Below are 144,179 nucleotides of genomic sequence, written 5' to 3'. Positions count from 1 at the left end.
ACATTTTTTTGTTTTGGGGCCACTCTACGCACTCTGTAAAGTGGACTATGGGTGTAATGGACTGTAGGATTTTAAATTGAATTAGTCAGAGACCCTGGTGTGTCCACTTCTGCCACAAACATGAGTGATTTACACTAATTGTTGTCATTCATTTCTCCACAATCTTGCACCCATCTGCCCTGCACTTCCACCAAGGGTGTTGGTTGTTTCTCATTATTGTCCAATGTGAAGGAAATCAGTTTTTCCTTTACTGACCCATCCATCAATCCCATCTCCCGCAAAGAATTAGTCCTGCATCTCTACATTTGTGAGGGTGCTGTGATGAAGATCCGCCCTTAGTGGGGCATTTTCATCCATTGCATGGCAGACAATCCGATATTCCTTTTGCCGATGTGCAAAGGCGACTACTCCATTGTCATTCCACACATCCGCCAGAGTTGAGGTCCCTATAGTCCCAACCACAAAACCCCTTCAGAGTCACCAATTTTGGGAGCTTAGAGCTCTCCCATAACATTGTTCCCGGGATCCATCGAGTACACATACCCAATTATTTGTATTTATCTTCTTCCAAGTCCTATCCACCAATTCCTTGCCTAGACAGAGTGTCAATTCCAGTTTACACCTGTTCAGCCAAAGTAGGATAGCTTTTTTTACTCATATATTGCTGGTCAGACCAAAATGGTGGCCTTTCCACTGGGGCATATGCACATTGAATAACTACACAAACCTGTCCAGCTTCATAATACTTGTGAATGCTTTGCAGCTCTATCCACCTTTAAATTTAGGCTCCTGGAGAATACAGGACAACCCTTGGCTTCCCACCCTTCCATAACAGGGTGCACACCAGCGCTTCAACCCGTATAAAGAATGTGTCTGTTATATATAGGGTGGTTTGGAAGAATGTAGAGAAAGCACAGGGCTCCAATAATCTTCTCAACCACTCGCTATGGCGAGTTTTATCTTATGTGTTTCAGCTATTTTTTTATTCCATTTGACCCTTCTAGCGAGTGGACAAATAAGAGGTGTTCTGTCCAATCAGAAACTGAATTAGCAATTAAGATGCCTTTAAATCTAATTCTTCTCACATTTGCTCTGTGTTCAGAGACAGAGGTCAAAAGTCAGTTTGTCTTCTTGGAATGCAAATAATTGTCCTTGTGACTGCAGAGTTCCTGGATTTTGTAAGGTGAACTGTCTGCCCAAATTGAAATGAGAGGCTTTTGGTACCTGATTTTTCCTAACACACAACATCTATTTAACTAAGTCAACTTTACAAACATTTAAAAATATATTTCAGTAGCTGTGAAAGACCCTTTTTTTGTACTTCTGTGTGATGAAAAATATTACTTTAATAGAATTAAAAACAAGTCGTAACACTGTACGTGGTGATGTGCAAATGATAAATGTTTTCTGAAATCCAGTTTTCACAGAATTTTGTTAATACACTACATAGTTTTATCAGTAAAGCTACAGGTTACTGGGAAGCATTTCAGACATTTCTTGGAAATGTACTGTCAGTAAATGACAGTGTGCAACCACATCACACTTTAGTAATATATTTATTTAAAGTGAGCGTTAAACATAAACACTCCTGCCCTGATGGCAAAGCTATTAGTAAACAAAGAGGCAAGTCATGCATGGATCATGTGTACCGTATATGTGGGTTATATTTATTATACATGGAGCAAACATTTAGTGTATTTAATCCAACAAAAGAGGGTTTTTTACAGCAGAAATGCTGAACTCACATAGTTGAAGGTGCACCCATATGTGAGAATGAACAAAAAGGCGATTGTAAAATTCAATATTTGCATAGGATCCCACAATTTGAGACCCGTTTCCTGGTCAAGTACATTACAGTTTGGTGGAGCAGATTATTCAACCTACTTGACTTATATGTCTAGTAACATTTTTATGATTTTTGGAGGCCTGAAGCAGTTCAGTGCCCACATTTTTAAATATGCCACACTTACCAGCAGAGAAATTTACAATGACTGCCAGTGCCTTACATCCTGGTCGAAGTGGGCCAGCAGGGAGACCAAATTATCTCCCCAAATATTTAAATTTAGCCGTCTCCACTGTAAGGGGTAAAGCCAATTGTTTATCACATACTTTGTCCATTGGAAACAATAAAGATTTGTCCCAATTAACATTAAATCCAGAGACCTTTACAAAGACCTGAAAGATATCTTGCAACCTCTTTAGTGTTCGCGGCACTTGAATCAAGTAATAAAAAAAAATATAATAAGCAGCATTCTGAGTGATTACCCCCACCCCCTTGCACATTCAAATTTGGGCATCCACCCGTATCCATTTGATAAGACCCTCTATCACCAGCCAAAATATCATCGGCATCATAGGGCAGCCCTGTACTGCTGGAACTCACAGGAGGCGTTGTAGTGAATCCTAGTTTATTTTAACGGGTTAACAGGAGTTAGCTTAGCCGTAGGCTTGTAAACTCGTGCCCCCATCACCCAGTGACTTTTAACCTACTTAGCTTGCTCTGGCTTAGTCCATTTAATTATTTATTTCCTTTAAAATGGCGGCCTTGTTTATAGTTAGGCCACTTGTTATGGGTTCTATTATCAGTGTCACTGCGCCAAGGCGTCAAGATCAAGCACCAAAGACAAACATACAGTAGGCATTCACACTTAGGGATTTTCCCTCTCTATACTTTCGAGGGATTGTTGATATTAATTGCCGTCCCAAGCATGCCTGTTATCTATTGTTATGAATAACACTTATGTCAGGGGACCTTGTAGATCTGTATAAATACAACACACTTTTAGACAGATAATCAGAGGGATTCCGACCAGAGGGCATCGCCACCATCGCTGATACCGATGCTGCAGTCATCTTGACACTAATCCAGTTTTCGTGTCCCTGCGGAGTCTGAGATAGAGACCTCATTCCAAGGTAACGAGGGTTGGGGGCTCCTCTCATGGACATGGTTTTGGCAGATTAGGTTTAACGAACCCAGCTCTTCCTTTTTAAGTAGAAGGTTAGACCTACTCTCCTTAGGGTGTTAGGGTTTATTCCATCTTTTACATATACATATATTTTTATCTTATATTGCATAATGGTGGGGGTCTTTATAACAATGACTCTCCTCTTTACTATACTGTTGCTTGGTATATTCATTATCCTAATCATTGCAGTTCATGCAACTTATCACAAATTGCAGTTATGTTGAATAAAAACTATTATAACTTTACTGCATCTGTGTTATTGCCTTTGTTTGTATGAGACATTATAAATCTGTGAGAAAAGGGTAATTTCCGTTTAACCACGACAACCCTGAGATATTGTATTTTGAGTCCATGCGTAAACGACTGCTACAAATCACCTTTTACTATTGTGTTTTCGGTGAGGTACTGCTAGTAAGCCGGTAAGGTTTGGACAACAGTTACAAATAGTTGTAGGAAGAGACCTAGTCACCTACGAACGAAAGTACTGTCATCCTGAGACCAGCAGTCTTGCTCAAAGCAAGAGTCCAAACTACGACATGGCGCCACCAACGATGGTGTTTAGGCACTAATTTACGGGTACCCTGACTATCACTGTCTCACAGACAACAGGTACCCTCAGTACCATTATACGGAGACGTCCGTGGTCTTTGGGAGAATCCTCCTCAGCCAAACAGGTAACACCTGCTTAGGCTGTAGGTTGTTCGAGCTCGAACTCACAAAAGGAAAAACTTCCCCTATTTTGGTGTTCCGTTTCTCTAAAAACAACTATGGCTAATACCATAGAAATTCCTGCAAATGCTAGACATGCACTTACACAACATTTATTAGCGCATGGCCTTACAGAAGAGGGCGGGGAAGTTACTTTGATTATAGAAGCAACTGAAGCATACCAAACGGAAACATTTTTTTGTTGGGTTGCCTTTCCTGAGGCTGACCAACGAACGCACACATTTCACACTTATGACATTGCGGACGTACCCGTAAGGTACGAAGCATACCAGTATCATGAAATATCGCTCACATATCAGGAGCATCAAAACTGGTTTGAAGGCGCCCTACCACATATACTGCGGCGGGTGAGGCTAGGTCCTTTAAGTAATGAAGGGCCGACGTGGCCCATGTTTGCCACATATACACCTCATCCAGGCATTCAGACTATGCCGCTTGTAGATTTAAGGATATTATATAATGAATTAGTGGCATTATATAGACGATTAGTACAGTTCGTAATGCGAACATTGAACACTGCACCAGCGCGTCCAGCACCGCCAGTAGCTGGTGGTTATCAATTGGCTACTGGGATTAATCCACAAACGGTACATACCATTATGGGTAAAATGCCCTCGGATCGAGAAAGAATACCGTTCTGGATTGCTCAGAAAACAAATCAGCTGGAAGCTGTGTTCCCCCATACGGGGCCACAGGAGAAACATAGATTGCTCACTATGTGCTTGCCATTCGGGATGGTTCCCTCGGTTGATGAATGTGCCACTTGGGGTACAGTCTTCGCTGCCGTTTATACTACCACGCATGGTACCCCTACACTGGCCAATTTGCCGGAAGTATTGAAACAAATACAAAATGAGCATGGGGCTGCACCAGCCCTAGATCTGGGGATGAAATTGATGCGTAATTTTGACGCCGTCTCCTCGATAATATTGAGTAATATTAAAGGGGAAGCAGTAGCACTGGCGATACGCCAGCGTCTCCGGGAAATTCCACACCAGGAACAAGAGAGACAGCTACCAAAAATAATCTCTGATACCTATACTAGTATAGGACGGGATGGGCTGGGAGCCAAACCTAAAAAATTGGACATACCAAGTACCACCCATAAGGAAGGTACGAAGCAAGCACAAGAGGGCTCTAAGAAGCGCTGGGAAAAACAAAAAGATTTCAAGGATAGGAGAACTAAAAGAGCTGATTCTCCTCATCCGGAGTACTCCGAGAGGAGATATAATCTCAGAAATAGGGATATCATTAGAACTCCAGACAGATATACTGATTCACGTCCTTCTCGTTCCTTTCAGGACGCACCGGATAGACGTAGCGAGAGAGGGGGCCGTCAAGATCGACGTCCGGAATACGTGAAAGAAAAGACAGACTCGCAGCAGTCTACTGTTAAAAAAGAAGAAAAGACTCCTCAACAAAAGCCACAATTTAAAAAGAAAAAAGTGGCTGCACTGACCATTAAAAATGCCAGTAGTATTGAGAACACTGTTGAGGAACAAGAAGTGGGCAGTGACTCTGTTGGACAGCGCGGCAGAGGTCACGATATGTCGCCAGAATCTGAAAGATCATCTGGATGCGACAGCAACTAGCGATTACATCGCAGTTGAAACGGCGGATGGCCGCGTACTTCCACCCGATCGGGTTTTTGATTTAACAATTCAGATAGAGGGAGACGTGGAACGCATTATTAGTGTGATATTCTGGGATGAACTTACTAGTGATATCCTGTTGGCCGAGAGAGACTGGCCACCTGAACATGTCCGCATGCTCCCACATGGGGAAGATGTCATTTTGCCTTCTTTCTCCAATCTTGTTCCGGAGACAGAAAAACGAGCATTAGCTGCTGAATGGGCTTTAGCGCAGGCACCTGCATTATACCGTAATAATGTAGGGTGGGACAAGGACTCTCCTTGCCATGTTATTCCCGTTCGGTCGACACCACACCCGCAGCCACAATACCCTGTTAAACATGACGCAAAAGCTCCAGTGACGGAGATACTGTCACAACTTGAATACCAGGGAGTAATTGAGCCCTGTACATCGGCAATGAATAATCCGCTATTTCCCGCTGCAAAACCTGATCATTCATATAGAATAGTGGTTGATTATAGGCACTTGAATAGTCATGCACGCACTTATGCTATACAAAATTCACACAGCACAGCGCTAATAAATAATATAGTGCGTAAAAAATACAAAACTACATTGGATATATCTAATGGTTTTTTCTGCCAGAATTTAGCACCTGAAAGTAGAGACCTAAGTGCATTTTCCTATGGTTCTCAGAAACGCTTTTGTCGTTTACCCCAAGGCTATAAAAACAGCCCAGGACTGTTTTCGGCCCGTGTCACATCAATCTTACAGGAGCTTGATTCCGAAGCATTATCATATGTGGATGATATCTATCTCACTGATGACACCCTTGACATTCATCTTGCCAGGGTCGATCGGATAATTTTGGGATTTGCCACCATTGGATATAAATTTAATTTCAAGAAAAGCAAGGTAGCATTTCTTAGTGTATTGTTCCTCGGATATGAACTATCAAACGAGGGGAAGAGCCTGGCCCCGCACTTCCTGGAGAAGTGTGCTCAGCTACAGCCTCCGAACACGCTTAAGAAATTGCAGACATTACTGGGTTTCTTTAATTTTGGCAGAACATATATTCCAGATTATGCTGAACGCGTAAAGCCATTATATAACTTAATTCAGCCCAATTATTCTGGCAGGCACTGGACAATTGATCACACACACATCCTAAGGGACTTACAACGAGACATGCTAGAAGCTAGACACTTGTACACACGGGACAATAAAACAAATTTGGTCATCAGAATAATAGCTGGTGCCCTAGGATTTACCTATGTCACCTTTAATGAGGGTGACACGGTGCCAATAGCATACAAATCACATTTGTACTCCAATGCAGAAAAACGTTTTGCTCCTACTGAAAAAATTCTGACGGCAGTTCAGATTGCCGTCATAAAGGAGAGACCGCTTGCCCAGGGGAAACGCATTGTTGTTGTCTCCCCGGTTCCGGCCTTAGAGGCTGTCACTAAAGCGAGCGTTCCTAACGTTAAGGCATTGCATCCATGCTGGATTCAATGGGCAACATCTCTGACCGCCACTGATGTTGATTATGTGTTTGACCCCAGGCTTCAGACACAAGAATTTCTCCAGTATGAACAGGAGTACCCCGCTCCCTTACACATATTGCCAATAGACAGTTATGATACCATCATTTACACTGACGGATCGGCACAACCGGCTGTGGGTACTAAACATCAATACTCGGCAGCTTGCGCAGCCGTGTGCGGGGTAATGGAAGACGGAGTTTTTCATCCTCATAACACGTACACTCAGACCTTAGGGGACTGCACAGCACAGTTGGCCGAGCTTAAGGCTCTTCTTCTAGCGCTCGAACATTCAGAGCCAGGAACGCAGACTTTGATCGTCTGTGATTCGTATTACTGCGTCCAGTCATACAATGAATACCTCAATCATTGGATACTGAACGGGTTTAGAGATTCTAAAGGGAACACCATTAAACACAAAATATTGTGGGGAAGGGTGGCTGATCTTAAGGATAAGCTGCCACGTGTCCATGTAGTTCATACATTGGGGCACCAACGTGTAGGAATACATGTTGCCGGTAATACATTGGCTGACGAAGCAGCCAAAGCTTCAGTAGCTACGGCTTCTGTGGCTGCAGTGACTCGTTCTTGGACGAGATTGGATAATGAAATACTGTTTGCCGTTAAAGCCTCGGCTGAAGACAAGCACCTTCCGAAAGGATACCCTACGAACTATACATATCATATCAGTGCACAGAATGTTGCTTTTGCAACAATTCCAGATGTTGGTGATCGAGTGATCCCAAATGAAGATCAGAGATTGGAATTAATTACAGCTGCACATGAGGGTGTCGCTTCTGCACATGCTGGTATACAGGCCACTATCACCATTCTACAACAACGGTACTGGTGGCCTGGTCTATGCAGACGGACTAAACAGTATGTCCTTTGCTGTGACATTTGTCAGCAGATTAAGGGCTCGGCTATCAGACGCCCTCCGCAGACATCTCTCTTAGTGTCAGACAAATCACTCCATTGTGTGTACCTGGACCATTGTGGTCCTTTGCAACCTGATGGTGCATACAAATACATTTTAGTGGCTGTAGATTGCTGTTCTAGATTCCTGTGGGTATGGCCACAGCGGTCGGCTGACGCCCGGACTGTTATAAAAGATTTGCTGATCTTTATCGGTACATATGCGGTTGCAGCATTCCATTCGGACCAGGGCCCTGCATTTGCCTCTAAGGCTTTCAGGGACACCATGAGGACGATGGGTGTTGAACTCCATTACTCCTCACCATACCATCCCGAGGGAAATTCGGTCGTGGAGAGGCGGAATCGTGATCTAAAGCAGTCCTTAACAGCTCGAGTATTAGGTTCAGGCCGTAGTTGGTTACACCACCTATATGGGGTCCAGAGAGCACTGAATAATCTGCCAAGACGGTCTTTGAGGGGCAAGTCTCCATATGAGGTTCTCTTTGGGACAACTATGTATGTTCCCGATCTTGATGCCCCTGGTATGGTGGCAGCAGAAACACCATTTGACATAAAAGAACGTCTCGCTGTTTTACAGGAGCTTCAACAATTTCGTGATGATAAATCATCTGCAAGCGCTGCCACCTTGGGAATAAGGGATTTGGCGAAAACTTCGACTGGCTGGATTCCTAACGTTGGGGATCTGGTTCGAGAGAAGATCGCTGTGAGAAAAGAGTTTGGTCCCGCATACAGAGCACCTGTACCGGTCTTGGGAATAAAAGGCACCAGGACTGTCATCCTACCGCCATTGTCTGGTTCCAAATCATACAGATTCATCTCCATTGATGACATCAAATTACACCATGTGGCCGATTCTTCACAGTAGACCAGGAGGTCCCTTGGGTAGTTCCCGATCCCCTCTCACTACCCAACAGGACATCCCTCTACATAGTAGGATGACCATGGCTACTACTGACTATACAACTATGTCAGCTGCTGTTCCAGACACTTCCTCGACCATGGGGAGGGCAGAAAATGAACTTTTGTTGGTTCCTGTAACAACTTCGGAGAACAGACCGCTACAGGATTTGGCTGTATTTTACACGAACACTTCCACGACTGGTAACGTCATCTATCATGAACCTCCAAGACCAGTGGATGGAAATTCGATGAGTCCTATGTTTGCGGAGACTTCCTCTGGCTATTTTGTGGACATTGATGATTTTTCTTCAGATTCATCCTCAACTGAGGCTGACAAACTTTCCAGAGGTAGCAAGTTCTATCGATGGCTTAAAAAGAACTATTTGATATATCGATGGAACTATCTCTGGTTCTGTTTGACATTTATTGCATTGTTTTTATGGATTGGTTTTGTGACTGTTTTCTTTTTACTGATTAATGGTCACTATATTGCTGATCGCTCCTCAGTGGAGCCTGTTGATGTAATTTTAACACCGCATCATTCATCACATAAGGTCCGACGTGATTTGTCCCCTGTCAATATTACAGCTATTCCAATTTCTGATGGGATTGTTTGGGACAAAGTTCCGTTCGATATATACGGGCCTACAGAGATAATTCAAATACCATACGTGTTCAAAATTTCTATGTCTGATGTTATTACACCTAATGTTGTTTCTGATGATTGGGATGTCCAAACAGTGGATTCCATGCTAAATGAAATGAAGGACTACTCCGCTTTTGGAAGTGATGATGTATATGATTTTACAATGAATTATGGTGAAATGTTCTGCTATAATAATTGGGGACATCACTACCTGCACCGTGCAACTAGATATAGGCCTCCTTTTAACTACACACAATGGGAACATTGTTCAACACCACGGGTGGGGAGTCCACAGTATTACAGTGACAAATTCACATACTTTTCTGGGCATGATACAACAAAAGCTGAATCATATTATTTTAAATTACCTGAGACACACATTAGAAAACTGTTGCTAACAGACACCAAACTGATTTATTCAGATCCCTTTGTTTCCCGACTTTCAATTGAGGGTTATGAATATTGGAAGAACACTATCGATTTGAAGAGTGTATGGGGGACACATGATTGGCAGATACAGGGTAGGGAGGCTTTGTTTCGAGCTTGCTTAATTCCTGTGCAAATGATTTTTTTAAATGACACTGTTGAGCAGACATCATGTCTAGGATTAGCTAAAATAAAGGATCTAAACACGCCCAGTATCCCTACACCGACAAAATTTAAAGATTGGCAACACTTTCTAAATGTTTCTGAGGATAGGCTAGATGCATTGGTTAAGGGTGGTGACTATAATTCTTCACTTTCCAGTACAGGGGGATGGTTGGTATGGCCCACCGATACTGATGAGTGTCAAAGGCGTTTTTTGAACTCTTCAGGGGGTTTTTCCATTCATAGACCAGACCCTCGCTTTTTGTCAGGTCAGCATGCTGGTATTGTTACAACTTACAGTGTGGGCAAGCTGTGCCAACAATGGGTACAAACGAACACCTTAACAGCAGTGAAACAACACCTGAATACTCTTTCTGACAGTATAGACCTACAAGATTTCCTATTAGGTCCTAGAAAGCAACGCTCGAAACGGTTTTTATATGCCATGTATAATGAAATTTGGAAACTTTCGCAAATTGAGGCTGCTGCACGTTTACGACAACTTGATAAAGAGAATTTGGAAAATACATTAGCTGTTGTCGACAATGGCATGAACACACTTTCCAACAGGATTTATTCCCTGTCGAATATAGTGTCCTCTGCTATTGATATCACTCAGACTGATTTGTCTCGGTTATATCATGGCCAAACACAGCTGCGTTCCATCATGCAGCTGAGTTGGGCATTGCAGACGCTGAAAAGTGGCCACATTCCTTGGAAATACCTTAATGGGAGTGAATTGTTCGCTGCTTTTAATTTTTCCGGGGAACAAGTGACAATGGCTAAAAGAGAGGCTCGTTTCACCTTGCTTCAAGTAGAAAAATTAGATAAGTTGCCCTTCACGGTAGCAGAGAGTCCTTCAACTATCTGGCTCTTACACGGCATTATTAATTTACCGTTTTCAACGTTTCGTTTCTCGAACTGCCTGAAACATCTTGCAGTGGGACGATATGAACGGCTAGGAGATAGCTTTATTAAGGAAGAGTGGGAGTTGCCCTTTGAGTATCGATGTCTGAACGGCGAACAAGAGGTCTTTCTTAACGGAAGTGAATGTGAGACTAATGTTCGTCATTCCATGATATGCAAACAGGTGTCTCTTCACGGTCTTTGCAATGCGGGAGTCGCAAATTTGGCCTGTTTTCTGAAGGGTACTCCCGTCCCCTTGATTCGTTCAGTGTTTCATGTTCTTTCTAATGGGAGTTATGTTCTTCTGAGCGATGACAGCTGTTGCGGCTTGCGACCTGGAATTGCCTACGCAATCTCAGTCACGAAGGTCGTTACGTGTTGTGGCCATGTTTTGTTTCCCCCCACACGAGAGATACAAGTATCTGAAATGTGGCCCCACATTGATACTATTAATGTGAACTATGATAAGTTGAGTAGACTGAAGGCGCTATTGTTTCAAAAACAGGTCGCCTTGACATCCGCAAAAGAGACGTATGCTCTCCAGGTTGTGAGATCATCAGCCGAGATACAATCCCTTTTAAATACCGATTTCCCCTTACACTTTGGAGAGTTGGTATCGAGAATATTCAACGCTTCAAGCACCACTGGGATTGTTCATTTCTTTAAGGCTGTCGGGTCTGGTTTCGTGTCCATCTTCCAGACTGTCTTCGGAGTCATCCCATCAGCAATCCATTCACTCTTTTCCAGTGTGATTGGTGGCTTTCCAATTATTTTGGCTTTAATTGGCGGACTACTACTGCTATATTTTCTGATTTGCGGTGGTTGTTTCTTTCCAGCAACACAGAACAATGGAGCCGCTCCCGTCAACACCGCTGTGCCGTGAACGCATGGTTCGGGTCTTCGGTACACCTTTGCTGGTGGAACTAGAGTTTGACTGGTCATTGTCATTCTGGCCTCTACTATGGTGCGTACAACCGGTGTTCCGCTGCATATGGTGTCTCTTTGAACATCTGTCTATGGTCTGTCTTGCTGTTGCACCGACATCTCCTGTGGACCACGAACTGCTGATGTCCCCGATGAGGGTTCATACACGGTCATGCCCTTTGAGACTGAGGTTGCTCCGCGAGCCCACCTATGAGCCTTCTGTTATACAAACTAACATGGATGAGGACGCTGCAGCGAGTGTCGATGCACCGATGAATATGGCTCACTTCTGCTCTGTGGATCCGTTTGTCCGCCCAGCTCTCAATTTCACTTCAGACGATGTTGACTCATTTTTTAGATCCTTGAATGGTGACTTCGATGACATTCTTCAAGATCCTGCATATAGCACATAATTTGATGAATTAGCTTGCCAGTTCCCGATTATAATAAAAGAAGCAATTATACTAAAAGTTTGCTAGACTTGTCATGGTTGATATTAAAATCTCTGAAATGTTTAAAAAAAAAAGAACGAATTTTATAACACAGCATTTATTTTTTCGTTACGTTTTTTGGCTTTTTTAGTTCAGTAGCAGCTTTTTAGCGATTGGGTTTTCTTTACCTTCATCATACCTGTTACGGCAATGGGGAGGGTGTAGTGAATCCTAGTTTATTTTAACGGGTTAACAGGAGTTAGCTTAGCCGTAGGCTTGTAAACTCGTGCCCCCGTCACCCAGTGACTTTTAACCTACTTAGCTTGCTCTGGCTTAGTCCATTTAATTATTTATTTCCTTTAAAATGGCGGCCTTGTTTATAGTTAGGCCACTTGTTATGGGTTCTATTATCAGTGTCACTGCGCCAAGGCGTCAAGATCAAGCCCCAAAGACAAACATACAGTAGGCATTCACACTTAGGGATTTTCCCTCTCTATACTTTCGAGGGATTGTTGATATTAATTGCCGTCCCAAGCATGCCTGTTATCTATTGTTATGAATAACACTTATGTCAGGGGACCTTGTAGATCTGTATAAATACAACACACTTTTAGACAGATAATCAGAGGGATTCCGACCAGAGGGCATCGCCACCATCGCTGATACCGATGCTGCAGTCATCTTGACACTAATCCAGTCTTCGTGTCCCTGCGGAGTCTGAGATAGAGACCTCATTCCAAGGTAACGAGGGTTGGGGGCTCCTCTCATGGACATGGTTTTGGCAGATTAGGTTTAACGAACCCAGCTCTTCCTTTTTAAGTAGAAGGTTAGACCTACTCTCCTTAGGGTGTTAGGGTTTATTCCATCTTTTACATATACATATATTTTTTATCTTATATTGCATAATGGTGGGGGTCTTTATAACAATGACTCTCCTCTTTACTATACTGTTGCTTGGTATATTCATTATCCTAATCATTGCAGTTCATGCAACTTATCACAAATTGCAGTTATGTTGAATAAAAACTATTATAACTTTACTGCATCTGTGTTATTGCCTTTGTTTGTATGAGACATTATAAATCTGTGAGAAAAGGGTAATTTCCGTTTAACCACGACAACCCTGAGATATTGTATTTTGAGTCCATGCGTAAACGACTGCTACAAATCACCTTTTACTATTGTGTTTTCGGTGAGGTACTGCTAGTAAGCCGGTAAGGTTTGGACAACAGTTACAAATAGTTGTAGGAAGTGACCTAGTCACCTACGAACGAAAGTACTGTCATCCTGAGACCAGCAGTCTTGCTCAAAGCAAGAGTCCAAACTACGACAGCGTGCCTATTAATTCTTATTCTTGCACAGGGTATATTGTACAACAACCTACCATCTCCGTTACTTGCGGCCAAAACTAATTATCTCCAGTATTCCAAAATTAAATGGCCACTCTTCAGAGGATGTACACGATCTTGTACTGTCTGACATCTACCCCATTAATGTTTGTTTCATGAAGAGAAGAGTGACCTTAATGTGTATTATGGAAATTTGTGGTATGTAGGTGAACCACACAACATAGGTGTGGGGAACTGGTTAATTGAGGTACATCATCATACTTAGTATGACTCACATATAGTATGGCTGCACTATTAATATGGTTGATGTACAGTTAGCAGCTAAACTTTATTATGGATATATGTATTGATTCTGTGTGTGTGGGCAGTCAGTTTCTTCTTTAAGTTAATTGGTTAGCCCAGTATACTGGCATTTTTGTACGAGCATCTATCCTATCTGCTCAGTTTATATGTTTTTATCTGCAAGACATATTGTTACAGTAGTTCAAAAATGAGAATCAAATACAATATCTATATGTATTTTGCGCTTTCTTATTGTCAAATGTCCTTCTCTAAATGTTCACCCCAAACATTTTACCTTCCATCTCTTTCTCAGACTTTCTTCTTGTTGTCGGGACGCTGAGCACTTTACCACTGCTAACCAGTGCTGAAGTGCATGTGCTCTTGCCTTAAAATATGGGAAGGTTTGCTTATCCACAGTTAGCATATTTCATTTACTTAGAAGTCCCTAATAAATTGCACTTATCTATGTCCTGGATTTGTAAATTAAAGGCTACTAGTGTGCCCACAGAAAGTATTGTGCATTCCAATTAAGTAGCACATCCAACATGACTGGCTTGTCATACCAGAGCCTGTGTGTGTAGTTGTAAACTACCATTTTGATCTGTCAAGTTAAGACTTTCCAGGTTCAAACCTTTATTTGTAAAACATATGTAACCCCTTTAGCGGGCCCTGGACATATCAAAGGGCAGGGGCAAGTTGGATATGTACTTGTAAGTTTAACCTGTTGTGGTAAGATAGAAAAACTATTAGAGTTGTCTTTCACCACCGTAAGGCCTAACTTTCACTTAAGCTAACATCAGGGTTACCTTGAAGCAGCCTGTCTAATTTCCAATTGTTGAAAAAACAAAAATTGGTGTTAGGTGTCTCCAGACTCGCAATTCAAAATCAGAACTTATGGTCAAGTCGAACTTTAATTTGTATGGCTAAAAATGCCACTTTAAGAAATTCGCCATTTTATTTTCTTAAATATTTACTGCCTTCTGGCAGCCCCTGACTACATGTTTGGGTGGGTGACACATCAGCTCTTGTGCATTCCCTACAGACAGGCAAACTGATGGACCATAAACATCCTAATGCCCACCCTTGGCAGCATGAAATGGAGCAGCTGACACATCCAAATGGGCTGTGTATTCTTCCCACGCACAGGGCTGCATAATCCCCTGTAGCGAGTCTGGAGCTAGGACAGGAAGTGCAGTGACTATGTGCACTTTCTTCAAAGGCCTCTTTTTCAAGTCTTCCCCATTTCAGAGGCACCACTAGGTATAATAATTGGACCTCAGACATCACCAACTCAGTACACTACCGGACATGTGGACACTTTGCTAGGAAGAACTGCTGTGCTGCTTTAAGGACTGTCACTCTGCTGGACTCCTGTTCTGCTGTGCTGACCTGCTGTCTGCTACCCTCCTCTCCTGGTTTATAAGGGCTGGTCCTGAATCTCTCCAACAAAGAATCAAAGTGATTTTAAGGGCTTGCTGGCTTTCCTCCTGTTCTTCAGAAGTCCCAAGGACACAAAAGACTTCTAACACATCACCTACTGCAACTGGAATTTGCTTGCTGCAGCTCTTGCCCTGCCAAATGGTGCCAATTACAGTCCTGGACCCTTCGAACCTACTGCTAGAACCTGCGCATTGACGTTGTTGTGCTGATCAGAACTGTTCCATCTCCATTGATACCACAGCTATTATTAAGCATATTGCATTGCTTCTATTACGAGACTGCCACCAGTGCATCACTGCTAGTGCAGGGACTGGACTGGAGCATCATGCTCAGAACTGATGTATTGCCACCATTGTTTGGAGAAATCTGTTGCGACACCCCAGTTGCGTGGGGATTTTCAACTCATCTTGTGCTGCGACAAGTATTACGGTACTTTTGATCACCAGTCCCTGTCTGGGTCCTGTAGTTAGCTTGCATTCCATTACGAGCGACCTGAAAACTTGACTTTCCCCCGGTCCAGTTCTGACAGATAACTCAATAGTCACTTTGTGCTTCTAAGCGCTATTGCATTTAATCTTTAAAAATAAATGCCTGACTTATAATCATTATATTTTTTTATTTTTTTTATTTCATTTATAAAATTATAATCTACTTTTATTAACATGATGTTGAGTCCTTTTGTGTTCTTTTTACTTTGTTGCTGTTTACGGTGTTGCCCAAATATATTAGCTATTGCCTCCTAATATATGTATGTAGGCCCACCTCCACCCGCTGACTCCTTCCTGTGCCTCATCCCTGGTGCCCTAGTGGCCATCTGAAACTAAACATATCACACTCTATTAACTTTTTTTTTCCTCCCTTTACTTCTGCCTTTTTACTTCTGCCTTTACTTCTATTTTTTCACTTGTTTCTTTTATGTCAGTTTTTCTTTTTCCCCCTCTTGCGTTTTCTACGTGCCACTGCTGCCCCGGTTGCTCTGCCCCCTCTCCCGCGAAGCGCTTTTCCTGCCCTTTTCCCTCCCAGCAGAGCGGCTCCCCTAACTCCCCTCCTTAATGGCGGCCGCAGCACTGTGTGAAAGGGCGACTCCTTTGACCTCCTGGTCAGTGTCTGTTGCCCTCCTTAGTGCAGCTTCTCTGGCTGCTGCTGTTGCCTTTGCTTGGGATGAACTCAGAGCCTGCCTGACTCTCGGGTCGAGGCCCACCGCCACCCGCAGGCTCCTGCCTGCGCCTCATCTATGGTGGCCTAGTGGCCATCTCAAAGTAAGTATCTTCCTCTCTTTACTCTTTGCCTCTCTATACTCTTGCTTTTTTACTTCTTCCTTCACTTCTATTTCTTTCATTTGTTACTTTTCTGTCATTTTCTCTTTTTTCCCTCTTGTGTTTACCCCGCACCGCTGGTGCTCCAGCGTCCCCCCCCCATGCAAATCACTTCTCCCACCTTCTTATGACTGGACCCCTGCCTCCCTCTCTTTCTTAATGACGGCCGCGCAACAGGGAAGCCTGTTTGTGCATGGGCAGCACCCAGCGCCACAGACCCTGGTTCTCACCCCTTCTGCCGGTTCAACGCCAGCACTCTACGTGCCCTCAACCTGGTAAGGTCATCAGCACGCCACCAAGCCGCACACAGGAACACCCATGGACCATTTTCTTGCTGTGCCTGCTCCAGCACACTCCAAGTACCACCCCACGATCCCACACCAGGCTCAGAGCATCACCTCAAGTGCATACTCCTCAACACATGCTCCCTCGTCAAGCACGCACTTCAAGTCTGAGACTTCCTCAACTCAACAGCCCCGGACGTCACATTCTCACGATGACCTGGATCACCCCCGTCGCTACCACAGACATTGCCACGGCCATTACGCACAACTACAAAATCATACACAAGGACAGAGCCAACCAGCCTGGAGGTGGCATTGCCATAATCTACAAGAACAACCTCCGCCTATCATCATCTAGTCGCATTCTGTCAACCCACAAGCACCTACATTTCCAGATCCTGACCAACCGAAACATCTACCTACATGGCACCCTCATCTACAGGCCACTTGGACCTCAACCCCAGTTTTGACAAGACATCGTCAACCTCGTTGCCCTTCTAAGCACTCACTTCCTCCTATTACATCCTACTCGGTGATCTTGATTTACATCTTGATACTCTCCATGACCCCCAATACCTCAAACATCCTGTACAACCCCACAACTCTCGGCCTCATACAACTCGTCAACATCCCCACCCACAATGCCGGACACTTCCTCAACGCCGTTGTCTCAGCAGGGGACAACCTCACCATCATCCACACCTCCGAACACCATTGGACCGACCCCAAGTGCATCTACTTTACCTAAACAAAAAGCATCGCAGGCCACCACACCCCATTTACCCCCGGCAGACGCTGGGGAAAAGTCACGGAATTGCAGATCTCCAACGCTCCCAACCACTTCCTCCCACCCGACGCAGCGTACGGTAATGAATCCACAAGCAACCTACACCACTGGCTCTCAGACTGCACCGACAACGTAACCCCCCTAAGGAATTTAGCAGGGAATCAACAGAGCAAAACACCAAAGTGGTTTACGCAAGCCCTACAGCAATCCAAGGGGACCATGCAGACAATTTGAAAATAAAAGGAGGCTCAGCAAAACCACTGAAGACTGCACAGCCATCAAACATGCTGTTATCACGCACCACCATAACTTCAGAGACACCCAAAAAGCTGCCTTTCAAGCATGCCTCAACATGAGCACTCAAAATACCAAAGAGCTCTTCGCCATTGTCAAGAGTTCACAAACCCTGGTGCTGACACCTCATCCATCCCTCCCTCCCAAGACCTCTGCAACGATCTCACCACCTTATTTTAGTCTAAGATCAAGGACATCTACGAAGGCTTCATGAACCAAAACCCGCCAGCACCACTCACAACCACGGACCTAGGACCTCACAAGATACTGAACTTCTAGACCCTTATCACCATAGAGGACATCCAAAGACTAATGAACTCCATCCACACGGGAGCACCCTTCGGATCCATGCCCTCATCACATCCTCTACCTTGCCTGCAACAATTATTGTACCGGAGCTCTGCCGAACCATCAACCTATCCTTCAAGACCTCCACATTCCCCTCAGACTGGAAACATGCCGAAATCAGCCCGCTACTCAAGAAATCCAAAGACAAACCTAGGGAGCTGAAGAATTACAGACCTATGTCTCTGCTCCCTTTCCCAGCCAAGCTAACGTAAAAAGCCGTCAACCATCAACTCACCGAGTTCCTCGAGACACACTGTATCTTAGACACTTATCAGTCCAGATATGGAAGCAATCACAGAACCAAAACCACACACTTAGCTGCCAATGACAACATACACATCATACTGGACTGCAGAGACAGTGCTGCACTCATCCGTCTCGACCTCTCCACTGCATTTGACACTCTCTCTGACAGACTGCATGACACCGGCATCCAAGACAAAGCCCTGAACTGGATCAGATCCTTTCTCAATGGAATAACAGAGGGTCAGACTACCACCGTTCACATCAGAACCTAAAGACACTTGCTGCGGAGTGGCCCAACGATCCTCACACTGCTCAACGCTTTTTAACCTCTACATGGCCCGCTCGCTAAGATCATCAAACAACACGAGGTAAACTCGGACAAGACAGAAATCCTTGTGATTGGCTACACCACATTCTGCCTGGAATGACTCAAGGTGGCCCCCACGCAGGTCAATGCCCCCGCCCACCCTGACCAATTGCGCAACCTGGCCATTATCCTGTACTTCTCTCTATCAGTGACCCAACAAGTTAACGCTGTCTCATCATCAAGCTTACACATCCTCTGTCTCCTGCAGAAGATTTTAAAATGGATTCCCCCACATGAGGAAGACAGTCACCCACTCACTCTTCACCAGCAAACAGGACTATGCCAACTGAGTCCAGAATGCCGCATCCACATTCATCCTCGACCACCAAACCAGCTGAATCTCCTCCCACGCTGGCTCCCAGTCAACAAGCGTATCACATTCAAGGCACTGCACAACATAGTACTGGCGTACATCAACCACCGCCTCACCTTCTACGTACCCAACAGACGTCTCCGTTCCTCCCAGCTCACACATGCATCCATCTCCAAGAAACTGAACAGTACAGCATTAGGAAGATATTTCTCATACCTAGCAGCCTGGACATAGATAGAACACACTTCCCCTCAAGCTCAGGCAAACAGCATCACTGAAGCTGTTCAGGAAAGAACTCAAGAACTGGCTCTTCGCTGAGCAGCATGCCCACTTTTTGCGCTTTGAGACTCTATGGGTGATTGGCCGCGTTTTACTAAACTTTGATTGATTGATTGATGGTGCATATCTGACTTACTCTAACCAAGATTGTTTCTTGTTTGATAAGGTGCATACCCCTGCCAACCTGAAAACTAATATCTCAGCCTTATTATGTTATATTTTGCATGCCTTAGATGTTCTGGGCAGCCAAGGTTTACAACTAATTAGTTGTAGTTTTACCTGGAACCCCCACAGGAATGTTTTTGGAGAGATGGGTTTTTCTGGTCATGTAGCTCCTGGTAAGTCCTTCTTGTCTCCTGTATGATGGGTTTGGCTACATAATTGTCAGCATGGTGTCCATGTTTCATCATTCAGAGTGCCCTATTTTCTTGTGTGCGCATGCATATCATTGTACATATGCATACTAAAAATTGTGTCTTCAAACATTTTATTTGAAGCTCCATGCATGGCTACATTGTATTGGGAGTGTTTACAGGACCATCAAGCTGGAATGGCATGAAGTGCTTCAGCTGATGCCAAAGGGTGTTGCATTGCCACAAAGCACTACCATTGACCGCCCTGGAAAAAAATGTACTGCTCTACTCCTGCCATACCCTCCCCCCCAGCCTCTGTAAACCTTTGCAGCTAGCAGATGTGCCCCTTTGGACCTTGTGCCCATTGTTTTACAAACAAATAGCATCAGAAACATTAGTAATTTTCTATCTTGTTCCATTATTTAGACAGTGATTTTCTATCCAAGGTACTTATATCCACATTTATTTAACATTTTTCCTGCTGTACCCCTCACAACCCCCACTGCTAGGGCTTTTTGTCGGTAATTTCGAGTAGTTCACACTTAAGCATCCATCACTTTTTCTCCACATACGCTATCCACAATAAATTTCTGTTATTTTTTTCCAGCAACCTGTGGATTCTAAAGGTGCCCAGGGTTTATGGATTACCCTGTAGGGGACTTTGGAAATAGTTAAAATATAGCAAAGATTACAATTTTTATTTTTTATTGGCCTTTTTTGGGGGGGGAGGGGAGTACAAAATGTATGAGAAACTGCTGCTACAAAAATGTTTTTTTTTTCCTCCCTCCAGAAATGGCACTTGGGAACGGTTTGTTGAACTAACTTCGTCTTCCAAGCTTTCCAGAAACATGGCAGAGTGGAATCAAAACACTTAATTTTGTACCACAGTGTGACTTTTTGTGGAGGTACCCTATTTTTCCTATTTGTTGTACTCTCAAGTTTGTGGCAGAAACCAGTGTGAAACACATTGGTGATCCAGAACACCTATATATTTATAAAAAGTAGAAAAAATTACTCATTCAGAAAGGGTTTATTGTTTAGATCCTTCAAGGTTTTCACACAAAAACAAAATTTTGAAATAAATAAATACTGCACAATCATTTCAGTTTCCACAAATAGGTTTCATACTCCTTTTGGAGTACTTACCTCCTGAAGCATGACCCAAGCTTATTTGTGGATTCTTCCCAGTTGTTCGTAAGCTTCAGCACAATTTGGTGTCATGTGTGCAATGGCATAATATGTAAAATAAAAAACATCAGGAGCACAGTCAATAGGCAAATGTAAGTATTACAAAGAAGATAGAAAATCAAATAAACTTACAGGACTGCACATCAATGGAAATGCCTGTGACGTAACAAAAGGCAACTACACTGCCAAAGTGTGTTCTAAAATTAAAGAACCATCAGAGTACTGAGCCAGAAAGCACATTAATGGTGGGATGAGAGAAAGTTACAATGGTTGACTATGTTAAACCACTGGCCACCATCAGCTGCAAAGATCCTGTGGATAATGAAGGCCATCCCTTGAGAAACCTACATCTTTGTAAGTGTAATTATACATCTCAAAAACCAAATATCTTGGGAGCAGTGATGTCCTCTCCTGAACAGAATATGACATTACCAATATGAGGACAGCAGCACTAACAAAGTGTTCAACAATACATAATGGAACTGCTATTACTTAGGAGAAATCAACAACAATTGTATTAAATCTACTTTATGAAAGTTGAGCCAGAAATGGCACTGTAGCTGCATTTCTACCAAATATGCAGTTACAGAGCATGTATATGTTGAGTCTGGAGTAGTGTGGGCTGTGGGCAGTGGTCGAGTTGTGAGATCCAACTATTTGATTAGGTATTAACTTTGGATTTCCACAAACAACTGGAAATGTGTATGTTAACTGCTTTTAATGAATTGTTCTAGTCCCAATGATTACTGTCTCTATATCTCACTTGTTATGTGTCTTTTGCTAGCAACCTCTGTTATGTACACCTGCCCATCATATGTATTGAACAGAATTTCTTAGACTTCTGTATTCAGCGAAAGGTAGTCAATTACCCAGTTTTCTGTTCTAAAATTAAATGTATTAGCAAGGAAAAACAGGGCAAGACAGGGTTCTGTAATTATTGTCTTTAATCCAAAAAGTGCAATTTTATTGCAGCAATAGCAAAGTCAATAGGGATGAACAATATTTGCTGTTCCTTTTTGCATAACAGCAACAACAAAGCCCCTGAGGGGTATTGGTGCCACGCAGAATACAGCCTGTGTATATGGGTACGAAGCAGAGTGCAATCTGTATATGGGTGCTCTCCAGAAAGTCATGGGACAGGGCAATGAGAAATTGGACCTGACTTCTCATGCATGCCACAAAAGTTTGATATGTTCTCTGACATGCGAGAGCAGTCAATGTGCAGCAGGGTGCAAATCGAACAAGTATCACATTAAAAAAAACATTCTATCCTGTGCCAATAAATCCGGGATGTGGAATTCCTATCGCCGACGCCCAGGACATCTTGTTTGGGGTCTAGGGCAACAAGTTTTCATGTTTACTTTGTCCTTGGGACAAGTAGGCCCAACCCTCTGCAGCACAAACCCTTTGGCTGCCAGTTTACAGAGAGTGGAACTCTCTGCAGTTGAGGTAATGTGTTTCCAAAAGATAATGCTGTTCGAACTTGTATTTATGGTTCATTATTTGAAAGCCTTCATTATTAGGGTGAGTGCTGTAAATAAATGTTTTAAGGTCACACACTTCACTACTGACGTTGGTTCCAGTACAAAAAAAAAACGTGTGCACATATGTTTGAAAAGTTTAGGCTATGAGGCTAAGTATAATGCTCCCAGAATGCTCTCTCATTAGATGCAAATGTTTGCAGAAGCTTGTAAGCAAGAGAGAAGAGTCTTTGCTTTTAAAATAAAATGTTCAGAAAAAATGCAAGTAGGGAAAACGTTTCGCTACCATGAAATTTTAGGTGCTATTTCTTTGAAGTGTCATTTAGTAAAATGTGTTGATGCGTGCTAGTATTTCCAAAAAATATTTCGAATGGAAAATCTGTGTAACCATTTTCAACACGATTATGGGAAGCATGAAAATAATCAAACACTGAAAAAAGTCAACTAATCCGACATATTTTTATAAGTCTTTTAGTTTCATCAATGCGTACCTTGTTTTGACATGGCTTTTGTAACACTTTATTGTTGTGGGAGCTACCAGGCCCTCAACATTGTAACAAACACTGGCAAAACCCCCCCAAAAGTTTTTGAACTCTAAAAGCACACGTTGCCACCAGTGGCATAACAAAGGCCCTGCAGCCGCCCTCCAGGGGACCCTGCAACACAGCACCTGCCCTGAGTGAATCTGAAGAGGGGGCTCCTCCATGTTCTTTGCAAAGGGGCACCCTCCAGTTTAGTTACGTCACTGATTGCCTCTGTAGTTCCTGACACTGAACAAAACTACTTTGTGTGCCAATACGCACCTTGTGGAAGAGCAGAATGCGATCACTCACAGTAAAGCCAGCCGATAGAGAGAGAAATAGAAGTTTAATAAAAACAAAATGTCTTTGTTAACACCAGACCTAATTAGGGACCAAGACCCACATGTAGGTAGCTTTTTGCATGTCGCTAACAGCGAATTTCGCTGTTTGTGACGTGCAAAAAGCACATCGCGATGCACAAACCCAGTTTTGCGATTCGGTAACCTGGTTACCCTTCCTAATTGCGGCTCGCAGTGCAATGTAGGATTGTTTTGTGACCGCGGGCGCAAACCAATCGCAGTTTGCACCCATTTCAAATGAGTGCTAACCCATTCGCAAAAGGGAAGTGTCTGAAAAAATGAAACAAAAACATTTCATTTTTTGTAATGCATCTCGTTTTCCTTTAAGGAAAACGGGCTGCATTACAAAAAAAAACCTGCTTTATTGAAAAGCAGTCAGACATGGTGGTCTGCTGTCTCCAGCAGGCCACCATCCCTGTGAGGGTCGCCATTTGCAAGGGGGTTGCAAATTGCAACCCACCTCATGATTATTCATGAGGTGGGCATTTGCGACCCCCTTGCGAATCGCAGATGGTGTCAGGGACACCATCCTACATTCGGATTTGCGACTCGCAAATTGCGAGTCACAAATCTTAACCTACCTACATGTGGCCCCAAATTCTTAAAGAAAGTCACAAAAGTGCACCCATGGTATATGTCTTTGAATTAGTGGCTTTCAAGAGAAGTATACCAGGAAATCGTACCCCAATAAAATATTTGTGAACTGTATTTTAGCATGGGTAAATATGCTTGTGTAGATTTGCTCATGTGAAAATCTATTGAGCATTTGCAAGTTCATTTTCCCTCCAGCCACTTTCTTCCCAACCCTGGAAGAAGTTCTAATTCTGCCATTGTCAGGAGTAAATTTCCAACCTTTCTTATTATGAGAAAATTTTAGAGAGAAGCTGGTGAAAATCTTTATAACATGCAGGTTAGTAGGTTTGCAGACTCAAAGGCATTCCAGCCCTGGAACTATTGCTTACTGCTTCCTCCAGCCCCAGTGTGCAGATCTGCAGATCTGCAGAAAGGTGGCAAAATAAGGAAATTGCTACAGTAGGGATTGAAACTACAAGTATTCAAGCCCTACTATGGTAGTAGCCCTGGCATAATCAGAGAGGCTATTATCAGAGTTCTTACATAATGAGATTGCTGCCATAATTTGCCGCCTCATTACATGGCACCAGAGGGACAAGTAGATATTTCTACAGGACAAGTAGATTTGAGAAGCAACCTGTCCCCTGGACAAGTAGATATTTTAATAAATTCCACACCCCTGCAATAAATACTAGAAATGATACAGCTACAAAGGTCACAGTTGGCAGGATCTACTGGGAACAACATTCCTCTGCTTTTTTAATTTTACCAAAACAGTTGCTATACTTTTTGTTAAAAAGCAACTGTTCCTGGTGGTTAATGCCTACCTTGAGTTGCCTCAGACTGGAAGGGGAGGAGGGGCCTCCTGTACTGTAATTGAATTGATACAATCATCTGAAACTTCATTTTGATTAAGAGGTATTGTTTTTGGGATATATTGTTAGATTTTAACCAGTTGCGGAATATGCCCTTCTAATGGAAACTTACCAAGAAATGGTCTGCATTTGGTAGTCTGATGTGTACTACTGAAAACATAAGCAATTAACTAATGAACCACTTTGCACATTACACTGCAGCCTATTTTGTACTGTGTACCGCTTATCTTATAGTGTGTTATTATCTCAAATAGTATGGTTAATATATTAGTTTAAACTGTATCAGCATATATTTGCTGCAATACACTTCTAAACCAATGATTGTGCTTTCTGCCACAGGCTGTGACTTGATAGCACTACATTTTCGCCACTATTCTCAATGCACTTAAGGAATCAAATCACTGACTTTGTAAAGTGATCGCATAAACAACTGAGTGCTCCTACCAGAACAGTGCACTTCCCACAGATTAGTTTACCTTACATTTATTTTTTTGTGTACTGTGTAAGCATTTTACATCTAGTTACCTGTAGGTGATAGTTACAAAATGTTGTGTTGTTTTAAGCTGCTCCTCTGACCCAGACCTCCCACCCCATCCCCATCTTCCAGCTCCCTAACCGTTACGCACTTCAACTGCTCTGCATGGTCCTGCCTCTTACTTCAAATACCAATAATCCTTTATTTGTGCAATACATTTTATGTACAACCTTTCTTTTGAATGCATATCCTCAGAACTTCCCTGTGTGAACTTCATTGCCAAGATCTACAATGTTTTCATTTAACATTCTAATTTGACCATTTATGTGTACTCTTATTTGTCATGGTTAATTTATCTTTGTTACTTTTGTACAAAAGCCAATAAAAACTAGAGGTGGTGTTAATGCTGAGTTATTAATGAGTCTTATTAATGAATATTCATATATTTTGAGTGTTGATAATGCGTAGTAAATGTATTAACCTAGAGAAAAATAATGTACGCATTTGAAGGTGTGCCTACCAGAATGGCCGTCAGTGTTCACGAAGTGTACTTATTAATGGCTTATTAATATGAAATGCTGAGCTTATGTTTGATTAATGTAGTAATATGTCATATTAAGGGTTATGCATTAGGTATTAGCTTTATTAATCGTAGGCCTTAACTAAGCGACATCTTGGTCTAGTTACACGGCCTCATGTCAAGCTGCATTACTTAGGCAACTAATATCATGGATGGTTAGAGAATTAAATTGTGATTTTCCACTGTACTGTCCATGTGCTCGTAGCTGAAGTTCTCTCTCATGAGAAACTGCTTGCTAGAAGATGATGTAGTTGCTAGTGAAACAATGTGTAGTGTAATGTGTGTAAGACTGACCTTCCCAGAAGACAATAGATACGCTGACTGGGGTATAAGCTGCAGCAATATTGATACCTGACGCGCCAAATGACGGGAGCGGGAGAAGAGGAGCCAATTGTTGACATGTGAACCATGTACTAGTAAAATTGTAGATTTGGAGTTTTTGTCTCATTGGACAACGTGTGAACATGCGATCCCCTGACCAATTAGGATGTGGAAAGAAGTATTTTAGGAAATCTAACTTAGCCAGACTGCACAGAGAAGAGAGAAGCCATTCACCCTAGTCTTCTAGAGAGTTTAGGCCATTATTTTCCAGACCGTCCTGAGAAGAGATGTGTTTAACTTTACTGCTTAGAGAGACTTTGCTTTTTCTGAACTTCGATGCTGAATCCTGATATTTTGCTGACCAAACTGATGTCCTGTTGAAGAAGAATGTCACAGCTTGCTGAATCCCACCGAGGACAGGTATTCTGCCATTATTACTGATTGTACTGAAAACTTGCTTTTGTTTCTAGGTACCAAGCGCTATTTTGATAGAACCATAGTTAGATGTTTTTCCAAATTTATGTGACTAAATTGTTTTGCATGAAGCCCAAACATGGTATTCTAATCTGGTGTTAGTTAGGGTTGTCACGGATAAAGTTCACTACATGTAATAACAGTTGATGTCTTTTCTTTGCTGAATCTAAATGTACGTAATATCTGTTGCGCAGTTATTTTTGCTATTAATTTGTACAGTAACTTTGGAATGTGTAATAGCTCAAACTTTGATTACATTGCGATTCTTTCGCTGCTTTGGACAACCAGTCTTGTTCCTGTATGTTTATCATTTGATTTTGAGATTGAGTTACTTGACATTAGCATTGTTAATATAGGGAAATAAACATTCTAACTTTTACATAAAGGTGTGGTTATTCATGGCTGCGAGGTCCTGGTGAGTGGAAATTACTGACTCTTATTGATTAATGTTATTGATTATTGATCTGTATTGGTCTTGGATATATGGTGGCAAAAACTCGAAGCGAGTCAAAAGGTCCATCGGCCTATTCGCGTCTCCCTTGTAAGTTTCCTTAATAAGGTCTAACGCGCTAATGGTAGCTGAGATTGATGGTTTGTCTCCTTAAGAGCCCATTATACAGTCCAGAGATAGACACTATAGTGTTTGGTCCCAGGGATTGTAAACGAGGAATAATAGATGTCCCCAGAGATGGTGGTAGGGTAAGGGTCAATATCCTGCAAAGAGTAATTCGCGAAGTTTGGGAGAAATTGGTGACATTTTAGATTTTTCTAGATTTGATGATACAAAGTGGAAAGAAAATGTGCCCCAGAATACTTAAAATGACTTTCCCAGAATCTTAGAGCTTGCCAATGATTATCTGACGATGTTCTCGGCGTTCTAGTGACAGTGTGAATGAAGTAGGTTTTGAGCTTGCACAGCTTATGCAAATTACAGGTGAACTGTGATGTTTGTGAGGGTTTAGAGAGTTTATGTACTCCAAATGAAGATGTAAAAGGAGTGTGTGTACTCCGAAGTGTGAGAGTAGGGAAGTCATCAAACTTCATGTGTGTGGTGCTTTGTGCTCAAAACCTTCCCGTGTGGTTGTTGGTATGTGGACCCTGCGTGGTCTAAGACTCCGGAGTATATTGAAAAGTGTATGATACACTTGTTTTTTGTTGTAATTTGTCTGGTTTAATAGGTCGATCGGGCATGGTCAACAAGTCAGAGTGTGAGTCAAAGTGAGTGAAATAATTTTTCGACTGAGATCTGGCGAGTTCTATGTGCACCAGGACAGACCCATTGATCAGTTGGGAGTGAAATTTGCGGGTCAAACTTTGCTTGCGAATCAGGGAAACTGAGAAAGAAGGAGTAGCTGCTAGAGTGAAATGCTGTCAGTGAAAAATCCAAAAAGTTTCTGAAACGATTGTGTTACCCTACCTGTAATAAACTGACAAATTGGGTTTTGATTTAGTTTGGTGCTCACAATAATTTTGCATTCGTTTCGTGTGAATCTGAGTTTAGGAGGACAAGCCGCAAGACTTTGTCAGCCGCAGTACATGTGACGTCATTGGAGCAGCGCTGGGATAGGTTGGTTAGATGAGAAGGGTCACGCACGAATTGGCAGCATTCTGTGAAGCGCAATTGGTTGAGAAGGTGGGTGAATAGAATTCTGAGATTAAAAGTCACTTCCTGATTTGATTTTGAATAACATAAAGGTCGCAAAATGAAATTATTCAAAGCTTTAAAGAGTGCGTTAAAGGGAGATGCGTACATTACAACGAGTATAAGGGATATTGCACCGCCCGAAGGTACACCAGCTTATATTGTAATCAAAGAAAAGCCATGTCTTTGATTGAAACAAAGGTGCAAAGTGACAGAGAAGGATGGGAGTTTAGCATTTCTTGCAAACGGAACATTTAATTTGAGGAGCTTGGAGCATCTGAGGAGGGTGCTGTATGATCTGAAGCCCCTTCTGGGACCAGCACAGTTCGAGGCATTAGCGATCTGGGAGTTAGTAACCAGACACCAACAGCAACAGAAATTTGAGAGGAGGATGAGGAAGGCAGAAAAGACACTAGCGGAGCCTAGATGTGACCATGCACAGAAATTTTGGAGAACTGAGACTTTGCAGGGGATTAAGTTATTCCCAGCGATTACACAAGACAGCGAGGGAGAAGGAAAGAAAGCTACCCGAAAAACAAACAGGAGCCCTTCGGAGAGCAGAGACAAAAGGAGACTAGAGGATCATTGACATTTGAGGAAGAGTCAGACGAATATGAGTTTATTTTGCAGTTATTGAGAAATCGTCCCCCACCATATGTAGCACAAGAGAACGGTCCGAGTACCAGTGTAAATCTATCAGCTCCCACCCAGGTTAACATGACTATGAGTCCAGTGCAAGGTACTCCGACTATGACAGAGCACAATACAGATCAGTCTTAATGCACTTATTGCTCTGGTAGCACAGAATCAGGTGCCACAGCCGAGTGTCCAGAGAATTTACATTGATGTACCTATAGTAGGAACTGCCACAAACCTGATAGTGCCTAGAGGACAGGTTTTTCTGACGCCGGTGTTGGTTCAGACAGAGCCAACTCCACTTTTACTGCCTCAAGTGCAGCCACAAGTAATGCCAAAGTACACTCCGATAACAGGGACACAGTCAGATATGTCTGTACTTATGAGCCAGAAGATGGGAACTATGCACCCATAGAACTTGAGTATCAGACCAAACCCAGATGCTGTACCTGTAACCAATGGTCCAAGTGTACCTTTGTTTGCACAAGAGAAAACCAGTGCAGAGGGACAGGGAGTCCTGAGTCAGAACTCAATGAGGGGAGGACTTTATGAGAATATCCGTTTAGTCTTTCCTGTGGGACCAACCTTTGACAGATAGAGATCATTGCTAGCCCTTAGTCCATTCGGAGTTCCTCCGGATACTCTCATAGGGTCAAATGTTAGTTAGAGTCTGAAACAACTGACGCCGCAGTCTCGGAGTACAGTGGTGCAGCAAAGGTCACAGGCTCATGCTAATAATATTTCACTTCAAGGTTTGACAGCCCAACAATTGACTGAATGGTAAGAAAAGCTGAATACAACGCAGAGTGCTCCAAGGGGAGAGGGGTGCTTGAACTATACGAGACTAGGAATGGAATTGGGTGCGCTCATTGAAGGGACTATGGGTGTGAACCGATTAGAGTACTACACAGAAGCAGAATTGAGATATCTCTGCCTAAGAATTACGAGGGAAGTGAGCATTTTGCATCAAAAGTTAGCAGACCTGGCAGAGAAGTACGGCATGAAAATATAGAAGACAAAACATTTGAAAAGGAGTTGCAGATTTTGAACACATGAGATCTGCAGGAATGAAGGCACACCTTAGGGAGTTACTCCAAAGTGTCCAAACATGGGGAGCATTAGACAAATAGGAAGGCAGATGGACGAAGAAAAGAGATAAAAAGAAAAGAGATTCTGCTAAACTGACTACAAATATGCAGCAGGGCAAGGACCAAGTGAAAACTTTACCAATGAGAGAGATTCCAGGAGGGAATTTTGTCCATGTCCCTTAGAGGAGAAGTGACATTCTGTCCTTTACAAATGACTATCGCAGGCTGAGAGAGAAGCCAGTAGAATGGTAACCACAGACAGACAGGTTTGTGAAACTTGCAAAGTGTCTGTTGGAAGACTTGAACACTCTATAAGAGATAGCAGTTCCAGCTGATTTATGGATAGAGTGCAAGAGGAGTATAGATTGGCTGACAAATGAACCAGAGAGAGATCAGGTTACGGATGCGCCATCTCCTGAAGTAATGAAATATTACTATAAGGTGATTGAATTTTTGAAAATGAGAATTTCTCCCCAAAACATTGACTGGCAGAGAATACACAGGACAGCTCAGGAAGCAAAAGAGTTGATACATACATATTATGAGAGATTCAAGCATTACAGTGGTACAGAGAAAACTGAGCCAGGAGACATGATTCATTCTGTGTTCAGATTTGTGGAAGGATTGAGACCTAAAATTAGTCAGATGATTAAGAGTCATTTGATTTGCTGGCAAGCAAAGCCGATTGATGAGATGTTGCAGTATGCAAAGTACTGTAGTGATGAAATTGAGTTGAAGAGTTGAAGCAGGGAAAGTTGAAGGAAAAGGCGATGGTGATGCAGATTAAAGCAGCACAAACAGGGATACAGGGAACTTTTCCACAGCAGCAGCAGGGAAATGTGTTGTTTCAAAATCAGATGAGAGGTAGAGGTCGCAAAAGAATTGGTAATGGAAATTGAAGCACTGATTTGAATACTGTAGTGGTTCAGAATGATGTGCAGGGAATGAAGAGAGTGTTGCCTTGTCACGTTTGTGGAGCGGTCGGACATTGGAAGCGGGAGTGCCCAATGATGGGGCAGGAAGGTGTTATTCAGCAAGCAAGTGACATCAATTCGTTTCAAAACATGAGAGGACCGAGAATGAGCGTTCATAATCCGAATTTTCATAATAATGTGAATCAAATGCAAAATTTTCAAACCATGCAGCAGGTTCAAATGGTGCCTAGACAGCAAATTCAAATACATCAAGCCCCAATGGAACAGCAGCAGGTGATGCTTCCTCAACAGATCACAGGTCAGACGTTTAACCAGAGTAAAAACACAGTTCACCAATTCCCGTTACACAGTGAGAATGGAATAAACGATGATTGGGTAAGCGAGAGTTCGGACGAAGAGGAATGTGTCCTTGCAGCTTCTTTAGAAGCATTTCAGAAAGGCCCATATGTGAAGGGTAAGGTAATGGGTCACAAGGTTTCCTTCTTGGTTGACACAGGCGCTACTTGCTAAACAGTGAGAACTGCAGAAGTTCCTCACTTTCCCCTTCCAGGAAAGACAGTCCAGATTGTAGGAGTAGCAGGTCAGTATTCGACCTACCCAATTACAAAACCAGTTCAGGTTAAAATTGGCAATTTTAAAAGATTGCATAAATTCATAGTCTGTGATTCAAGTCTAGTATCCCTACTGAGAAAAGACTTGCTGTGTAAAACCAGGTGCTCGATTACTTGTTCAAATGATGGAATCAAGATACAGATTAATATTGATGACGAAGATGACCCATCTCCAGAGACAGAGTGTAAAATGATAAATGAGGAGTACCTCCTGATTAATTTATTTCCAGTATTCACAGTGAAGGAGCTTCCTCCTGATTTACAGGGAACCGTTAAAGAGAAAGTGTGGGATCTGACAGGGAAAGAAATAGGTCTGATAAACGGAGTTGAGCCAGTTAAAGTTCCTGTAAAGCCGAATGCAATTTTTCCTCAGATTCCCCAGTACCATATGCCACAGGATATCCTCATGAAGGTTGCTCAAATAATTGCAGAATTTGGGAAACAAGGAGTCTTGAAAGAAGTGTTGAGCAGCAGATGTAATTCACCAATAATGGGATTGCCCTGTGGGAAGAATCGAATTGTCCAGGATTTGAGAAAAATAAAGATTGTGATCAAATGTTGTCCCATACTGCCAAATCCAGCCGTTATTATGTTTCAAATTCCATGTGATGTTGAGTGGTTTACTGTCATACACTTGTCACAAGCCTTCTTTTCTGTGCCTCTTCATGAGGATAGCCAATTTCACTTTTGTTTCAGATTTTTGGACCATGTTTACTGTTGGTATAGAATTCCTCAAGGGTTTTCAGAGTCACTCCAAATTCAATCAGATCTTAAAAAAGAATCTGGAGTCGTTGGAATTGCCTTTCCAATCAACCTTGGTACAGTAAATTGATGACTTTTAGTTTAATCGAGGGACGAGTGCAAGTATGACACGATTGCCCTGTTGAACCATTTGGAATAAATGGTCATAAAGTGTCTCCACTTAAATTGCAATACTGTCAGAAAGAAGTGAAATACTTGGGTTACCAGATTGAGAAAGGAATAAGAAAAATATCCAGAGAAAGAGTCACAGCCATATTGCAGATGAGTCCCCTGACCACACAGAGAGGTGTCAGGATGTTTCTGTGGATGGTAGGATACTGCTGCCAATGGATTCCTAATTTTTCAGTCATTTCCAAGCCATTGCAGAAGTTGACGCACAAGGAGGTCACCAGTCCTCTAGTGTTAGACCAGGCTTGCATGAAAGTGTTTTCTGATTTGAGAGAGTCTGTGCAAAGCTCCAGCTTTGGGTATGCCTGACTACACAAAGTCCTTCATGTTGTTTTGTGATGAGCGGGATGCATATCCTTTGTCTGTCTTGATGCAGGTCCATGGAGGTGTAAACCGCCCAGTAGCATATTTTTCAGCTACTTTGGACCCAGTTGCAGCAAACTTTACTAGGCTGTTTGCGGGCAGTTGTAGCAGTTGGACAGAGCCTCGCATAGTGTGAAGGTGTTGTGATGGGACATCCCTTAACATTAATGGTCCCTCACTCAGTTGAAGTTTTTTTTTGCTTATACGCACCAAGACCCAATATCTAACAGGTGCAAGATTGACTAGATATGAGACAAGTATTTTGGGGTCACCAAATGTGTCATTGAAAAAGTGTACAATGCGGAGCCCGGCAACATTGCTTCCAAAGGAAAATGTTGAAATTGAGAATTTGGAAGACAGTGAGCATGATTGTCTTGAAGTAACTGATCTGTGCACAGAACCGTGACCTGATATTAGAGATATTCGATTGGAAGAAAATGACCAAATTATCTTTGTTGATAGTGACTGTCTAAGACACAATACAGAAGTACTGAGAGCAGGATATGCTGTGTGCACAATTACTGGTATACTGAAAGCATCTAGGCTTTGAGGAGTGTATTCTGCACAGGTAGCGGAACTGGTAGCCCTCACTAGAGCGTGCCATGTTTCTGCTCAGCCTAAAGTTACCATCTATATGGATAGTATGGATTTGGAATAGTCCATGACTTTGGCAGGATTTGGTTGCAGAGAGGTTTCATGACCTCTTCTGGTTCACCAGTTAGAAATAGTGAAAGAATTAAAGAATTGTTGCAAGCTATCCAAATGCCTGAAAAGATTGCTGTGGTGAAATGCAGTGCACATCGGAAATCGCAAGATTTTGTGTCAATGGATATGCGGACAAAGTCCCAAGGTTTTGCGCATTGAACTGTATATTGTTAAAGGATAAGTGGGAATTGTTACCTGAAGAAGATTAAACATGTCCAAGTTTTGCATTGCATGAAATAGATACATTGGAAAAATTAAAAACATTGCAGAATAATGTTGACAGGGAGCAGAAACTGATGAACTGAACTGTTGAGACAAATTGAGAAAAGTGCAAAGAGAAAACGACTGTTTAAAGTAACCGGAAGAGACTTTGATAACCTGATTTTGACCAGCTAACCTGATTTGACAAGCTGCTAAACCAATTTTGACAAGCTTACCGATTTTGAGAAAAAGGATCCTGGAAGTGTGACTGAAAGCTGTAAACAACAGCTGAAAGAAGATTTTTGTTTTTGATTTTTGGTGCATAGTTCTAAATTTTTCTCTTCTACTTTATGATTCTTTACAGACCATGGGTAACATTGGTCAGCAGGATAGGAAGAACAGGTGCTGTAAATACATGCGGGTTAGTTTGACAATTGTGTGTGTGATATTGATTGTGGGTATGACTGTTCTTGACAAGAGTAAAGCCAACCATACTTCAACTTTAGAGACAACTACTGCATTAACAGCAATAGAGAAGTTTAGGTTAGATGAGAAGTATCTGCACATAGATAACGCTCAAGGGGAACCTTCTTCTAATGTCTTCTATCGCATATTGAGTGAGTGCGCTGAGACGATGGATGCGAAGAATTGTTTTGTCTGTACGCAAATTCCTTCATCGGTCGAAGGAGTTACCTATCATAGCCTTCCTCTTAAGTATGGGATAAGCTGTAGTCTGTTACTAACAAGATTCTATAACCAGGAGTACATTCAGTATTTCTATTCCAACCACGATGTGTTTTTTTCATTTGTCCCCATAATTAGGCACCTGAGTAGAGTAGCTAACAATAATAACACAGTATTAGTAAGGGGTTTCTTCAAGCTTACATCAACTTTTGGCACAGCTTACACTCATGGAAATAACCTGACATGCTTGCTTACACCTTTAGAAAAGAGCTTCTTAGATCACACAGCTAACAGGAGAAAGGCGTTGAAGGAGAAGTTAAAAAAGGGCCTAGAAAAAAGGTATTTTAGAAAGGATTATGCTTAAAGTGCAATATAAACACAAGGGAAGTTAGCTTTAGATGTGCAACACGTAGGGATGCTTTGTGTATATAGGCCTAAATCTAGTACTGACACTTTGTTTGTGGGAACGGAATGAGTGAATGTAGACATGTGTTTTTGTTTCAGAGCAAATAGACATTTATGTTGAATGGACAGGATCCAGCAATTCCTGGCATATATTACATCTGTGGACTTAATGCTTTTTACCGTCTTCCAAAAGGCTGGTATGGCACATGTTATTCGGGGATAGTTTTCCCAAGGATTTTCCAACTGGTTGACTTGAAGAGATTACCGAAATTGACTGAATTACATTGCAGTAGAGAAAGAAGAGAGTCCGCTTCTGGTATAGTAGGAGATATATTTGGAGTAATGATTTCTTTAGAAGAAGTTGTTCTGAATTTGATAAAGATTTGAAAGTTGTCTACTATTGTGGGTAACATGCTGACAAGTTTTTCAGGAGCCATGATCCGGATAGATACAGAATTGGCCGTGGCAAGAGTTATGACTCTTCAGAACCTCCTTGCGTTAGACATTCTTTTAGCAAAAGATGGTGAAGTTTGCAAAATGCTTCATTTGAAGCATTGCTGTTCGTTCATTCCTGACAACAGTAAAGAAATTAGAAGCTTAGTTACTAATCTGACTAATGAGGGTGCTGATTTGAAAGAGCTGAAATAACTAGGTGTTTGGGAGAAAGTTGGTAAAGGATTTGCTTCAGTGAGAAATTGGCTCAGCAACATTGGAAAAGAGATGTTATTGAAAATAATACAAAGGATATTGATTATTGTGATTTGCATAATTAGAGCATGGGGAATATGTAAATTGTGTAGAATGATTAAATTGAGGAAAATTAAAAATGATCTGAGGAGGGAAGAAATGAAAAGAGAAAAACTGATTAGGGGAAATTCAAGAAGAGAACGAAGATTTGAAGGGATAGAAATTACAGAATTTTAGCTGATGCAAAAATTTGTGTGGGAAGATTTGGTGTGATGACATTTAGGGCCAGATGTAGTAAAAAGGGAAATTGCGACTTGCAATTTGCGAGTCCGTGTGACTCGCAAATTGCAACTCGCAATTTGCCATGCAGAAAGGTGTCTCAGACACCTTCTGCGACTCGCAATCGGGTCGCAAAGACCCACCTCATTAATATTAATGAGGTGGGTCGCAGTTTGCGACCCCATTGCGAGTATGGGCACTCACGGGGATGGTGGCCTGCTGGAGACAGCAGACCACCATTTCCGTGACTGCTTTTTAATAAAGCAGTTTTTTTTCTATCTGTAGCCCGTTTTCCTTAAAGGAAAACGAGCTGCACTTAGAAAAAAAAAACGAAACCTTTTGTTTCGGTATTTTTCATAGCAGGCAGTGGTCCATTGGACCACTACATGCTCTGAAAAATTGTTTTTGTGATCATTCACAGAGGGAAAGGGGTCCCATGGGGACCCCTTTCGCGGTCGCAAGTGAACTTGCATAGCGTTGCGAGTCGCAAATAGGAAGGGGACACCCCTTCCTATTTGCGAGTTGGATCCGACTCGCAAAATGCATTTCTGCATCGCGGAGAGGCTTTTGCGCCTCGCAAATGGCGTTTTTAGCCGTTTGCGAGTCGCAAAACCTTTCCTACATCTGGCCCCAAGTCATCAGAGGAGGGATTGTTAACACTGAGTTATTAATGAGTCTTATTAATGAATAGTCATGTATTTTGAGTGTTGAAAATACGTAGGAAATGTATTAACCTAGAGAAAAATAATGCACGCATTTGAAGGTGCGCCTACCAGAGTGGATGTCAGTGTTCTCGAAGTGTACTTATTAATGACTTATTAATATGAAATGTTGAGCTTATATTTGATTAATGTAGCAATATGTCATGTTAAGGGTTATGCATTATGTATTAGCTTTTTTAATCATAGGCCTTCACTTAGCGAGGTCTTGGCCTAGTTGCACGGCCTCATGTCAAGCTGCATTACTTAGGCAACTAATATAATGGGTGCTTAGAGAATTAAATAATGATTTTCCACTGTACTGTCAATGTGCTCGTAGCTGAAGTTCTTTCTCATGAGAAACTGCTTGCTAGAAGACGATGTAGTTGCTAGTGGAACAATGTTTAGTATAATGTGCATAAGACTGACCTTCCCAGGAGAAGACAATGGATACACTGACTGGAGTATAAGCTGCAACAATATTGATACTCAACAAGCCTTAAGACGGGAGGTGGAGAAGAGGAGCTAATCGTTGACATGTCAACCATGTACTAGTAAAATTGTAGATTTTGAGTTTTAGTTTCATTGGACAAAGTGTGAACATACAATCCCCTGACCAATTAGGATGTGGGAAGTAGTTTTAGGAAATCTAACTTATCCAGACTGCACGGAGAAGAGAGAAGCCATTCACCCTATTCTTCTAGAGAGTTTAGGCCATTATTTTCCAGACTGTCCTAAGAAGAGACGTGTTTAACTTTACTGCTTAGAGAGACTGCTTTTTCTGAATTTTGATGCTCAATCCTGATGTATTGCTGACCAAACTGATGTCCTGTTGAAGAAGACTGTCACAGGTTGCTGAATCCCATTGAGGACAGGTATACTGCCGTTATTACTGATTGTTATGTCTACTTGCTTTTGTTTCTAGGTACCAACCGCTCTTTTGATAGAACCATAGATGTTTTTTCTAAATTTGTGTGCCTAAATTGTTTGAATTAAACTCAAACATGCTATTCTAATCTGGTGTTAGTTAGGGTTCTCACGGATGGCGTTTACTACATGTAATAACAGTTGATGTATTTTCTTTGCTGAATCTAAATGTATGTAATATCATTTGTACAGTTGTTTTTGGTATTAATTTGTACTGTAACCTTGGAATGTGGAGTAGCTCAAGCTTTGATTAGACTGCAATTCTTTCGCTGCTTTGGACAGCCAGTCTTGTTCCTGTATGTTTATCATTTGATTTTGAGATTGGGTTATGTGACATTAGGATTGTTAATATAGGGAAATAAACATTCTAACTTTTACATAAAGGTGAGGTTATTCATGAACGTGAGGGCATGGTGAGTGGCAATTACTGACTCTTATTGATTAATGTTATTGATTATTGATCTGCATTGGTACAGGATATATGGTGGCAAAACTCAAAGCGAGTCAAAAGGTCCATCGGCCTATTCGCGTCTTCCTTGTAAGTTTACTTAATAAGTCTGACGTTCTAACAAGGTCTAGATAGGCTAGGACATGAAGCCTGACCCTGGCTCAGCTTGAGATCTGTTAGAACCTTCAGCCCATAACCAGCCAAGCTTTCATGTGGTTTCTGCTTGCCTGCCTCTACCTTGGTTGTGGCATTACTGTCAGAGCTGGCAGATGGGGAGCCAGGTTTGAGTCTGAGGGTTGGCTCAACATCCTGGGATTCTGTGCACATCATTTAATTTCTACATGCTTATAAACAATGCATGTGACCCTGTGTAATGCAACTGCTGCACATGTACAGTGCTCAGCCTTTGGGTCCAGTTTGCGATGTATTTAAAAAGTGCAGATAATTAACTATGCTGTAAAAACAATGCTTAATAGAAGGAAATACAAATAGACCCACTTTCATATGTACAAACTGACACAAGAAAACCTGGACAAATCGCGGCTTCCCCCCTTAAGTTGTGAGATATTAAGCACTTTATTTCACCAGAACATGTCTTTATTATCGAGTATGAAAGAACTTTCCGATACAGGAGTTCAGACTACCAGTTGTTCAAAACTAGCACTTTTAATAATAACTTCTCAGTATAGTGCTATAAAGTGACTAATTCATGTTAACGAGTCCATATGTTAAAGAAATTTATGAATTTTGAAGTGACTATCATATTTCGCACAATGTTTGTTGTGTGATTTAAGTAAATATTTTCAAGGCTTGGTTCGGACTCTAAGATGGAATTCACCCGTGATTTTTTTCATGAACACACTGACAAAGACACACACAAACTCATCTCTGTTTTGAAAGCCCTCCCCCCCTCGGTTTTACTAACCAAGCTACACCAATGACTGAAATTAAGAGAAATACCACTACATGTCCTACCGGCCCGGCCTAATCTCCGAGAGTGGACAGCAGCCAAAGGACTTGCCCAGTTGTCAGTCGTAAACCGCCCGCGAGAGGATCCCACAACTGCACACTCTGCTCACCCGTTGTACCCACCCTCCTCTCCTCCCTCCACTACAACGGCGCAGGGCAACACCCGAGTCGGACGAGCACGGCCTAGGCTGTCGTCACCTCAGAGCCGCGCGGCCCTCACGACAAACGCAACCCACTCGCCAAGCAGAGCAGACCCCCGACTACGCGATGACAGCTCCGAGAAAAGCACGTGCGGACGCCACAGCCAATGGGTACTTCGAAATTCTGTGTGCTGTCCTAGGATTGGTTGAGGGGAGCGGTACACCCAATGCTCTTATCGCAGATCACCTTACACATTAGCCGAACCCTTTAACTCCAACAGGGCACTCAGAATATGTTGAACCGTGGGATTGGTTGTTGTGCAACCCGGAAGTACCTAGATTACGGCCAAATGACATCCGTTAAAAGATCAACAACGGACGATGGAGGTTTTGCGGAGTCCCTGGATGGTCTCCGTAAGTAGCGGACCTCATATCATGTATTCATAACTTACTAAAGTATGGATTGTGCCAAATATGTATCGTTGCATCATGCACAGTTGCAGAGACACGCTATTTCCTACTGCATGCACCAAATTTATTATGCTGCAATGAATTGACGCACAGGCGCAACTAAACAGTATTTTTTGCAGTTTGCACTAGAACGCATATAATGTATGTGACCTGTGCGCACTGCGGTTACCGGTAGCACCGGATTACATCTACACAATTTTTTCTAGTATGCAGCACGAATATTTATTGCGTTGTGTACTATAGCACGCCCCCCAGTATTTTGTGCGTCATACTACGACCCTTGGTAGTGTCCTGCCAGGGTTCAGTCATGGCAGTAATTTAACAAGCATTGGCAAAGCCAATAAGTCTCTCCTTTGTGACCTATTGACTTTGCCAATTGCTTTTAACTCCTAATGCTGTGCAGCGGGTCAAAGTAAAGTTGTTCTTTTTAGTGGCCGATCCGAATAGTTTCGGTGAATGAAAAGGACATGTTTAGAAGTGTATGTTTTAACAGCAAAGGGAGGGAAGAGGAAGCTACACTTTTGTTCGAAGTCCAAGCAACATGCGGAGGGGGCGGGGTGCAGAAGCAATAGAGGCTTAGGGGCTCGAAAGCAGCAGTGCGTGCAGGAGCAAAAGCAACACAGAAGGCAGGGGTTGGTGGGAGGAATTGGGAAAAGCAACCATGCAAGAGTGGGGCGGGTAGAAGCAGTAGGTCAACAGAGAACAGTAATGTGTGTAGCCGGAGAAATCTCCACAACTGAGACTTTTATTGCATAATGAAAACATTCTTCGCTATTGTGATTTAAAGTTTCAATTCTATTAAGGACAGGGAGGCGAGGATTATGCAGTCCTTTCTTCACTTTTATTAATACAGCAAGTTCAAAGGTCAAAATAAAAAACATTGTACAATACTACAACTCCAATGAGGTCAGCAACGCAGTCATGGCAGGTCTAGAAAAATCCATAAAAATGTTACTAGACCTGTTGGTCGAGTAACTTGACCTACTTGACCTAATTAGGACATTACAATGTTGTTGACCTCATGGGAGTTGTAGTATTGAACAATGTTTTTCATTTTGTCCTTTCAACTTGCTGTATTAATAACAGTGAAGAAAGGACTGCATAATCGTCACCTCTGGTCCTGTCATAGAATTGCATGTTTCCAGTCAAAGTAGATGTTATTTAAAATAAGATATTTATTTGCAGCAGAGCATCAGAGTCGCATTGTGTCTGCACAGCAGCTAATTCAGAATGAAACATTCTGAATTCTAAACAGTTAATGCAGAGTGGAGCAACACAATTAATTATGAACACATTCTCCAGTTACACAATTATAAATAATAGGCATATATAATTTAAGAATGTTATCACTATGATGATCATAAACGTAAATATCTCTGTATGTAACCATCTTCGTCCCTAAACAAAACTGTTCACTAAACAAAATTCTTGTATTTTACTGGTGCATGTCTCACTCGATTAGTTTCCTTAACTCTTGAAGCCTGAAAATCACAACCAGGAAAATTGTTCTTATTCATCAGCAAATCCGCATTTTCTAAACTTTGTCTTTCTACTGTACATCTATCATTCCATTCAGATTTGTCAATCCTGAGAAAGTAATTATTTTCTGAATCTTTTCTCCTATCTAACATAATCTCTTGGGTTTTTGCCACACGTCTAACATTCCATACTTTGCCATCTTATGTGACTACACTATTGGTGTTCACCTTTATTACTTTCAGTGCCTTGCCATATTTCGATGTACCTTTTCTCAAAATTCCTGGCACCCGGATTCTTACCCAATCACCCACCTCAAACTTGAGTTCTTTCACCTTCCAATTAGTCATACCATGTCTTCCTCTTACTTTGTATGGCCCCCACCTTCCAGGCCACATTCTCAATATTGACTACCTCGGTTTTTTTTTCTGTTTTTTTTCTTTTTGCCCACGTGTTTTTGAAACACCATGGACACAATTGAGAAACCGTCTCCCTCCCTTCTAACAATTTGAAAGGGCTGACCTCTGTGATAGTATGAGGTGTTATTCTATACAGCCATAACTTCTCTCTCAATACATTTTTCCACTCACAACCACATTTTCTAGCATACATTATCCTATCTTTTAGTACACTATTGAATCTCTCCACCTGTCCATTTCATTGAGGTACATAGAAAGCTGTGGTGATATGCTGTATTTTACATTTCCTGAGAAAATCTTCCATTACTTTAGATTTCAAGTGGACACCATTATCCGTTAACACTTCAGGATAACCTTCTTTTGGAAAAAAGTATTTGAGAAATTCAATGACTACACTGGTTGTTGTTTTCCATTACAAACTTAATCTTGGGCCACTTGGAATGATAATCCTTGAGTACTAAAGCAAACCTAGCATCTTGTGGCAAGGATTAAAATGGACCGGAAATATCCAAAGCCAGTTTCTGCCATGGAAACTCTGGCCATTTCACAGGTTTCAAAGGCACAGGGGATACTTTCAAGTGACTTTGTTCCCTTTGCACAGTCATTAAATTCTCTCACCATTTTGTCAACTTTACTAACCTGGCCACCAAAATGTTTCGTTGATAAGTCTCTTCATGGAAGACATTCCTAAATGCTCTTTGTGAGCCAACCTCAGAATCACATATTGCATCACTGCAGGTGGAATACACTTGCTGTCTTTGAAAAGCATTCCTCCCTATATCACCAAATCTTCTGCAATTTTCCAGAAGGGTAGTATTTCTGGAGACAATTTGTCTTTTCATAGGCCAACCTTCTATAATGTACTTTTTAACTTCTTGCCATAACACATCTTTCATTTCATATGCTATCCATAATTTCTTATCAGTTCTTTCAAATTCATTCTCCACAACATCCTTAATAGTGGGAATAATAACTAGTTCGCCATTGAGTTCCACCTGCTCATCACTGCTACACAGCAATCTGCCATAACATTATTTTTCCTGGCACATATTCTGCCTTCAAACTATTCTCTTGTAGCCTCGAGGTGAGTCTTGCAATCCGAGCAGTAGCATTCCATTCTCCCCCTGGTGATACAATGTTAACTAATGGCTTGTGATTAGCTCTTAGAATAAAATGAGACCTCCATACATAATTACGGAAGTGCTCGATAGCCCAGACGCATGCTAATGATTCTTTTCCAATCACTGCATACCTCCTTTCAGTGTTGACTAAAGTCCTTGATGCAAAAGCTACATTCCATTCATGTTTTCATATCTTTGGGACAAAACTCCTCTCAAACCTTGCAAAATTGCATCAACTGTAATTATGCATTTCTTTCCTATACAGAATAGTTTTAATGTGAGAGCATCTAAAATATCTCTCTTGATCCTTTAAAGTGCATGTTATTGCAGTTCTGGCCAATTAAATACCACATTCTTCCTTGTCAACACATGTAATGGTTCCATTTTTGCTGCAAAGTCTATAATGAATTACTGTAATACTCGCACATGCCTGCGAATGAACGCAACCTTTCCTTGCTGTATAGTGCTTGTGCGTTCACTGTTGCATCAACAAGTGATTTTTTGGGGCATCACATAATCACCAGACAGTGTGTCCCAAATATTCTACGGAATCACAAAATAGTTTACATTTATTTTTCTTCAAAGTCAGACCATGTTTTTCTAACCTTTGGCACACATCTTAAAGATGGGTCATATATTCACGATGATCATTTGAAAATATGAGGACATCATCCTGAAAGCATTTCACAAACTTGTCCATCTCCTTAAATATGTGGTAAATTGCCCTTTGAAGCACTGACACCGCTGAGGCCAACCCAGAAGGCATTCTATTGAATTGGAACAACTTATGCAGCGTAAGAAATGCTGAATTGTGTTTAGAATCCTCTGTTAATTCTATTTGGTGGTATGCAAATCTTAAATCCAGATTGGAAAATACAGTTGTTCCCTCCAACATGCATACTACCTCATTAATATTAGGAAGATGATGACAATTCACAATGAGATTAGCATTTATATCTCTCAAGTCAACACATAATCTCAAAGAGTTGTCTCTCTTCCTTGTTAAAACTATTGGAGACACCTAGTCCGAAGGATCAATTTTTTTCACTAATATCTTCTCTATACATCTCATTTAGCATTCCTTTTAATTCGACTTTTACATTGATGGGAAGATTCCTCAATTTCTGTTTCACAGAAATCACTCCTTCTTTCATTTTAATTTTGTGAAAATAACCCACCAATTTTCCCAGTTTGTCTGTAAACACAGGAAATTTTGAAATCATACTTTCTCCTTCTCTACTGTCAGCTACTATTGACACTGGTTCTTTCTCCTGGGATTAAGGATAATGCCCAGTTTCGCTTGATCCTTCCAACCAAGTACATTAACACCTTTCTCTGCAACATATAATTTGACTTGAGTCACTCTGTCTTTAAAATACATATCAACCAATAATATCAATGGTGGAGCCATCAAAACCTTTGGCTATAATATCTGATTTCTTTAACTGATATATATCTAACGCCTCAGCAAGTTTCTCATTGAAGTAATTTCTAGTAATAATGGTCCATGGAGAACCTGAATCAGTCATGAGTTCCAAGGCAACATCCAAGATCTTTAATGTACACTTAGGTTGACCTTTTACTTCATGTTTCTCCTCACTTGTTTTAATATTTTTAATGGACAATACCACTCCTGACGTACGCATCTCCAATTCGCCGCCATCACATTTCTTACTTTGCGCTCTACTCTCTTCCATATATAATATTTTTCCTTTAGGGCGTGTGTTGTTCTTTTTTGTATCTTTGCAGACTCGGGCAAAATGTCCTACTCGGTCACATTCACTAGATTCTTTTCCAATTGCAGGACACTGGGGACATGAGGCAATATGACTGATATTGTCACACCTCTAACATACAGTTTCTTTCTTAGTAATATTTGGAAAGCTTGCACTATTCACTGCAGACACATTCTCTTCCTTTTGATTTATAGCACACACTTCCTCACTATTGCAACCTTTTTTGACACTGTAGACATCAATTTTTCAGATTGTTCCAATGCTTTTGCAGTAGCAGTGGCATCCTGCCATTTCGGAACCCCCAAGGTCCATAATTGTTCCTGTATCTTTTTACATGTACCACAATCTGATCCCTGATCATTTAATCAGTCATTGCCCCAAAATTGCCTGTGGTAGAAAGAGCTCTTAAAGCAGTGAGAAACTCATCAAATGACTCTTCTTCCCTTTGTGACCTAGTATAACATTTGAACCTGTTTAAAGCAATACTAGTGGTAGGTTTAAATCTTGATTCCATTCTTAATAATGCTTCTTGATATACATCAATATCCCCTTGACGTTCCATCTGAGGTAATGTCCCAAAAACCACTTACCCTTCAGATCCTAAACAATGTAGTAGTATATTTTTCTTCCTCTCGGCATTCCTACGTTCACCATCTGTGGCTTTCATATAGGTTACAAATTCTTATCCATGGTATCACTGGTTCCCTTTGTTTTGCAAGAATTTAACTTGAGGATCAAACTACGTGTTTGACTTTGACAGAGTCCTTACAAAGTTTACAATAAAGAAAAACAAAAAAAAAAGTAGTCATCGTAGTCAAAATGTTGAATGGCCCTGCAATAAAATGTACATACATTAAACAAAACAAAGTAACATAAATAAAGTAGTCTTCATTGTCTAGTAGATGTGTGTGGATAACGTTTTCTTACACAGATGGAAGGTTGTCCTATTTTGTCTTCCATGAATTACTCAGTCCTATGTTTATATTCGTTACCATCTTAGTCCTTTGTCAGTGAAAGTGACAGTATCAGTGTAATACAGTCGGTCGTCTGCAAAACAGCCTGGAAAAAAATTGGTGTTGAAGTAAGAAATATTGTGTCTGTAATGCATTAAATTATATTGAAAGTCTGTGCAGGCAAATAGTGATCACTACTTTCCAAAGGAGCGCCCATCTTCTGACGAGTGAGAGATTGTGCGCGTAGATTTCCACGAGGAACGTGATTAGGGCTTATGTAGACAAGGCTGGATCGCTTTCTATGAAACCTAGTTAACACGCATGTATACAAGGCTTAAATGATGCATTAAACATTCTACAAGAGTGAAAGAAATTGCGTGAGTAATGTTGAGTGTTTCCTTGCCCTGCTAGTAGATTCATCGCAGTCAGGATTCCTCAATAGCGCACCTAAAAAGGGTAAGTACCACAATCCTCAACATTGAATAATCCACTATGGAAAAGTAATTCCGTCAGATGTGCCGAAAATGTTTTCTCCCGAAGAGCGCAAGTGAACCCGTGTCGAATAATAGGCTTCAATACAGGTCCCACCGACAACGATAAAGAGTCACAGAAGTTAACAAAGCTGAAGGAAATAATATCCTTAGGCTGCGTCGTGAAGAGAAAATATGCCAAGAAAAGTCTTTTAGCAGTTAGAAAGTGACGACAGCAAAAAAAAAAAAAACCTCTCCAAAAAGTACCTTTCCTGTGCTGCGTAAAAATGCTGTAGATGACAGTCCTCTTTGGGCCCTCCGTGCCAAATTTTGTTGAATAACTGCAGATTTCCAGTTGAAGTAGATGGTTTTTAAAATAATATATTTATTTGCAGCACAGCATCAGAGTCGCCTTGCGTCTGCACAGCAGCAAATTCAGAATGAAACATTCTGAAGTCTAAACAGCTGGTGCAGAGTGGAGCAACACATTTAAAAATAAACACATTCTCCAGATACAAATTTATAAATGCTAGGAATACACAGTAAATATAATTGTAGGAATGTTACATAACTATGATGATCATATACATAAATATCTCTGTGTATAACAAAGAAGGCTTGAAAACAGGCATACTAATGCCATGCTTTACACAAAAGAAAAAATAGTGTTTGAAAAGTAAGCAGTGATGGTGCTTGAAAAGCAAGCAGTGATGCCAGCCAACCAACTAATTTGTAGAGAGGCACTGTTCCAAAGAAGTGACCAACACAAAATGTACTATCTGGAACATGAATAAGAAGCAGGCAAATGCAAGTGACAAGGAAAGCCATTTACTGGTAATTAGTGGGCGGGCTACAAGCCCCTCTGTGTTATAGGTAAGCCACAGTATGGCTTGCAACAGACAGCGCATGTGCAGTCTAGTAGGCTCAACCTAAAAATTACTTTGAAGTTTGCCCTTGCTGGCCTTTATAATCATGCCATTAACTTTACAGACAAAAAGACTAATCAGTTTCTCAACGATCACTGTTGAAAAAAAACCTTCAAGGAATTCCTGTCAGCGCTGCATTTATTGTCTACATTTCACATGTTTTGCCTCCTCTTTCATGTGACATAGGGCACTTGCCTAGTGCGTTACTGTGAACAGACTCATTTCTAGGTGTGTGGGTGGGTTGGCGATGGGTGTTCGTAGTGGCGCATGGTTGATAAGTCTAGAGTTGAGGCTCAAGGTAGTACAGATTTCTCACAGAGTCTGTCAGGGGGTCATAGTGGTGTTCCACTATATGCTTATCCTACTACAGTATATGCTTATCCAGTCTGCTTCTTTGTAGAGCGTGCAGTGTTATCCTCACCTGTGTGCCAATTGTAATTACAATTTTACGTGAAAGTTTGTGAGGGAGGTGTGCACAGCTGTTGAAGTATTAACAGCATGGAATGAAACGAAAATGCTTCAATTACAGGTGGTGAGAGAATGTGTGTGGGAGAGAGGACATGATGAAAGGGAAGTGACAGAATGGAGGACAGTGATGGAGAGAATGTATGCAATATTGAGATGGAAGGTTTCAGGAAGGTGCTAGTGGACAGTGTATGCTGGTATCTAACAGAGTGAGAGTTATAGAGTTTTAAGTGGAGAAGAGGGGTGTCTGTGGTATTCCATAGACCACTACCCCTTCTACAGAAATAAGTAATTTTTAATTATCTCATATTTTCAAAATTGAAACATTTAGTTCTAATTAGTCAACACAAAATGATTGTTCTTACTTATCTGCTAAGCTAATGAGCACTGGCAAAGCCAATAGGTTTCGCTTGTTTTAGGGTTATGTTTGTTGTTGTGTGATGTGTCTGGATGCAGTAACAGTAAACTGAGAGAGAAACATTCAAATACTGGTTAGGTGTTTCAGATGATGCTTAGTTACTCTTGTTTGTCCACACCCCTTTTAGAGATTTTCCACATTTTTACAGTACTGCTTAAAATGCTGCATTGTGATGTGCAGTTACTGTTTTTGTTACAGTATGCACAGGAACATACCTATTGTATTTGGAACGCTATGCACAGAAGTTACTATTGCTATAATGTGCAGTGCAACTCGTATAGAGTATAAACTGTAGTTACTGTTTTCTACAGTATGTGCAAGGGCAGTTATAGAGCTCTTGAAACAGTATGCACAGAAGTTACATTTTACTACAGTATTTAGTGAGACATATCTACAGTATTCTGTACAACACGCAGTGCAGTTAATAAGCATTAAAGTATAATACAGTATGAACATTTTATTGTTTAGTACAATATGTAGCATATAGTGGGGTATATTTGCAATATTTACCACAGTATCCACTGCAGTAAATATTTACTGCAACATTCACTGAAGGCATATTTCCTACATTAAGAAATGCAGTGAATATTGACCTCAGCATGTGTTAGAAATGGGGTTTCTAGTTGTCCGTCAGTTTACACCACGTCCAAGTAGGGAAACTCACTCTAGTGAGGGTAAGGTGGTAACACTCTTGAGATAGCCCCTGCACACCCCTTTGGTAGCTTGGCACGAGCAGTCAGGCTTATCTCAGAGCCAATGTGTAAAGTATTTGTACACACACACAGTAATGCAGTGAAAATACCACAAAAGTACTCCACACTAGTTTAGAAAAATAACCAATATTTATCTGAATAAAACAAGACCAAAACAACAAAACTCCAACATACACAAGCAAAGATACAAATTTTGAAATATTAAATCTCAGTATAGCACTTAGAAACACAATCACGATGTCCGTGATAGAGTTGTTTCCAACAGTCTGACGCCACTCGCAAGGGAGTACTGGCCGGTAGCGGAGTCACATGGACCCCCTGACACAGTACCCGTCTTTGGTTCCTTACTGCTACCAGGGAGGGGAGGCAAGGCGTGTGGGTTCCATACTGCGAGGCAGGGGAGGTGAGGTGTTGGTTCCTTATGGTTGCAGGGGAGGTGCTGTCACATCAGTTCCTTACGATCTGGCGGGGTTGATGAATCCAGCAGGTTAAATCATGCGGAGTCGACCTTGCAAGGTCTCGATCACACAACAGGGCCACATGTGCTGTGTCGACATTGGGGACATGGCACTTAGGACTCGTGCTGTGGTGGTAAGAGGCGCCGCACGGCTTCAGTCACGGTTGTTGCATTCAGCGGCTCCTGGTGCAGGCAGTGGCTCGGAGTCGCACATCGGCTCCAGTTCCGAAGTCGCTCCGGAGTGAATGCACTTGCTTTCTTCTTGATTTCACCAGAACTCACTTCCAAGGGCCCATAAACTGGATTTGGCACCACTTTGCAAGTCAGGACTCTCAGCAAGAAAGCCCAGGTGCTGGCAGATGAAATCTTTAATGTCCCAGAGACCTCTAACAGGAGGCAAGCTCAGTTCATGCCCTTGAAGAACCTTGGAATGCAGGATGTAGAAAGCAAAGTCCAGTCCTTTCACTCCCAGGGATGAAGTAACAGCAGCAGGCCAGCACAGCAAAGCAACAGGCAGAGTGTCAGGTCCTTCTCAAGCATCTAGCTCTTCTCCCTGGCAGAATGTCCTCAGTCCAGAAGTGTTCTGAAGTTGTGGGGCCAGCAGTCCAATACTTATATTAATTTCTGTCTTTGAAGTAGACAAACTTCAAAGTAAAGTCTTTGTAGTGCACAAGGCCCTGCCTTTCCTGCCTTGGTCCCAGACACACTCTAGGTGGTTGGACACTGCATTGTGTAAGGACAGGCACAGCCCTATTCAGGAGCAAGTGTCAGCTCCTCCCACCACTCTAGTCTAGGAAGACCCATCAAGATATGCAGGGCACACCTTAGTTCCCTTTGTGTGACTGTCTAGAGTGAATTCACAACCAGCCCAAATGTCATTCTGACCCAGGCGTGTATTCCACAGTCAGGCAGAGGTACAGAATGTTTAAGCAAGAAAATGGCAACTTTCTAAAAGTGGCACTTTCAAATTTATAATCTAAAAACCTACTTCAACAAAAGATATATATTTTTAAATTGTGAGTTCAGAGACCCCAAACTCCACATCTCGATCTGCTCCTAAATTAAAATATATTTTAAGGCAACCCCCATGTTAACCTATGGGAGAGATAGGCCTTGGAATAGTGAAAGCAGAATTGGGCACTATTTCGCTATCAGGACATGTAAAACACACCAGCACATGTCCTACCTTTTAAATACACTGCACGCTGCCCGTGGGCCTATCTTAGGGGTGCCTTACATGTAATAAAATGGAAGGTTTGGGCCTGGCAAGTGGTTGTACTTCCCAGTTCAACATAGCAGTTTAAAACTGCACCTAAAGACACTGCAATGGCAAGGTCTGAGGCATATTTACAGGGCTACTCGTGGGTGGCACAATCAGTGCTGCAGGCCCAGTGGTAGCATTTGATTTACAGGCCCTGTGCTCACAGGGTGCACTACACTATGGACTTAGAATCAGATATGCCAATCATGGATAACCAGTCATAATCACAATTTACACAGGGAGCACTTGCACTTTAGCACTGACCAGCAGTGGTAAAGTGCCCAGAGTAACAAAACCGGCAAAAAAACGAAATCCAGCACACAGTCAGAAATACAGGAGGCAGATGCAATAAAACAGGGGAAACCACATCAAGGATGCCAGGTCTAACACAGACAATTTTTCAGTTGTGTTCTTCAACAGAAGAATACCCATGTTTCACAGCAGCACTTGGTGTACTGTTAATGAGACATTGGCAACAGATACATACCTCTTGGGGATACTGTTTTAATGTTGCAAGGGATTTATGGGCAACGGAACTAAAGCATGAGCCGCAGGCCCTGAGCTGTCAGGGTTTATTGGACGATGCCCTTGGTGTTTACTGTGATTTGCTAGGGCCACCCATGCTCTTGCACACCTCTTAGATGTAATTTGCCTTTCTATGGTTAAGGTATGGTATGTGGTAGCAGGTTGGATCCAGCATTGCACATTAAAAAACACACACAAATCTCAGTGCCTCGTCAGGAATTTTAATTTTGTGAACCATTTATTATCTACATAGATGTAAAATAGTGCAGCTGCAATGTAAAAATACAAGTTGCTAGCAATGTTTGGTGCCAATTTATGACCCAAAGCACTTTTATACCATTTATACATTGACCCTATGGTCCACGTTATCCTATTAGGGTAAACTCCTTGTGTTTTCAACTACCTTTGCGAGTCCTCAAGATTCAATACTGGGGAGTCGTGTGGATAGTGGTTCTGGCACCTTTCACTGAAAGTGAGAACAATATGGGATCAAACTGCTCCAAGGCTTTTTCGGGGGGACTGGGTGGTTGCTGTAAATGATCTCAACAACAAAGTCCCCCATGGGTACCAAATTCTAGGGGCCCGTATCTTGTACCTTGCTGGACACAGTCAAGATGTTTGGTTGGTGTGGGGACCCACTAGACACAAGGGCCCAATCACTGTTCTGGCTAAGTATTCACTAGGGTGGTGGCTGCAGCTACTGAGACTCTGCCTCAATTTGTGTGAGACAAATGCAAGTCCCTCTGGTGACAGATGTGGGATATGTGGGTTACCAAGGGGCTTTGGAAAAATAAGGATGGTGCAGTTCACCACCTTGCTGTCATGTAATGTGCCTGTCCAGAGGATCATCCTCCAGTGTTGCAGTTTTCTTCATTGACTGAGTGTGGGCAGTTGTCTGCAAGGTGTCTGAGCTCCTGGGTAGCTCAGCTCCTCATGGCACCCCCTTTATAAACTTGGCTGAGCTGGATCTCTGTCTTTGTCTTCTTGGTCAGAGAGCTGATCATTTTCTTTCTCTAAGAAAACCAGTTTCCTTTTCTTCCACATAAGGGCATCGCTGCAGATCTTCTAGGGCTTGCTCCCAAACCTGCAATAAGAGTGGAAAACAGGGCTCTGTTTCTGGTAAAGAATCTTGAAGCTGGAAGTGGTGGCCACTTTCTGACAGCCCAGGTACATCAATAGGGCTGTGTTATCACAATACAAATACTGCTTCAGTCAGGATGGAATGTCTTTCTTGACCTCTTCTATCACCTTCTTGCGCTTCCTTATACAAGGCAAGTTTCAAGGGTGGGTTGCCCTGACAGCCTGAGCCATGTTTCTGTGTTTGATGTGCACTGCATAGAAGACCAAAAGTAAGGAGGCAGAGTAGGATTTAGATGAACTGGAAGAGAATGAGTTTGACAGTGGAACAGATGTATATTGTCCCCCATCCCACCAGGCAGCTGCAGTTTCATGGAAATGACCCACTGTTATATCTCACAGCAGAAATCAGAGTATTCTTCAGCATTGGTATGTTTCTCTGGTCTCAGTGTTATATGAGGCGATGACGGCATCTCTTCCACTCATTGAATCCAATCCTTGACAAAGTACAACACTAAACCTCTCTTGGTCAGTATGTGTGATAGATTTTGTTCAGCATTTGACACAAGAGTTACAACAGCTCCATTTGGCGAATAAGGGCTCGATTTAGAACTTGGTGGACATGTTACTCCGTCACAATGGTGACGGATATCTGGTCCGCCAAAATCTAAATCCTATTGGATATAATGGGATTTAGATTTCGGTGGATGGGACATACATCACTGTGTGATGGAGTAACCCATCCACCAAGTTCCAAATCAGGCCCTAAGTCTTAAAACAGACCTTTGGCACCCTGATTTTCAGGGGGCCCTGTTAGGTTAAGGGGATTTTTTGATTTCCCAGCAGTGCATTTTGTTTTTTGCCCAGTTTGATTGACACAAAATCAAGTAAAGTTTTAGCTTTTCCAGAAGGAATACATATTGGGTCCACACAGTAGGTGAAATTCTTAAGGCTTGCAGAACAGAGTCAAGAAGAGTAGGAGGAGACAGTAAAACTCCAGAAGAGGCACTGTGGCTACTTCAAAGACTACAGAAGTAGCCTCTTCCACCCAGTGGAATGACTGTCTTGTAGCAAGGCAGGAATGAAAAAAGCGCAAGCTAAAAGGTCAAATATGGACTCATGGTAGCCATTACATAATTGCAAGCTTCAAGTTCTTGTAGTAGAGGTGGAGCACCAACACTGGGTCTAACTGCAAAGCCTCACTGGTGAGAACTAATTTGACCAAAACCTGTCTGGGGTTGCCTGTATTCCTATACAGAGGGACCTGGCTTCCAGGGGCGGCTCCTTCGCAATGGTGAAGGGGCATCGCCACTGAACCCCCCCCCCCCCCCCTACCCCCCCAAATCTTAGGCCGGCCAAACACAAATGCACACTTAGGTTTCTCCAACCCAGCTGTGTTGAACAGCAGTGCCGGAGAAACTGCACAGAGGCGGCTCAGACACTGCTTTCATGCTCATGCTGGGGAGCATGTGCAGAAGCGAAGAAGATTGCGTAGCAGCCGGCGGCGGCCGTCAAGATAATTGTTTTTTTTGTTTTTTTCCCTCACTCCCTGTTTCCAGAATGCTGGCTCTCCCCTTGAGATTTGCGCTGGCTTGGCGTTTTGGACTGGAGTGTTTCAATTGGAGCAGGCCCAACTCCAATTTACATATAGCATGTTCTCTTGTCTGGAGTGACATGGGGTGAAAAACGATGGGCTGAAATAATTAGTTGCAACTGGCTGAGACTTCTTTCAAGCATTTGCCCACCGCCTTAGTGTTTTCATTTGTGCAACAGGTATGCACCTTGTTGTGCTACAGATCTCAGGCTGTTCCTCACAGGTAAAGCCTAAGAAGGACGAAACTGGACTAGGGTTGCTTTAATTTGTGAACATGGAAAATTGCAGCACAGCTTGTAGTGTGCCCTTTCCACAGTTTTTATCGTGCCATCTGTAATTTGGCCTTTGCAGGGTTAGCTAGGGCAAGAGAGCAGGCAAAGATGGAGGATTTGGTTATAAGCAAAGAACAGGACTGTAGTTTTGTGTGCTTGCAAGGATAGTGTTGAGCAAGGTTGGGCAGAAGTTGACATTGGTACTAGGACAGCCATGGAATATAGGGAAGACAGGGGACGTGTGGCTTAACAAAAAGGCCCTTTACCAAAAGCAACCCCGTGATCAAAGACATGGGGTGAGGTAGGGCTTACTGGAATTTGCCTAGTAGGTTGACGTGCCCATAACGTACAAATGATACACAAATATGAAAAGAAAGCCTTGTTGCTATGCTGGTGCTTCATGCTGATACCACAAGTCCCCTGAATTTACTCAGAAATAGAAGACTGTTTTCTGCCAACAAATTCCAGTTCAGAGACAACTGTTCAAAACCCCCCCATCTTTATTCAATCTTGTGTTAAAAGCTAGAGGCGATTGGAAGAAATCGTCTTTGTGGACTAAGCCCGTAAAATATAGTTTTGTAAGCAAAACATGAATAAAATATTGTTTTGTAAACAGAAGGGTTATAAGGTTAACTGTCTACTTCCATACAAACTCATAATTATATGTAAGTTATAACTGACACTGAAGGCAGCTACTATGAACAAATCATCATTATCATGAAGGTATTTGAAGAATTATACGAATCCCGATGTACAGCAAAGTAATAGAAGGCACATAACTTATCCCGTATTTAAACAACTTTAATTTTCTCCCAATTGACCAGAAATTACTGCAGCCATTACAGGGACACGTAACTGAAGAAGAGATAATGGCAGCCAAATATATTCAGACTAGTAATAAGGCTTTGTATCATGATGGCTTCGTAGCCTCATTTTATAAAGCATTCTAAGATCACCTGGCAGGATCCTTAGCATAAGTACTTAACTATTTTCTACAGTCTGGTACGGTTACTTATACAATGACTGAATTCACACTTATATTATTCAAACCGGGCAAACTACCGACGTCTGGTGGTTTGTACCACCTGACAGTTTTCTTAAATATCAATGTAAAACCAGCATGGCTAAAAGTTAGTAGTGTGGAGTGCCAGATTGGAGTGGGGGCATACAGTGTTGTAGAGTGGAGTTTGAGGAGTAGAGTTGAGTAGTGGGGAGTAGAGTCCTGTGGCAGAGAGTGTTGGGTGGAATAGGGTGGAGTGGATTGAGGTAGTGGGGTGGATTGGTTTGGAGTAGGGTGAGGTAGATTGGATTGGGGTAGAGTGGGTGAATTGAGCGGAATGGGTTGAATTGGAGAGGGGTGGATTGAAATGGGGCAAGGTGGAGTGGGGTGAATTTGCGTGTGATGAAATGGGGTGGGTGGTTGGGATTGGAGTCATAGGGGTGGGGTGGATTGGAGTGGGATGGTTTTGAGTGGGGGGTAGATTTAACTGGAGTGGGGTGAACTGGATTGCAATGGGGTGGATCGGATTCACTGTATTGGGGTGGGGTTGATTGTATTGGAGTGGGGTGGATTGTATTGGAGTGGGGTGGACTGAACTGGGATGGGGTGGATTGGGATAGAGTGGGGTAGTTTCCGGTAGAGTGGAGTAAGTGGGGTGGAATGGGCTGGGGTGGATTGAAATGGGGTGGATTGGATTGCAGTGGAGATGATTGGATTGGATTGGATTGGATTGGATTGGGGTGTGTTGGACTGGATTTGAGCAGGGTGAATTGGAGTGGGGTTAACTGCACTGAGGTGGATGGATTGGGGTGGGGTAAACTGGGCTGGGGTGGATTGTAGTGGGGTGGATTGAAATGGGGTGACTGGATTATAGTAGGGTGGATTAGAGTGGCGTAGGTTGGATTGACTAGATTGAGTGCAGTGGGCTGAGCTGGGATGGGGTGGATTGGGTTGGGGTAGAGTGGGGTTGATTGGAGTAGAATGGGATGGACTGGATTGTACTGAAACAGGGTTGGGTAGAGTGGAAGGGTGTGGGTTGAAATGGGATGGATGTGATTAGGGTGCAGTGGATTGAGGTGGAATGAAGTGGATTGGATTGAGTGGGGTGGAATAGGGTGGGGTGGGATGATTGAGTGTGGTGGATTGGGGTGGGTTGGAGTAGATTGTGGTGGATTAGATTGGATTGGTGTGGGGAGGATTGGATTGTTATGGAGTGAATTAATTGGAGACGGGTGGATTGGAATGGACTTGGGTAGATTAAAGTGGTTTGGAGTGGGGTGGATTGGCCTGGAATAATTTGGATTAATTTGGACTGGAGTGGGGTGGAGTAAAGTGGATTGTATTGGAATGATGTGGGTCGATTGGATTGGAGTGAGGTGGACTGGATAGTAGTGGACTTGATTGGAGTAGGGTGAATTGGAGAGGGCGGATTGGAGTGAGGTGGGTTGCATTAGAGTAGGATGTGTTGGATTGGAGTGGGTTGGTTTGGAGTGGGGTGGATTGCACTGAAGTAGGGTGGATAGGAGTGGTTTGAGGTGGGGTGGCTTGGATTGGACCGGAGTGAGGTGTACTGGATAGGAGTAGGGTAGATTGGACTGGGTTGGATCGGGGTGGATTCGATTGGTGTAGGGTAGACTGGATTGTTGTGGGGTGGATTGGAGTGCGGTGGATTTGAGTGGGGCAGATTGGTTTGGAGTGGTGTAGATTGTTGTGGACTTGAGCTGGGCGAACTGGAGTGGGGCAGATAAGATTGGGGTGGGTGAGGATGATTGGAGTGAGTTGGAGTGGGGTGAGGTTGGGTGGATTGGGATGGGGTGGATTGAAGTGGGGTGGATTGGGGTGTACTGCACGATTATCTGTTAAAGCATAATTTCAGAAATAAATAATGTCGCTTTGCAATATTTAGAACAATATAATCAGCATCTTTTGAGAAAGGCACCCACGAGCAAAAACAAAAAACATGAGTGCGAAGTGCGGAAATATAACTTGGCAAAGTACTACAAAAAAAAAAGGTTAGCTATAAAAAATAGCAAAGCTTTTGTTTGTCCTGCTGGGTACGTTTTTGCCAGTCATAAGCCTTCTGTTTTCAGGGGAGTAGGAGTTAAAAAGAACAAAATAGTACCTCATTCACGTCTGGAGCAGCGGACGGGCACTGATAAAGTGGAATCAATCATTGCCTGGTCCCTGCTCCACAGAGAGGAACAGAAATGATTCCTGGCCTGCAGTGACGAATTACGAGGCTGTAAACAAGAGTGCCATGCAAGCCAACAAATGTTAGGCAACAGGTGGGCATCAATCCCTTTTCTGTACACAACAGAGTCGTACATGCGAGACGCATGCGCTAGAGCATGCACTCACAGGCTCTGCCTCAAAAATGTACCAGTATACTGGCAATCTAGTTAAATCCTATATGACTCACTTTAATATCTGGCTATAAGTCTGTGTTAATTGCAAACAGGTAGCTATGGAGCACCATGCAGCTATCAGCGGATAGATGTGCTCGAACAAACAAACACATGGTTGATCTTGTTGAGTTTTGATGCTGAGAAAGCATTTAACAGTTATATGGAATCTAATATCAAAATTATTGGACAAAATGGGCCTTGGACCCACACTGAAAAAAATGTATACTTCCAAATTATCAAAAACCATAAAGCAGGTTTAGGATTAAAAGGGCATCGTAAGAGAGTATAATGTTATCTAGGAGTTCAAGACAGAGCTGCTCCTTGACACCCATAATCGTGGCTCTTACTATGGAACCTAACAACTCTGACACAGGCCTTCAACTCAATGATGGGCCTTAGAAATGAGCATTATTTGCTAATAATATGCTTTGCTTTCTGTCTCTACTGGAACACAAACTGCCAAGACAGATTACAGAAATTCAAACACATTCTCAAGTGTCAGGATTTAAAAACTCTTCCAGAATACATACGTTGTTAATTTCACTTGTACAATAGGCATAATTAAATACCTTTGTGTACATTCACCCCCATCCACTAGTAAGTTTTCTAGTGGAAGCAGGTGAATGTACACGTTGGTTGGTTGGGTTGATTGCGTTGGATACTCTTTAGAAAGATATAGATAGGTGGGGGCAACTAGAAAGCTCCTGCTGCGGATCCGTCACTTGATTAAAAATTAATTTTGTACCTAAACTTTTATATATAGCTCAGGTGCCACCACTAAGGGTTTCAAAACTAGTCTTCACATCAATAGAACAAATCACCAAGAGTATCAAGGGAGATTTTAGCCAAGCCAGAGCTTGAGGGTAAGACAAGATTTCCAAATTTTGAAAATTATTTTGTAGCAGCCAATTTGCATCCAGCAATGAAACGGTCATTACGACAATTCTTCAAAGCATTAACAAAGGCAAGTGGTGGGCGGCCAACGCCAGACCGTTTGGCTTTTTTTTTTTTTTTTCATCTGGTGTTAGCCAAGACCTTTTGATTTTACTAAAATTATGTTTATAATTTGGAGGTTTACAGACAGACATTATGCATTAATCTGCTGTAGTGCCATTCACATGTTTCTTCTACCCACTTCAGCATTCCTCATGGGGTGCGTCAGCCTACTTCAGCGATTGGCTGACTTCGCTGAATTATCATGTGCTGCTCTTTCGCAAGAAGCACGCAAACACACAGAGTAGTTTCCTTTGGTGCCAGAGACTACTAAGGTAATGTGTGCTTGTTTTAGATCAAAAATGTTATCACCTTTTAGTAAAAGTTTCTTTTTTAGATTGAGGAGGGCCAGCAGCTTTCCTAATGGTAAAACTTTGCATAAAACCATGGCAGACAAAAAAAAGAATTGACCAATCCAAAAGAGTGGCAGCCAGTGACGGACCTACTAACTTTGCCAAAGCATGTTTGCCGTGGCAGTTCTGCATGAAGCATCGCTATCCTGGCAGATTTTTCTGGTGGCGTGCTACAGACAATCCACTATACAACTTAAGTAAGAGGGAAGGCTTTTCCGAGATAATGGGATTTGGCAAGAGTCAATTCTGGCGTTGAATATTTTGTGGAGTGAATGGTCCTTGGTTTAGGGGCTCCAGGCCTACGCTGCCCTGTTTTTTTGATGGGCTAGTGCTGGTCCCTGTGGTGCTGTTGACGAGAAACCCTACTCGCAGTCAAGGGTAAAGAACACCTGTAGCATATTTCAGCCCTGAAAACAAACCTGCCTGTGCACATGCTTGTTTTCACTAATAGCAGTGCCCTTTCAAAATGGCTGCTAGAAATCCTAGTCCTTCTTTCCTATTAGCTGGTCCACAGTGCAGTCCTACTTAAGGACATGCAGCTTCCAGTCACCGGCAGTGTCAGTGGTGTGATCCTGCATGGCAAGCTCTGCCTGGTAACTACCACAGCAAGCCTCGAACACAATAGACTGTGAGCAGCATCTTTGGTGAATTCATTGCCGAAAGCTATTCTGCCAGTACAGCATCACACACTTCTTTTCGCTAGTAGAAAACAGTGCTTTGGAGAGACTGCTCACGGCTCTATGTTAGAATAAAGTCTACAGAAATATTTAACAAAAGTAACTCCTCCTAATTATCGTTTACATAAGACATTGTCGTATTATGTTTAGAGTTTCCATCGTTAACATCAGTGGAGTCATATTTTTGTAGACGATATTTAGGACACTATTTTTATATCAAATGATATTCTGACACATATTTTTGTACCATACTTAAATCACAATCCTAGTACTTACTTTAGGTTAGCTAATCTGTAGTGCTGTTGCTGCTCGTGACTTTCAACTCTCGGTGCCCAGTGGTGTAGTCAGTGGATTACTGGATCTCTGCACCATCTCTAATAGAGCAGTGCTCGGTGATGTTCTAGCAGAGGCTGAGTAGGTTGAAAGAACAGGCACGGTCAGTTTCACTTCTCCTCCAGGGCTACCTAGTCTGTGGTGTGTGGTGCGTTTTTGATCTGTACTTCGCCAGACTGTGGATACCAGTACGCGCTAGGCCTGAGGAAGGGAGCACTAACCTCGCCAGTTTCCTGCTGAGTGTTAAGGAGTCCCTCATTTTCTTGATTCCATTCCCAGCTCACACCTTAACCTATTCACCCAACCCCGCTCAGTCTTCCCACCTCTTTAGCTTACCCGCTCCTTTGCTTTACCCATCCTATCATCCTACACATTCACAATTACCATGGCCCCATCAGAACTATATTTCCATTCCTCGTTCCTCATTCCAGACAGACCTCTGCGGTAACCACCTCTTTGCCCCATCTACCCTTTCCTCCTATCCAATCCTTCACTATTTCTATTAATTCACTGGTTCCATCCCTTCGCTGTACGAACCACTCTAGTCTTCTAGTCCCTCTAAAACCTGGTCTGTGTACATATCCTCTTCAAGCACATGTGATGTGTATCTCTGTGTTTCTACACTATGCACACGTCAGAAGTATTGCTTTGCCAATACTGTTTTTTGTGTCCTGCACATTGCTTGTTCCAATACAATCTTAAGAAATCTCATTGGCAAGCCAGTGGCCATAGAGAAACAAGCTGGCATCGTATTGGTGTTGGTCAATGAATGGAATATGCAGATGTGAATCATGTGCAGAAAAAGAAACTTAAAGATTCATAAAACAACAAATTCATGGAAAGCAAATTCATTGTAAGAATGGTTTATTACAAAGCGTACTGAATGCTCCTAACAAATTCACATTAGCATTACACTTCAAGAAAGGAAAACCCTCTACCCTATGCTGCCCTTTATCTAGATGCCCTGACTGAACACTCGGGCATGGGTTTTAAAGGGACAATGAAGGTGGTACAACTAATAATCATTTAGACGGGAGAGGGATAGAACTGTTGTAGAACCACATTAGTGATGTCTCTGGGCATGTTATTTTAGCAACTAGGCCTTCTGCTTGTGCCCTCTAGTCTAGTAATGTTTTATTTAATTTAATTTTATTCTTTTGGAATCAGCCACATTTGTGGTGGAGTTTTATTTTCTTTATCGTGTCCTTTCGTCTAGGAAAGCATTCATTACATTCCTTCACTCTGTGCTTTCTTCAAGGATGCAGAGAGCTAGAATTGTCGGCACAAGTGGTACACTACATCTCTAGCATTCACAGAAACACGCATACTTTCATATGGGGACACTTTCTCAGAACATCAGTTGTTTTATTATAAAAACATTTCCCTGTTCCATACATGTTAGAGGAGGGTCCAGGACCGCATGCTGTTTGACTTAATTACAGCTGTTTGCTGAGACCCACGTTCCCTAGTCACATGGGGATGCTGTCGCTATAGATAACAGGCTTCTTCACTACTGTCATACTCAGGTGTGGGGGATGATGTCTTCTGCGGGGGAATCTTGAAGGGCGGATTAGGACTTAACTTGATGTGCTCTAACATAGCTTGAGTAGGCATTACATATATTGTGCATAGTGACAGTATGGTGGGACTTTTCCTGTGTTTCACTTCTCTAGTCACCCTTTTGTTTCTAGTATATTTCATCATTCTAATTATTGCATTTCATGTTATTTTATCTAAGATGCAGCTGATTCAATAAATCGTATTGAATAATTTCCTGCCTCTGTTTGTCTTTGTGTGAGACAAATGTAACAGAGAGAAAAGGATGAGATCTGATCCTCCTCGGTTTCCATGGGAAGTCACAATGTCATGCGCTCGGTTGCCACAAATCATCTCTGCTCTTGGACAGAGATGAGGCGCTGCTAGCTGTCTGGAACCAGATTAGGCTGACAGTTGTCACACTGTGCAGGATTGGACTCAGTTCCCCACACTTTAGGTGACGCTGCCGCCCAAATCCAGGAACCTCATTGGTACAATGAGAGCCAGTGCGACAGAACCAGGTCAGAAGGGGCAAGATACAGAGATGAAGCTTATGTGGGCAAAGGTAGGTTCAGTTACATTCTGGACAGTAAATACTGGGCCAAACAAAAACTAATTTCCAATGTTAAATGATTTTGTGTGCATTTATGGATGCATGAAGATATTCGCTAATTTTCTCTATACCTGCCTGCAAGCATGGACATATGATGTGCTCTCACATTCCTGCCTCTGTACTCTGTGTCTCTTTGCATATACAAGACTCAGAACTCAGGACCTCTCCAATAGTTATTTTATCCTGCTTTTAAATATGTTTGACGTTCATACCCTAATCTCTTCCTCACCCATATCAACCTCTGTCCGTTTTCAAACTATTTGCTTTACTTCTTAAACCCACCTGATCCAGCCTCCCAAACCGTTACTCCATCTTGGATGAAACATGTATGGCCTTTTGACTGTAAAGTGGGTGAAATTTCAGTTGATTATGTAGGCCACACCCTGAATTGAGATGGGATACAATTGTGAGTGAATTATGTAGCAGCTTTGTCTTAAACTAAAGCAAAGGCACAATCAGTTTTGACCCTTGCAGACTATTACTCCTGGTTGGTCAGGGAATTGGAGAGTAGTGGTAGGCCTCTGCAAAGGTTAATGAAGAAAGGGGGTTAAGTTTTGGAGAAAGAGGAATATTGGGAAGCTTTGTTGTTATTAAGAATTAGACTGCTAGTGCCACAACTCCAACAAGGTGTGATATGAAGTTTGATGTGACGAAAATGATGGAACTATTTACAGATGCTAGTTTGAAAGGATCACGGTGGTTGTATTGCAGAATGACAAAAAAGTTTCAGTATTGTGTTTAGTTCAAAAGCCATGTGAAGATCTCAGGTGAAATATTCAGTGATAGAGAGGCGGCTGCATGCAGCTGGGTGATTAAGATGTTTATTAGGTTTACCTATTGTGGTGTGACTTGCCTTACTGTAACGGCTAAAAACATGTTTTCTTACTCATCCTAACTAGGCCTAAAGGAAGTGTCCCTCTATGTTTACTATCACTGTTTCACTGCTTTCACTGCGAGGAGAAATTACATTCAGCTTCCTCATTTAAAAAAAAATTCATTCTTGTTACTCTTGGAAAGCAATTTTCTTCCCTTCTACTGATCTCAAATTTAGGCAAGTGTATACTCTTTGTTTTACAAAGTTTTATATGAAGTTTGTTTGAAGTCTGTGTTCAAAACTTTATAAATGTGTGGTTGCTTTTGTTTATGGAGCCTATGCCAGTGACCCCAGGTCTTTTCTTAATAGACTCTTTCAAACTTCAAATGATGTGTGCACAGACGTTCTTTAAGAGACCTGGTGTTTTGGTGCCAGGAAGTGCCTGACCTTGACCAGATGCAGGGACTTCTCATGACAACCTTCGGTGCCCCAAGGGTAAAGAAGCTTATTCTCTATGGGGAACCTGAGGAAGGCCCATCACACGACTCACTTACCAGGCCAGATAGGCCGGCATGCTTTACGGTTATGTTATGTGAACTCTGATTGTGTTCTATTGATGTTATAGATATTTGTAATGATTTGTGACAAATTACTCCTTCATACTCAGACAGCCATCACATAGTAGTATATGTACACACATACAATTTTTTTGCAGAACTAGCTTAGTGTGGGATATTTCTGGAAGCCCTCCAATTTGTAGCACAACTGCCCACTCCTGCACTTACTAGGTAGATTGACACCAATACGAGAAGCCCAGGATACAGTGGGGACTACAAAGCTCTTTCCATCTGGTCGTTTCTGTGAGCTCTCATGTGTTTTTTACTCCTCACAGTACATGATTGGGATCCATTGTCATCACAAGCTGTACAATACTACTTATTACAATATTCAAAACGTTTTAAAAGCACAGAAAACGGAAGTACTATTAATTCACTCCAGTTTAGCCATACGTTGTTTGATGTTTTTTTTTATTATTATACTAATAAATTACTCAATATTTGCAGCTTTGATTGAGATTTCTTGATAACTATTCAGTTTGGGTGGAGAATTCCCAATCAGAGTTTTTCTTTTTCTCTGCTGTTTACTAAAAACAGCTTGAAAAAGCATTCTGATAAGACTGTCGCAGATTGTCTGCTGCCTAGCGAGTTCAGTAACAACCCCGATGGCACTGCCAATGTCCACCCAGATTCTGTTTTACCCCTGATGAGTATCCAGGCCCTGGGGTACAGGGCAGACTGGTCTCCAGCCAACCTAGTGAACATCAAACAACAATTCGCTAGGAACTGGAAGAATGCTCAAAATCTGTGTGAAGAATTAGAAACAGTGTTTGAAAGTTATGACTCTAACTGGGCAGATGTCAATTTTCATGCATTATGATGCTAACTGAAGTAAAGGATTGATTATTAGAGAGGGCAAATTCTAATCAAGCTACTCTTACTGCTGCTAGAGAATAGATGCACTATTGAATGGCATTAGTGGTGTTCTGTATTTATGTGCATGCCTTAGGACCATAAACCTTGCACTTCTGGAGATAATGGAACTAGACAGGGATTGATTACAAAGCCCAGCTGTTGAAGATTTGTTGTCCAAGACCAATGTCTGAGAAGTAGATCCTTCTTTTGAGCTATCAGGGTCATATCGTCTAAATAGAAGATCACCTATACACCCATTTCCCTGAGATATTAGTCCACTGATTTGAGAAGTTCTATGAACTCCCAGGGAACTGAAGGGAAGGCACAGATACTTGAACCATTTGTTCCGCCATTGGAACTGAAGACACCTCTGATTTGCGGTGGGGGATTAATAGGAGCTCTCTGGCATTTCTGAGATCCAGTCGTACCATCCAGTCATTCTCTTGGAGCAGATCTCAATGTAGTTGAATAACTTCCATCTTAAAATGGTGGTTTTTAACCCACTGATTGAAATCCCTGGGGTTGAGAACAAGTCTCTGACCTCCAACGTTTTTCTGAACTAAAAAAAACATTGCTGCATAAACCTTGTGGGTGTGGACTACAGGGGAAATGGCCTGTTTTGTCATGAGTTCCTGAATTTCTGTGTCTATAAAACTTATAGGGAAAAATGGAGAAGAGGGGAACAAATGGGTTGGTCCGGGACTTCCAAAACCCACATCTGAAGATATTGTGACCCAATTTTGAACAAAATGATGCAGCCTGCTCCCCAAAGGAATACCAGAAAAAGGAAGATTTACCTGAGGACTGGACGTTCAAGGCCTTGCCACCCCTGTTGATACCTTTGTTATAGCGCCCTCTGAAACCTTTTGATCTTGAGGGGGAAGAATCCTGTTTGTGAGGTATCGTACCATCCTCCTCTCTCTGCGGTGGAGAATGCAGCCTCTTTGAGGACTTTGGAGGTCCTCGGCCGGCCCGCCCCAAAAGGGGATTAAAAACCTTCTTCAAAGAAGTTTGGGCATTGTCTATAGAGGCAAAAGTGTTCAAAACTTGCCAATATCCTTGACAAATCGGACACCCAATAACTTTCCATCAGCTAGCGGACCTGCTTCTGACTTGGCTAGCTCTATAAGGTTAGCGTCAATCCTTATGAGTACTGAGTACTGAGTGGAGTTCAGAAGCCAAGGCACAGTTTGTGTTGCCCAGAAGACAAACTGCCCATTGAGCTCACCCTGCCAAGATCTCCATATTGATAGGGGCACCAGTATTCTGAGCATTAAGGGCCAATTCTAGGATTTTCGCTAGAGGCCCAGATACATCTTGCAGTGTATTCTGACATGCCTGAAGCATCCTGTAAATGCCTTTCTTTGGATCCCTAGTATATTTCTTCAAGAACGTCAGCATGTTGGGATCAATGTTTGGGGTTTGCGCCATTTTATTTGGGAGGTCTTGACTAGGGCATTCCGCTTTCAATCTGGAGCAAACTTCTTCTCAAAGCTCTTGTGGAGAAGGCCTGCATATACTCCACCACATCAGGAGGGGGGAGTCAATCAGAGCATCTGGGGTGAACAATATCATCAGGATCAAAATTGAAAGGAGTCTGAGGGGTCGAATGGGAGGAGCCTGGGCGTAACGAAGAAGATCACTTCTTCTTAGGTGGGGATGGACTTCTAAAATCTGACAAAGGAGAAGCAGAAGAGTCAGTATCACAGTCTGGGTAAGAAACTTGCATTTGTAAATGGGGACGTGTGGGTGCTGTAAGTATGTTCCCCAAGAATACCCTGGGACAATTTGGAGATAGCATCCGAATGGGGCCATAGAGAAGGATTGGGAATCAGGAGGAACTAGGGAAGAGCCAAAAGGTGGGGACAGGGTAGGTACAGGGGCAGAAAGGCCAGAGTTCTTCAAGGGCAGAGGAAATTGCCTTATCTAAAGAGTGCTGCACCGAAGAGTAGATCACTTTCACTATGCCATAAAAATTGTGGTCCTCATCTTCAGCAGGCTCATAAGCCTCATAACCTTGGTCCATTGGTTCGTAGTCTGACATCTTGAGTTGAGGAGCTCGTCCTCTCAGTCAATCCCTAGAGGAAAGCAAGGGTACACAGAAACTAAAAGAAGTGACATTAGTCAATTATTGCAGCCCAGTAAAACCCTGCTAAGCTGGGCATCAAGGGGGCTCAAGGATGGTAAATAGGTTACAGTTCTAAAAATTATTTGGGACTCTGCCACCAGTATACAGGGGTGTGGAATTTATTAAAATATCTACTTGTCCAGGGGACAGGTTGCTTCTCAAATCTACTTGTCCTGTAAAAAGATCTACTTGTCCCTTTGGTGCCATGTAGTGTGGTGACAAATTATGGCAGCATTCTCATTATATAAGAGCTCTGATAATAGCCTCTTTGATTATGCCAGGGCTACTACCATAGTAGGGCTTGAATACTTGCAGTTTCAATCCCTACTGTAGCAATTTCCTTATTTTGCCACCTTTCTGCAGATCTGCATACTGGGCCTGAAGGAAGCAGTAAGCAATAGTTCCAAGGCTGGAATGCATTTGAGTCTGCAAACCTAATAACCTGCATGTTTTAAAGATTTTCACCAGCTTCTCTCTAATATTTTCCCATAATAAGAAAGGTTGGACATTTACTCCTGACAATGGCAGAATTAGAACTTCTTCCAGGGTTAGGAAGAAAGTGGCTGGAGGGAAAATTAACTTGCAAATGCTCAATAGATTTTCACATGAGCAAATCTACACATGCGTATTTACCCATGCTAAAATACAGTTCACAAATATTTTATAGGGGTACGACATATACAATGGGTGCACTTTTGTGACTTTCTTTAAGAATTTGTGGCCACATGTTGGTAGGTTCAGATTTGCGACCTGCAATTTGCGAGTCGCAAATTCGAATGTAGGATGGTGTCCCTGACATCATCTGTGATTCGCAAGGGCTTCACAAATGCCCACCTCATGAATAATCATGAGGTGGGTCACAATTTGCGACCCCCTTGTGAATGGCGGTCCTCACATGGATGGTGGCCTGGGGATGCCCCTTCCTAATTGCGAGTCGCAAACCCGTTTTGCGATTCGGTAACTAGGTAACCAAATCGCAAAACTGGGTTTGTGCATCGCAGTGTGCTTTTTGCACGTCGCAAACAGGGAAAGTCGCTGTTTGAGACATGCAAAAAGCTACCTAAAGGTGGGTCTTGGTCCCTAATTAGGTCTGATGTTAACAAAGACATTTTGTTTTTATTAAAATTCTATTTCTCTCTCTTTCGGCTGGCTTTACTGTGAGTGTTCGCATTCTGCTCTTCCACAAGGAGCAAATTGGCACACAAAGTAGTTTTGTTCAGTGTCAGGAACTACAGTGGCAGTCAGCGATGTAACGAAACTGGAGGGTGCCCCTTTGCAAAGAACATGGAGGAGCCCCCTCTCCAGACTCACTCAGGGCAGGTGCTGTGCTGAAGGGGCCCCCTGGAGGGCGGCTGCGGGGCCTTTGTTATGCCACTGGTGGCAACGTGCGCTTTTAGAGTTCAAAAACTTTTTTTTTTTTTTTTGCTAGTGTTTGTTACAATGTTGAGGGCCTGGTAGCTCCCACAACAACAAAGTGTTACAAAAGCCATGTCAAAACAAGACACGCATTGATGAAACTAAAAGTTTGTCAGATCAGTTGGCTTTGTCAGTGTTTGTTTATTTTCATGCTCCCCATAATCGTGTTGAAAATGGTTACACTGATTTTCCATTAGAAATATTTTTGGGAAATACTAGCATGCATCAACACATTTTACTAAATGACACTTCATTTGCATATAATCAGAGAGCATTCTGGGAGCATTATACTTAGCCTCATAGCCTAAACTTTTCAAACATGTGTATACACGTTTTATTTTTTTGTACTGGAACCAACGTCAGTAGTGAAGTGTGACCTTAAAACATTTATTTACAGCACTCACCCTAATAAAGAAGGCTTTCAAATAATGAACGATAAATACAAGTTCGAACAGCATTATCTTTTGGAAACACATTACCTCAACTGCAGAGAGTTCCACTCTCTGTAAACAGGGAGCCAAAGGGTTTGTGCTGCAGAGGGTTGGGCCTACTTGTCCCAAGGACAAAGTAAACATAAAAACTTGTTGTCCTTGACCCCAAACAAGATGTCCCAGGCGTCGGGCAATAGGAATTCCACATCCCTGAGTATATTTTGCAGAGTATCAGAATCCATGTTCAGGGCTTGAAAAGCATGAATAACTTATCCACCCCTGCTATTGGAGCCTGGGGAAGGCGACACCATCCACAAATTGTAGCTGTCTCCAGGCCAAATTCTGATCGCGATCAGCAACACGTCTGCAATTCAGTAGAGGTTATGCATGAATAACCCAATTGGGCTTTAGGTGCGTACTGGCTCCCAAAGGGGTAGCTGCCCATGCAGCAGCACGTAGCGTGACAAAAGGCCCAGGAAACAAAAGGTCATGGAGGGGAAGCTAAACGCAACACACACCCGTAGAACTATGGGGTTAGTGTGTGCAATGAAGCTGGCACAAAATCAATTCTACTTAAAAGCACACCGCACGCGCAACCATATGCAGTCTCAAAACCACAAAGGAAATAGAGTGCAGTGCGTGCTGCAGTACATAGAAAGCCAACTATGACATAGGATATAATCAATTGTATAAATGAATCAATTACGACAAACAAAGAAGCACCGTAATTACTGTATGGAATAAAAACAGAGGGACACTTATCTTTAATGTTGAGCAGCATATGTGTGTTCCATGTGTGATTGGTGCATTATTGAGGCGTGGTTCAAATCCTTTGGGGAAATGTATGTCGTTTTGTCTTGTTGCAGTTTAATTGGCTGCTTTTTGGAGCAGTAAAGATAAAGAAAGCATAATCGGAAGCCTACATTCGGCAGCACCTTTCATCTCTGGGCGCACAAAGGAATTACCATATTTCACCGATTCCACTGAAGCCAGGGTTATATCCCAAAAAGCATGTATCACTCACAAGTTAACACATTTCCTCTCCATGTTACCTTATTTACAAGCTCAAGTTAAATTGGTGTTGCTAAACTATCAGATCTCTAAAGCACTGCTGCTAGAATCCCTGACTTTTAAAAAGGAATGGTTTACAGTTCAATGTTGTTCAGGAAGTGCAACACGCCTGGAACTCCTTACCTTCGAACATATACCACTGTATCTTTAAATCTGAACTGAAATTTTATTTAATTTCTCTTTTCTGCTCTATAAGTCACTGGCTTAGTTTCTACGCTGATGAGTGCCTTGAGGCTTACCTCTAGTTCTTGACTTTACTGGACTCATTTCTGTACTTTAGATGGTTGAATGTCTTTGCTGTAGTGGATGGGGCACACTGGAAGCTGGAGCCCCTCGTCTTCCCCTATATGGATAACAAAAACTGTCTGATGTGACATCATGTTACGTGCTTTCTCTCTTCAGAGAGACAGTGAGTTGTATCTATACAGCAGCGGGCAGTGCTTGGAAAGGCAGGCAAGTCTGCTGTATTGAGGAACTGCTTCTAGAGGCTTGGTTATGTGGAGTGCTGACTTTTTCACAGTGTTCAGGTCGTGTGGTATACCTCCTCTCTGGCACCTCACCTTCAATGTCTCATTTGATGGTCTGCATACCAGTGAAACACCTGGCTTGAGGCAGACATCGCAGGCACTTTGTGTGGCTAACTCAATAAGTCTTACACTTTACTAGTTCATTGCAAAGGCCCTTAAGCACATAAAAGCTCTATGCAGGCACTGTTATATGCCAGCAAGTCAGTAAATCCACAGGTTGGGGGCGACTGAGTGCCTTGATACAGCAGTTTTAAATCTTAGATGTGAGGGTTTTGCAACGTGGTTTTATGTCTAGCGAAGCCTATCTTAACCAGGCGTGTCTGTCTCTTTAAAGGCTTGGAGACTTGGAGAGAAGGGCCCAAACCTCTGTTTCACCCTGCTTCAGGGATGCGTTGAAGTTCACGGTCACACATGACACATAGTCAGGTCTGATGGTTGTGCAGTTATTATTTATCCCAGGACCCATTAAGCAAGGCCTGTGAGGAGGGGTGGATGTGGAAGAAGTGTGGCCTCAACCGATGAGCTTTCTCAGTTTAGGTAACGCAGGAAGACCACCCCACGCTGGCTGGTGTTTTCTTTGTTTTCCATGCTGAGACCTCTTTGCAATTGATCTGTGTTCTGGGCCCAGATGTATGACATTGCCACTCATGCCTTTACCACACATGATAAGAAAAAGTTACTAATCTGTAAGTGAAGCTCTCCAGCATTTGTATCTTTTATAGTTTGGCAAGCTTGCATCATTCTAATTGCTGAACTGAGGCCCCCCCATGGTATGCATAGTAAGTAGTACAATGTTAAATATACACATAATAGCTTTAACATAGTCACAACAGTAGCCTGTCCACCTTTTTATAAAACACCCAAACTAAGTCAATCATAGCACAGCATTCACCTCTCCTCACCCAGGTCAGCTTTCTAAGCACAGGAGTAAAGAAATATTTATTCCGTCCGTCCGTCCGTCCTGAGTTTGGTAGGAAGGATGGTCACATATATATCTATGAAAGGTTCTAATACTGGAGAACTTCAGTTACAAATAAGTAACGTTATGTTATGCATTATTGGATCTTTACTAGATTGACATGCTTGAATTAGTATAGCAAGCACTGAACAGGTTACTATTACAAGCAGCAGGAGGGAGATGAAAGCTAGAAAGACTTACTGAAATAAACAGTGCAAGACTGCTTGGCCTACTGCTGCATCTGTCTTTAATGTTGAGTCTAGGCAGTAGTCTTGTGCAAATATACGTCTGTTTTCCATGTCGTTGCCCTACTGGTGCATCCACCAGTGGATACACTGGCAAAGAGTGCTGTAGACTTAGATATAACTCTTGTACAGTGAGGTTTAACTCTTCCTTGTAATGGGTGACATGCTTTGTTATGCCAGAAAACTATTGCAGAAACTACCCAACGAGCTATACCTTGTTTTGATAGCGGTTGACCTTTACAAGGGTGACCATGTGCTATGACTAACTGATCAAATTTCCTGATTCATTTCGTTTTCTTAGTTTTACATTTTAAACATCTGCCAGTCTCCTCTAAAGAGCGAAGTGGTTTTTCAGCAGCAGTAGTTGGATTGAGGAAATACTTCTTAGAACTTCTGGCTTGTTCAAATAAAAATCCGACTGTACTTTAGGAATGAAACGTGCATTAGTTCTCAGTATAACTGCATCTTCACCAAATTAAAGAAAAGATTATTTTATCGTGAAGGCTTGAATCTCCTTTTCTTCTGGCCAAAGTGAGAGCTAACACAAGCTCCACTTTCCATGAGATATATTTCAGCTCTGCTTTATGAATGGGTTCAAACAGTTTCTTCTTTAATTGACTTATACCATATTTAGTTTCCACAGTGGAGGAGGATATTTTATTAGAGGAAATGTTCTAAGGGGCCTTTAAGAAACTTCTTTACAAGTCTGTTAGGCCAATGAGATGGCTGATTCCATTCTTTTAAAGTGCGTAATAGCAGCTAGATGAACTCTAACAGAGGCATGACTTAGGCCTGCATTCAAGAGATGTTAAATATATGGTAATATTTGTTGAGGCCAGGCAGATACTGAAATTAGTTTGTTTTGGATACCCCAACTACAAAAATCCTCCCATTTTGCTGTGGATGCTTTATTTGTGGATCCTTCTCTGGCTTTTGAAAGTATATCTTGACATCCTTGTGGATGTCTAATAAATGGAATTAATTGAATTCAGAAGCGAGATGGACAGGGTGAGAGAGTGAAGATCTGGGTCAAGCTTTTATCCATTGTGGCGGGACAGTAGAGTATTTGTTGGTTCCAATTGTATTTGTTGTCGTTCTGACAGGAGAAGCACTTCCATGAAACAAATACTGTCTTGGACACCAATGAGCTATGAATATTTTTCAAAATGGTTCCCATCGTATTTTCAACAGCACCCTCTGTATCAGTGGAATCAGAGGAAATGCATACACAAAGGTCCTTGACCAGTTTAGCGAAAGGGCATTCCCCCGGGACACTGGAAGGTGGTGTCTGCTGGCATAAAACTGGCATTTCTTGCTGTTGGTAGCAAGCACGTCTAGTTTTGGTCTGCTCCACACACAAAATACTTTCATTAACTGAAACCTTTTTTCCCATTCATGACATTCTTTTGATGTCCTGTTGAGAGTTGCTGCTCAGAGGTTTGACAGGCCTGGTAGATGCTCCTCTTTTATTTGTATGTGATGTTCTATCGCTCAATTACATATTTTCTGCCCTTTCCTGGACAAAGTAAGGGATCTTGTTCTTCCTTGCTTGTTGATACAATTCATGCTTGTCATGATGAATCTCCTATTTGGGTAAGAAAAGAGTGGAGCCCTAATTCAGTTTGCATTTTGGTTTATTTTTCTGTCTTTTTTAACTTGCTTGAAATTTCTCTAAGTGTACGCCCCAACCTTCTAATGAGCCATCCGTAGTCATAACAAACTGGCTGCTTCTACACACAAGACAGCCCAAATTTTTGCATTCAAGCCACAGTGTGAAAGCTCTTTTCATTTGAGGAGTCATTTGTATCCAGTTTTCGAATGTGCCTATCTTCTGCAACCACTGCCTTTCCACTGCTTCTTGATATGGCTTCATGTGAAGTCAGCAGTGTCAGGTCAAATGTATGCAATTGAATACTCTGTGTTTTTAAAACAATTATTGCAGGCGTGTCACTATACCTGTTAATCGAGACAATTTCTCTTCCGTTGTAAAAGCTTTGTTTATGTTTGTATCCAGAACTGCCTCTAGAAATTTAATCTTTTGTTGAGGATGCCAAGAAGTTTTCGCCTTGTTTAATGTAAGCTGACATTCTTGAAGAGTCTGACAGTGACTGTTGCAGACTTTGTTGTTTCCTTTGAGGTTTTCGCTTGGAATAACCATTGGTCTGGGTAAGGGAATACTTGGTAACTTTTTTTTCCTGAAATAGGCATCTACTTTGTGACGATTCCGTGAGCTTATTTTAGACCGAAAGAGAGGACTTTAAATTGTGTACACTAAATAGGACTATGAAAGTATGCATCTTCTAAGTCCAGAGATGTTATGAAATCTCTGTGTAGAAGAAATTGTATAACTTCCTGCAATGTTAGCATACAAAACTTTTGTTTCTTCAAATATTTATTGAGGTTCCGAAGACCTAATATTGGTCTCAATTGTCCTGTTTTTATGAGGGAAAAGGGAGACTAAAACCCCAGTGTCTATTGTGTTCTGTTGCTCCCTTTCTGAGCATGGGTTTGATTTCCTTTTGTAATAGATGCTGTTTTCATTTGAGCAGTGGTATTGTTGGAGGTTTCTCTACAAATTCAAAATGCCCCCATAATTTATCAGGTCTAAAACGCAGTGATTGGGTGTAATACTGCCCAAGCTATTGGTATGGTGAGAGATCAGACAATTTAGAGATGCTACCTGATTGCTCCTGACTCTCATTAGTGTGTCATTGTCTTCTAGATCACTCAGTGCCGCCAGCTTGATTCACTATTCTTTTTCAAGGGGATTGTCTATGATATGCCATAGATGGTGGGGCTCTGTATTGCTGCTGATTAAGGTTGTTTATAATGAAATTGTAATGTACAATACTGCTGGTATCTACGTGGTTGATAAGACTCTATGCCCCTTCCTTGAACCCCTTGACAGGACTGCTGATGTTTTTGTTGGAGGGCACCTATAGATTTAGTTGTTTCCTGTCTGATTTGATGGATTGTAGTGCTTCATCGATATGTTTACCAAACAGGGATTCTCCATCATAAAGCATATCTAAAAGTCTGTCCAGTGCACCTCCAGTCTCAGAGTTTGCTTGTAGCCAGCCTTGTCTACTTAGTACAACTGCTCCCACTAGTTTCCGAAAGCCTGTTAATGAAATATCCATTTCAACATCAGTGATTTCTGAAGATGGTTTTTCACACCCTTGCAATATTGCTTTTGCCTTCTCTTTTTTTTACCATCTGATAGGAAATCCAGATATTGACCTATATTAAAACACATCTTTCTGATGGATACAACTACCTGTGGATTCCTCACCTAATGAATACTCCCATGGCGCCAGCATTCGACGGAAATCTTCTTCCTAGTCTCTGCACATCGACGAGGACGTCATTCCAGCCACGCGACGCCGTCTGACGTCATACAGGCAATAAGAGGTCCTCGACGACGTGCCGACGTCAGTTCCCTTTTTTCCGTGCATTCGAAACGGTTATCTTCGAGGGAGCAACTGTTACTTTCGTGGTTACAGTGTATTTTTGCTGCGTAGTCCTTCGCTACAGTAAGAATGTCGCAGAGAAAGTCGGGTTTTAAGCCTTGTCGTGAGTGTGGGGGCAAGATGTCAGTTACGGACCCTCACTCCGACTGCCTTTGGTGTTTGAGCTCCGACCACGACGTCGCGACTTGCGATTCATGCCAGCACATGAATCCAAAGGCCCTCAAGGAACGTGAGGCGAAGTTGTTTATGGCGAAGTCGAAAAAAGAAAAACATCACAAGAAGTCTTCTTCACCAAGGCATCGGCGTCATCGAGACTCCCGGCGCCGTAAAGAATCACGGCGCCATTCAAGCAAGGAGACTCGTTCTAGGTCTTCGGATCGACGCCGGAGGGCTTGGGAGGTCAGTCCCACGGTCACGCCGCATCCATCGACGCCGTTGCCCTCTCCGGCGTCGCCGACTTCACCTGGACAGGCGTCGGTGATTGAAGTGGTGCAGCCTCAAGTGTTGTCTCTGGCGTTTCAGACGTCGAGGCCGGCGTCGGGGTCGCCTTCGAGACAGGCACCCCAGTATCTGGCTTTCCCCACCCCTGGAGCCGATAGTACCGCATTCCTAAATGCGATGTATACCATCTTCCAACAGATGGCTCCAGGGGGTGCTCCAGCTGGCCCTTTGGCCTTTTCTTTGGGTGATCCTGCGCCTCTACGGCCGGCATCCTTTATGCCCTTTCTCCCTTTTGGGAACGTGGGCTCGGCGCCGGTGTCGGCGCCGGTGGCTGCTCCGGTGGCTTCAGAGGGATTGGCCCCGGAGATTTCCATCCCGTCGACGTCGGGATTTCGTCCTGTGACTCCGGTGGGTCCATCCGCTCCGAGTGCTCTTTCATCGGCGCCGAAGTTACCTGTGGCGCCGGACGTGGCGTCGGTGGCTTCTGAAGATCGGCGCCGATCTTCGAATTCGGCGGAGGCATTGTCGACTCCGCGTATCGAGCAGAGGCTTCATTCGAGGAGACGTGCTCTCCGTTTATCAGAGGAGCAGGAGTACCAAAGAGTCCTGGAAGAAGGAGAACTAGAGGACTCGGGTGATGGACTGCATGGTCTAGAGACGGCCAGTGGGCTGGACACTTCCCCTGAGTGGGATCTTTCGTCTCCAGGGGAATACACGGAGGAGGCTGCTTCCTTTCACGCAGTGGTACGAAAGGCGGCTAGTTTTCTGGACCTGCCTTTGCCGGTGGTAGAGGCAAAACAGAACATTTTGACAGAGGTGCTACATCCAGCCTCAGCTGCGGCGGAACCACTCTTGCCGTTTAATGACGCTTTGCTGGATCCGGTGCTAGAGGTGTGGAAGAGACCAGTATCTTCCCTAGCGGTTCACAGAGCCTTAGCCAGGAGGTATCGAGCTGCACCAACTGACCCTGGCTTTCTTTCTAGGCACCCTACACCGGAGAGCTTGGTGGTGCAGGCCTCCTGTTCATCCAAATCAGCGCCTGGTTCGTTCCCGACGGTGCCTGGAGACAGGGACTCGAAGAAACTGGATGCGCAGTCCAAGAAGATTTTTTCGTCCTGCAGTCTGGCGTTGAAGGCCACCAATGCAACTTGTATCCTGGGGAGATATATTCATGCTCTTATGGATGACATTTCCTCATCATTTACGGAGCTTCCCCAGGGTCTTTTGGATGTTGTTTCAGATGCCCAGGCTGCCGCGACCCAGATTATTCAGACTGGGCTAGACACAACCGACTCGGTGGCCAGAGCGATGGGCACAACTGTGGTGGCAAGGAGGCAGGCCTGGCTCCGTAACTCGGGGTTTTCTGCGGATGTGCAGTCAACCTTATTGGATCTCCCTTTTGATGGGGACAAGCTGTTTGGGGCCAAGGCAGATTCGGCCTTGGAACGTTTTAAGGAGAGCAGGGCCACAGCTAAATCATTAGGGCTCCAAGTTCCTTCTTCCTCTGCCTCTTCCAGATTTTTCAGGAGGTTTCGTGGATTTGGGCGTGGCTCTTCCTCCTCTTCCTTTCGGGGGAGATACCAGCAACCTGCTTCTTCCCATCCCTATAGATCTTTTAGAGGGAGGGGTAGGGCCCGCACCAGAGGAGCCTCTCAGCAGCACTCTGCCTCTGCCTCATCCTCTGGAGGGGTGCAGCAGGGGAAGCAGCCTTAGGCTTCCACCATTTCCCACTCACTCCTCTCCTGTAGGGGGAAGATTACAGCATTTTCTCCGCAAATGGAAGACTGTTACAATGGACACTTGGGTTCTCAGTATTGTGGGAAAAGGCTACACCCTTCCCTTTCGGGAGTTCCCGCCCCTCATCCCGCCCCGCCCATCTTATTGTTCAGAAGAACACCTCCTGTTGCTAGAACAGGAGGTTCAAGTCCTCCTTTCAAAGGGCGCGGTGGAGTTGGTCCCAGAGCAGGAAAGGGGTCGAGGTTGTTACTCAAGGTATTTCCTGATTCCCAAGAAGGATGGTCGGTTGAGACCAATCCTGGACCTGAGGATCTTGAATTGGTTCCTCAAACAGGAAAAGTTCAAGATGCTGTCCCTAGCTCAGGTGCTTTTGGCGTTGAACAAGGAAGATTGGATGGTGTCTGTCGACTTGCAGGATGCTTACTTTCACATCCCGATACTCAAGTCGCACAGGAAGTATCTCCGGTTTGTGGTAGGGTCGCAACACTATCAGTTTGTGGTCCTCCCGTTTGGTCTTACTTCAGCTCCTCGAGTCTTCACGAAGGTGATGTCAGTGGTTGCGGCAGAGCTCAGAAGGAAGGGGATAGCAGTATTCCCTTACTTGGACGACTGGTTGATCAAAGCCAAGTCTCCGGAGCTTGTGTCTCATCATCTGCAGTCAACAACCCAGCTGTTGTTCGACCTGGGTTTTTCGGTGAACGAGCCCAAATCTCACCTGGAGCCCTCTCAGCACCTCCTGTTCATAGGGGCAGTACTGGATACGACATTGGGTCGAGCCTTTCCTCCGCCTCAGCGGATCCAAGATATTCAGGAATTGGTTCCAATGTTTCGAAATGGAGCGGTAGTTCCAGTCCCCAAGGTCCTTCGTCTGCTCGGTCTGTTTGCCTCTTGCATTCTGTTGGTCACGCATGCTCGCTGGCACATGAGGGCTCTTCAGTGGTGCCTCCGAAGGCAGTGGTCTCAACACAAAGGGGATCTAGAAGGTGCTGTCAAGATCTCCAGAGATGCTGCTGTGGAATTGAGGTGGTGGATTGCGGGCAACAATCTTTCACAAGGAAAGCCGTTCGCGCAGTCGCCACCAGTGGCCACGGTCATAACGGATGCTTCCACTCTAGGGTGGGGAGCTCATCTGGGGGATCTGGAGATCAAAGGCCTTTGGTCGCAAGAGAAACAGATGTTTCATATCAATCTGTTAGAGTTACGGGCTGTACGTCTGGCTCTCAAGGCCTTCCTCCCTTCCCTTCGTGGTCAGTCGGTACAGGTCCTAACGGACAATACTACCACGATGTGGTACATAAACAAACAGGGAGGAGTAGGGTCGTACCTTCTCTGCATAGAAGCTCTTCGACTATGGTCCTGGGCAGAGGACCATCAGATTTGTTTGGTAGCAAATCATCTGGCCGGGGTCTTGAATGTACGTGCGGACAGTCTCAGTCACCAATTCTCGGCAGACCACGAGTGGCGTCTCCATCCAGATCAAGTCCGTTTAATCTTCCAAAGTTGGGGGTTTCCTCGGGTAGATCTGTTTGCCACTCTGGAGAACGCGCATTGTCCGTTATTCTGCAGCCTCCAGTATCCGATGCAGGGAGCGTTGGGGGACGCGTTTCAAATAACCTGGTGCGGCCAGTTGTTTTACGCGTTTCCTCCCATACCCTTGATTCCTCGAGTATTGAGGAAGATTCGCCAAGACCGGGCCCAGGTCATCTTAATAGCTCCGGATTGGCCAAGGAGGGTGTGGTACTCCGACCTTCTCCAACTCTCAATGTGCCCTCCGCTCCGTCTCCCTCTCAGGGCAGACCTCCTCTCGCAGTCGCAGGGGCAGGTTTTACACCCCAACCTCCAGAGTCTGCACCTACATGCCTGGAGATTGAACGGGCAACCTGAGTTCCTTTTCTCTCCCGCCTGATGTAGTGGATGTTATATTAGCGGCCAGGCGACACTCCACTAAATCTATCTACGCTAATAGGTGGTCTAAATTTGTGACGTGGTGTGGAGAGAGGCAGATTAATCCTTTGCAAGCTCATCTATCGGACGTTTTGTCTTTTGCTCTGTTTCTAGCGCAGAAAGGCTGTGCAGTGGCTACCATTAAGGGTTATTTATCGGCCTTGTCAGCCTTCATATGTCTTCCAGACCAACCATCGTTATTTAAATCCCCTATTGTTATCAGGTTCTTGAAAGGTCTTCTAAATAAATATCCTCCAAAACCATTCGTTATGCCGCAATGGGATTTGTCCCTGGTCCTGTCTTTCCTTATGGGGGCCCCTTTTGAACCTATGCATTCTTGCCCCTTAAGGTATCTGGTTATGAAAACAGTCTTCCTGGTAGCTATAACATCTGCAAGGAGAGTGAGTGAGTTGCAGGCCTTGTCGGTAAAGCCCCCTTATACAACTTTTTATGGGGATAAGGTGGTGTTGAGGACCAAGGCTGCTTTCCTCCCGAAGGTTGTTTCACCTTTCCATTTGGCTCAGACAATTACTTTGTCCACGTTCTATCCTCTGCCTCATCCTTCCAAAGAGGAAGAAAGACTGCACCGGCTGGACCCAAAGAGGGCGTTGAGTTTTTTTATTGATAGAACAAAGGATTTCAGGCTGGAGGATCAGCTGTTCATTGGATACGTGGGCAAGAGGAGAGGAAAGGCAGTCCACAAGAGAACACTATCCAGGTGGGTTGTTCTTTGCATTAAAATCTGTTACTCTTTGGCAAAGAAGGATCCTCCTGAGGGCATTAGAGCTCATTCCACCAGAGCTAAGTCGGCCACTTCGGCCTTGGCCAGAGGTGTTCCTGTGGTCGACATCTGCAAGGCCGCAACTTGGTCGTCCCTTCACACTTTTGCGAAACATTACTGTTTGGATTCTGAGGTTAGAAGGGACGCCCATTTTGCACGGTCAGTGCTGCAGGATTTCTTGGTTTGACCATTTAGGCACCCGCCACCGGGCGTGGTACTGCTTTGGGACTCTATTCATTAGGTGAGGAATCCACAGGTAGTTGTATCCATCAGAAGAACGAGTTACTTACCTTCGGTAACGACTTTTCTGGTGGATACATTAGCTACCTGTGGATTCCTCACGGTCCCACCCACCTCCCCGTTGCCTTTCTGGTCTTACCAAGTAATCCTTGAGTGCGCTCCTCTTGGTCTTCAAGGTTGCAATAGATGTTGTATATATGGATATTTGTGTATATTTATCTGTATATATATATATATGTATATATCTTTGTGTATATACATGATTTGCATATATTTGTTGGTTTAAAAAAAAAAAAAGAGAGAGAGTTATATTAAATTTACAGCTATTCATTGCAATGTTGTGTGTTTTACAATGTTATGGGATGTTACCTTGCTCTTTCATTGCGTTGGATTGTTGTTCTCATGCACGTAAAAAATGTTGGTACTGACGTCGGCACGTCGTCGAGGACCTCTTATGTCAGACGTCAGACGGCGTCGCATGGCTGGAATGACGTCCTCGTCGACGTGCAGAGACTAGGAAGAAGATTTCCGTCGAATGCTGGCGCCATGGGAGTATTCATTAGGTGAGGAATCCACAGGTAGCTAATGTATCCACCAGAAAAGTCGTTACCGAAGGTAAGTAACTCGTTCGTCTATCATATCTAGCTAGAAATTCTACAGCATTTGAGGCTATTATAGAAGTGGCAGCAGTGACAGAAAAACGTTTACCAATGTTGTCAGCGGTTAGCCTGACGGTAGGCTGCTCCGTCAATGTTTTGAACTTTTTCACCTGTTTTTAAAAGTTTGATTTGTGCCGATACTGTGGTATTTTGATTTATTAGGCCTACATTTTTCTTTCTTGCTGGCACCTTCCCCAGTCCGCGGTGGCTCTTCATTAGTCGATTGAGTGGAGGGAAGTCGAGCTTTCTGACTTACTTCTTGTTCTCTTGTTCTGCAGCAGACCAGTATTGCAGGGGAACACCCATAAATACGATATGACTCAACAGACGCGTAGCAGTTAGCTTGACGGTAGGCTGCTCCATCCATGTTTTGAACATTTTTACCTGTTTCTAAGTAATTAAAAATTTGATTTATGCTGATACTGTAGTATTTTGATTTATTAGTTTTACCTTTATCTTTCCTGCTGGCTCCTTCCCCGGTCCGTAGTGCCTCTTGATTAGCTGATTGAGCAGAGGGATGATAAGCTTTTTGACTCGCTTCCTGTTCTGTTAATGGGCTACTGTTGCAGGGAAACTGCCATAAATAGGATATGGCTGAACGGACGCACAGCGGGCGTGCCACCGCTGCACCAAAGCAAACCTGTCTGCATCTGGACTGACTGTGCACTAGAACCCCGGGCAGTTTTGCTAGGTAAAAGACGTCCATTCTAACTTACTCTAGAGAGCAGCTTTTATATCTGCAATACTATGATAACCCACCAGTTTGCCTTTACCCTATTGATTTCAGCAGGCTTTGTTATAACAGCATTAATAACTGCCCCTTGTGTAACTTCCAGTTCACCTCTTCTGCACCTATTTCCAGCATAGCTCATGAATCTCCCATGCTTCCCCTCCTAAGGAAATCACTGCTCCTAAAATGACCAGTTATTTGGGATTTCTTATCAGTGCTAGGTCTCTCATCAAAAATAAAGTAGAGGTTGCAGAATTTATTATGAGCCTGACGAGTCTTTGTGACAGAGAGCTGAACTAAGGAGTCATTTGGGCCTGACCTGGTAGATGCTATGCCTCCAGGTTAAACCATTAAGAAACATTATAGAAGTGTTGGGAGGAGAGGGCTTGGCAGTTCTAAACAAAATAAAGTATACATGCCTTATGGAACCTTTTCGCTACTCTGTCCCCTGTGAAGCGCTATACTTTTCACTAAAAATATAACTTACGGAATCATTTGCAGGGATCTTAGGGCTTGATTTAGATTTTGGCAGCCAGGTTACCCCGTCACAATGGTGACAGGTATCCCGCCTGCTGAAATATAAATTCCATTATTTCCTATGGAATTTGTATTTCGGCGGACAGGATATCTATCACCATTGTGACTGAGTAAACCCTCTGCCAAAATCTATATCAGGCCCTTAGTCTACAGGTCTCCTGGACCAAGGTCTGCTTTTATCTCTGAGTTTGCACGCCTAATAGAACCACATTTTGGTAGGCATAACGTTACACTTCTGGGGGTTTTAATTTCTATTTGGAAAATGAGGTGTGCAATGACTCTCAGTCCTTTAAAGACATGGTATCATGATGTGGATTCTCTCATTTAGTAATGTTGTCTGCTCATGAAGCAGGCCACCTTTTGGAAGGTATCTTTTCTAATGACCTCCATCTTAAGGTACCTAAGCCTCTTCCCCTCTCCTGGTCTGATCATTATGCTGTTCCCCTCTCTCTCCCCTGTTCTTTTTCACAGGAGACTATTATTGGTGGAAGTATAGAAGCTCTAAAAGAAACTGGAAAGGATATAGTAAAGAATCCCTATCCCAGGACGTGAATAATTGTAAGTGTATAGATTATGTAGAATTCTCCTCTGGGCTTACCTCAGCCATTAATTCTCAACCATTTATACTATGTCCCCTTTGAAAGAAACCTATATGCAGAGGAAGATGCCTACTTCTCATTGGTTCTCATAGAGGCTTAGATTGCTGAGACAGACCTGTGGTCGTCAAGACCGTGCATGGCGGAAATACTATGATCCTCATGAAAGAGACGATTATAAGGCTATGATGGCAGAATACAAAGTGACCATTAAGGAAGAGAAATCTCTTTACTACACCTAGCAGCTTGTATCAGCAAAATCATTTAGAGATTTCAATAAGTTAAGCAATCTTCCAGCATAGAGAACGCCCAGGTGTTTTGTAATTGAATGGTGAATTTCTTTTATACTAAAATTCTTAATATCTCTAATGAACTTGTCTGTCTTAACTCTGAGTCTCTTATTTCTTCCTATTTGGACACTCACGCTGAGCCAGGTCCATTAGAGACTACAACCACAAGAAAGAGCTCTACTGCTCTCTTGTCTTGTTTTTACTCCTCTTACACTTGAACTGATGGAGCTTTACCTCCTTTGTATGAAATCAGGCTCTCCACTTGAATCGTGTTCACCCAATATTATGCAGCTGGGAGCTCATATTATTGTTACTTATCTTACTGCAACTTTGAACAAAGCTGTTAATTCTGGCTGTTAGCCTCAACTTTGGAAAAAACTATTGTTAAACCTCTTCTTAAAAAGCCTAATCTGGACCATTCCAGATAAAAAAAAAAAACAGTTGGCCTCTTTCCTTGTTATCTGTACCTTCTAAAACTTTGGAGAAATACCTGAATGCCCAGCTGTTGGCATATTTGGAACAACATCAACTGTTGGATGTCTCTCAGTTTGGATTCCAAAGTAACCATGGGACTGAGACTGCACTATTATCAGCCGTCAACAATATCATCCGTTCCTTGGTGGATGCAGGGCAGGCTGAGGCCCTGATCCTTTTGGGTCTATCGGCAGCCTTTGATACCATCACTTCTACCATACTTTTTGATTGGTTGCAGGAACTGGGAGTCACAGACTCCGCACTGAAGCTCTTAGCAGGTCTCAAACAGTTGTTGTGGATCAGGTCTGTTCTGAGTCCATAACTTTGCCTTGTGGGGTTCCTCAGGCCTCCTCCCTGAGCCCTACATTATTTAAGTTATTTGTTTACCTGGTGGTGAATCATATAAGGTCCTTTGAGCTTCAGTCTTTGTCCTGTGCTGATGACACACAAATAATAGTGTCTGTTCTTGAGCACACAGAGGCACTTGCTACCAACTTTAAAAACTGCATGCAAGCAGTGGCCAAATGGGTGGGGAAAAACTCCCTTAGACTTAATGGGGACAAGACAGAGGTGTTGGTCTTTGGTAGTCAACCATCTATATAAACTTATTTGTGATGGCCAGATATGTTGGGAACATTACCCACTCCAACAGATTCTGCAAAGAACCTTTGTGTACTGGTCGACAACAATGCATCTTTCGACCTTCAGGTTAACCGGATGGTTTCGACATTTTTCTAGGTGATCAAGACTTTTAGGAAAGGGTTTCCTTACAGCTCCTTCCCGGTACACAAGCAAGTGGCCTTTGCATTGTTTACATTTAGGTTGGATTACTGTAATACGCTGTACCTGGATATCAATAGGAGTGTATTAGCCAAACTGCAGTTGATCGAAAATGCAGCAGCAGGATTGATTCTTGATGTTTCTAAATCCCAATCAGTCTCTGCAGCGATTCAGAAGCTGCACTGCATGCCTGTGAACAAACATGTCATTTTTAAGGCCTCATGTGTTGTCCATAATGCCATAAGGTTATAACCTTGGGCCTGGTGGAATTACAAAATATGTTTTAACGATACACCCCCGCCAGACAACTGCGATCTTCAGGCAAAAACTTCCTAGTTGTTCCCAAGTATTCAAAGGTGAGGTGGGGAGGCAGAGCCTTTTCCGTGGCCGTGCCTAAGCTTTGGAAGTCTCTTCCTCACTCCATATCCAGTCTTCAAGCTTACATTCCTTTTCGTAAGTCCCTGAAAACTTGGCTTTTTCTGTATAATGGATGTTCTTGTGGCATAAGATCATGGAATTTGTTCAGGTTTCTCTTCATTCCTAAGACGAACTGCTATCCACGCCTTAGCACCTTTGGGCATTTGTTGTCTATAGGTTTTATTTTCATTTCATTCATTCATTGTCAAGTTCATTCGTTGTCCTTCCCTGTCTGGTGGAGCAGGTCAAGGTGTTGATGGATTTCTAGACTTTTTTGAACAGCCTATGTAACAACTGAATCTGCACGAGGATGACTGAGTAGACAGATAGGGGTGTTATCCAGCACCTTGTATTTCTTATCCAGTCATGGAATGACAGCCACAGCTGTGGCTGGTATCTTCATATTCTTAAAGCCTTCCTTCCCTCTTTGGGGATTGATTTGACAGTTTTGCTGGCAGCCTCTTTGAAATCATATAGAAAACCATCATGTGGCCTTGTGGGCTAGCATTTTAAAAATCAATTGATTCCATTTGTGAAAGGAATGCATACGTCATGCCTTTTCCGGTGTTTAGCCATCCTCGAGCACACGAGGCTCTGTGTTTTCAGCTGGTTTCTGGACGACTTTATCTTTTCATTTCCTGCGCAGCGCGATCTCCCTGAGCTAAAGTCGAGCGCTTTGGATGACATCGACCCTGTTACGTGGATAATTGCACTTTTGCCGGTGACATGGATAATTGCACTTTTGCGAACTTCTGTTTCCTTTTCTGTGTCTCCTTCACACTCATGGTGACCATCGCCTCACATATGTGAAACTGTTTTACTTTCACTATTAGTTTATGTTGCAACAAAAGTCAGGTTAGGAGTTTAGAACGCTTATAGCTCTAATGTGAGCAAATGCGAGACCCACTGCATTGCAAATGCTTGATATTTGTTGTTACTGGTAAATCAAACCTTTTTGATGGCTTTTTAGTTAGGTGGTAAAAACCATCTATACCATCTGGAGGAGAATCCACTCTTGGAGGAGTGGCATCATCCGGGGGTGGAGGTGATATGTTTATCCCATTCAAGGTCTGAATACTGAAGGGTGTTTGGCAATTGCCCCACTTCCTGATTATCATGAGTATCTCGGGAGTGTAGACGAAGGGATTGATGCAGTGCTGGTGGCAAGTGTGGCGAAGATGTTTGAGCATGTTGACAGAACTGTATACGTGAAAGAAGTGTAGTAGGCCTCACCTTAGATCTGGAATCTGTTGGTATTGCAGATATTGATGAATTTTGCCTCTGCTGAGCATCTCGTGCCTGTGGGAAGCATTCATAATAATCTGATATCATCAGGCGTAGATCTCAGTATTCTTGTTGACAATTTCTTCGGCAGTGGCCTCTTGGATGGCGTAGGCTTGGTTGAAGACATTGTTCTTGTTGACAGAAATTTTAAGAGCTTTCCTGTAAGGTTCTCCCTAAGATTTTTCTCTTGCAGAATGCTCAGAGTGGGAATGCCCTCTCTTAAGAAATTTTAAATTAGTTGTTGCGTCATCTCCAGAATGAGATTCCTCATATTTTTATTTTTGCAGCCATAGCAATACTATTTTCTCTCTGTCCTTTAATACGTTTTAGAAAAAGTTTTACAAATTTTACATTCCTTGGCATTATGAACCTGATGGAGTTATACAGTTATGTGGGTCGTCCGATTTAAGTTTCTTTTTACCACATTTCCCACATCCCTAAAAAGGCTTTTGTTTGAAGCTTCAGACATAGTTTGAACTGCAGTTCTTATTAAGTCCTTGAAATATGTTGATAATGTCTAGAAAAGGTTACTTATCTGAATGATTAAGCAGTGCACACAAGGACTCTTCACACCGACGGCCGTGCAGTAGAATTCTGACGTTTATAGCCTGGGTGAGGCGAGGTGAATGCTGTGCTTTGCTCTGATTTGGCAAGTTTGTGTGTTTTATAAAGCGGTGGCTACACAATTGTTCTAAATATGTTAAAGCTTTTTATGTCTATGTTTAATTTTGTACTGCTCACTATGTATCATGTGTGGCTCCCACCTATAACTATAACTGCCGAATTTCTATGGTTTTGTATAGGTAAAAAGTCAACCTAACTAAGAGCTATCTATATAATCTATCTATCTCTCTAAAAAAACATAGGTTACTGGGACTTTATTGTTGGGTTCTGAATTTACTCGTACAAAACCATAGAAATTCAGCAGATATAGTTAGAGTTCTTTCAAGCAACTATAACTCGTGCTCTAGGGTAACTATAACTAGGGCCCCCACCATGCACAGTTTCTTCAATAATTTGAGTGATAATGTTTCATTACATTTTTTATGATTTAATAGCAGTTGTTATGAGTGACGTAATATATGGGTTAATTAGCAGTGCACAGCGAGGGTGTGAGTTATAGTTACCTTAGTGTACGCGTTATAGTTGCTTGAAAGAAGTCTAACGATAACTGCTGAATTTCTGTGGTTTTGTACGAGTCCATTTTTGTGTGCTAGGAACTAATGTGGCAATCAGTGGTGTAACGAAACTTAGAGGGGGTCTGAAAAGAACATGGAGGACACCCCCTCCAGACTCACTCAAGGCAGGTGCTGTGCTGGGGAGGCTCCCAAGAGGTGGGGCTGCAGGGCCTTTGTTATGCCACTGGTGCAACATGCTTTTTTCTTTTTGCCAGTGTTTGTTACAATGGTGAGGGCCTGGCAGCTCCCACAACAATACAGTGTTACAAAAGCCATGTCAAAACAAGAGACATATTGACGAAACCAAAAGACTCACTAAAAATGTCAGATCGGTTGGCTTTGCCAGTGCTTGTTTAATATCAGGCTTCCCATAATCTTGTTGAAAATGGTTACACTGATTTTCCATTAGAAATATTTTTTGGAAATACTAGCATACATCACCACATTTTACTAAATGATGCTTCAAAGAAATAGCACCTAAAATTTCATAGTAGCAAAATGTTTTTTTCCTTCTTCTATTTTTTTCCTGAACATTTTATTTTGAAAGCAAAGAATCATCACTCTTGCTTACAAGCTTCTGCAAACATTTACATCTAATCAGAGAGCTTTCTAGGGGCATTATCCTTAGCCTAATATTGTTAAACTTTTCAAACGGGTGTACACTTTTTTTAATTTATTTTTTTACCTGAACCACTGTCATTAGTGCAGTGTGACCGTCAAACGTTTATTTACAGTGCTCACCCTAATAATGAAGGCTTTTTATTAATGAACCATAAATACAAATTCGAACAGCATTAACATATGGACACATATATTACCTCGACTGCAGACAGTTCACTTCTCTGTAAACTGGCAGCCAAAGGGTTTGTGCTCCAAGGGGTTGGGCCTACTTGTCCCAAGGACAAACTAAACATGAAAACGTGTTGCCCTGGACACCAAACAGTATGTCCCAGGCGTCGGGCGATAGGAATTCCACATCCCTGGTATAGAACTTATCATGTTTTTTTTAGCTATGATATTTTTGAACTGTCATATATATGTCCACAGTAATCTGCAGGCCTCATAAATTCATAAAAATGTTACCAGACTGGAAAGTTTGGTGACTTGAATAATCTATTCAACCTAACTAATATGCTTGACACATAAACTGGTCTAAGCGTATGTGATCCTGGGTAAATATTGTAATTCAGAGTCACCTTTTTTTCTTCATTATTACATTTGAGAATGTCAGAATGCCTTTCAGAGGGCCACAGTGCACACATGGGCTACTGGGCCCAACTGTTGTGGTTGACACCTTTTACTCCTGAGGTCCCAGGGGCCCACCTACAATGGATCCTGAGCAACTGGGACCACTACCCCTTCTGCACTTGACTGTCAGTGGTTGCTGTGGATGAGAAGTTGAAGGCTCCCCCATAGTTTTTTGGGGGGGACAGTTGGGGAAGGAGAAGTGTAGAGACACTGTAAGTGAAGATGACTCAAAGCGCTGAACATACAAACAAATTAATGTCCAGTCAAATATTTACTATTGTAAGGAAAAAAGTATTTTATTTCTGTTTCTACATATGCAAAGGAATAACACATTCACAACCAGTAGAACAATCCTCTTAAGGTCAGGGCTCTAGTAGTTGTTGGGCACGTCCCTGTCCCTCCCTATTGTTTATGGGATTATTCCCCATTTACTTGTGGCCACATCCATGAAATTCTCACTAATAGGCCATACACAAGATTGCTCTTTTGACTCTTAGGAATTAGTCAAAAGTTTATATGGTGCCCTACTCCTATTGATTTCCTTATCAGCCCCATATCCTTTCCTGAGATGTGTCCAGGGCCCTTCCCTGTGATCTATCACTGAATCAAAGAGCAACATTTTGTAGTGCAACGGGGAGGGTCCCTTTCTCCAGTGTGCCCCACCTGGCGCACAGGAATGCAGCAATAAACAAATTTGTCTGGGGGCATTCATCTGTCCTTCATGTCTTCACCAGGCAGGCCTGGGTTCCCAAAATGGAACCAAGGTTAATCCATATAATGTACCAGTAGGCACACTCACTCAGGGTACATTCACAGCACACTTACTATCCTCCACTGTTACCTCCATGTATTGTACCATTACTAGTACACATACATTCAGCACACACGTTCAGTCTGCGCGTACTGTTCAGCACTGAAACTTTCTGTACTGTACCCTGTTGTGCTGTCTGCAAACACACACACTGCCAGCACATACACTCCTCATGTGCGCTGCGTAACACTTCACCCTTCAAATATTGTACTTCACACAAGCATACATATAGCCAGCACGTTTCGATGCACTTAGTACTTAGCACTACAACTCTCATGTAATGTATTCCTTGAACGCATAAAACACCCAGTACATGCACACATGTAATCGCACATGTACTACACAGCACTATCCTTGTACTACCCTTCCCAGGCACACATAGATTCAGCGCAGTCACCACTCCTGTCCTGCGCAGCACTCCACATCAAACTGATGTAGGCAAAGGGTGAGCAAAGCACACAGCAGCAGAACCTTTAAAAGGAGAGTGAGCTGGTGGACCTCGCTCCAGTGACAGAGATAAAAACTTGAAACTCCTGGTGAGGGCGGTAGCTTTTCACCACTAGGAGGGTAGCACTTTGGGTGCGCCATTCTGGTCCAACAAGACCACAGCCTGTGAGGCAGGTTTATATCATGGTGCACACGCATGATCCGTGTTTACCAATGACAAGAACTCTGCATTAGGAACCCAGACAACAGTACAGTTTACCACTCAAGGCAGGGATACACATATTTTACCATGCAGAACACCTTTAAATATCTGAGTTCTGCATTTCTGCTGTACAAAAAGATTTTTTATTTTTTATGTGATAGACTACATTTTTGCTCCGTGTATAATAATAATAATCTAGACCGCATGTAGGGTACACATGAGCCCTGACTTGCCTTTTAGTTGCCTCTTAGTTCACTGATAGCATGGTCATGAGGGTGGCCAGGAATGTTTCTCAATTCATGTTTAAAAACTCTAACTACATTACTAAAGCATGATGTGGTAGCACACTCTCCTTTACAGACAGCACATTTCCATTGAATGTACTATAATCTTTGCCACTGACATGCAGTTCTACTGTTCAAACCATATACCCTATAATATGTTGAAATAGAGTTTCACCAAGTGAAGTGTTTTGATTTGTTTTGTTACTACTAAAATCTTTGTTTCCATCATGCAGAGTTACCAAGCTAATGTGCTGTCATAACTACCATTTTTGGAAATAGCTGTTCAGTTCATTTTCAACCTATTTAAATGTGTGTGGAAAAAAAGACTGGCATTCCTATGCCCATGTTAGACAGTTCACTTTACAAAATCCTCTATCTTTGCAGTCAGAGAAAGGAAAGTGAACACCAATTTCCAGGATAAAATAAGCAGCAGTTTGTGAGAAGACATAAGCTGACATGTGACCTCTGTCTTTGAATGTGCTACAATTGTGACAAAAGATGAACAAGATCTAAAGGCGTCTATTGCTTTTTCTCTAGCTGAATAAAAAGAACAAATGTTCTTTGCTAGTCCGGGCTCTATTGCGAGAAAGGACCCATAGACTCTAAAATTAGCTTGCTGTGCTAAAATCTGTTTTTCCATAGTAAATGGGCGAGTGGATTTTTCAAGCCCTGATCTGACAGAACCAGACACTAGTCTCAATTGAAGCCGTAAAGACTCAAGCCCCTAACATTGTCTGGCCACACAAGGTCAGGGAAGGAAATAGTTATGGGGTTATTGGTGAGATAGATCAATGGTGTGTAAATACCCATTATTGGGCATGAGGGAACTGAATATCATGCCGTAAATGCAAAAATGAAAATATCTGTTAATAATGTGAAACTGGCTAATTCTGCTTAACTGTTTAAAGGACATGCAAAATTTGCTTCACCTAGATTTTGTTTTAAACTCCCAGTTACTCTTAAAAGGTCTCCTTTATATAAAGGCATTTTTTTTTTCTACAGTTGCTACCCCGATTTGCTTTAAAACGCATTAAACTATTTTGAACTACCTTTCTCAATGTTCTGATTAGAGATACAAATCTAACACTATTTGAAGAGGATTGTAAATCTTAGCAAGATTTGTCTAAATTCACAGGCTAGATTTCCTTAAAATGTACCACTTGCTGCTGAACTGAATTGCTTGCTCATTACACATTTATTCAACATAAACCACAACGGTGAAGCTCCCGTGCCTGCTCATGCATAACTGTTACCACAACCGCTCTTGGAATCCCCATGCTGGTAGATTTCACTAAGCGCCATCGTAACCCGCTTTGAGCATGTTGGCAGCTCAATACAACACATCTCCTTTTTTACACACAAATAATACATAAATGACATAAGATAAAATATATAATACAAACTATCAGATCTAATGTACAATTTGATATCTTACCAACTTAAATAAAATAACATACTCTAACTACAAAAAATAACTTTACTAATTCATTTAAAAACTTCCCAAAAATGAAGCAAAAGCATCACTTCATCACGTAATCAGAAAACATATCTGACATGCGATGCCGGCAGCTCATTACAACAGCTACTTTCGTTTACGTAAAAGAAATACAAAGTTTAGCAACACAGATGCCCAGCTGATCAGTGGAAGTGGCAGAATTTTGTGGTACGGCTGGCATATTTATGTAGTGACACTGGCGCTCCTTTATGACACCTTTACGACTTTATGACACCTTTAGGACTATTATGACATCGGCATAATTGAGCACCCCCCTGACATTGTTAGCCAAACTGGTAAATTTGAGTTACTCATCATTATATATGAGTTAAAACTGATGCTATATGTTCTAGCACAGGATTCACAGAGGGCATTTTATATCAAACTCCACTGCAATGTACACATATATCTATGCATCAAGATTAATATTTCCTAATATCCCCTTCAGAAATTCTACAAACCTTGAAATTTTAGTCATGTATTAAGAAAAATGTTTCAAATGTACGTTTTGGCCTCATTTTGTGAATGATTTCTTGGCAGAGTAACTCCAAAAAATGGTCACTGTTCTCTTTTGTTCATGACTTTATTCACCATTGTTCAGTTATCTGGTTTTATTAATTGTACTAATTTCACAAACATTGATGATTTTCTCTTCTGCTTTTATTTTGACAAAGGGTTTCGACAGCGGTGGTACCACTGTGACCGTCAAAACCAGCGTCAATGTCAGCCTATCAAAGTCTTATGAGCCATAAGGTCCTCTTGGGGCAACCAGCATTAAGATGAACCTTACAGAATCAATTACCAACTCTGCAGACCAGAACCATCATGATTATCTCAACAGCTCATCTACACTGCAGAATGGTAACGGAACCTTCAGGGAATTTCAGGAGATTATCCACACTGCAACCCTAGTTACTTGCTCCTTTTTACTGTTTATCATATTCTGTTTGGGATCCTATGGGAACTTAATCGTCTTCTTGTCCTTCTTCGATCCAGCCTTCAGGAAATTCAGAACCAACTTTGATTTCATGATCCTTAACCTGTCCTTCTGCGACCTTTTCATTTGCTGTGTGACTGCACCCATGTTTGCCTTTGTCCTGTTCTTTGACACTGCTGCAAATGTTCCAGAAGCTTTCTGTTTCACTTTTCACTTAACAAGCTCTGGATTTATAATTATGTCCCTCAAAACCGTGGCTGTCATTGCACTCCACAGACTGCGGATGGTTCTTGGTCAGCAGCCCAACAGGACCGCTTCCTTCCCTTGCACCCTGCTGCTCACTGTTCTTTTGTGGACTACAAGTTTTACTTTGGCCACTTTGGCTACTCTGCGGACCCGAAAATCCAAGATCTGCCTGCCGATGTATAGCCTGAATCGGGGAGAAGGGAAAATTATTCTCTACTTGTATGTAGTTGACTTTACCTTTTGTGTTGCTGTTGTATCCATCTCCTACATAATGATAGCCCAAGCATTAAGGAAAAACACTCAAGTGAGAAAATGCCCTATCATAACAGTGGACACCAACCGACCACAACCTTTCATTGGCCCTGTCGTAGATGGTGTGCAGTGCACTGTCCCTGCCTTGTACAGGAATCAGAACTACAACAAGCTGCAGCATATCCAGACACATGCCTATACCAAAAAACTAAGCCAACTGCCATTACCAGCCAGCAAGCTACAGCTGGTATCTGCTGTCAATCTTTCGACAGCAAAGGATTCCAAAGCTGTGGTGACCTGTGTTGTGATTGTTCTTTCAGTATTGGTGTGCTGTCTCCCGCTGGGCATTTCTCTGATCCAGGATGTCCTTACCAATAGCAGCAGTTTCATTCTGTACCAGTTTGAGCTATGTGGATTTACACTCATATTTTTCAAATCTGGATTAAACCCGTTCATTTACTCGCGCAACAGCGCTGGCCTCAGGAGAAGGGTCCTTTGGTGCATCCAGTATGTGGCTCTGGGCTTCTTTTGCTGTAAACAGAAGACAAGGCTCCGTGCCATGGGCAAGGGAAGCCTGGAGGTGAATCGAAATAAATCATCGCACCACGAAACTAACTCTGCCTACATGCTTTCCCCAAAACCTCAGAAAAAGTTTGTGGACCAGGCATGTGGCCCAAGCCATTCTAAAGAAAGCATACTGAGTCCAAAGGCTTCTGCTGGGCACCAATATTACGGACAGAGCAGTTCAACACCCATCAATACTCGTATAGAACCTTACTACAGTATCTATAACAGCAGTCCGTCTGAAGACGTTAGCACTCCCAATAGCTTACAGCCAGTAAATTCCACATTTGGATTTGCCAAATCCTATATCGCAATGCACTATAACACCACAAATGACTTGATGCAAGAATATGACAGCACTTCTGCAAAGCAGATACCCATTCCTTCTGTTTAACAGATGCTTGCAAGGGAATTGAGTTTATTTTGTCAAAATATTTCTTAACATTCTAATTTATTTTTGTTGATGAGCTGGGTATTTTTCACACCTACGAAGGAATAGTGTTTGGTTCCAATTTTGTTGCTCAAGATTTCTTACTTGGTTGCCAAATGCATTTTAGATAGCTGGTCCTCCTAATGTGTATTATAACGTCACTGACTGACCATGTTTACGCTAGGGAATTTGTACAAAATTAGGTAAGAGTGTATATTTAAAAGGGCCAGTGTGTTTTTACATTCTTGTAATGTGTTTTCACAGTATTATTGTCTTTTTTCCAACACTTCATTAATAGTTTGGAACAGGTGGTGGAAAATATCATTTCATATTGTTCTGTAGTAAGCCACTATATCCCTATACCATAGGATCCCAATTTCTGGGAGTGAGGAAACAAGAGGTAATAAGGGTGGTCCTTATCGGAGCCCTCCCAAAATAATATCTAAAGCAGCAAAACAGCCAACAGGAGGAAACTTAAGCTTCAGTTTGTGGAAACCCAATGACCTGAATATCTCCCTAATCATAATATCTAAGATAATAAAAAAAATTATAAGGCAGTTCCTCACACACCACCCCGAATGTCATGCTTCATCACTGGTCTTCCGCACTTGCCAGAGAAAAATCTAGTGGTGAGTGCCACCCCCCACCCCCCCTCCCGTGTGGGCAGGGAGAACTTATGTTGGGTAGTAGAGATCTCAAGTGGCCTACCCAGCACTAGGTTTTTATTTGGCGAGTGTGGGAGGCCAATAATGGAGCAAGATTGTGATGCATGAGGCCTTGCTTTATAGTTTTTTTAATACCTTAGGTCCTTATAAATGGGGAGATATGCAGGCTATCTGGTTTCCACAAATTGAGGCTCAAGTTTCCTCCGGTGCACACCGTAATTACAGTGCTATGGTGCTGTTGTCTATTTTGGTGCTTTAGCAGTTCTTTAGCTAACTGAGTTCAGATGAGGAAATCGGATTTCAGACAGTTTTCCTTGTAGTCAAATCTCCTAATGATATTCCTATACAGTACTATGACAAGTAAAGTGCCCCGCAGAAACTCCAGTCTCCATCTCATTTACGCAACCCGCAAATGCTACTATTCCACAGGTTTCAAACAAACCAGTCTGTAGAATAGAGTAAAAGTGGTTAGAGGGATGATTTAGTTGGGCTCACTGCATCTGAACTTTTTGCAAGTTTGCCATTAATAATGAATAATAGCCAGTATTTTGGTATTTTCCACTTATAATCCTGCAACGCTGTTGAAAAACCATATTGGGACTGAATTACTTTTGATAATGCCATCTGTATTAATTTCAAATATTTGTGAATATTGCAGAGCAGAGAATATTCTTACAAATGCAACTTATGTTTTTTTTTTTTTTTTAAATGTTGAAGTATTGTTGTTAACAGTGTTGTGTGTCAATGTCTTCTCCTTATTAAGACACCATTGGTTGAATCCTATTTAAACCATCTCTTAAAGACTGAGAATGGTAATACTGTTCATGCACACACCTTGTTAGGCCAAGTAACCTTTTTGTTATTGCTGTTTTGATACTTTCGTTATCTATTAAAACACTGGAAACTTAGGCACTGTGTATTCATTTCTGAAGACTACCTTATTTTGCTTGTCGTCGTTGAAACTAATTAAGGAATCATCTTTTGGTCTGTAGGAAAACAGTAGCAGGCTATTAGAATGAATTCCTCGTGATGCGGATGGTTACACACAAATAAAATACTTAATTTTGCAACTATTCTGAGGTTTCCCAGCTTCTCTTTTCCAGTCCATCCCTTTTCTGTTGATCCGTTTACTTTTAATCTTTTCCAGCTGTCCAGTACTTGCTTTCAGAATCCTTGTGAATTAATTTGGTTTAAAAATATATTGTTTAAGGCCACTTTCAGTTATTGTGTCAAAATGTCAAATAGTATTTTTCATCTGTGTACTCTTCTTTAACTCCATTTTCCAGAAAACTATATGACCAACACTATACATCCCTATTGGCTCCTTTATCTTATTTTAGGGTTGTTAAAGTTCTATTAACTATCCCTCTTGCCTCTGAGCACTACAGTGGGAGAGTGGGAGTATATAGAATTAGTCTCAGCCTAATCCATCTAGTAAAATGTTGCATAATCGTCCAACTAGGGAGTTTACACTGATATTTGTATGCAGCTTATATCTGCAGAAGTCCCTCTCCATGTTATAAAGAGCTACTCCTAGGACAATGGGATTACCAGACTGCCATAGTGAAAAGGTGCTTCTTCAAAGATTTTCTGGATTTAATTTAGCAGGTGGGTACATAATACCACAGAGAGGAGCTCTAATAAAGAAGAGAGCGACCTCAGAATCTTTTGTATCTGAATCATTGGGGTGGCAGCAGTCCTTGCTTGGCTGACCTGCGGCTTCGAGTTGGTTGATATGGAACACATAGGCAGGTGATGAGTTTTGCAATTCGGTCATACAGTGCCTTATGAAAAATGCAGACATTTTTAAAGGATGTTCTTTCTTTCACACTGAGCCTGTGGAGGGATGTTAGTGCAGTGATAAGGTGATCATTGCATTTTATTCCCAGCACCATGGTATGCATGGTTTTGTATTTCATACAACTTGGTGAGGAATATGTTGGGGAGGCCAGCAATGAATGATAAAGGCAATTTTTCTGAGAAGTTCAACAGCGTTCAATTGGCGTTTGTGAAAAAAGCAGATTTACAAACCTGGTTGACTGTTAGATCCTTTGGCCATAAAGGGGAGAAGGAGAATGGGCTTGTATGACCAAACAGCGAGATATCACTTTTTTCACCACTAATGCACAGCCAGTTGTACTAATTGCAGTGGTGGATGTGTGAAAGGAAGAGGGAAAACTATGATAGGTTGTCAGGTTCATCTTCAATTTTTAGGTGGAGATTAGTATAATTTGCTTGTTTGCTACCTGATCTTAAATGAGACCAAGATGGATGTAAAGGGCGCCATGTACATGTTAAATAGGGTGAGAGGCAAGATGGAGCTTTGAGGAGAAACTACAATGGATGGTGGCTGTTTTTAAGAGGAGAAAGCCCATTTTGACTTAACTAGTTATGTGTAGAATGGCATGAGCAGTGCCAGAGTGTAGTGCCTTCAATGCCCACTGAGAAGGACAGTCTTTGAATGAGCATTTGATGGTCAATGGTATTGAATGTGGCAGACAGAACAAGTAGTATCAGGTCACAGCAGTGGCCCTGGTCAAGGGAAGTGAAGAGGTCTTGCCTTATTTTTATTTGGCTTGTTTTGGTGCACTTTTGTGGCCTAAATCTAGACAGAACGCCACTGAGGTGACCATTAAAAACCAATTATGAGGAAAGATGGCGAGAGACGGTTGTTTCAGTTACCCTGGCAGTAGTGGTCCAAAAGAGCTTTATAATTGTCCATATTGGATATTGGAATCTGCAATTGCTTTCTTTAGGATGGATGTTCTTTTCATTTTTTTGATGGATTTTCCACATTACAGCAAGTTAGTTCTAACAGTACGTATGCAGTATGTTTACAAGGGTGGAGCACATTTTATTACATTCTGTTTACATCACCTTACAGTAATCTACAAGAGATAAAGAAATCCATAAGAAGAAACATCAACAAACACGATCTTTCCAACATGTCTTCTGTATCTGAACCCTTATGTTGCAATTCTAAGTAGTATCAACCTTTTCCTTTCCATCCATTGCGTCGCTTATTGTCTGTGCTAAATATGCTTTGATTGGGCCCAATATACTGCAGGATCTAGTTCTGACTGGCATCAACATGCTATAAGTGTTTGGTGCGTCACTTTAGTATGTTACATCTCGGTGGCACTCTTCTAGTGTTGGAATTGGGCCCTTGCACCATTGCATTACTATGCACCATTTAATCAACAGCATTGCCATAGCAGTGTGCCTTCTCACAGGTCTAGGCTCAACCTTAACATAGCCAAGTAATGCCAGCTCAGGGTCAGGTGTGATGTGTGCTTCTGTTATTTTACTAAGGCCATTAAATACATCAACCCAATAATTTGTGTGTGTTCGGACCATCCCAAGTAACATGGAGGAAATCTGTCTCTTCTGCAGTGCAACGAGGGGTGTTTCACCATCTATACTTGGGTAGTCTGGCAGGGATATAGTAATATCTTTGCATGTGCTTGAAGTGTCTTAGCCTGTTGGCGCCATTCAAATCACTGAGCAACCATTGTAAGTCTTAATGTTTTCTGCATATTAATTTGCCACTAGTGCCTACTTTGCAGGTTTTCTACTTGTTCAACGTTTGTAGTTAATATTTATAGTTGTGTGATAATATGTCTTGGATTCTCATTGTGGAATATTCCCATTAATAGATTAAGTGTATGTGGTTCGGTCAGTCCATCAGCTAATATCTGCTGTATGGAGTGGCGCTTCCTATGATACAGAAATATTTCTAGTGCTCTTGTTACTGATCCGGTGTCAGCAGTTTACCATCTCTGAATAAGTCTCCCATGTTGTTGATGTGTAATTTGTGTAACTGCATTGTAATTCCCTTCTCCTGTCTGGTCAGAGGCCAAGTGAGCCTGTCTACCCTCACTGTAGGTGTAAGAAATAACGTTGTAGATATCTAAGTAGTTTATACTATGCATGCACTGTGGCATTCACCCAGGTATGTGGTAATTGTAGGAAAGTACCATCTTGCCTGGCATGTTACCCCCATATTTCACTGTATATATGTTGTTTTAGTCTATGTGTCACTGGGACCCTGCCAGGCGGGGCCCCAGTGCTCATAAGTGTGTGCCCTGTATGTGTTCCCTGTGTGATGCCTAACTGTCTCACTGAGGCTCTGCTAACCAGAACCTCAGTGGTTATGCTCTCTCTGCTTTCCAAATTGTCACTAACAGGCTAGTGACCAATTCACATTGGCATACTGGAACACCCTTATAATTCCCCAGTATATGGTACTGAGGTACCCAGGGTATTGGGGTTCCAGGAGATCCCTATGGGCTGCAGCATTTCTTTTGCCACCCATAGGGAGATCGGACTATTCTTACACAGGCCTGGCAGTGCAGCCTGAGTGAAATAACGTCCACGTTATTTCACAGCCATTTACCACTGCACTTAAGTAACTTATAAGTCACCTATATGTCTAACCTTTACCTGGTAAAGGTTGGGTGCAAAGTTACTTAGTGTGTGGGCACCCTGGCACTAGCCAAGGTGCCCCCACATTGTTCAGGGCAAATTCCCTGGACTTTGTGAGTGCGCGGACACCATTACACGCGTGCACTATACATAGGTCACTACCTATGTATAGTGTCACAATGGTAACTCCAAACATGGCCACGTAACATGTCTAAGATCATGGAATTGTCACAATTTCATGATCCCCCGGGTCTCTAGCACAGAACCCGGGTACTGCCAAACTGCCTTTCCGGGGTCTCCACTGCAGCTGCTGCTGCTGCCAACCCCTCAGACATGTTTCTGCCCTCCTGGGGTCCAGGCAGCCCTGGCCCATGAAGGCAGAACAAAGGATTTCCTCTGAGAGAGGGTGTGACACCCTCTCCCTTTGGAAATAGGTGTGATGGCTGGGGAGGAGTAGCCTCTCCCAGCCTCTGGAAATGCTTTGATGGGCACAGATGCTGCCCATCTCTGCATAAGCCAGTCTACACCGGTTTAGGGGGTCCCCCAGCCCTGCTCTGGCGCGAAACTGGACAAAGGAAAGGGGAGTGACCACTCCCCTGACCTGCACCTCCAGGGGAGGTGCCCAGTGCTTCTCCAGTGTGCCCCAGACCTCTGCCATCTTGGAAACAGAGGTGTTGCTGGCACACTGGACTGCTCTGAGTGGCTAGTGCCAGCAGGTGACGTCAGAGACTCCCGATAGGCTCTTACCTCTCTTAGTAGCCAATCCTCCTTCCTAGGTAGCCAAACCTCCTTTTCTGGCTATTTAGGGTCTCTGCTTTGGGGAATTCTTCAGATACCGAATGCAAGAGCTCACCAGAGTTCCTCTGCATCTCCCTCTTCACCTTCTGCCAAAGGATCGACCGCTGACTGCTCAGGACGCCTGCAAAACCGCAACAAAGTAGCAAAGACGACTACTGCAACCTTGTATCGCTTCATCCTGCCGGCTTTCTCAACTGTTTCCTGGTGGTGCATGCTCTGAGGGTAGCCTGCCTCCTTTCTGCACCAGGAGCTCTGAAGAAATCTCCTGTGGGTCGACGGAATCTTCCCCCTGCAACCGCAGGCAACAAAAGACTGCATCACCGGTCCTCTGGGTCCCCTCTCAGCACGGCGAGTGTGGTCCCTGGAACTCAGCAACTCTGTCCAAGTGACTCCCACAGTCCAGTGACTCTTCAGTCCAAGTTTGGTGGAGGTAAGTCCTTGCCTCCCCACGCTAGACTGCATTGCTGTGTACTGCGTGATTTGCAGCTGCTCCGGCTCCTGTGCACTCTTCCAGGATTTCCTTCGTGCACAGCCAAGCCTGGGTCCCCGACACTCTAACCTGCAGTGCACAACCTTCTGAGTTGTCCTCCGGTGTCGTGGGACTCCCTTTTCTGACTTCGGGTGGACTCCGGTTCACTCCTCTTCTAAGTGCCTGTTCCGGTACTTCTGCGGGTGCTGCCTGCTTCTGTGAGGGCTCCCTGACTTGCTGGGCGCCCCCTCTGTCTCCTCATCCAAGTGGCGACATCCTGGTCCCTCCTGGGCCACAGCAGCATCCAAAACACCCTAACCGCGACCCTTGCAGCTAGCAAGGCTTGTTTGCGGTCTTTCTGCGTGGGAACACCTCTGCAAGCTTCTTCACGACGTGGGACATCCATCCTCCAAAGGGGAAGTTCCTAGTCCTCTTCGTTCTTGCAAAAGACCAAGCTTCTTCCATCTGGTGGCAGCTTCCTTGCACCCTCAGCTGGCATTTCTTGGGCTCCTGCCCACTCTCAACACTGTCGCGAATCTTGGACTTGGTCCCCTTGTCTTGCAGGTACTCAGGTCCGGAAATCCACTGTTGTTGCATTGCTGGTGTTGGTTTTCCTTGCAGAATCCCCCTATCACGACTTCTGTTGTCTCTGGGGGTTGTAGGTGCACTTTACACCTACCTTACAGGGTCTTGGGGTGGGCTATTTTTCTAACCCTCACTGTTTTCTTACAGTCCCAGCTACCCTCTACAAGCTCACATAGGTTTGGGGTCCATTCATGGTTCGCATTCCACTTTTGGAGTATATGGTTTGTGTTGCCCCTATACCTATGTGCTCCTATTGCAATCTATTGTAACTTTACACTGCTTGCATTACTTCCTTTTGCTATTACTGCATATTTTTGGTATTGTGTACATATATCTTGTGTATATTTGGCATCCTCATACTGAGGGTACTCACTGAGATACTTTTGGCATATTGTCATAAAAATAAAGTACCTTTATTTTTAGTATATCTGTGTATTGTGTTTTCTTATGATATTGTGCATATGACACCAGTGGTATAGTAGGAGCTTTGCATGTCTCCTAGTTCAGACTAAGCTGCTCTGCTATAGCTACCTTCTATCAGTCTAAGCTGCTAGAAACACCTCTTCTACACTAATAAGGGATAACTGGACCTGGCACAAGGTGTAAGTACCTCTGGTACCCACTACAAGCCAGGCCAGCCTCCTACAGTAATGCAGTGTCTTGTTGGAGCGTTAAACAGTGCAGGTTCTATTGCATTTCACTGCAACCATAGATGCAGTAGAGACATTGGGCTATGCAACCAGTAGCGCTCAAAGTGACTGGGGCTGTTGTGTAACGTATCTTCAGATCTGAGGTCTTCAGTCCCCCTTTCTCCTACTGAAGTATGAAAGTGCCCTCTTGGCTGCTTTCCCACCATGCCAGTCTAGCCATTAATTTTTGCAATGTGTGAAAGAATATTCTGGAAATCACTGTTGGTACGTTTAAGAATTAAAACTGGAAGATAGGTAATACCACCATTTTCATTATTGATATTCAGCCTGCCAAGGGTAGTGGGAGCCTAATCCACTTAGCTACGCTTTCTGTAAACCTGTCTAGTGGAACTCCATTATTGTTTAATACAACTATATCGGGATCAATGCACCCTTATTCCCACAAATCTCACAGGATCCTCGGTCCCCAGCAGCAGAAACTCTGCCTCGCATCTCTCTGTGTTCTTTGCCAGTGGGAATATATGTGATTTTCAGCATTTGATACGTAGGCCAGAGTAAATGCAAAATTTTAATATTTCCTGAAGTAGAGGCCCAAGTTCGTCCTTGGGTCTCTTGCGTAAGTACTTTGGCATCTGTATTTGTGGAGAGTATTAAATTGCAACCTGGGAATCGTACACGTGTATGCACAAGATACTCCCATAATAGACATGCCAATGGCTCTGCAACCAGTGGGTGCAACAACTGAATATTTGTATTTGCACCATGGGCTCAGTATATAGTAGCTTGACCAACTAGGAATATTCCTCCCATGCCGATTTTAGCTGGTACTGCCAAACCATTCTAAGGAGTGTGACACTTTCTCATAGTCTAAGAATACTACTGCCACTTATACTTCGGGGCCTGTAGAGGTAATGGCACCAAATAGAGCTCCAAGGTGAAATACTGTAAGGCTGCCTGGGACGAAACCTGCCTGTTCAGATAGTACTATGCCTGGATTCATGGGGCTTATATGGTTTGCCAATATTTTTTTAATATTTTGCCTCCGTGTTTAAAAGTGACAGTGGCCTTGTGTGATGAACACTGATGAGCTGGTTTGCTTGGCTTAAATATTACAACTATTAATGCTTCTCGAAGGGTAGGTGGAAGGTGGCTTGCCTCTGCCATGTGTACAAAGAGTGGAGTTGAATGTGGGATTAGCTCTGTCAGATGTTGTAGAAATAAACTGTTAGTTTACCCGAGCTCTGAATTTTACCGCTTGACATTCCTTTAACTACATTTATGATTTCGGTTGGTGCTAGGCTGACATTAATCCCTCTCTGTTTGTTTCTAACCATGTCATTGTTAGGTTTCCTAGGTTCATTTCCTGTGGTATGCAGTACTAGGTAATAGCATCTGAATCTGAGATTTGTTCCAGCATGTGCAACATATATCTTCAGTCTCTGAGCAGATAGTAATAACTGCAGCATCTGCATGTTTAGTGCATAGTAGGGTTGCATATGTTGCCTCAGTTATTGTCCTATCCCCATATATCCTTGCTGTTGCATATTTGGAGTTCGTCCATCTTTTTTCTTATTTCACGTAATATGACTTTGTCTTGTCTGGTTACATAGCTGCTTCTAATGCCTCAGATTGTTTCTCTTTCCAGTTGTCTCAGCCTATCTCTTATTGACCTTAATAACCCTGATGCATGGATATGGATAACCCACAGATGTAGACATTTTGGGCCTCTCAGACCATCTTGGATCGTTCAACCTATCTTCTATTTTTTCAAAGTATTCTGCAATGTATGATTGATTAGCCACAAGTTATAGCGATGGAACCATTTTTTAATACCTCTCCCGGCATGCATCTTAGCAGAACAGCCTGTGCTAAGGGCTTCACTCCAGTTCTTGTGATGTTGGCGATTTCATGTAGAGCCCCTTTTCAAAGTACAGATCATGAGGTTGTACCATAAAACATGTGAAAAGGAACCTTTTCTTTCTATTAGAGAATGCATCTAGCAGTTGTGTAACGCCATCTATATAATAACGTCAAGGTTGCTTCCATATTGATGACAATATAATGCAGTTCAACTCTCCAGGCCAGTGAGTTATTCGATCGACCTATTCTTCCTGCGTAAGATTTCTAGTTCTTTCTCCTCTGCCCTCTGGCAGCTCCGCTTTAGCTTTTTCCCTGCTACCCATATTATTTGATACAACTGTAATATCAGATGCTCGTCAGCATATGACGAGTGTAGGAGCTTCTGGAATCACTGCCTTGCCTGAGCTATAGAGGGCCCAGTGCTGAAGTTGCATGTTCCAAACCCCCTTGCTCTGCCCCAGACACTGATTTAGCTATATTTGCTCGAATGGTTTGAAACTTCCTTTGTGGAAGAGTTTGCTGAGTTTTATATATCTGTTGATTTTCAACTGTCAAATGTCTCCCTGTCTAATCCAAGTTGGAAGACCGTATTGCAAAATAGGGGATGAATAGGCCTAGGTAGCTAGTTAGCCCCTGCTTAGTGCAGAAGGCATCCCACCTGCCTAGAATTCAGCCTAGAGCTGTGAATTGCATAACCTAGCTCGTTCTCTTTTCTTTCGACATGGGAATTCCCAAAGCCGAGTGCCCTGTTAGCATACCGTTGGGGAAGCAACATTGTTTTTCTCATTCCACCCTCAAACATTTTTTATGAGTAATTTTTATAGAGCGCAAACACGACACAAAGGTATTTTAGCACCATTTATGCGACACAAGGTCACATTCATATTTTTGAGGGTCGAGTCTGCAATAGCATGCACTAGTGCATGCATATCACTTGCGAGACGCTGTTGTTTACGAAAAGGACTCGGAGTTGCTCTTTGCTTACCATTTGTTGGCTTGCGTGGCACTCTTCTTTACTGCCTCGTAAATTGGTCACAATAGGCCTAGCATCATTTCCATTCCTTTCTGTGGAGCAGGGACCAATCACTGATTGATTCAACTTAATCAGTGCCCGTCCACTGCTCCTGACGTGATTGAGATACTATTTTGTTCTTTTTCACTTGAGGTGCCCTGCAAACACAAAGCATGTGACTGGCAAAAACGTGCCCAGCAGGACAAACAAAATTGCAAAGTTTTATTTCTATACATAACTTTTTTTTGTTGCCAAGTCTTCTTTTCTCACTTTGCACTCATATTTTGTTTTGTTTTGCTCATAGACGCAGCTATCAAAAGATGATGATTATTTTGTTCTAAATATTACAAAGCGACACAGTTGCTTTCTTATGTGCAATTTCCAAAATTATGCTTTAATGTTGGTGCATTACCCCAGTCCACTCCACACCACACCAATTCACCCCACTCAGTGCTGTCTATTCTACTCAATCCAGTTCACCACAGACCAATACAATCCACCCCACTCTGTCACTCACCCCAACCCACCACTCTCCAATCCTTTGAACTTACCCCACTCTAATTTACCCCACTCTAATTTGCCCCACTCCAATTTGCCCACTCCAGTCTGTCCCACTCCAATCTGCCCACACCAATCCAGTCAAACCCACCACACCCACTCAGTCCAAGCCACTCACTCCATCTGAGTCCAGTCCAATCAACCCACTTAAATTCAAATCACCTCACCCAGTCCAATCCACCCCACTCCATCTAATTCATCCTACTCCAATCAACCACAATCCACCCCACACCAAACCAATCCACCCCATTCCAAACCAACCCGATCCACCTCTCCCCAGTCCAGTACACCCCACTCCATACCAGTTCACCCCACTCCAATCCACCACTATCCACCTTACCCCACTATGTTCTCAGTGCCTGTATACCTACGCAGGTGATTAGCTCACTCTATGAATCTGTTTGATTAAATCCAATCCACCTCACCCCATTTCTTTTCACTCCAGACAGTCCTCCCCACCCAACATATACTGATCACTCTTTTACAGAACAAAATGACACCACCACCAATACACAATCTCTAAACTACCTACTCATAAATGGCCTATAACTCTCTAAAAACAAGCACCACATCTCCAACCTACTCACTGACACACAACCTGACGTACTCTTCATAACTGAATCATGGTTGGGAGATGACATGGCCCCCGTGTTGCATGAAGCCGTTTCTCCAGGCTATCAAACGATCACGCAAAACTGTATATGCAAAAGAGGAGGTGGAATAGCTGTTATATTCAAACAAGGAATAAATCTCAGCAAAACTGACAACATCTCCTTACAAGGTTATGAGGCCCTCATCAGCAGACTTCCTGCTCTAACTTCCTCCTTTCTACAGACCACAACTCGCAATTCAACATTCCCAGGCACATTTGTAGACACAGTTTCAAACCTTCTAACACTATACTCCAACCTATGCATTCTTGGGGACCTAAACATTTGGTTTGACAGACCGAATATATGCCCCATCCAAAAGCCATAATTTCTGGCCTAGTCACAATGAACCTACATCAGATTGTACACAATCCCAAACACATCATTGGACACATCCTAGATGTCACTTGTGCAAACTCCAACCTAGTTACAGTTCAAAGTATCACACCAGTCACCTGGTCAGATCACCATTTGATATTTTTCCAACATAAAACACCACAAATAAACACACTCAAGGCCACCTTACATACATTCACCTATCTACCATGGTACAACTCAATTTTGAACACTTAGGAACACAACTAACAGCCAACACAGATCCGGACACAATAAATTCTGCAAAAAAACTATTTGAGTGGCTACAAGAAACGTTTGATATCCTAATATGATATCCTATTACCAGAAAAACAAAAAAGGACTAAAGAAAACAAGCACCTTGTAGAAATATAGAACTAAAAAAGATAAAACAACAAGTCAGAAGGGTGCAACAAACCTGGCTCTAAACAAACAACATTCAAGACAAACGTCAGCTGTGCAAAATTAACAGATTATACAAATCATCAACCAAAAGAGCCAATAAAAGGTACTGCTCAGACAGAATTCAAAATGCTATATATGCACATAAAGAATTTTATAAAATTCTCAACGAATTTCAAAAACCTAAATGCATGGAAGGAACGCATTCCTTTACTTAAGATTTCACAGACAAACTGGCAAATCATTACACAACCAAGGCAAACACGTTGGACTCTGTTAGAAATGGGGTGTCCGTTGGCAGTCAGTTTGCACTCTGTCCAAGCAGCGACCCTCACTGTAGTCAGGGCAGTGGAGATACACACTTAAGATAACCCTGGCTGACCCTCTTGGTAGCTTGGCACAAGCAGTCAGGCTTATCTCAAAGGCAATGTGTAAAGTAGTTGTACCAACAGGCAAAGTAACACAGTAAAAGCACCACAAAAGGTCTTAACACCAGGTTAGAAAGATAGCCAGTATTTATCTGAGTACAACAAGACCAAAACAACAAAGATCCGACATGCACAAGCAAAGTCATACATTTTTTAAAGATGAAACTTCAATATAGTGCTTAGAAACACAAATGCTTCGAATTGGTAATATCACTGCATTGTGACGGAGTTGTTCACAACAATCCAACGCTAATGGCGCCGTCACAGAGTCACATGGACCCCCAGGTAGAGTACCTTGTGGAAATGAAGAAACAAGTTGGGGATCGAGACGTCGCTGAATCCGGTGTGGTGTCGGTTCCGGTGCCGCGGAGCGGAGGCATCGGTGCGAGGCTTTGGGTCCTTGCTGTGGAGGTGATCTGGCGCTGGTGCAAAGCGTTCGATCCATGCAGTCTCAGCAGAGAGTCCAGGTGCCGGTAGAGGTAGTCTTTGAGGGCCCTGAGACTTTAGAACAGGGTTCAAGCTCAGTCCAAGCCTTTGGAGACACCTCACAAGCAGGAATATACCACTAAGTCCAGTCTTTGTCCTCTTTCAGGCAGAAACAGCAACTGTAGGCCAACCCAGCAAAGCACAGTCACAGGCAGAGGGGCAGTACTCCCCCCAGCTCTTCAGCTCTTCTCCTTGGCAGAGGTTCCTCTTGAGTTCAGAAGTAATCTACAAATCTGGGGTTTTGGATCCACTACTTGCACCCCCTATCTGCCTTTGAAGTAGGCAAACTTCAAAGGAGTCTCAGTTGTTTACAAGATCCTGCCTTGCTCCAGACTCACACCAGGGGGTTGGAGACTGCAATGTGTGAGGGCAGGCACAGGTATAAGTGACCACTCCTCCCTCCACTCTAGCCCAGATGGCCCATCAGGATATGCAGGATACACCCCAGCTTTGCTTTATGTTACTGTCTTGTGGAGATTCACAAACAGCCAGACTGTCAGTCCGAGCCAGACCGAGAATACACAACCAGGTAGAGTCGCAGAATGGTTTAAGCAAGAAAATGCCCACTTTCTAAAAGTGGCATTTTTAAACTGACAATTTAAAAAACAACTTTACCAAAAGTTGCATTTTTAAATTGTGAGTTCAGAGACACCATACTCCACATCTCTATCTGTTTTCAAAGGAAATCTGCACTTAAAGTTATTTAAAGGTAGCCCCTGTGTTAGCCTATGAGAGAGCTAGGCCTTGCACCAGTGAAAACTGAATTTGGCCCCTGGGACTACCTAGGGCCTACCTTAGGGGTGCCTTACATGTATAATAAGGGAAGGTTTAGGCCTGGCTAGTCGGTACACTTGCCAGGCAAAATTGGCAGTTTAACAACTGCACACATAGACACTGCAGTGGCAGGTCTGAGCCATGTTTAACAGGCTACTCGTGTGGGTGGGCACAACCAGTGCTGCAGGCCCACTAGTGGCATGTGATTTAGAGGCGCTGGCACCTCTAGTGCACTTTTACTAGGGACTTACTAGTAAATCAAATATGCTAGTCATTGAAAAGCAAATCACACATATATTGTACACAGGGAGCACTTGCACTTTAGCACTGGTCAGCAGTGGTAAAGTGCCCAGAATAACAAAACCAGCAAAAACAGAGTCCAGCACACAATAAAACAGGGAAAGAAGAGGCAAAAAAGACAGGGGAGACCACGCCAAGGATGCCAGGTTTAACAGACTCCTATTTAGAACAAAGGAAAACCACCAGTACCAACCTGTTTCCAAAAATCCCCTCCAAGAGTAAGCCAACCCAACCTCTTCACTCCTTCAAACAAATATCACAAACTGAATTTATGGATCTGGTCAAAGCAAGCAGGCCTTCCGGCTGCCCTTCTGACCCTTGTCCATCACACATCTTCAAGAACTTTCTTTTATCTACATCTGCTGCCACATCAGTAAGAAAAATCATCAATAATTTTTTAACTACGGGAATTCTGTAGACCTTTTAAAGACATACACACGCCCTTTATTAAAGAAAACAAACCCGGGCCCACATGACCCCAACAACTACAGACCAATTACAAATGGACCTTTCTGTGGCAAACTGATAGAAAGAGCAGCTTTCGCCCAGATGTCACAGTTCATTGAAGATAACGCCTTACTTTCAAACTACCAAACTGTATTCTGCCCAGGAAGAGGCACAGAATCTGCCCTCATCACCATCTGGGATGATCTTAAAAAATTCAATAGACCGCAAAGGATATATATATATATATATGGTTATGTATGTATGTGTGTGTGTATGCATGTGTATATGCATATATATATATATATATATATATATATATATATATATATATATATATTCTTCAACACAAATTACCCCTGTAATGCAGGCACTCCAAACGCAGCGGTCCTGGTCGGGCTCAGGGACGCCCAGGTATATTTTATCCACACTCTTCCCTTGTTCTAAACAGAACCAGGACACCTCTGTCTGCAATATTATCAGAGTTTTGTTCACAACAAAACAAATAAATCCATTATTGCTAACTTTAGTTTGATACCATTTCTTTAACTTATATATAGGATATGGTTGTGTATGTCTGTGTAAACATATGTGTGTATATTCTACGCTTGACGTTCATAGGTCATTGCATAGTTTCTATATAAGTTGTTGGATTAGGTGTTTATGAGTCTCTGTTTTTATTTTATCTATCACAATAGGTAAATATTATCTTAAATATTTATATACAAGCATTAAACCCCTTCCTGCCAGGCCTTTTCCCCCTCCTGTGCCAGGCCTTTTTTTGCCTATTTGGGGCAGTTCACGCTTAGGCCCTCATAACTTTTTGTCCACATAAGCTAACCAAGCCAAATTTGCGTCCTTTTTTTCCAACATCCGAGGGATTCTAGAGGTACCCAGACTTTGTGGGTTCCCCTGAAGGAGGCCAAGAAATTAGCCAAAATACATTGAAAAATTAGTTTTTTCAAAAAAATTGGAAAAAGTGGCTGCAGAAGAAGGCTTATGGTTTTTCCCCTGAAAATGGCATCAACAAAGGGTTTGCGGTGCTAAACTCAGCAGCTTCCCAGCTTTCAGGAACAGGCAGACTTGAATCAGAAAATCAAATTTTTCAACACAATTTTGGCATTTTACTGGGACATACCCCATTTTTGCAATTTTTTGTGCTTTCAGCCTCCTTCCAGTCAGTGACAGAAATGGGCATGAAACCAAACCTGGATCCCAGAAACCTAAACATTTCTGAAAAGTAGACAGAATTCTGAATTCAGCAAGGGGTCATTTGTGTAAATCCTACAAGGGTTTCCTACAGAAAATAACAACTGAAAAAGAAAAATATTGAAATTGAGGTGAAAAAAACATCAATTTTTCTCTACGTTTTACTCTGTAACTTTTCCCTGCAATGTCAGATTATCGAAAGCAATATACCGTTACGTCTGCTGGACTCCTCTGGTTGCGGGGATATATAGGGCTTGTAGGTTCTTCAAGAAGCCGAGGAACCCAGAGCCAATAAATGAGCTGCACCCTGCAGTGCGTTTTCATTCTATACCGGGTATACAGCAATTAATTTGCTGAAATATAAAGAGTAAAAAATTGCTATCAAGAAAACCTTTGTATTTCCAAAAAGGGCACAAGATAAGGTGTTGAGGAGCAGTGGTTATTTGCACATCTCTGAATTCCGGGGTGACCATACTAGCATGTGAATTACAGGGCATTTCTCAAATAGATGTCTTTTTTACACACTCTCCTATATTTGGAAGGAAAAAATGTAGAGAAAGACAAGGGGCAATAACACTTGTTTTGCTAATCTATGTTCCCCCAAGTCTCCCGATAAAAATTATACCTCACTTGTGTGGGTAGGCCTAGCGCCCGCGACAGGAAACGCCCCAAAACGCAACGTGGACACATCCCATTTTTTTTTAAAGAAAACAGAGGTGTTTTTTGCAAAGTGCCTACCTGTAGATTTTGGCCTCTAGCTCAGCCGGCACCTAGGGAAACCTACCAAACCTGTGCATTTCTGAAAACAAGAGACCTAGGGGAATCCAAGATGGGGTGACTTGTGGGGCTCGGACCAGGTTCTGTTACCCAGAATCCTCTGCAAACCTCAAAATTTGGCTAAAAAAACACATGTTCCTCACATTTCTGTGGCAGAAAGTTCTGGAATCTGAGAGGAGCCACAAATTTCCTTCCACCCAGCGTTCCCCCAAGTCTCCCGATAAAAATGATACCTCACTTGTGTGGGTAGGCCTAGCGCGCGCGAGAGGAAACTCCCCAAAGCGCAACGTGGACACATCCAATTTTTTGAAAGAAAACAGAGGTGTTTTTTGCGAAGTGCCTACCTGTAGATTTTGGCCTCTAGCTCAGCCGGCACCTAGGGAAACCTACCAAACCTGTGCATTTCTGAAAACTAGAGACCTAGGGGAATCCAAGATGGGGTGACTTGTGGGACTCGGACCAGGTTCTTTTACCCTGAATCCTTTGCAAACCTCAATAAAAATGGTACCTCACTTCTGTGGGTAGGCCTAGCGCCCACGAAAGGAAATGGCCCAAAACACAACGTGGACACAACATATTTTTTCACAGAAAACAGAGGTGTTGCCTACCTGTGGAGTTTGGCCTGTAGCTCAGCCGGCCCCAGGGGTGGGGGGGGGGGGGAGGGGGCAGAAATGGCCTAAAATAAATTTGCCTCTCCCCCACCCCCCTGGGAGCGACCCTTGCCTACGGGTCGCTCCCTCTGCGTGACATTGGCGCCAAAAAACAAATCCCCGGGGCCTAGTGGTTTCTGCCCACTTAGGGGCAGATTGACCTAAAATCGGCCAATCTGCCCCCAAGGGGGGCAGAAATGGTCTAAATACAATTTGCCCCCCAGGGGAGCGACCCTTGCCTGATGGGTCGCTACCCATCTCTAAAAAAACAAGCAAACAAACAAAACAAAAAAAATGAAAAAATTTGCCCTGGCGTCTAGAGGTTTCTGCCCCCAGGGGGGGCAGAAATGGCCTAAAATAACTGTAGGTCACCTCGTCCAAGGCACAGAAGCGGTTAACTAGTGAAATATTGAGGAAAGATAAAATAATGTTATAAAAGTACACAAATAATTTAACTTCAAATACTGCAATTTTTGAAAGTCTGTTGTTTATACGATTCAACTTTGAATATGATATATTTGTGATACATATGTTCCCTTACTATGTAATCATATATCTATATATTTACTACTTTAGTCCTACTGTACAAGAGGGGAATAATTGCTCTCGAAAGCTTTACTCTGTCTCACCATCACCCTGTACCTCTATCAATCTCTCCTCTATCTCCACCCTCTGACTCATCCCAAACCATTCAACTACTATGATCTCCAAAATAACCCCCTAGACTCTTCCCCCCCTTCTCTACTCCTTCTGGTTCACCGCAGACCTCAGTTTATCTCTCCTATGACTCCTCTCAACCCCCATTTTACTACTGTGATCTCACTAATCCCTGTCTACAGACTCTTCTATCCTCCACCTCTCCTTTACTCATCTTACTACTATAATCTCCCAATTAACACTTCTGGATTCTTCCCTCCTCTATCCCTCCATTATTCTATTCAATCCAACTAACAGACTCACATGTCCGCCGCATAAATAACTCATACCTCCCTATACTAATAGTGTACTCATATTTCCCTATACTAATCCACCACTAATACTTTTGGGTTCCGGAGTAGCGTGTTACTTCCAGAAAAGCGCTTCAACGCCTCGTCAGGGGTAGTAAGTGCTATATAATTACAAATACAATTTGCCCAGAATCACAGATTGTTGAGCTGGTGCCGAGGCTCAAACCTGGTTCCCCAGTTCTAAAGTTGGCAGCTCATTCCCATACGCATCACAGCTGCATCATCCTGTAGTAAGAAATGAAGTTTGGTATTCCCAGGCACTTGCTTTAGAGCAGACACCATGTTACCTAAGACCTACTCATAGTAATTGTAGGCTTTTGTTATTTTGATTACTGGGTAGGAAAATGAGCAAAGATTGGAAGAGAAAAAACCCTTGGCAGGATCCTCATCTTAACTGATGTTTTTTGGCCTAGACAAGAGAGATGCAAATTATGCCTTTGGAGGAATTCCATTTTATGGAGATAAAAATGTGGTAATAATTTGCTTTTAGAGGAGCCTTGCTTTTTTAGGTGTGTTATTGATGCCTATTTTAATGCAAAGGTGCTTTACTGAAAAGGAGTGGTCTTTTGACAGCGTTTGGTGGGGAACGGTGAAGCTCAGACCATTTACGTATGTTAACTTTAAACCCGGATACACTGTGGTACAGGTCTACTTCTTTAAGCAGTGCCAAGATGGTTGAGTTCAAATCCGTTAGGGAAAACCAGATTTCATCTTGTGATTTCAAATGTTTCAGGGCTTAACCACCTTCGTTTGCTCGCCTGTTTACTGCAAACTCTCTGGGCCCATTGTTACATAAATGGGGGAAAAAATACAGCGCTTAGATGGCAGCACTTCCTGTGCCCCTTACTATTTTTACTTCCCTGGAGTCGATGATGATTTTGCTATCAGGTCAGCAGATCTTGCCCATGCCAGGTTCAGGAATGTTTCCCCATATCACAGGCCCTCATCATCTCCCTCTAGAATTCCCACTATACCCTGTTGAATTCTCATTAGACATCAAGGGAGAGAAAATGTTTAGAAATAGGTCTCTATTTGGCAGAGGTATGCACCCTGACGAAGTAGGGAACACAATCCTAGTCCGGGTAAGTCACAACACAACCTAAATTATCCTGTGCTCAACCTCTGGCAGCTTGGCACAGAGCAGACGGGCTCAATTTAGGAGGCAATGTGTAAAGTATTTTGTGCAATAACTCATACAGTAACATATTGACTCCACATCCACCCTTCCTGCCCTGGAAGGCCTATCAGTATGCAGATGCAGTCAAGTGTACTGTGTTTGTGCCTGTCTGGATGGAATGCACAAAAGTAGCTGCCACTCAGCCCTGTCCAGGCGTGTACTGGAACCAGGCTGTAAGGTACACAGAGCAGTAAGAGCAGATAAATGCCTATGTTAAGAAGATGAAAACTGCAAAACTGAGCTAAACAGAAGGGTGAAACCCTGAAATTGGAGTGGGCGGCAGGTTTATTTAATGCAATCTTTCAATATGTTTACTGTATGTGCCTGTTCCTTAGTGACATTCTTTATTTTCCACAAAAAGTGTGATAAGATGTCTAGGCCTCCCACCTCCAATCACATGTCATGTCAGAGCCCATTTATGTGCTGCCACTCCCTCCAGTCCTTCTCGTCTCCTCGCAAGCAATGTGAGCTCCAGAATATCTGGGACTGGGCATTTTGTGTGTTCTTGACATACCTGAAGACCTCCTTTCAATTACTTCAGAGGACCACCAGACGCAGGTCTGCTTCCCATCTTTGGTGGAATGTAAGCCTGCTGGATTGTTTGGTATGGTGTAAGGTATGCTATGTATTAGATATTAAGCCTCTAGATCTGGAGAAGCTATGTATCAGCCTTTCAAATAGAGCTCGGGATTGAGTGGTAGAAGCCCAGTTTACTGAGTATAAAACTCAGTGATAGGGTTGGCAATATAACAAGCAATTTAGTTCACAGATCCTGTATTGCTTTTTACATAGTTCAAATGACTTTGTTTTACCCTCACCGAACAGGTCTTGCTCTATCTACTTTCTCCCTCTGCCCAGACAGAGAATGGTTCTCCTTTGATGATAGAGTTAAAGCAAACAAAATTGGGGTTGTTGGGAGACAGAAAATAGGTTGGCCCCCTCTAACTGTCTTTTGATCTCCGTTTTCTAGCTCAGTTTTCATTGTTTTGCGATGTAGCGTTCCTGTCACGACAATCCTTGGTAGATTCCATCGAATGGCCTACTATTGTTCTATCCATAAAAAGCCAATTTTCACATTCCCTCATCACCCACTCGGAAATGTAATGTAGGTAAGCTGTAGTAGTTAGTCCAGGACAAACTGCTCCTTTCTCTTTTGGCTTCCTTACCAGTTTTGTGGCTGTTGGGGGTCAAACTAGTTATCTTTTCTGCACTGCATTTATTTCAGTCAGAGGTATTGATATTGGGAGCATTTGAAAAAGGTACACTATACTAGGAAGGATGGCCATTTTGAAAGTGTTTATACATCCTGGGCATGATATTGTAGAGGACATCAGTGTCTGAGGTCCTCTATTAGACTCTTTTGAAGGGGCGACCAGCGGGCCCTTCCCAACATCTCTAGAGATTTAGTCAAGGTCATCCTAAGGTATTTTATTGATTGATCTGTTCACATGGAGAGTGTTAATTTTGTAACATCTTTGCATTAGTGGGTAGGATCAACAAATTAAGAATCTCCAAGTTTAGTTTGTTAATTCTGAATCCAAATACGTATTTGAAAAGGCCTGTTAACCTCATAACAGTCGGTAATGAATCACTGTTCTCCAATAACATAAAAAGAAGGTTGTCAGCAAATAGGCACATGTTCTAGCCCCCCAAAGCCATCGCCCTTTATCTCCCTGCACTGCCTGATGCTTACGGCTAGGGCATCGGCCACCAAGCGAAAGAGCCTGGAAGACTAAGTGCAGCGTTTGCCTTGTACCACTAAATGGTGAAAAGGTTTCTTACAACTACTAAGCAAATCAGAATACTCTTAAAAAATTTTTAAAAAAAAAACAACTACACAAGGGGCTTTTTTGGACAAACGGGTGAGTTTCTATACCTGCTCCAACTGTAGCATATGCACATTGGGAATCAACACAATAAAATACTTCAAAGCATTTCTAGTGATGGAATTCCACATAAAAGATTAGATCTATTGTAACAGCACGTTATTAAATGCCCTTGTTCCCAAATATTTGTGGGCAGCATTATCCAACCACTGAAAATTCCCATTCAATAATGCAGAAACATCAACAAACCTGAAATGGGTCCACCACTTACAGTTTCAACCCAACAACAGGACTTTTACATTTTTTGGACTAGAACATGTAAAGGCCCACTCACATGGACCTAACCGAGAACTACATATTAGAAGACTTTAACACAAATTGATCTTGAAACTGGATACTACCACCAAGGTTCTCAACAAAGATGCAGAGATGAATTACTGGTTATACAACACAAGATTTGAGAAATGTCATCTGTAAACACCATGATAAGTTGTAACTGATCTTATTCCCTTTTCAGAATAATATATTTTGAATATGATATATATATATATATATATATATATATGTTCGATGGCATGTGTAGCTGCAGATACACATGCTTTGCACTTCCCGCCATCTAGTGTTGGGCTCGGAGTGTTACAAGTTGTTTTTCTTCGAAGAAGTCTTTTCGAGTCACGAGATCGAGGGACTCCTCCCCTTTCGGTTCCATTGCGCATGGGCGTCGACTCCATCTTAGATTGTCTTCTTTCCGCCATCGGGTTCGGATGTGTTCCTTTTCGCTCCGCGCTTCGGTTCGGAAAGTTAGTGAAAAACTCGGAAAATTCGACGGTATTGTTTGCGTTCGGTATCGGGTTAGTTACAACAGATCGACACCGAATTTGGAAGAGCTCCGGCGGCCCTTCGGGGTTTTCGATTCCCCGGCGGGGCCTGGTCGGCCCGACCGCGTGCGTCTTCAAGGCTAATGGAACGGACCCCATTCCGCTTCTGCCCCAAATGTCACAACAAGTATCCTTATACAGATCAGCATTTGGTCTGTAATTTGTGTTTGTCGCCAGAACACAGAGGATACCTGTGAGGCCTGTCGAGCATTTCGGTCCAGAAAGACCTTAAGGGACCGAAGAGCAAGAAGACTACAGATGGCGTTGGTGCCGACAGGACAAAAACACATGGAGGAAGAAGAGGAAACCTTCTCCATCGAGGATTCAGACTCCGAAGAGGTCGATCCTGAACAGACGCCAAAAACCGTGAGTAAGACGCCGATACACAAGACTCACGTAAAGACCATTAAAGCCCAGGGGACGCCACCGCCAACAGGCCATGGCTTAACCCGAAAAATAGGTGACCGAGCATCGGCACCGAAAAAGGGCATGCATGTGTCGAAGTCATACCGGCACAGAGCACACTCGACCCCGAGACACTGGGTCAGAGCAGACTCGACCTCGACACACCGGGTCAGAGCAATCTCGGCACCGAGAGAGCGGCACCGAATCAATTCGGCACCGAGAAATCAGTATGCCGAAAGGCAAAAAAGTGTCGTCAGAACCGAAAAAGGCAGCCTCGGAACCGAAATCAAGTTCCTACACAGAGGAACAAGGCCTGTCCTCACAAATGCAAACACATAGATTTGGACAGGAACTAGAGACAATGGAGCCAGACTACACCCAAAGAAGGCTCCACATCCAAAAAGAAACAGGGAAGATCAGTACTCTCCCTCCGATTCGAATGAAACGAAAACTTGCCTTCCAAGAGAAAGACAAGCAGCCACAGGCGAAGGTGGCTAGACAAGTAACCCCGCCACCATCTCCACAACACTCTCCACAACCATCACCGGTAGCCACTCCACCAATGATGCAATCCCCAACTCATACAGGGATGAGTCAGGATAATCCTGACGCGTGGGATCTTTATGATGCGCCAGTGTCAGATAACAGTCCCGACTGTTATCCAGCTAGACCGTCACCACCAGAAGATAGTACAGCCTACGCACAGGTGGTGTCAAGGGCAGCGGCGTTTCATAATGTCAGCATACATGCTGAGCCAATTTAAGACGACTTTCTATTTAATACACTGTCGTCCACACACAGCCAGTACCAGAGCCTCCCCATGCTACCTGGAATGCTAAAACACTCCACACAAGTATTTGAGGAGCCTGTGAAAGGAAGGGCCATTACTCCAAGGGTGGAGAAAAAATAGAAACCACCACCAACAGACCCCGTGTACATCACACAACAGTTAACACCGTACTCAGTGGTAGTAGGGGCAGCTTGCAAGAGAGCGAACTCACACACTTCAGGAGATGCACCACCTCCAGACAAAGAGAGTCGTAAGTTCGACGCGGCAGGGAAAAGAGTGGCGGCACAGGCAGCAAACCAGTGGCGTATTGCCAACTCACAGGCTTTGTTGGCCAGATATGATAGGGCTCATTGGGACGAAATGCAACACTTTATAGAACATTTGCCCAAGGAGTTCCAAAAAAGAGCACAGCAAGTGGTGGAAGAAGGACAGAGTATCTCGAACAATCAGATACGGTCAGCAATGGATGCGGCAGATACAGCTGCTAGGACTGTAAACACAGCAATGACAATACGAAGACATGCATGGCTGCGTACATCAGGATTCAAGCCGGAAATACAACAAGCCGTGCTGAATATGCCATTTAACGGACAGCAGTTGTTTGGACCGGAGGTGGACACTGCTACCGAAAAACTTAAAAAGGACACTGATACAGCCAAAGCCATGGGCGCACTCTACTCCCCACAGAGCAGAGGCACATTTCGTAAATCACAGTTTAGAGGGGGGTTTCGAGGACAAAGCACGGAACCCACAACCTCACAAACAAGGCCCACTTATCAGAGTCAATATCAGCGGGGAAGTTTTCGGGGACAATATAGATGGGGACAATTCCCAAAAAGTAGAGGGAAGTACCAAAGTCCCAAAACTCCACAAAACAAGCAGTGACTTAGACGTCACAAATCCCCAACACATAACACCAGTGGGGGGAAGACTAACCAAGTTCTACAAACAATGGGAGGAAATAACAACAGACACTTGGGTCCTAGCAATTATCCAGCATGGTTATTGCATAGAATTTCTAAAATTCCCTCCAAATGTGCCACCGAAAACACACTACATGTCAAAACAACAGATGGATCTTCTACAACTGGAGGTCCAGGCGTTGTTACAAAAAGATGCAATAGAACTAGTACCAATTCATCAGAAAGGAACAGGAGTTTACTCGCTGTACTTTCTCATACCCAAAAAAGACAAAACTCTAAGACCTATATTAGATCTCAGAACATTAAATACCTACATCAAATCAGATCACTTTCACATGGTGACATTACAGGACGTAATCCCATTGCTCAAACAGACTACATGACAACACTAGACCTAAAGGATGCATACTTCCATATACCAATACATCCTTCACACAGAAAGTACTTAAGGTTTGTATTCCAAGGGGTACATTACCAATTCAAAGTGTTGCCATTCGGGATAACAACTGCGCCAAGAGTTTTTACAAAATGCCTGGCAGTAGTGGCTGCACATATCAGGAGGCAGCAAATACATGTGTTCCCGTACCTAGACGATTGGTTAATCAAAACCAACACGCAAGAACGGTGTTCACAACACACAAAGTATGTCATAGAAACCCTCCACAAACTGGGTTTCTCACTCAACTACACAAAGTCACACCTTCAGCCGTGTCAAACACAGCAATACTTAGGAGCAACAATCAACACAACAAAAGGGATTGCCACTCCAAGTCCACAAAGGGTACAGGCATTTCACAACGTAATGCAGGCCATGTATCCAAAACAGAAGATACAAGTCAAGATGGTGATGAAACTACTAGGCATGATGTCCTCATGCATAGCCATTGTCCCAAACGCAAGGTTGCACATGCGGCCCTTACAACAGTGCCTAGCATCACAATGGTCACAGGCACAGGGTCAACTTCTAGATCTAGTGTTGATAAACCGCCAAACATACACCTTGCTTCAATGGTGGAACAATATAAATTTAAACCAAGGGCGGCCTTTCCAAGACCCAGTGCCTCAATACGTAATAACGACAGATGCCTCCATGATAGGGTGGGGAGCACACCTCAATCAACACAGCATCCAAGGACAATGGGACACTCAGCAGAGACAGTTTCACATAAATCACTTAGAACTACTGGCAGTATTTCTAGCGTTGAAGGCATTTCAACCCATAATAAGCCACAAACACATTCTTGTCAAAACAGACAACATGACAACAATGTATTATTTGAACAAACAGGGAGAAACACACTCGACACAGTTGTGTCTCCTGGCACAGAGAATATGGCATTGGGCGATTCACAACCACATTCGCCTAATAGCACAGTTTATTCCAGGGATTCAGAATCAGTTAGCAGACAATCTCTCTCGCGATCACCAACAGACCCACGAATGGGAGATTCACCCCCAAATACTAAACACTTACTTCCAAAGATGGGGAACACCACAAATAGACCTATTTGCAACAAAAGAAAACGCAAAATGCCAAAACTTCGCATCCAGGTACCCACAAGATCAATCTCAGGGCAATGCGTTATGGATGAGCTGGTCAGGGATATTTGCATACGCTTTTCCCCCTCTCCTACTCCTTCCGTATCTAGTAAACAAATTTAGTCAAAACAAACTCAAACTCATACTAATAGCACCAACCTGGGCAAGACAACCTTGGTACACAACACTACTAGACCTCTCAGTAGTGCCTCATATCAAGCTTCCAAACAGACCAGATCTGTTAACTCAACACAAACAACAGATCAGGCATCCAAATCCAGCATCACTGAATCTAGCAATTTGGCTCCTGAAGTCTTAGAATTCGGACATCTAGACCTTACACAGGAATGTATGGAGGTCATAAAACAAGCAAGGAAACCAACCACAAGACATTGCTATGCAAATAAGTGGAAAAGATTTGTTTATTATTGCCATAATGATCAAATTCAAAAACAACTTGTAACACTCCGAGCCCAACACTAGATGGCGGGATGTGCAAAGCATGTGAATCTGCAGCATCTCATGCCACGAACAGATGTACACTGGGTAAGTGACATTTTCCATATATATATATATATATATATATATATATATATGTATTTTACATTCAAAAGTTCCCGATGGATGGCATAAGCTGGGAAGATGACTTCCTTCTCCTAACGATGGATGTTACAAGTTTATATACCTGCATCCATCAAGAGTTAGGTCTTAGGACCGCCAGACATTTTATGAGAGCCAGATCCATTTCACACCTGGGTCATACAGAAATGATTTGTGATATGATATGGTATTGTCTCACTAACAACTTTTTCCTCTTTGATAACCAAATATATAAACAGCTACAAGGGACGGCTATGAGTACATGCTTTGCTCCCAGGTATGCAAATTTAGTCATGGGCTGGTGGGAGGAGCAGATATCCCTTAACATCACTATGAGGACAAGGTTGTGTTGTGGTGCCGGTACATTGACGACATCTTTGTAATATGGAAAGGTGATGAAATTTCAGCAATGAATTTTGTAGCGGCCCTCAATGCAAATGAGTACAATTTACAATTAAGTGAAAAACACAGTAAAACGTCAATTCAGTTTCTAGATGTGGAGGTTAGCATTGATAATGACTGTGTAAACACGAAATTATACAGAAAGGCAACAGCTGGCAATAGCTTGTTAAATGCTAGAAGTGCCCATCTCCTAAATTTGATTAGGAGTATTCCATATGGTGAATTACTTCGTGCCAAACGAATTTGTAGCACTGATGAGGATTATCAACAGGAATGCGCGGTTATGTGTAAACGGTTTGCAGAAAGGGGTTACAGTGAGCGAATCATCAATGTAGCTACAAAGAAGGTTGAGTGTCGGCCGAGATCAGAACTACTGTATTCATCATCCAAAAACAATGCCAATGATTAAAAAATTAGATTTATCACGACTTTTTCAAGTCATGCTTATAGGTTGAGACAAATTCTTAACAAGAGCTGGCATATCCTGCAGACGAATCCCTATTTGGCTAATTCTGTTCGGGATTTGCCATCCATCACTTTCCGGAGAGGGAAAACAATACAAGATAATTTGAGCAAGAATATGGTGGTCAGTATGAGTAACAACATACAGGATGGTCTAAGGGTTTCAGGGTTTTATTGTTGCAAACAATGTAAGGCCTGCAGGTATAGTGCCAATTGCCTGGATGTTATTTGGGGCAATGGACAGAACAGGTACAAGATTCTGGGTCATTATAATTGTAATACTGAATATTGTGTATACTATCTGAAGTGCCCATGTGATAAAATATGTGGGGAGCACTATACATAAAGCAAAGAAGAGGATCCTGGAACACATAAGAGCCATTCGTAATAATGACCGTAATTACCCGGTGGCAAGACATTTTCATGCAGAGCATCAGGGTAATGAGAAAGTACTCAGATATTTGGTATGTGATCAAGTTAGATCTGATATCCGGGGTGGTGATAGGCTAAAAGCTTTACGGATTATGGAATCCAAATACATCATTAGATTTATGACTCTTTCCCCTGGGGATTGAATTCCAGTGAGGAAATGAGCAGTCATCTTGGATAGCAATTCTGGATATTTTTTATGGTTTCGATTCCTGCGATACAAACAGTGTTAGATTGTGTAGATATATGTTCTGTAGTAAGGGCTTGTAACATTCAGTGTGGGGTGTTATTGGGCACATGTATACATAGACTCTGTGGTAGTGGAAAGTGGTTGTGAGGAACATTTCATTAAAAATGGATAATAAGGTGCTTCTTTGTGAATTTGAATGAAAAATGCAGGGCATCCTCTAAGTATTATTATATATATATTTGCAAAATACATGCAAAAATATTTAAATATGTATAGTTGAATTATGCTTTTAGGATGTAAATGCCCCCCTATGAACTTAAAGGAAAAAAAAAATTAGTATGAGGAATTTTTATATTAACAATGTTTTTATATGGAGAATTCTACATAAGGAATTTTATACAAGAAATTCTTTACAAGGGGTCTCTTAACAATCTGCTAGCAATAAGCACAAAAAGCAAAAATGTTCTCAATTAAAGTATTTGTATTTTGTTTCTGTGATTTTGTTGAATGGTTTATCATATACCATTCCAATATGGCCAATGCCTTATGAATAGTTTGTTTTGGTTTATTTTTATAGTCCGTCTTCAGTTTTGATGTATTTAGGTATCTGAATGGTTAATGTGTTCCTTTCCCCCATCCGTGAACAAGGCTACGGCTAAAACGCGTTGGGAGGAACTCTCTGTGTGATAGTAAACTTTTTGTACAACTGGCTGGAAGTGTCCTGACCTTTTCTTTGATTATAAAGAAATATTTGGCATATATATATACATATACATATATATATATATATATATATATATATATATATGTATATATATATATATATATATATACATATATATATATATATATATATATATATAAATCACTTAACACTTAATTCACCATATTCTCCTCATGGAATTTTACAAAAACTGGATTTTAAATAAACATTCTCTTTGTCCTCATTTCACTGTGTCTCTCTCTTTCTCTCCTAGAGGATGTTTCATTTACTAATTCTGCCATTTACCTACTATTCTTTTCATTATTTCCATCTTTCCTTATATGATTTTAGGATCCTTGTAACATTTACCACTTTCCGATTTGCACAGGCAGTCTTTTCAGTTAAATCACACAAGCGCTATGTTTGCTCATTTCTTGCCATTAATTCCTGCTCTCGGTGACCCTACTTGTTGACATTTATTAGCCTTATTATATACTGTTGTTCTATCTCCTCTTTCAAACTCATTACCACCTATTTAAAACATGGACATTTACACACAAGCAGATACCTCATCTTTTTTCATTAATATTTTGTAAACACGGACATTTACACATGGTCATCGCGTTTTCTCACAAGATCACATTATCTTCGTAGCGCTATTCCAACATTGCGTTATCAACCTCATACATGGTTTCAGCCAGGTCACGTGACCTTGCTTGTTTTTTCAGTCATCCCTTAACATTACTATATATTGAATTATAGAGTTAATCTAGCTCCAAGTCATAATTGGCAATTGTTTTACTTTCTCCTTACTGACAAACCATTGCCATCTAGCTACTTTTTATTGTATTGGTCATCAAAAATATATTCTATCAATACTTCTACAATGACCTTCAAGACCGCAATAATATGTAATATATTGGATTAGGTGCTAAAATCTCTTTTTCCGTTCTCTCGTCTTTTGGGATATTATACTTATCTTAAGATGGCAACCACGGTTCTTTTACGAAGTCACATGACCTTCGTGTTAGCCATCAAATGGTATCCCAGTTTCTACCTTAGTTTTCTTTATACAATAGTCCTATCAGGACCTTTTATAAAAATAATATTAACAATATTAATTTTTTTTATCACGAGTACAACTATATCTCTTTATGTTCTCTTGTAAACTTTTGTTCGGACCTTAAATACATCTTAAGATGGTAGCTGCATTTCTTTCACTAAGTCACATTATGTTTTTTTGGCAGCAAGTCTTTTAAACCCTGAGCTGGCCACAAAGCTTTACTGGACCAATTTACGTACTCCTGCTCTCTCCGACCTCAGAGACCTCATTTGGACTACTATTAGGTATACTTGCCGCCATATGCCTCAAATTCGATGTGAAATTATAACTTTTCAAATGCCGATGCTTAGGCATATCCTAATGTTAATCCTCCCCATGTAAGGCCTAATTAGTCATGCACTTACTTACCCATACCGGATTGCCTTCAACTCAATGACTCCTTAAACCTTACTTTGTCTTGACCTTCACAGATTCTATTACAATACCAGACGGTATACAACTATACACTATAATTTAGGGGTACATTTTATAATTATTTCCTTTGCACTTTCCATTAGGCCTCACACAAGGCACATGCAGTTCTGTTTTTCCACCTAATAGGGGCTTTATGACTTTAACGCTGAATGTTGTGATAAAGACTGTATATATTTGGTTTTAAAAAAGAGTTGCAAGTTATTTAGCGATTAGGAACAGTAACTACATTTTCATAATTTTATTAAGTATCAAAAAGGCACATGGATGATTTTCTTTTCTCACATGCTAGGAGGTGCAGCTTTCTTCCTCATAACTGGGGCTTTATGACTTTCATGCTGAATGTTGTGATAAAGACTCTATATATTGGGTTTTCAATAAAGAGTTGCAAGTTATTTAGCAATTATTAACAATAACAACATTTTTATAATTTTAAACTTTAAGCATTAAAAAAAGACAGTACGTTCTGTGTTTTTTGTCCATCGTAGTTTTCGCCTTTATTTTTCTCTTTTATTTTTCCCTTTTTTTCCCCCTCACTCTTTTTTCTGATTTTAAAATACTATCTCCGCTTTGTCATCTCTTGTTGATTCTTACAATTATTGTTATGTGTCCTCCCATTCGTTGGTTGTGATTTGTCATTTTTCATCCTATTTTGTTTTGTTCATGAGAATGACTTTTAATTCCCTTAGTGCTGAATTTTTATATGAATAACTTTATCCTCCTGACTGCTGATGTGTTGTATGCCTTGAAAAGAGCCCCAAGCATGTGCGCCACAAGCGGGTGAAACACATGTTGGCAAATCTATTATCCATTAAAAACTGGCAAAATCAAGACCTACCATGAACTTTTTGACTCAGAATAAAATTCACTTTTATAAAAAAGATTGACTGGAGACTTTACTAAACGAGAATTCCTATATATTGTTTGAAGTTGTCCATGTTACTCTACATGGTAAGTGTTGCCCTATGTAGGATTAGGGGTTTGGCCCACATTAGGTTGAGACAGTAAGAAAATCAATGCCATTAAAAAGGAAGACTAAGCCCCTCATCTCACCCCTTACAACAAAACTATTTGATTTTGTCCCTGCCCTGTCTATGTCTAATAAATCCCACTTGATCCAGGAATGTGAGCTGTGTCATAAGAGCCTCCAAGCGATTTGCCAGAACTTTGGTAAACATTTCTGTATGACGTGCACATTTCAGTATGTTTCTCTGGTTTCTGGATTAGTGTGCTGTCTTCTTTGGTCACACTGGGAAGTGATGCCTTCTGTTTTGTTAATTGTGTGAAATGAAGTGGTCACTTGTTTGCCTAAGAAGGATATGATATTGGTTATAGAAAATGATAGGAAAACTGTCACATCATGGGGACGTTCCTGGTGGCTTAAATTGTAATGTTTGCTGAACTTCATGGAGCTCAATGGTACTCTTGAGTGCCTTCTTTGTTTCATTGTGAGGGTCACCCATTCCCAAGCTTTTAGGTAATTTTATCTTGGCTTTTTTCCTCCTGTTTAGTGTACAGTATTTAGAAGTGTAGTGTAGAAAGTTATTCTCTACACTGGAGGACCTTGACTATGTGGATGACCTAGCTTTGCTCTGTCTCTCACACACTAGCATAAGCAGGAAATGGCATCCAGCCTCAACATTTATCCACAGCAAATGGGCCTCAAGAGCAATATGTAGAAATCAAAAGGCATGACACTCACCATCCTTTACCCTTCACTGATCAAGGTGGTTGGAAAGGACCTAGCCATGAACAAGCAGTTCACCTACCTAGGCAGTACTGTGAGACATGATGGAGGGGCAGGTAGAAACGTCAAGGTCAGAATGAACAATGCCTGGAATGCCTTCAGGATGCTGAATAATGTGTGAAGGTCATCTGAGTACACCATCAATACCATTCTGAGGCTTTTCCAGAATTGCATACTGTCCACACTCGTGCATGGTGCTGGCAGTTTATGAAAAGCAACATCACCAAACTGTCAGTCTTCCACACCATTAACCTGAGAAGAATTTTCTGGCCGCAAACCACCTCCAACCAGGAACTGCTTACGAGATACAAGCAAGAGAGCATGGAAACCATCATTATGAGAAAAAGACGATGGATAGTACCCACCATCAGAAAAGAACAAGACTCCATCACAAGAACAGCCCTCCACTGGAACCCAGAAGGCAAACCGAAGACAGGCTAAAGAACACCTGGAGATGAACAATACGAACAGATAAAAATCTGGAACCATACAGAAACTTGCGCAAGACAAATAGAAGTGGAGGTCCTTTGTTGCTGTCCTACATGCCAGACAACTTAATAAGCAGTATTAATATTTGGAAGTATTCCCTAAAGAGATATTGCTTGTCTTGTTCCTTTAATCACCCATGTTACATCTTTCTTTTTAGGCTTTGCTGTATGTGTTTTAGCCCTTTGTAGGTGTATTTTCTGGAAAGTAGTGCACCTCCCTAATCACGGTTGTCTTAGAAATATTGTTTTGTTTTTAATAATGCAATTTGTGTGATTTTCTCTGTGTGCTTTGAGTGGATCACTCAATATTGCCACCTAGTACTGGGTTTTCTTAGCTGGTTTCAATTTGCCTAATTGTTGTAGGGTGTTTATATCTCTTGGGAGCCTAGACACTACTAATCTTCTTTCTCTAGCTAACTACACTTCCATGTTTATTACTACTCGTATGCTTGCCCCAAAAGCATCCCTTACTATATCCGGGGGTGCCTTAGTTATTATCATTTAAAAACTGCTGGATTGTTTTTGCAAGTTTCGCAGTATGTATTAGGTCTTAGTGTGTCCACCTTAAGCCACCACTGTGGTGCCTCCTGTCCTGGTCACTGTCTCTCATTATGTCTCTTGTGAGGGTGATCTGAGACCGAAATGTCTGACAAACACATGCCTTAGACTTTTTAAGAGTGAGCACATGATTAGAATGGAGCCTGAACATGTGACTAAAATGAGGAGTTTTAACCCAGTCATGTATCTCTTTTTAAAGTGCTGCTGACACGGCACCCTTTCCCGAGTATGTGTTTTTGTTCTTCGCGGGCACTGTATCCCAGGCCAAGTTACAATCTGCCCCTGCAATTAGGTCACCCTTTAAATTATCTCCCCCTGCAATTAGGTCACTCTATATTAATCATAGATGCCTTGAGATTTGGCTAAGGAAAGGCTTCTCTGCTTATTTTGGCGCTTATGTGTTGAAAAGGCATTCAATGTAAGGCTTTGTAATTTGATACACCTCCCATCTTGATCCCTCCTATATTTGTCCTTCTCACACTCGGGTTCTACTCGTTATGGAGGATTGCTACTCTTGCAGTTTTTCTTGCAGCGGATGCTCTTTATTGACTGAGGAATGATTTGTTTTTCACCTAAAATTGGTCCTGTAGAAGATGTGTTTTCTGAAGAAAAAACAGATCCGGATCTATTGTAGTAATGTAACTCCATATCTGATAGGTGTTGGTTAGTCTTGGTTCTGATAATAAGCATCTCTTTTATCCTCTCTAACCCAACACAGAATCTGTGTGTATTAATTGGCCATTAGTGTCTAAGTGGTAGTCCTTACCATAGTGAACTTGATCAGTTTATACACTGGCTTGAAGGAATGTATTTTTCCCACCCACGTATAGGGCAATGGTTGCAGGCCTGGGCTGAAGGTCCCTTTTTTTAACTTCTGGGTGTTTGAACAGTGCACAGGTCAGCTCCAGCCTTTTGCTTGTCCTATCCTGTTTTTCTGTGCCTACATAGCACTCTTATTATTTTTTAAGTGTGTGCCTCATTGTCCTTTACATGGTCCAGTCCTCACCAATGTCGTGTGCATCAGAGGTCTCAGGGGACTGGGTCTACACTCCTTTTCACCCAGTCTTTTTGCGTGTTGAATCACATCTTCTTTAGCTGTAGTATTGTTTATGTTGAGGGGTTGACTTCTTCTTGGTTTGCTGCAAAATATTTCCCATTCCAGTTGTTGTGCTTGTTGCTTAAACGAAGTACCCACCCAAATCCTACTTTCTCCCCCCGGGTGGATATTCAAGAGGCCTCTGGCTTTTGTAGGAGATCAGAGAGCTCTCTGTTTGGCCTTCCACTTGAATGGTAGATGGAAGAGGTGTCTCCCTTAATAGGGTGTTTTTGTTACCAAAGATAGTCTGTGACAAGGCGGAATTCCTTTTATTTCTTAAGTTACAGCCAACATTTTGTGATAGAACTGGATTTCATGTACCTGGATCACAATAGTCCTTTTCTGTCTTGCCTTGCTCATTGTGTTCCTTCATTTTAAAGAAATTCACCCTGTAGGAAAATGCCTCTCATGGCATGGCTACCCCCTAACATTTTGCCTTTTGTTGATGCTAGTTATGATTGAAAGGGATCCTGCTAACCAGGCCCCAGCACCAGTGTTCTTTCCCCAAAACTGTACCTTTGTCTCCACAATTGGCACGGCCATGGCACACAGTTAAGTCCCTTGTAACTGGTACCAAGGGCCCTGTGGCCAGGGAAGGTTTCTAAGGGCATCAGCATGTATTATGCCACCCTTGGGACCCCTCACTCAGCACATGCACACTGCCTCACAGCTTGTGGGTGCTGGTGGGGAGAAAATGACTAAGTCGACATGGCACTCCCCTCAGGGTGCCATGCCAATATCCCACTGCCTGTGGCATAGGTAAGTCACCCCTCTAGAAATCCTTACAGCCCTAAGGCAGGGTGCACTATACCACAGGTGAGGGCCTAGTTGCATGAGCACTATGCCCCTACAGTGTCTAAGCCAAATCTTAGACATTGTAAGTGCAGGCTAGCCATAAAGAGTATATGGTCTGGTGGTTTGTCAAACACGAACTCCACAGTTCCATAATGGCTACACTGAAATCTGGAAAGTCTGGCATCAAACTTCTCAGCACAATAAATCCACACTGATGCCAGTGTGGGATTTATTGTAAAATGCACACAGAGAGCACCTTAGAGATGCCACCTGTATACCAGTCCAAACACCAGTGTTAGGCTGACCAGTTCCTGCCACTATCAGATGGGTTTCTGGCCACATGGGATGAGTGCCTTTGTCACTCTGTGGCCAGGAACAAAGCCTGCACTGGGTGGAGGTGCTTCTCACCTCCCCCTGCAGGAACTGTAACACCTGGCGGTGAGCCTCAACGGCTCATCCCTGTTGATACAGCGCCTCAGGGCATTCCAGCTAGTGGAGATGCCCGCCCCTCCAGACACAGCCACCACTTTTGGAGGCAAGTCCGGAGGAGATAATGAGAAAAACAAGGTGGAGTCACCACACAGGCAGGACAGCCCATAAGGTGTTCTGAGCTGAGGTGACCCTTGCGTTAAGAAATCCTCCATCTTGTTTTTGGAGTATTCCCCCAGTAGTATTACGGATGTACCCCCCTTCCCTCAGGGAGGAGTCACAAAGAGGGTGTAACCACCCTCGAGGCCAGTAGCCATTGGATACTGCCCCCAGACCTAAACACACCCCTAAATTTAGTATTTAGGGGTGACCCTGAACCCAGGAAATCAGATTCCTGCAACCTGAAGAAAGAAGAAGGACTGCTGACCTGAAAGCCCTGCAGAGACGACGGAGAGAATAACTGACTTGGCCCCAGCCCTACCGGCCTGTCTACAGACTCAAAGAACCTGCACAGCGACGCATCCAGCGGGACCAGCGACCTCTGAGGACTCAGAAGACTGACCTGCACCTAAAGGACCAAGAACCTCCCGAGGACAGCGGCTCTGTCTAGAAACAACAACAATGAAACCAACTTTAAAGAGACTCTAACTTCCCGCCAGAAGCGTGAGTCTTCACACTCTGCACCCGATGCCCCCGGCTTGAGTTCAGGATATCCAACACCGCAGAGAGGACTCCCAGGTGACTCTCAACGATGTGGATACCCTGAGTCGCCCTCCCTGCACCCCCACAGTAACGCCTGCAGAGAGGATCCAGAGGCTACCCCTGACCGCGACTGCCTGGTAACAAGGGAACCTGACGCCTGGACCAAGAACTGCACCCGCAGCCCCCTGGACCAAGAGGAACCACCTACCAGTGCAGGAGTAACCAGCAGGCGGCCCTCATCCTAGCCCAGTCAGTTGCTGGCCTGAGAAGCCCCCCTGTGCCCTGCCTGCATCGTCTGAGTGACCCCCGGGTCCCTCCATTGTTTTCAACGACAAACCCGACACCTACTTTGCACACTGCACCCGGCCCCCCTGTGCCGCTGAGGGTGTATTTTGTGAGCCTGTGTGTGTCCGTCCCAGTGCTCTACAAAAACCCCTGGTCTGCTCCCCGAGGACGCAGGTACTTACTGTAGGAAAGTACCATCTTGCCTGGCATGTTATCCCCATATTTCACTGTATGTATGTTGTTTTAGTCCTTGTGTCCCAGACATCTGCCATCTTGGAAACAGAGGTGTTGGGGGCACACTGGACTGCTCTGAGTGGCCAGTGCCAGCAGGTGACGTCAGAGGCTCCTTCTGATAGACTCTTACCTCTCTTGGTAGCCAATCCTCCTAACTTGGTAGCCAAACCTCTTCTTCTGGCTATTTAGGGTCTCTGCTTTGGGGAATCCTTCAGATAACGAATGCAAGAGTTCACCAGAGTTCCTCTTCATCTCCCTCTTCACCTTCTACCAAAGGATTGACCGCTGACTGCTCCAGGATGCCTGCAAAACCGCAACAAAGTAGCAAGACGACTACCAGAAACATTGTAGCACCTAATCCTGCCGGCTTTCTCGACTGTTTCCAGGTGGTGCATGCTCTGGGGGTAGCCTGCCTTCACCCTGCACCAGAAGCTCTGAAGAAATCTACTGTGGGTCAACGGAATCTTCCGCCTGCTAATGCAGGCACCAAAAGACTGCATCACTGGCCCTCTGGGTCCCCTCTCATCCTGATGAGCGTGGTCCCTGGAACACAGCAACTCTCCCAAGTGACTCCCACAGTCCATTGACTCTTCAGTCCAAGTTTGGTGGAGGTAAGTCCTTGCCTCCCCACGCTAGACTGCAAAGCTGTGTACCGCGTGATTTGCAGCTGCTCCGGCTCCTGGGCACTCTTCCAGGATTTCCTTTGTGCACAGCCTAGCCTGGGTCCCCAGCACTCCATCCTGCAGTGCACAACCTTCTGAGTTGTCCTCTGACATCGTGGGACCCCCTTTGGTTACTTCGCGTGGACTCCGGTTCACTCTTTTTCTAAGTGCCTGTTGGGGTACTTCTGCGGGTGCTGCCTGCTTCTGTGAGGGCTCTGTGAGTTGCTGAGCGCCCCCTCTGTCTCCTCCTCCAAAAGGCGACATCCTGGTCCTCAGCAGCACCCAAAAACCTTTACCGCGACCCTTGCAGCTAGCAAGGCTTGTTTGCGGTATTTCTGCGTGGGAACACCTCTGCAAGCTTCATCGCGACGTGGGACAGCTGTCTTCCAAAGGAGAAGTTCCTAGTCCTCTTCTTTCTTGCAGAACTCCAAGCTTCTTCCATCCGGAGGCAGCTTCCTTGCACCTTCATCCGGGGTTTCCTGGGCTCCTGCCCCCCCTGAACACTGTCGCGACTATTGGACTTGGTCCCCTTGCCTTGCAGGTCCTCAGGTCCGGAAATCCGTTGTCAGTGCACTGCTGGTGTTTGTTCTTACTGCAGAATCCCCCTATTACGACTATTGTGCTCTCTGGGGGTAGTAGGTGCATTTTACTCCTACTTTTCAGAGTCTTGGGGTGGGGTATTTTGGTAACCCTCACTGTTTTCTTACAGTCCCAGCGACCCTCTACGAGCTCACATAGGTCTGGGGTCCAATCGTGATTCGCATTCCACTTTTGGAGTATATGGTTTGTGTTGCCCCTATACCTATGCTTGCCTATTGCAACTTATTGTAATTCTACACTGTTTGCATTACTTTTCTTGCTCTTACTTACCTAATTTTGGTTTGGTACATATAACTTGTGTATATTACTTACCTTCTTACTGAGGGTACTCACTGAGATACTTGTGGCATATTGTCATAAAAATAAAGTACCTTTATTTTTAGTAACTCTGTGTATTGTGTTTTCTTATGATATTGTGCATATGACACCAGTGGTATAGTAGGAGCTTTACATGTCTCCTAGTTCAGCCTAAGCTGCTTTGCCATAGCTACCTTCTATCAGCCTAAGCTGCTAGAAACACCTCTTCTACACTAATAAGGGATAACTGGACCTGGCACAAGGTGTAAGTACCTCTGGTACCCACTACAAGCCAGGCCAGCCTCCTACACTTACCTGCTAGCAGTCTGGAACTGGAGCACCCTTGTTTCCATAGGCGCCTATGCTGTTTGGGCCCTCCTTTGACCTCTGCACCTAACCGGCCCTGTGTTTTTGGTGCTGAGGGTTTGGGGTTGCCCTGAACCCCCAAAGGTGGGCTGCCTATGCCCAGGAGACTGAACTTGTAAGTGCTTTACTTACCTGAAAAACTAACCAATACTCACCTCCCCCAGGAACTGTTGATTTTTACAGTGTCCACTTTGAAAATAGCTTATTGCCATTTTTGCCAAAACTATGTATACTACTGTTTTAAATCATAGTTCTAAACTTACCTGTGTGAACTACCTTACAATTTATGTACTTACCTAAAATTTGAATCTTGTGGTTCTAAAATAAGAAAATAATATTTTTCTATATAAAAACATATTGGCCTGGAGTTAAGTCTTTGAGTGTGTGTTCTCATTTATTGCCTGTGTGTGTTTAACAAATGCTTAACACTACCTTCTGATAAGCGTACTGCTCAACCACACTACCACAAAATAGAGCATTAGCATTATCTAATTTTGCCACTATCAACCTCTAAGGGGAACCCTTGGACTCTGTGCACACTATCTCTCACTTTGAGATAGTATATACAGAGCCAACTTCCTACATTCCCTGGTTAGGATTTTTGGTTAGGTCTCTTTGTGATTTTGTTCAGAGAAGACTACGGTGGTCATTATGAGTTTGGTGGAGTTGGACCACCCCGCTGGCGGTGCAGACCGCCGTATTAGGAGTGCGGCGGTGTACTGTGAGCAATACAGCCACTTCATCGCCTGTACCGTACGGCCACCGCCGACGGCAGTGGCCATCTGCAGGCCGGCAGAAGGGCCCATCCCGCCCACCGTATTACAATTCACCACACCGCCACGATTTCCGGGGCGGAACCAACGCCACACAAAGCCTAGCGGAAAGGAGCCATGGAAAAGGAAGCACTCACCGTAGGGATACAGACGACAACGACATGGAGTGTGATCTCGAGATCTTCCCAGTGCTAATCCTTGCGATTTATTTCCAGGACCGTGACCGCCGACGAAGATGACAACAGTGAGTAAAGGCGCCTAGCACACAAGGGAGAGAAGGGGACAATTACACACCCACATGTATTCTCCACATTGACTACCACACCCACATACACGCACACCAAGACCCATATACACACACCCCATCCCCACCAACACCCTACTGCGCACACAAACACACACCAGCCAGCCAGCGTCTATATTCTGGACAGAAATATACTTACCTGACACATGAAGAGAAATAAATTAATGGATGTACACACGTCCCTCCCATATTAAAACGCAGGACAACGGAATACCATTGCACCAACATGCCTGTTGGCCAGATATATTAAATGATAATGAGAACTAAAATAAACTATGTACAAACAAGGCCATGGGCCAGTCCATAGTAAATGTCAGATTGTGACAACAAGGCACATACCTGACTCCTACCACGACCATGGCCTTCACAGGGCAGGGGGAGGGGGTGGCGGGGAGAGGACTCAGGTTTGGAAGGGGGGGGGGACTTGGGCTTAGGAGTTGGAGGGGTGGGTGTTTGGACTTGCCCTTGGAAGGAGTGGGCATGGTCTTGGACGGGGGGTGGGAGAGGGATCAGGCCTCTTACAATTTATTTTTCTCACTGGGGAAGGGGCTGGGGACCAGGAAGGGATGACTGGGGAGGAGCTTGAAGGGGAAGGACTGGATTTGGAGGCCACAGTAACGTATGGGGACAAGACTGGGTGAGGCCAGTGGGTTCAAATAGGTCTCCACAGGAAAGAAAAACCTTTTTAGGTGCAGGTGGGGAGGGGCTTTGGAGACAGGTTTGGGAGTGGTTGTATGTGGTGTAGGTTTGCTGTGAGTGTATGCAGGTGCATACTGAGTCTGCTTATGTCTGGTGGATGTATGTTGAGTGAATGAGTGTGAGCGTTTGTGTGTTTTGGGAGGGGTATAGAAAGAGTGGGAGAAGGCAGGCAGCTAGTGTAGATGGATGTTGTGGTGGTGTCTGTTGGTGTGGTAAGTGTGCTGCAAGTATCTGTGAAGGTTGTGAGTGTGGGTGCAGTGCATGTGGGTGTGTGTGGTGAGGTGACAGGGAGGAGTGGGTGGAGGACAGTTGGGGAATTTGATGTTGTCGTGTTTGCAGTTGTATATGTGGTGTGTGCATGCTTGTTGTGGGACGTGTGGTCCTTGTGTTTCTTGAGTGTTGTATTGGGTGCATGCTTGTCTGCATGTGTGCTTGGGATGGGTGAGTGGTGCTGGAAGGGGCAGAGGTGGTGGGAGGGGGGACGGAAAGACCAGAGACACTGGCTGCCGTCCTGATCCTGAAAAGATCTCCGTAGGCCAGACATGGCACCGTGAATGCCTTCCAGGTAGGCATTGCATTGCTGCATCTGGGATGCCAGCCCCTTGATGGCATTCACGATGGTTGTCTGCCCTACAGAGATGGATTTCAGGAGGTCAATAGCCTCCTCAGTCAGGGCAGCAGGGTTGACTAGGGCAGGGGCAGAGGTGCCTGCGGCGGAGACGCCCACTCCTGGGTGAGCGGGCACAGGCAACTCGCGGGGGGGAGGGAAGCTACTGGGGGCCAGTGCTGGTATGAGGGTGGCGGAAGATGTCAAAGATTGGGTGGTCCTAGAAGGGTCTGCCACCACCAGGGAACTGCCTTTGGAGGAGGTATCAGAGTCCCTACCAGCAGTGGTAGTCTCCTCCCTCGTGGTGCTCCCCTCGCCCTCAAACCCACTGGTCCCCTCGGTGTCGGTGATCTCTGCCTCATGGGTCCCGTGGGCTGCAGCATCCCCACTCGCCGGTGCACCTTCTCAATCACCTAATGATGCTAATGCACACAAGGAGACAAGATGACAGAGGCTAGGGTGAGAAAGAAAGCGATGCAGGCTGTCAATAACTGTACACATATAACGTAGGCACAAATGGTCATTCACATCCCAAAACCTATCCCTCATCATTACCAACTCCATAAAGGTAAGTACCTATGATAGGAAATCTAGCTCCCACACTACACTGACGCTATACTGGCCAACCACATCCCCATCCAGTCCCTACATCCCCATCCGGGCAGACTATGGCATCTGGGAGTGGTCCAGTTCCACTACAATGTGACAAATCGAGGTGGTACATCAGATCCATGGGCCTACCCATAGGACCTGTTACATGGCCACATTCCCACCCATACCCACATTACTGCACAATCCCAGTGACTTAGGGGGCCAGCTGCATGCCCACACCAGTCTATGCCCCTGAAACTACCTGCTACCCACCCTGTTGCACCCAGCTACGCTACACTGTACAAAGAGCAATCAGAACAGTGGTGGTACTCACCCCCTAGTGGCTGCTTTGCTGCCTTCAAGCACCCATCCAACTCCGGATTGGCCACTGCCAGACTGTGGGCCATTAGGGGGGTCAGGGTCCGACGTGCTCCCCTTCCTCATTGGGAGGCCATCCCCAGCTGGGCCTCTGCGGTCTTCCGGGTCCAGCATCTCAGGTCCTCCCACTGCTTCCTGCAGTGGGTGTTCCGCTGGCTATAGATCCACAGGGTCCGCACTTCCTTGGCGATGGCTTGCCACATCCCCTTCTTCTGATGGCTGCGTGGGAGACACATCGAAGAAAATTACTGTAGGTTTAGCTGCTGCATTAACACTTGGGATACAACACATACGGCCTGTCACACTAAACCTATCCATTGGGACATCTAACAGTCACACTCACATGCATCCGCTACATTGACACATACTCGTAGGATGCTATAATGCCACTCACCTGGTCCTCTGGTTGCCCATATAGTTTGGCATACAGGGGTAGGACCCCATCCACAAGCTTCTCCAACTCCTCCGAAGTGAAGGCCAAGGCTCGTTCCCCTGTAGCAAGTACCATTACTTCAACTAAAGGCAGGACACAGCAGCACACGCAGTGGAGAAGTGGCCGTCTCAAGGTGTAGGAGTCAAGTGGCAAGGGCTACACAATGGCAGTGAGGACCGCAGCAGTGTGCACTGTCACCGCCTGTGGTGGTCATGATGGGCCCCTGTTCCCCATAGACACCAATGTTAACCATGAGGAGTTGCACGGCGGTTCTGACCACCTACCACTATAACGACTAACGACAGCGGAATGATGCCACGTCCAACTGATCTCCACATGCAGGACAGGCGGCTGCCATTTTAAGAGGTTAACTTGTGGAAATACAGTACAAGGACAGTGTTAATAGCGGCATAGTAAAACCTATGAGTGTCCAAATGGTGAAATTACACATGCCATGACCAATATAATGGTAGCATGTATGCCTACAGCTGTATATGTCCCTGGCACAGCAATCTCTACACGTCATATATGTGGACAATGGCTGCCCTCAACATTCAACAGTAATATGTGTGCAGAGTTGTGTATGAATGCATGTGATACCTGTATTCAGGCAGTTGACCTCTACACTTCATTGTTTTTTGCTCCTCCATTGCCATCGACCCATGTGGAGAGGGAAGCGCTACACTAGCGTACAGACCCCTTGTTGACCTGGCTACCATGGAAGAGCGCTACATTATCATCAGCTATCGGCTGAACCGTGCCACAGTTCGTGAGCTGTGTTCCCAATTGGAGTCTTATCTACTGTCTGCCAAACAAAACCCCTATGCTATCACTCCCACAGAACAGGTACTATCTGTCCTACATTTTTTGGCTACTGGGTCCTTTCAGGCGACTATGGGCTTGGCATCCCATGTGTCACAACCAATGTTCAGCAACATCTTGGGAAATGTCCTGACTGCCTTGTTGCAACACCTCCAGAGTTACATACAATTTCCACAAAGGGCAGATTTTGCCACTGTTAAGTCTGATTTGTATGCTATAGCCAACATCCCTCATGTTATTAGTGCCATTGATGGCACACATAGTTCCCTTATACCCCCCAGAGCCACTGAGCAAGTGTATCAGAATCGCAAAAACTTCCATTCTATAAACGTGCAGGTGGTGTGTCTTGTAGTTCAATACATTTTACAGGTGGCAGCAAGATTCCCTGGATCAGTCCATGACGCCTACATTTTGAGGAACAGCAGTGTCCCACAACCCATGGCACAACTACAGGGAGAAAGAGAGACTGGCTGGTAGGTAAGTGTGCATGTGACAGATTTGCAGTGCTACCTGACTTTCTCATGTTTGGCATTGTACAACTGTACCCCCTTTCTCCCCTCTTCCCAAGTGATTCTGGCTATCCTAACAGGATGTGGCTGCTGAAACCTGCGAGAAATCCTAGGACGGTCGGGGGCACTGGTAAAATGATCCCCATGGTTGTACCAGAAGAGTGATTGACAGGACCTTTGGGCTTCTGAAGGCGAGATTCAGATGCCTGCATATGTCCGGAGGATCCTTGTGCTACTACCCAAACAAGGTGTCTCAGATCATAGTAGCCTGCTTTATGCTGCACAATTTGGCCCTCAGGAGACATGTTCCACTACTGGAAGTGGAGGATGGAGCACTACCATCCGTGGGACCCCAGGGGATGGAGGACAGTGATGGAGGAGAGGGGAAAGATGTGGACTCCAGGAATCAGCTGATTCAGCTCCACGTCCAGTGAGTCTCAGGTAAATGTTGCAATGTGAATCTGACTACACTAGGCAGGATTTCAGATGCTGGTGGACATTGTACCTACACTGTGGTGTGTGGGCAGGAGTGTGTGTATGTCAGATTTTGTGGGGACCCACTGTTGGCCATCTGCGGAATGATATTCAGATTGCTTACTGTTGTTTTACACAGCAACAATTGCTGCATGAGACAGTATGTATTATTTTACCATGTATTCATGACAAGGGTTGTGTGTGGAGGCATTATGTATTTAGTTGCTATGGATACAATACTTGTGGTCAAGCAAAAGGTGACAGTAATATTCACTTACTAGAATGGCTAGACAGTATTGTGGTTGTTGATATGTTTCATTTTCTGCTGCCCTTTGTACCTGATTATGTTGGACAAAGTGTAATGTAACAGGTTTGAGTAGTGAGCAGGGCACAATTGTGAGTGTTACTACATATCTTCTAACATCAGATGCTGCAATGGGCCTTGTGTTTATTTCGTACTTCATATGTGGCTTATGTTATATGTGTGTAGTGCAGTAAATATGTGTTACATGTCTTTTTCTGACAGGTGTTGCAGTGGTGCCAACCCCTTTGCTATTGCTACATCGTGGAGGAAAAGGTGATGTTTGTGGACACTTCTGGCCAAAGCTGTGGCAAGAACTTACCATACCCCTCTCTGAACACTGGATCCCTGCAACATTTCCCTGCATATGTACATATTTGATAATGAATGATACTTTACAATTCGATGCATTTTGAAAAAATGACATCTGTTGTGATCAAACAGTGTTTATTAAAGGAGTGTAACAAAAGGGATGGGACAGTACAAGAGAGTGGGCAGATGGTGAATGATATACTCAGTTTAATGTCCACAGCTGCTGGTAGGACAGGGGCAGAGTCCATGGGGCCATAGGAAAATTGAGATATGGCAGCGGATAGTCAACAAGGTGGCTCAGTGGCACACAAGGGAGACAGTTCAGGGCAGAGTCACTTCCTGGCGGTGAACTTGGTCTTGGCTACAGTGTCACTGGGATGTCTGGCTCTCCGTCCACATTTGTGAGGGGTTACCTGGGCTACAGGGGAAGGGGTGCTGGTGGCCTATGAGTCCTCTGGCAGAGCCACCATTCCACTAGCTACTGCTAATGTTGAGGGCTGGACTGTATCCTAGCTAGTGGAAGGGGCCCCTTGGTGGGGGAGGACTCAGGCATGATATTGGGCACCTCAGCAGCACCCCTGCAATGGAGGCCATGCTGACATTCAGTTGTTTCCATTGCTCCATGGCCTCCTGCTGATGTGCCACCTGCAGCCTCTGGTTCTTCTGCAACGTGGCCAGGATCTGGCCCGTCCTATCCTGGGAGTGGTGTTATGCCCCCAGGATCTATGAGATGGCCTCATGGGTAGCCAAGTCCCTCCTTGAACCACCCCCTGGGGCACTGATAGCTTCCCAGTGGCCCTAGCCCCCCTGTGCTTGTGTCCCCAGCACAGGTCACCCAGTCCTACTTGCCTGTGTCCCCAGCGCAGGTCACCCAGTCCTACTTGCACAGGGACCTTCATTGTCCAGCCTGGCGGTGGGTGGTGACTCCGGTCCCTGGACAGGTTGGCAGACAGTCAGTGGCCTGGAGACACTAGTGTGGGGGCGTTTGGCCACAGCTGATGGTGGTGGCGGAGTGGTGGGGGTGTCAGAGGTGTTCTGGGTAGGGCTTCTGGAGAGTGACTGTCCAGGGCTGTGGGATGGGCCAGGGTAGTAATCTGGATCCAGACATACAGCTGGACTGCCGTCACTGGGGCCGCCTTCTGCTGGTGGACTGGCAATTCTTGGCACCTCCGGCCGGATTGCATGGGTAGTGATACCTGTGTGGTAGAAAAAATATTGTTTTAGGACTCCTGCAATGTATGTGCTAGTGGTTGATAGTGCTGTAGTAGTGCTAGATGGGATATGGCATTGACAGTACTGTCCCTTTGTATCATGAGGTGGTATATGTGTTTATGTAATAGTTGTTGCCATTGGCATGTAAATCTTCTGACTTCTGCACCCTATCCTGTCATTGCCATATCCCTTGCAGCACTTGTCATCTGTTTTACTGTGTGATTACGTCCCCAATAATCTGCATGCAGGGGCCCTCAGGGATGGGTGTCATGCATTGTTAGTTGAGGGATTGGTGGTTGTTAGAAATGGGGTTTCTGGTTGGCTAGGGTATGCACCTAAGCCAGGCAGAACCCACCCACTCTAGTCAGGGCAAGGGAGTTACACGTCCAAGATAACCCCTGCTCACCCCCTTGGTAGCTTGGCACGAGCAGGCAGGCCTAACCCGGAGGCAATGTGTAAAGCGTTTGCACAACACACGTGACGCAAAATGTACACCACAAAGTAAACACAACACTGAGCTATGTAAAAATAAACTGTATTGCACAAAACATAATTAAACCAATATTACACATTGGTAATACCCTGCTACCTTAGCAGTTGTCAGAATGTTACACAAGTTACTAATACTCTGCAAGAATACGCAGTTGTCAGATTAGAACACATCAGTACTCAGGATTCTGCAACATAAGCAGTAGTCAGGAATTACAGTAAGAGTTCTATGAACTTGTCATGAATACCTCATAAATACCCATAAAAGGAACATTAGAGAACATTTCACAAGTCATAAAAATACATATCAGCATGTCATGCCCTTAAAAAGAACATCCGCACATATATGTAATGGCTTGAAAGCAGGTAGGAAACATAGAACACCCCCCCAGGGTCCATACTAGGCTCATGGAGCCAATTTATCCTAAAAGTACCTTATTTTATAAAGATGAGGCACTCCTCGTGCCTAGAAGAGTGATGTCCCAATGATGTCTAAATTGTGGGGGAAATTCCCCTGTACTTATACTAAGTTTTCAGAGTGTTTTACAATGGGGACGAGAGGGGGTTCCAACCAGTTACAACTGGTTCTGGGAGTGCCCTTTCTCTCCTCCAACACAGGCTCCAAACATCAGTGGGGGGTAAACGACCCTATTGTGTGATTCCAGGGCACAGCCTTTAAAAATGCAGGTGTGCCCCGCCTCTCCCTTCTCTCAGCCCAGGAAGGCTTTACAATATGTAGATGCACCTCTGTGACACCTCCATCCTCCCTTTGTTCAGGCTGCCTGAAAAGTATGCACAAAGCCCCAACTGTCAGTCTGCCCAGACGTGGATTGGAGGTAAGCTGCAAAACACCAAAGTCATAAGCACAGATAAATGCGCATTTTCTAGAAGTGGCATTTCTGTGATAGTAATCAAAAATACACCTACACCAGTAAGCAGCATTTCTCATCACTATCACAACCATACCAAACATGCCTACGCTACCCCTCATAAATCAGACAATACCCCTTACACATAAGGCAGGGCATTTCCAATGCAATCCTATGAGAGGGCAGCACTCACAGCAGTGAGCCACCAAGTTAGGCTGTTTGTCACTACCAGGACAGGCCATGCAACATGGCACATGTCCTGCCTTCTACATACATAGCACCCTGCCCAAAGGGCTAGCTAGGGCGTACCTTACCTTAGGGTGACTGACATGTAGTAAACGGGGAGTTCTGGGCCTGGCAAGTAAATTTAGATGCTAGGTCCCTGTGGCAGAAAACTGCGCACACAGGCCCTGCGCTAGCAGGCCTGAGATAGGTTTGACAGGCTACCTCAGTGGGTGGCGCAAGCAGCGCTGCAGGCCCACTAGTAGCATTTAATTTACAGGCCCTGTGTATAGGGATACCACTTTACAAGGGACTTATAGGTAAATTAAATATTCCAATTAGGTATAAGCCAATCATACCAATTTTGTAAGGGAGAGCACATGCACTTTAGCACTGGTTAGCAGTGAAAAAGTGCTCAGAGTCAAAACGTCAGCCAACAAAGGTCAGAAAAATAAGGAGACAAAAAGCAAAAAGTCTGGGGAATGACCCTGTAAAAGGGCCAGGTCCAACAGTGGTGCATTGTGGGGAATGTAGTGTAGCCAACATTACATGCCGGGGATGGTCATTAAGCATACAAAGATGGTTTGGGGGTTACTGGGGAGGTGTGGGCATGCAGGGGATATGGGTGTTGGTGTATAGGGGATGTGTATAGGATAGGGTGTTTATTGGTAGTGACTGGGATAGGGTGAGACATGCATTACAGACGTAGCAAATGATAGGGGAGTATATATGACTTACCAGAGTCCAGTTCTCCATTGAGGCCTTCCGGGTGCAAGATAGCCAAGACCTTCTCCTCCCAGTCGCTGTATTTGGGTGGAGGAGGGTGGAGGGGACCACCGCCAGTCTTTTGTACTGCAAGTTTGTGTCGTGATGCCGTGGAACTTACCTTCCCCCGCAGGTCGTTCCACTTCTTTCTTATGTTGTCCCTTGTGCGTGGATGGTTTCCCACTGCATTGACCTTATTGACAATCCTCTGCCATAAATCCATTTTCCTGGGTGATGGATGTCTGCTGTACCTGTGTTCCAAACAGCTGTGGCTAAACCCTGAGTATTTCATCCACCACGGTCCTCAGCTCCCCATCAGTGAAGCAGGGGTGCCATGGTGTGTGATGTGAGTGGTGTGGTGAAGGGGAGTTAGTGGAGGTTGTGCAGTGTGTGTACGTGTGGTTTCAGCTTGTGGATGTTTGGTTGTTGTGTAGAGAGTGTCGATTTGTGTTTGAGACTTGGGTGATACGTGTGTGGTATGCAGTTGTGTGTGATGGGTTTATAGTCTGTGTGCGTAGTGAGTGTCTGGTGGTTGGCTGGCATCAAATTGCCGTTGCTAAGGATGGTGGGATGTGTGTATGTGTATTGTGTGGTGGGTGTGTTGAGTGTGTGTGTCTCAGTTGTGAGGGTTTCGTAATGTCCTATGTGTGCAGTTGGTTTTGGTGGGTGCCATTATTGATTGTGGCGGTCCGTACCTCCAATGGAGAACAGCCGTTGAATGACCCCGGTGCTGATTAGTGGGTCATAATTTGGAGGGCGGTCTGTTGTTGGCATTGCGGGCTGCTGACCTCTGGCTTTCTGTGGTTGTTGGCCCTGGCGGTTTCAGGAAATTGGCTGTTTTTTGGCGGGTTATGTTTTTGTACTCATAATACGGCGGTATGGTTACCGCCACTGCCAGAGGTCTTTTGGTGGGAACGAGCACGGCGGTCGGCGGTAATTACTGCCAAACTCCTAATAAGGGACTATGTGTTCGGTCAGTTTTCATCAGTGCTGCATCTGGTTGGTCCCTGACCCAGATAAAGTACAGAAGATTGCAGGAGAATGCCTGGATGACTTTGCCTTTGGCCCCATCAGGAAAAAGACTAGAGGGAACACGTAGTGCTGTAATGCATGCAGTTTTTAAGAGGTTTACACACGTTCCCTCTATACCAGTCTATAAAGCATAAACATGTGACAGAAACGTGTTACTTCAGTGACACATATTTAATCAGCAGGTGGTGGGATCCTTGCACTGAGAAGAGGTGAGGCACCCTTGACACAAATACATGAATACATTGCTGAGTTAATGACTTTTCTAAAATAATGCTTATGGTTGCCAACATTAAAATGAGGATACGCTTTACTATATGATGAAGGAAATGTGCAAATATACTACCTTGATTAACATAGCTTCTAGGTGCAGTAAAGTCATGAAACTTAGCACCCATATTGGGAGCTTTAACACTTCACGATGATATGAAAACGATATCCAAATTTGATTGTATAATGTGATACAGTTATGCAGGAAGACATTAACTTTAAAGCAATAAGAAAGCATGATTATGTATTCACAATCCCCTTTTTTGCTGGGAGGAAAAACTTCTTTACAATAATTCAGTTGCAAATAATTTCAAAACTTCTTTACTCTCACCGTCCTTATCATCCTCAAAAGTAGCAAGCAGAAATGTACTGAGAGTCTTTTATTTGGGCAAGTGTATTGAAAGATGCACATCATTAATGCTATTAGCACAAACAGAACAATTAAAATATTGCAATGATTATTTCAAATATTTTCATTCCCGAGTATCCAAATATTCCACCTGGGCCTTGTCCAGATGCCACTCAGATTAAAATCTAGACCATTCCTTAATGTATTCTATTTGCTCATGTATGCTGAGTGAGGTATTGGGGAGAAATAAGTGCAACATTCAGAGCCTAAAATAGCACTAACGACTCCTGACCTTTTTACTATTGAAATGTAATCTAGTGACATCATGATCTGAACTAGCTTCTTGCCATCTCCATTTAACTGATTGCCCACTAACACTAAAGCTAACAAGGTGGAATTAGCAATCTCTTCCATGATCTCTGCATTTCTTCTAGCATCATCTAAAGCAACAGTTCTACCATATGTTGGAATTAATTAAAGTAGAAAAGAATCTATTAGTAGTTAAAGTTCCCTGCCTAACTCATTCCATTGCAAAGGATGATCACTAAAGTGTCTCATAACAGGAATGCAATATTCTGGATAATAAGTCCCAGTCGAATCTAAGGGCAGCCATGGATAGGCTCAGGATTGATAAATTAAATATGCACAGCCTCCTTGCTGATGGTACTTATGAAACAATAGTCTCTGGGGAAGACAGAATTCATATGAGAATAATTCTAAAGGAATGTTCTCTAAAATAGGGTCATATTTGCTAGTCCCAACAAAATATTTGAGACGTTCTTTACAGTGCTCGCAGATAAATCATGGCTTTGTCAGTGCAAGATGAGTCATGTCTGGCATTTTCTTGCAAGAACATAAATATGATATGCTATTTAAGTGTCTCAAAAATTATGGTTGTAAGCAGACTGGAAAAAGTGAACAGAATGCAGGAAGTCTGTGTATTTAGCATATATATAGAGAAAATAGAAACGTATGTGGCACACAGCAGTCAAAATAAAGTAGCAACTACTACAAACAAAACAAAGGAATAGTCCCACTATCAGCTGACAATGGATGAAAATGCTAGAGTCCTATCATCTTCAGCCCTACTGGTGTGGTCACGGTCTTACCTCCAAAAGCAGCACCATAGAAACTGTAGAAGTTTATTTGCCAATGTTTCCCTTTATGACAGCTTGATGGCAAAATAATGCATGATAAATGACATATCTACCGGACAATAACAGCAGTACAATAAATATGTCCTGCCCCCTGTAAAGGAATAACTACATATAGATGGGACAAGGAGCTAGGTAAGCACCACAGTGCCACCACATCAAACAATGTTCATAGGGGAAT

At 43.2% G+C, this 144,179-nt stretch overlaps 1 protein-coding gene across 2 annotated transcripts; it reads left to right on the top strand.

Moving 5' to 3' along the window:
* The first annotated feature begins 39,317 nt into the window (after positions 1–39,317).
* On the top strand, positions 39,318–94,554 carry LOC138295425 (probable G-protein coupled receptor 75). 2 transcript variants are annotated; one of them, XM_069233719.1, is made up of 3 exons: positions 39,351–39,430; positions 79,893–79,963; positions 91,062–94,554. In XM_069233719.1, the coding sequence occupies exon 3, from the start codon at positions 91,167–91,169 to the stop codon at positions 92,778–92,780; it is 1,614 nt and encodes a 537-aa protein (XP_069089820.1). In that variant the 5' UTR covers positions 39,351–39,430; positions 79,893–79,963; positions 91,062–91,166; the 3' UTR covers positions 92,781–94,554. The 2 variants fall into 2 exon arrangements, with proteins under 2 accessions (XP_069089819.1, XP_069089820.1); XM_069233718.1 differs by lacking the exon at positions 79,893–79,963 and having other exon boundaries at positions 39,318–39,430.
* The last annotated feature ends 49,625 nt before the right edge of the window (positions 94,555–144,179 follow it).

Source organism: Pleurodeles waltl, chromosome 5 (genome assembly GCF_031143425.1).
Source record: "Pleurodeles waltl isolate 20211129_DDA chromosome 5, aPleWal1.hap1.20221129, whole genome shotgun sequence".
Lineage (NCBI taxonomy): Eukaryota > Metazoa > Chordata > Amphibia > Caudata > Salamandridae > Pleurodeles > Pleurodeles waltl.
The sequence above is the reverse complement of the archived record's forward strand: the minus strand, read 5'-3'. Positions and strand labels throughout refer to the sequence as shown.

Bases quoted from the DNA above. Each gene is read 5' to 3' on its own strand.
- LOC138295425 (XM_069233718.1), top strand. From the start codon at position 91,167: ATGAACCTTACAGAATCAATTACCAACTCTGCAGACCAGAACCATCAT.